Source organism: Aythya fuligula, chromosome 9 (assembly GCF_009819795.1).
Source record: "Aythya fuligula isolate bAytFul2 chromosome 9, bAytFul2.pri, whole genome shotgun sequence".
NCBI lineage: Eukaryota > Metazoa > Chordata > Aves > Anseriformes > Anatidae > Aythya > Aythya fuligula.
In genome coordinates this window covers 4,651,865-4,796,043 of record NC_045567.1, presented here as the reverse complement: position 1 = coordinate 4,796,043, position 144,179 = coordinate 4,651,865, and the positions used below count along the sequence as shown (strand labels likewise).

Sequence of the window (144,179 nt, the reverse complement as noted above, 5' to 3'; positions counted from 1 at the left end):
TTTGAGAAAACATGCTCTTTTCATTAATCTGACCTCATTCCTGATTAATCCCACTGGCTTACCACAGGTTTCTGGGAAGGCAAGACCTGAATTTCCATAGGAAAAAAAAAAAAGAACTGAATATGAACTATGTACAAGAGTCTTGCAAGAAGAGATCATGACCTAGTATATTAAGCCATCTGATTCAGTTCAGATTGGAGCTCGTAGGCTGGGCTGTGAGCTGCGCTAGCTGAGAAGCCTCCACGCAGCCCATCGCTATTTCTGTAACGCAGATGACAAACCTCAGCAGAGGAAGTAGGCAATTAGCTAGGACAAGCAGCCTCTTAAGCTGAGCTGCCAGAGCAGCTGGAGGCCTCGAGCTTGCTTCGCTGCTGAGAAAGCAATGCAAACTACTTCTCCAGCATGAAGGTCTACAGTAAGACGGAGACATGTAGCTAGAAGACAAAGCCACCAGCTTGTACGTAGATAGCTCCTTACTTCACATCCTTTAGGAAGCTGAATGGAAGATATAAAGCTAAAGTTAGTTCTGCTCCTGGTTTTGTACCTTTAACATGTCAGAGCCAATGAAAAAAATCCCTCCTACTAAAAAAAACAGAGGAAAAATACAAAAACACAACCTTTGGCCAGCTGAAGCTTGCAGTTCATATCAGATGACACGGCTGTCTCAGGACCAGCAAGAACCATCAATAAATGGCACAAGGTGCCATTCTGCAGCAATAGGTGCTAGAAGTTCAAGCTGTTAAATAAGAAAATCATTTAAGAAGAAAAAGCTTGGTCAAAGCTACATAGCTGATGAACGTAAGTTCTTATTACCTGCACATCAGCCTACCAAAGAGGTTAAGATGTACCAACAAATCCCAGGAACGCTTCTGTAGACTCTTGTATAACTCACAAGCCCAGCTGACAGTCTGCCACTGCCAGGTATCTCCCAGGCAGACAGCTTGTACCTGCGTGCTGCGGCCACTGCACACGCACAGCCTTGCGCTGGGGTCTTCAGTTCAGCACTTGCTGGTGATGGATCTTGATGCCCTCCATAGATGCTCTCATGATCACAAGATAGTAAGAAGTTAAACCTTCAGCTGCTGTTTCTAAAGCCCGGGAAGAAGAGAACAGGAAGCCGCACATGGTTTACATCACACTGTGGAGCACGGTCAGCAGGACTGAGATCTCCACCTTCAGGAGATCACCTCACAAGATGAGTATCTTTTCATATTTAAACCACTGTGTGGCATAGTTACCAGACACCAGCAGGAGTTACCTCCCAGTTTCATTCCAAAACTATAAGCAAAAGCATCTTTCTGGCTATGGAAAGTGAACACTGGACCACAACAATTACAGTAAAACAGGACCAAGACTTGTGTTTCTGCAGACACTGCTCACGAAGAGGCGCTAAAGGATAAAGTATTTCATGTAGCATCTAAGTATCTTAAGGCCTTAATAAACAATGGTTTATTGAAGAAACTATGGTTGAAACTAGAATTATCACTAGATTTGTCCCATCCTCTTCCTGTCCACGGTCACTGGCTCCTACTTCAGCAGCACCTCCCCAGTGTGCTGGCACAAGGATCCACGCAGCTGAGCTGTGAACCACGATGGTACTAAGACGTGAAGAAGCAGAGCACAGGACAGCTTCTTTCCATAGCACACCACCCTAAACATCCGTGTAGCTGCAGGATGCGATCACCTTTATTTTCATCTTTGCCTCCTCCCACACCATCATTTTAGCCATCACAGAGGGGGCTCACCTGAACACGTACCTGGTTGCACACATTCAGCTTTCTCCTATTTTCATGCCACCCACCAGCCATTCACTTTAAGTTAACTTTATTTTCATAACTCTCTAATTTAGAGTGTTAACCTTACAGTTCATTGTAGGGGACAGGCCATGCCATGCTACCTGCTCTCCAAAGCTAAAAAGAACAGGCAGTTCTTAAATCACTCCACTTACTCACAAGTTGCTTATGATTAACAGAGGTACTCTGAATGACACTGTATTTCCAGGCTGGCAAACCTTTGCTGTAAAGCATGATCTGTAAGAGTGCCACGGGTGACAGGGAGGATGCCCAGAGGCACACAAGGATGACTGTATCCAGTAACACTTTACAGATTAGTGATGATTAATGAATCTTTTTCCTGTCTTCCCACGTATAAAATCTTTGGCACTAAAGAGTAACAGAAGCCAGTTAACAGGCCAACTAACTGGAAGTCTTTTGTCGATTAGGCTGGATTTCCCCCTAACTAATGGCATAAAGGCATGCTTCTTGCGATTAAGCAATTCAAGCTGTCCAGGCAACCCTGACCTGAGGTTCCAAGGAAGAGCTTCCAGCAAGCCTCAGCTTCTTCAATCACGAGCGCTGCAGTTGCCTAGCAAGGATCAAAAGCCGTGACCGGCTGCACAAGCTGAGCAGACACGGCACGCACCACCTCTGAAGCAGCAGAAATGTAGCTTCAGCTCCCTCTGGACTGTTCCCTTACTGCAGAGGTATGCAATTTACATACATCTCCATTTTAATTCCTAGCAGTAAGGAGAGGTAGGTATTTTGATGCATCTATATGCACACACTCTGCTATAGTCTAGAAGTGCCTCGTACAACACACTGGCTTCGCTACTTGACATGTTTTCTGCCTAACAGCGTGCTTGCTGAGCTTTAGGAAGGGAACTGACAACGGAGACCCACACTGAAAGTCTCTGCATGCCTCAAAGACGTGCTAGTTTCCCTGTTGTCACTGACAACTCCAAACAGAAGCTTCAGCACTTCTGTGTGCACCTTTAGACAAAATTCACCACAGATTCCTGTTTTTTTTTTTTTTTTTGGGTACCGACATGAGTTTATACCACCTCCTACATGAGGTACCCAGAGCTACACAGACTGCTCTGTAACGATGGTCACATCCCCACCCTCTGAAGGAGTTTTTGTAATGCCCAGACACAGGTAGCGCAAGCGAGAGCAGCTTCCAGAGAAACACCTTTTCAGCATCTTCACCACACAGGCAAAATGTGTGGCCGGATCGCCCGGCATACAGCGTGCCCACAGTTTTAAAGGCCCAGCAGACCAGCAGTCATTACACAAAGTTTACTCCTGTGCCAAACAGCCGCTGCTCTCACGGGTTTACACACCACAACACGCCGGGACTCCAAGCTAGCACATCTTGCACATATTTGAACTCCTCTGCTCACTCATCCTGCCTCTCTGCTCACAGCAGTGCTCCCCTCACACGTTTTGGGGACTCACTGATGGCTCGGCAGTGCTTTTCGCATCGCTCCTGCGTCTCTGCAGCTTCTCCCCTGCTCCGAAGCACACAGCGGGGCGGCTGCTACACCTACATGCGGCTTACGAACAGTCTGTGCAAATTGGTTGCTAATGAATCCCTGGGAAGACCAGGGGGTGAGACGTAACTGAATGCTTGCACAAGAGAAAGTCAAGGCAGAGGAGGAAGTCATTTTTCAGTGCAGCGCACAAGAGTCAGCCTACCAGGTTTCTCTTTCAGGAAGTTGCCCAAGAATGCAATTAAAACCACGAAAACTAAGCCACGTTTCAGACCGACGTGCAGGCACGGGAACGGGGAAAAGAAACCATTGTCTGAGGCCCCTGCTCCACAGGTAGGTGCTGCCGAGTTTCAGAAGGGAAACCTGGCACTTTCCTTGCACATTGCTGCCCGGCGCGCTGGTGTCGCCAGGGGCTGCTTTTCTGCGTGAGGACAGCGAGCCGAGGCACACAACAGCATTCACACAAGCCACAAAAAGTCCCCGCAAACCCCCCCAGAAGCGAGGACATTTGGGGCAGCACCAAGGCAGCCCCGGGCAGGCTCAGCACCCATCGGGAGCCGCCGGCGCTGGCTAAAGCCTGCTCGGACAAAAAAAAAAAAACAAAACCTACATCCCCCTGCCCCCAAACCGCAGCGGCTGCACAGCCTCGTCCCACGCTCCTCTGCCGGGCTCCGGGCGCCCTGGGTGGGAGGAGGAGGATGAGGAGGAGGAAGAGGAGGAGGAGGAGGATGAGGATGGAGCAGGGATGCAGCCGCTGCTGGAGGCGCTCGGAGCGGCTCCCGGCGCCCCAAGCCGGGCTCGGCTCGCTTCTTGCACACCCAGCAAGGAAAAAAAGCCCGAAAACTCTTTGCTCCCAGAGGAATTAAAATAACAACAACCCCCCCAACACACACACGCACACACCGCGCAACTCGGGGCAGCGGGTACCGGGAAAAACAGCAGCCAGCCCCCGGGCAGCCCGCACAGCGCCCCGCTCCCCCCCTGCGCAGCCCCCTCCTTCCTCCTCCTCGCCCCCCGGCTCTCACCTCCCCTCGCAGCTCCCAGCCCGCGGCCGCCCCCTCCCAGCAGCGCTCGGCCGGAGCGGCGGTGGCGGCGCCCGGCGTTTATAGGGCCCGCGGCCCGCCCCGCCCGCCCGCCCCGCCCGGCCCCCGGCCCCGCTCCGCCCCGCTGGGCCGCGGCGCCTCTGCTGCCCCTCCCCGCAGCCCCTTTTGCTGTGGGGAGAAGGGCAAGGGGCTGTGGAGGCGGCCCATGTCCCTTGTGGTGCCCAGCGAGGGGAAGGGGGTCCCAAAGGTGGTCCCGTGGCACCGCCGTGCCCCCTCCTGGCAGCCACGAGGGGGGGGGGGGGTTTCAGACCCTTCCCTCGCACGCTGCTGTGCTGGTGCCCTGTGCCCGAGCCCTCCCTCAAACACCAACACAGAGGGTGCTGAGGGGCTGGGGTGTTGGCCCCACACCTATCGCTGGGGTTTCGCTTTTCTCATGTGGAGCGTGACAGCGTGACAAGACAGAAGTCTCGTCCTGGAAAAACACACGTGAATCTTACCACACTGACAGCCCCAGGCTCCTCAGCCGACACAGCATAAGAGGGAATTTCCACTAGTAGTACCCAAAAGGCGCTACCATCAATCCCAAAGAAGCAGGCAATCCATTGGTCTGGCAGAGTACAACACTTACTTGTTAAGTCATCCTTTCTGAGCCTGTTTTCCAAAAAAAATTTTTCATGCACAGCACAGTCCAGCCTTGAAGAAACAGGACAAGTATGTCGTAAACCACATTTCTTCCCTCAGGAGTTTGGACTCTTCAGGATGAAAAAAACACCTCCTGGCATAAGCCTGAGCAGCGGCAGCCCCCTGAGCGCTGCTGTGCAGTTGTTGGTGCTTGAGGTGGAGTTTCCTGGGGCCTGGTGTCCACCAGGACGGCTGCGGAGAGCCCCTGCTCCTGTGCAAAATGCCAGCGGGCAGATGAGGAAGGTGGCGAGGAGCTTGGCCTCAGCCACGGCGAGGGGAACTTGACTGAGACAACGTCCTGGCACCCGCAGGCGAGGCTGTCTAGGAACGTTTTCTTCACAGGCAGTGCTAGCTGAGGTGGACGTTTCTTAGGCTCTTAGTACAACAGTTGCTGCCATTTACAAATGAGCTAATTTTTGCTATTTTCATTTGAAAATGTCCTCCTTTTTTCTTTCCAAAATACTTAATTTCTGCAAATGTGGGTCCATTTCTGAGCTGAGTAGTGCTGAATTTAAAAAAACGACATTTGTGTGATGATCATATTCTTAGCAGGGATGACCTTAGAGCATCCATTTTCTCTCATGGATGAACAGAGAATACTGTGTCAGAGCTCTTGCCCAACTGCTTAACATCATGAAAACCATATGGAAAAATGTTACTGAGTGGCTTGAAGAGCCTTTTGGTACAATCTGGCTTGTAGAAAGGAAACAGAAGAGCCAAACCATGTCCAGCCAGCTGCACCCAGATCTTGGGGCAAGAATCCTGTCTATAATCTGAAAGGCTGGAGACCTAAACCAACATTCAAGCTCTCAAATATCCTCAGCTTGGGTCTGAACCCCGAATTTCCAGATGCAAAGTTTATAGTCGGTCTTCAGTAGAAGCAGGACATTGTAAAGGGAAGTTTCATTCCACGCAAATTGCCATAAAATAGGTTCAGGTTTCCTTACACCCCCTTCGGACAGCACAGTCCTGACCCGGTGAAACTGGAACTAAAGCGTTACAGCCAGAAGGCAATGCTATCCCTCCCCTTTCTCGTTGCCACCGTAGCCCACACCTGGAAACCAAAGTAGCCATGGGCAACCACCTCTCACCCAAGCAAGAAATCACTGTTTCTCCTCATTAATGGATGCTTTAAGTGATCAAAGCCATGCCCAGGAAACAGAGGCATCACACACAGTATTTACTTAGCATCAGCAAAGGACTTGGTTGTGGAATTTCAAGCATCAGGCAAAAACAGTTGAATTCAATAGGAGTTTTGGGTGAAGCCACGTGAGGTTGGTCCACCCTATGTAACAGCTGCCAAAAAGGGAGCACCACCAACCGACCTCTCCTTCCTGGGGGGCTCAGAGCACCACCTGTGTCTCTTGCTCCATTGCTTGTCAAACACTTCTGTGACCCACCTTTTTCTGGCAGGAAAACAAAACAAAACACAACACTGACCTGTTTTTTAAGACTTCATCCTCTGAAGGAGCCTTCTGAGGCGCTTGATGAATGCTGGAGCCACCGGAATTAGGAAGTGTCCAGGCCCACAGCAGCCGGGAGTGAGGCTGGCTTAAACTGCTGTAGGACCTTAGCTGCAGGAGGCATTTCAAGCTCTGGCTCAGATTCCTTTCTGTGTGTGCATGTGGGATACAGTCAGTTGCTACTGGAATTCATTTCATACATAAGTACCAATGCACGGAGATTAAAGATGCGTACATGAAAGCCAAATTCACTGACAAGTTGCATGCGCTGCGAGGCTACAGTTGAAAGCACAGAGGTTCTTCTGATGGTATCTCACCTTAGGAAGGGCAGATTTCAAACTATACGCCAAGTTGCTAATGAGGATACAGGAAATCTCATCCATTTTTTCCACTTGAAGCAAAACATCTCTCCCCACAGAGGGAAATGTTAATGTTGCCTTGTATGATTTAAACTTAAGAGAGGAAGCTGACAGACAGAAAGTCATGGTGAAATAGAAAGACTGACTCCAACACAAACAAGCCTAAGCTTGACAAAATAGGCTGTAGTTTTAACGAGCAGCTTAGGAAAAGACTAAGGCGGAGGCCATTAATGAAAACTGCCTTCTTTTGAGGCCAAAACTTTTAGAGCACCATTTCTCAAGCAGTTCAGATTGAAAATCAAAAATTAAAAGTTTTTTTTTAAAAAAAAAAAAAAAACTTCACAGTTCCCAGACATGTTTTATAAAGCTAAGAGTAAAAAATTATGGTAAAAGTGATAAGCCTGTAGAATTTATTGTTTCATGTGCAGCTTTGACAGGTTGCCAACAGAACGGTGCTGCTATATGGAGAGTGGAAGAAATGACATTTTCTTTGCTTTAGATTGTTATAAAATTTTCAGTGCTTTACAAGCCCCCAGATGGTTTTTATAACCCCTTCAGGGGTTGCAACATATTGACTGAGAATACTGATTTATATAGCAAACTCCGCTCTCTTCTCATTGCTGGCAAAAATTACTGCTTTGTATATATGTATACATACAGTGGCTGAACATAAATAAAAGCCCAACAAATAATGAGATCTGAGGCAAAATTCACCACCTGGTGGTACATTAACACGGATGAAATTTCCCTAAATTTACACTGGTGTAAATAAAAGGAATATTTGGCCCTAAATCTTTTAGGTGAGCTCTGGATTGAGGATTAAAAAGTTTGTACTCTGTTTCACCCTTCAAACCCAGTAGATTGCTGGCTACTTTTATTGGTGGCAACAACAGGGAAACATTTCCAGTCAACAATTCCCTTTATTTATTGGTGTTTGTTGAGTTCATCTGAAGTAACTTAGCTGGAAAGCAGCAGCAACTTGGGTCACACCATGGAAACACCCCAGCAGGTGATCCTAGCACCTCAGGAGGAACAGCTCTGAAAGGCTTTTCGTGTAATCAAGAGCAAACAGCGTGTCCCGCCTTTATTTTATTTCGGGCAGACCACCAGATTCATTTGTATTCGTGTAGTCAGTGGGGTAATTGTCAGTAAGACGATTCCTATGGAACGGTGGCTTCCTGAAGTGTACCGAAGCCCAGTGGTGGATGATGAAGGGCTCGTTACCTGGTGCTGTGCGCTGACCACGGCCAGGGAGGAGGCACCACGGTGTCAGGAGGTCACTCAGAGCATGGGGAGCCTGATTTTAGCTCCCCCCAAGGCAAGAGAGGTGCCTGTGTTCCCAGCAGAGCTCTTCAGCCACTGCAGCTGAGGCTTTTCTGGAACAAGGGAGAGCTCTTAAGCTCTCATGTTGATGCTTTCCTACTTTGCATTAAAGAATTAAAAATGCATTTGATCAGACAGAGGAAAGGAAGAGCCCGACACTGGAGCTTCACATCTGAGTCGTTCCTTTGGGAGGGTGGAGTTCCACTCCTCGCTCACAAGGGCAGACTGCTTTTGTGTTTTACATTAATCAGCCAGCGGATAAAATGCATGAACAATTCCTTAGCTGGGCAGAAAAATTAACTAAGGGCCTGGTCCTCAGAATCCCGTCTGCTCCTTTGCACTGCACAACCTCGTCTCTTCTTGGAGATGGACCTCAGCCCACGTCCCTTGGCTCTGCGCTGGTGAAGGCAGAACCGCTGCACTCAGCTTTCATGCTGCTTGAAACGGGCATCTTAAACCCTTCAGACTGCAAACTTTCTCTGGCAAGGCACACACAGCTCCTTCAGCCCCCAGCTCTGCTGCAGCCTTCTGACACCGTGGTACTAAGAAAGGGCAGTGAGCTGCTCCCAGATTACCTTGGATTTGTGTGGGTATTGGGCTAAGCCTCACCAGCAAAGCTCCTGCTTACGCTTTTGCACGCTGTGTTTCAGTTGGAGGACCCAAGTGACCAGAGCTGGCAAACTTGTATTGTTGGTTCAACTGTTTCTGCTCACTTGGACTGCTGTAAAGAGAGCAGGCAGCAGAACAGCTCCAGACCTAAAAGCAGGCCGGGAAGCAGGCTTGGCAGAGGGAAAAATGCAGGGGCAAGCCAGGCAGCTCGGGGGAGGCGAGGCAGTGGAAGGAGCCCGAAGCACAAACAAAGCAAATGGCAGCCTTGAGGCCGTCCGCAGCCGAGGCACGGCCTGCCTCCCAAGGCTGGGAGAGGCTTAACATGATAGCGGGGCCGGCAGAAGGGGGACGGTGTGAACGAACGACGCTGGTTTGGGGCAGAAATCTGCCTGTCACTCAGCGCTGGGAATGCTACAGTTTGCCATTGTAAATAGCCTATTCTGAAACACGGGCTCTCTCGGCACTCAGCCAAGGAATAAAAGACCTCATCTGAAACTCTTCAGCTCTGTGAAAGCCCGGTACTGCCATGTCAAGCCCAAATTGCCTCCTCTTGGTGTGGGCAGGATGCAGTGCTTAAACGCTTGTGACACGCATTTCCTAGAGATGAATTGCAGCTCACCCTGTGGCCCATCATTTACTATCTACATAAAAGCAGCAGGAGATGATTAGAGCAGGGAACTGCCCTGCTCTTGCTATATATAGTGCCCTGCCTGCTCAGCCTGTAACATTTCAACTATTCAGTTGTAAATAATAGTCTAAGAAGGCGAATAAAATGAAAACTGAGCTCAGAAAAGTTGGTGTAAAAAAGCAGACCAAAAAAAAAAAAAAAAGAAAAGAAACACAGGTCCAGAGCACACTAAGCCTTCTACCTGGGCTTAAGAGCAGAAGAAGGCATTTATGCAGCGTGTCCCACCACCCGCCCTGCTGCTTGCACGATGTGGGGCTGCAGCCCGTGGGACCTGCTGGTAGAAACCACAGCCTCCGATCTTCTGGCGTGCTCCTTCTGCTCAGCACCTGCCAGTGCGAGCTGAAGTGAAGGCTTCCAGGGCTTCCAGTGCTCCACCTGAAGGAATTCTCACACTTAGATTTCAAAGGGTGCTGGGAGGCCGCACGTATTTCTTTTTCATGTATATATTTAAATCTATTCAAATTCGTTCCTCTTATGAAATCATCACATCATCGTGAATCATCATTGGGACTTATTAGCTTAAACTCTACACAGAACACGCTTGTAATGAAAAATACAACATACCTAGGCCTTGAATATTCCATGGGTACCTGGGTGCCTTGCAGCAATAAATAGATTTTCTAGCAGTTGCCTTAGGAAGAAAAGTCAATTTATTCCCATTTTACAGAATAGTAGCAGAGGCAAAGTGGTCAGTCCGTGGTTGTTCAGGAAGTCTGGGGAAACTACCCCAGATCTCAAGCATTTCAACATAATTACTAACCCACAGGGCCAGTCTCTTCTCAAACCAGATGGAAAAGCAACACATAAAGGAAAAAGAACAAAGAAAGGGGTGTCTTGTTTTGTTTTGTTGCCAGTGAGGAGTAAGAGAACAAAGCCGTTAACAAAGCGCTTTCCCATGTGATTCAAATTAGGGCAGCCATAATAGCTGAAGACATTTAGGCTTTCATTCTCTTCAGTGATATTTTCAAATTTGGGAAAGTTTTTGTTGTTGTTTTGCCATTCAACATAAATAAGGCAAGCCTGGTGCCACCACCAGAGTGACTCACTGCCCTAAAGAAATGTGGAAAGTCCACAGTAGAGGAAATGTATCTCTAAATGGTACATTTCAGCCACATCAGTACAAACTTTTCTATGCTGGGAAACAACCTCTCTACGGGTTGGAGGAAGTGCTCTCTAACAAATGAAAAATGAATTGCAAAACCCATTAAGTTCACTTTTTTTTTTTTTTTTTCTCTTTTCATGAGTAAGGAATGAGTAAAAACAAGCAAACAAGTCATCTTGGCTATGAACCAAAGGAGGCATAAAACATTAGCTGGGTTTTTAGCCATAACCTACTGAGAGATCTATGGTCTCAATGAATTTTTGGTCTTGCTCTTCAGGAAATACACAATACAGAGTTTACTCAAGATAACTTAATGATAACAGCTCGAGGCATTTTGGTTACTAGCTGTAGGTTTCTTTCTTACTGACGCATTCCCCTGGAAACCTGGCCTTGGCTCTGCATTCTGCCTCAGTCAGTTTTTTTAGATTTCGTTTTCTTCAATTCTTTCAAACTGAAAATAAATAAAAAGGTTGGAGGGAGTATCAAAACCAAACGAGAACAACAACAAAAACCCACAGAACCCACACACGAGAATTTCCAATCTGAAGTTTCTTTTCACTGTTTTAGGGCTTCTTTCGGGGGTTGAAAATTCAGAAAATTCAATTTTTAAAATGAATATTTGCAAAACAAACATTTGCAAAATGTGCTTTCCTGCCAGCTCTAATGAATACTTTCTGATTTCTGAGACGAGGTGGATGTTTTCATACTCCCAGCTCTTCGCGCAGTACGGTGCATTGCCTTTTCCGGCAGCAGTTAGCTCACGGTCTGAATTAGCGTTGCTTTGAAGGTGCCTTGCTGAACAGAGTATTCATCTGTCCTGCTCAATATACCGAATCCTGAGATGTCTTTGCCTTGTATATGCAATAGTAAACCAAGCCACCTGGAAGGGATTTTTATTGTGATAAATAATGGGAAGTTGTAGAGGCGGGGCAGCTTGGACTATTTCCTGGATTTTACTAATAGGGAAACAATACAAAACTAATATTCTCCCAAGATTTACAAATTAAGACTCCAGACTTTTGTCTTTTTGTCTTTTTCTTCCTGCCATTTGAGTGAATTTTGGGGCTCTGAGAACTCTGAGGATAAGGTCTGAAGAGAAATTTTACATTCAGCCCCAGAACATGAACTCGGCTAAAATGACGATTCTCTTTCAGAGGCCCACAGAGACAAACGAGGTTCAGGGGTTTGATTTCCACCCTCGGGGCACGTGGGCTCCCACGAGGGACAGCACGGGAGGGGACAGACAGGATGCCCACAGCTCCCCAGCCAGCAGCAGGGCCATCCCCATGGGACGTGGGCATTGCTGACGGCCACAGGCCATGCTGCTGCCCTGTGGTCAGCCCCCGCCACAACTTCCCTTCCCTGGCTTGTTGAGCGATGGCGCAAGGTCGAGGCCTGGCTTGGTCAGATGGGTCTGTCTGTCAGCCTGAGCACCCTTAGGAGAAGTAGGGATGATGTTCAGGCTGTGCCCAGCCAGGAACCTTCCACGAGTGCCAGGAGCTGGGAGGCTAGGCCATGAGACCCCCCAATAGTTCCCGTCAGAGCACGCTTACTTCCTAGGTCAGGTCTGAGCACCACGCCTGCCCCTCCCGGACCAGAGGATGCTGCCACAGCGATCCACATCGTGCAGACAGTGACTGCCGTTTCCACTGCTATCATAACAGTGCTCTGGGTATTTGTCTATCTCCAGGCTGTGTCCACTGTCTGCATTTTGCAACCACATGTAAGCTGGCGGGCTTATGGGCTAGCCTAAGAAAACCTCAGCTCTGCACCAAAGTCTTAGGGTCTCCCTTGGGTCAGCACCTTTTTGGCTTAAACACACACAGCCCAACAGACCAGAAAGAAAAGTGACCCCTTAACTGAGACAGGGCACAGGGAACCAGAGGCTGTCTCACGTCACCTCATCCCAGAGGGAAAACAAAAAATATGGCTTTTGCTTTTCTTGTGCCAGGCAGCCAGCCCTGCCTCCCAGTGTCACATCAGCCCCTACAAAAGGGGACATCGCTTCCCAAGCCTGATCTGTGCTCAGAGCTGCACAATTTTCCCCATGCCACATTAAAGGTTTTGTTTGTTTGTTTTTAACTGGGATGAGATGGTCCATTTTATATTTCCAGCTTTTGTTTTGCTCTAGTCCTGGCATTCCTCTGCCCATGTCTGTCAGTGAGGGTTTTGCTGTTTGCTCCCCAGCCACGCCACGTGAGCCCAGTGGATAAGCTTTCAAGTTAGAAATCCAGCATGCCAGCAGCAGCGCACCCTGGCCCTGGCTTGCTCTGCCTGATGGGCTGGACAAGGCTTCAAAAACACTGATGCTGCAGCCCTATGCCTGCCTTTCCTGCAGCACTCAGGAAATCTATCCATGCTCTAGGAGAATGGACCACCACAGAAACACTGCCTGGTTTCAGCAGATCTCTGGAGTTAACTGCCTAAAGATCATAAATACACGGATTAGGGTTTCTAACTACAAATTCTTGGACAGTTGCCAATAAAAGCTGGATTTCTATACCAAAATGTGAACGTATCTCCCTCTAGCCACAATGCCAGGACACCATATTAACCCATATAATTAATTCGGTGCATCGTGCAGCTCAGGAGTCACAGAAGATCACGTAAAATGTCCACCCAGCTTATAAAAGACTGCAGTTAAGTGCCCTCACCAAGAATTCTTCTAATTACGCACCGTGATGGAAGGGGCAAAAGGCACATGAAGCAACATGAGGCATATGCATTCGTATTGGCTTTATGTTATCAGGTCTCCTGCCCTACAGTATCAGAGGGAGCTTTTTCTGGCAGTCTGCCTGTTATCAGGAAGGCAATCCTGATAGTATTGAGCTGCATAAAGCGACTTCAGCTGCTCTTAAGAACTTCTCACTTGATTGATACGCTAGTCCAAAGGTGGTGACCTCGCCCAGCGCCTTAACGCCTCCTCCCTGGGGTTGGTATTCAGCCAGACTGTGCAGTCACTTGTGTTGAATAAATGGCATATATCAAAACATTGTTTTTAGTAACTTGCAAGAAAAAGCCAAGATTTAGGCTCAAAGTAGCTTTGAGACAGCTCAAAGCGCCAGCCTCTCATATCCATCCATTTCTTCTAAGAGCATTTCCAACTCCCCGAGCTTCTAGAGAAGCCATTTCTTACAATCACTGCTGGCCAGCACAGCCCTCAGAGGTGTCCTGGGCGCTGCTTTCTGAGGATGGTTATTTCTCTCCCAGGCAGAGCTCCTGGTAGCTTGCCACAGCTTATCGCAATAAATCTTTACGTACCAATTTTTATAAGCGTTTTTCGTGTCAAGTGTTGGGCAATCTAATATTACATCACTTACTGCGTGTTCACTGTCATCAAGAGCAGAGAACTTTCTACCGGATAAGATTTCCTTTCAGAGTCAAAACAAAGACATACTAAGCCTGAGTCTTTCAAGCACTGCAAGTCTGGCCCCGGTCTCTAGCACATGTGGAGGATCAGTGTCAGGCAGCCAGCAACAACAGATCTCCCCCACCTTTCAGAAGCGGTTCCCTCACACCAACACGGTGATGCAGAAGGACTGAATTCCACTTCATCAGCAGTTACAGCCCAGCTTTCACAGGAATAAATAGTTACCTGAGGATCAAAGCAGAGAATCGGAGTTTAGTGTTCATGCTCTGCCTTCACAACGAACGGGATGCGGGGCTCTTTTTGTGATCATTAGTTCTGACTCATTCTGAAAGGCTGCTGTTAAACAGAGTCAAGGTGAATTACATCTCTGGTAATAACTAGAACCATTTCAGGACTAGATTTTCAAGTTATCTCTTTGCATATGTGCCTGAACAAATTGTGCACACCATGTTGCTTGGCACTAACACTGCAACTGCATGCACCAAGCTGGCATCTGTGCATGCCCATAGCCAGCGAGACCCCAGACTGGGTTTGGACTGGCTGCCCAGCCTGGCGCACTGATCTCTCCGAACAGCTGGCTCCCACTTTTATTAAGTTGTTGTCAAAACAGTGCAGATAATAGAGCAGCAGAGGCTAAGAGCCACTTCCAAGTAACATAGACGAAACTGAGCTCACATGTCACGCAAGCAGTTACGGCAGCTCCTTCAATTTTGCATTCATCTTTCCTAAACACTCTGTGCTTGGTAATCCGTGCCTGGGGTTAACGCACCTCAGGTGTGATCACACCTCAGGTTAAAGCCTTTCTTCTTGTGTGCAACTCTCTTGCCAAGTGTCCTTTCACACATCATTACCAATGCCTACTCCTGGGTTAAATTACCTCCTGGTGTGACTGGGTACCTCCTGGCTGCCCCTGCAACCAGCCCTGGTGAAGTGGGGGAAACAAATGCATCAGATGCTCATCCTTCAGCCCCTGGCACCATGCTACAGGGCAACACTCAGCGCTCCTTCCCCAGCCTCTCCCCAGCCTCTGCTGCTGGGATGGAGCTGGGGAGAGGGAGAACTGCCACTGATGGCAAGTGGGACGACCATGATAAAACACTGCTGTCCTCTCAGCTCTGTAATAATCACTGTCAGAACTTTCCCAACAAAATAAAACAAATCCTATTGTCCTCAGGCTCTTTGCCCATTTGGTATCCATTTAATGTGGCATTTTAACACATTTTGCTACATCTAACTTAAATCTTTAAGTAGTCATTCCAACACTGGGCACTGTAAGATACATCATGACAGCAACATCTCTATTCACACTTCTCCAGCACACTCTTGATAAATCATCTACTATATTTTCAACTCCTTTTCTGGATTGGCATTCAGACCTTCACTTGGTATTTGTGGAGTGTTAACAGCTGTCTCCCTATTCCTGGTGAATACTTAGCAAAGGTTCTTGAAAATAATCTCAAACACCTACTGCTCTGCTCCTGGGGCTGTTCAAGCTTTCCATAGAGGCACTCCTGCAGACTATTAGGAGCACTTCTACTGCGGTCACCACTTGTGACACTGGTATCTCAGTTTGCTAAATGCTGCGTGAGATTAGAGATACCCTTGCAAAAGACAATGCAGAGGTGGGATGAAAGATAAGTTGCAACATAAAATGAGCAGATGAGGAAGTGAGGCACATATGGCTTTCAACCAAATATGCCACGCATTTTCCATATGAACACATGAGAGAACAAGGAGGTGGCATATTACAGTCCTTAAATCTGTCAAAGACGAAAAAAAAATCTTCTGGTTTATTAACAATGACAATTCAACAAGAGAAAAAATAATAATCCCATAGCTAAAGTTTTAGTTAGCTATTTGGGGAGTTGGGTTCAGTCCCTAACCTGCCAACAACCTCTCGGAGATCAGTTTTTTGCCTTGCTCTACCTCTCAAATTTGTTTTCCTTTACTTCTCTGTCTGTAAAATGGGTATACTGGCATTTCTGTACTGCAGAGGTTTGGGGTAAGGAGGTGCCCAGATTCAACAGAGCCTTAAAAGAGTTGTTCCTTAAAAGTTGACTATTTCCCATCTTGCTGAGGATTTTTGATGTGCATGTAACAGAAGGTAGCTAGCAAAATGAAGTAATTAGTTCTGTGACATTTTCAGCTGCCTAACGAGTTTCACTTCTGCTTGTCACACAAGTATATCAGAACCAGAGCTTGTGTTACTAGTTCTCAATATTTTACGCTTTTTCAGGCTGCAATTCAACAGCTGCCTCAATATTGCAGTTGGAGCCAACATATTCCATATAGATTTCCCTCAATATGTTGCCATTTCTTAAAAGCCTTTGCTGTGCTGCTTTGCTATTCATGGCTTGATCATGGCTATTTTAATTATAAATCTGGCACTTGAGTTCTTCTCCTACAAATCTGTGAGCTGAGGTTCTTTTAATGTCAGTGAGCATGATTTCTCTGAAAGCTCAGGTTTCTGTCCCAGCACTTCCCCCCCCTCTTCCAGGACACACATTATGTGCTTGCTAGTCAGTTCTGCACCCGAAATACCACAAATCTGATGCAGAATACTACACTTTCCAGCCATTCACTGTTGTGCTCTACTCTGCTTTCTAGGTACAAGACCTTATTATATTCATCATCCATGTTATTGCAGGGCTTTCTGTGGCCCAAACCCTGTTCCTTAGTGCTGGGCCACAAAAATCTGCCCTTATAATGAGAGCTGTATGTGCTTTCATTGTTGGTTTTATTTCCTCCCAAATACCGTACTGCATTCAGGATAATTTTTTTATTTTTTTATTTTTTAACTGCTCCTGAACCAGTCAAAAGCCTTCTGTCCTTCTGGTGGAGAGCTACATGGTGAAACCCTGGCCCTCTTCTTCCATCCTTTAGCATGGCTGGAGCTGTATTCATTTCCCACTTCTGTTCTCTGTGCTGGCTACAAAACAAGCCCTAGTGATAAAGTACACAAGAGTCTTGCTTCAATTAAAAATTATGACAATTGCCTGTATTGGTTTTAAGATTAAACTGACAGCATCTTTGCTCCTCCTATACACAGATGGATATTCTTTGCAACTCTGCATTCCTGCTGTTTTGCACATCCCACATCCCATAGGCAGGAATCCCTGTGGCAGGTTCTGTCACTGCATGGAGGTGGGACACTCCTATCTACCAGTGCTTGCACCCCAATAGCTGTCAGTCGTATTCTTTGGACAATGCTTTTTCACCACCCAGATCACAAACTTTTAGAGAATGTTGAATTTAAGAAGGAAAATACAGCTCTGTATTTGATATTATATGCAATGTTATAACAGTACTTAAAAGTATTTCTGAAATTGGACCTTATATCAGAACAAATGTTTGTTTTGTTTATTACTAAGAGGTATATTCTCTTTCTATCCACTAAGCTTTTCATGCAATCTGCAAGTACATAGAGAACACTGGGTACCTTGGGACACCAGCAGTCCTCCAATTCAGTTATGCTGCCTTATTCTTTTGCCTTCTGAAAATGCCTTATGCAACTTGTCAAAATCTGCAAGTTCAGAACTACTTGTGAATTTCAGAACTATTTTTAGATCAATCATATATAGCTCACTGAGTATCATGTTTGTTTTAGTAATTCAGGAAACCTTCTTTCTTAACTCTCCATATGTTACCAAAATCTGTGAGCAGTCCCTTGCCTTCTCTCCCAGGTATTGTACCCATAAAAGCTGTAACTATTTTGCATGCGTTAAAATTCTGTGTCCTATGAAAAATAATTTCCTCAAGCTCTTCTCTGAGTAGCTCCCTAGTTCTTAGTGCTGCTCAGCCAAAATCGTCTCTTCCATTTCTCACTCTCTTGAGTTCAGTTTGCCCCTCCTGGGCTACTATTTAGGATGGACTCTTCCTGTCCCTCCGGCTCCCCACTCAGCAGCTAGTGTGGGGGGAACAGAGCAAAGCCTTGGGGTGATGGCACTGCCAGCAGCAGACCCATGTGAGGCAGAGGAGGGAATCAGGGCCACCTCCCCATGCCGTGGGCAAATATTGCAGTCTTTACACTAGTGGCGAGGAGGGTGACAGCAATAGCCACCTTGTGCTCTGAGCACTTTTTCCCCACTTCTAAGTAGCTAAGTGACAGGTTTCATTTCAACTAACTTATTTCTGGCTTTGCTGTGGTGAGGAAAATGGAAAAAAGTGCATCTTGACTGAGCCAAGAAAGCAATTCATCTCACCTTCCTTCATTGGTGGTGTCACAGGGCCCACCACTGGTGAGCTAAAGATAAGGACAAATTCTGTCTCTCTCCTGTCACGTCAGATAAGACACAACTATCCTGAAGAACAAAATCTGTACAACACCTCTGAACACCCAACCTCTGCCACCCTTACCCATCCCAACTCATCCTGCTCAGCATGGTCACCACTGGCTGCAGACTCTTACACCCAGCTGGAGGTGCCACCCCCGCCTCTTGACTAGAGGAGGAGTCCGGAGGAGCCAGGCTTTACAACAGCAGTTATTTGGAGAGCTGGATCCTCTCCAAAGGAGGGGGATCCTGTGCAGGAGGTCCTACGCATTATTGTCAAGAAATTTGCCTGGGTGGGGACATCAGACAAGGACATCAAGTTCCCCTGTATCTCTTCATAGGGAGCAGCAGCACTGGTTACTTAGAGTCAACAGGATAAGCTCTCACCTAAACTATCCTTCCTGCCTCCTGTCACTGCTATAAAATATTCTTTTCTAGTCTCAGCTTCATCCTTTTTCCTCCACACTGGGGGTCTGGTTTTGTTCCAGTTCTGCCCGTTGTCCTGCTTGTGCATGCCGTAAAACCACCACTGGCATATCCTCCCCTGCCCTCTGCTCTTGGCAGACACCGGATCAACTCTGCCAAGGGTCACCACCTTTATTTCTGTTTCACAAAGCTAAACGGAGCCACGAAGAGGTAAAATGATTTACTAGGGGCCATCAAGCATGACCAGTGGCAGCTCTGGGACAAGGAGCCAGGTCCAACAAGACCTTGACTGTTGCCCTGCCCGGCTGGAAGCGCTGCTCTTCCTTCCAACACACCCGCGTGCTAGCACCGCGCCTACTGCGTCAGGAGGAAACAGCACTGCTCCTTCAGGCTGAAAAAACCTTCACAGCCCTTGTCAAATCCTGGCTGTTTTGTGGCCAGGACTGCACCTGGGTTGGAGCAGTAGAGCTCAGCAGATTAACGCCAAACACAAACGTGGTGCACGCAGCAGGGAACAAGCCACCCTGGTGTCCATCACACAGACGGGGCCAGCAAGCCGCGTGTGGGCTCAGGGCATGACAGGGACCCCACAGCCTTGTCACCTGGTGTTCGCAGAGCCCTCCTGGAGGGCTCGTGATTCAGCTACCAGCCCTGGGCTTTCCCCCAGCTTCTGCTGTCCGCCCGTCACAGCCAGGCCAGCTCCTGGGGCTGGGCCGCCGCCGAGGCGCTGCCGGCCAAGAGGGCCCGCGCCTCCCGGAGCTCGGCCCGGCAGAGCAACGGGTTAAAAACCGGCGAGGGGTTTCTCCGCAAGCCATGGGAAGGGCTGAGAAAACGGAAACGAGCCTGAAGTTAAACTGAAGGGCTCCATTCTTCTGCCAAGCCACTCGGCTCCCTAATCAACTGGGGCCTTGTTCCACCGCCCGTCCTCAGAGGCTTCGGCAAGGAGCTCAGGGGAGGCTGGGGGGAGCGCCACGAAGGACATCTCCTCACGGCACCACCCTGCGTGCGAGGGGCTGGGCAGGGGGCTGCCCTCAGCACAACACACCGAAATGCTGCAGGGCTGCCCTGCTGGGGCCCTGCGTGTCTAGGGATACATACATAAGGCAAATCCTATAGGGAATGGGGCAATGAGCCTTCCTCCTCCTCCTCCCCAAAATAAAACCTTTGGCGGGGTCAGCAGCGGGTTTCCAGAGCACCACAGGCTGCTGCGAGTCGAACTGCTCCTTCTCATTAGTCCCGCGGTCCTGCGGCTGGCTGCACGTCTGGCTTCTGGGCAAACGCTTAATTCCCCTCTTTGGAGCCTAATATAGTAATGGTTTCAATGATTTCTAAATAACTGCACTTTTATTACTGATTATAATGGAGTCAGGAAGAAAAAAGAAAAAAAAAAAAAAAAGCACACATACCAGAAACCTGATTATTCTGGGAAACTTTGAAGTTCCCTTCTGTAGCGATATTCTTTGATGGTGCTATTAAATAAATAATGATTTTACATCTAAGGCTTATCTCGTGGTGCAAAATACACCATTATCTTCAGCATAAAAAATCTCATTGTTAGCCACGACAAACATTGGCGGAAGCTGTGATTTAGGAGTGCTTGAGGCTGACCTGCCCAGGCACAGGGTAACGCTGTTTTTTTAGCATGAACTGCTTGTGAAGCAGGGAATGGCTCTGCAGACATGTACTGTGAGGGGAGGAGAGGAGGAGGAGGAGGCTGGATGAAAATAGAAAGGGCAAGCAGGCTAGAAGAAACTAGCAGACACACAAAAGAAACAGAGTATGTGTCTTTCCATAAGATCATTCGATCACGGCCTTGGGCATTTTTTTATGACAGCGGGAAGTAGGATAACATTTCTAGCACTGTGCTGAATTAAAAATACTAATGAAAAAGCTCAGAATTTACAGTAGGAGGAACTCATTCAAGACTTCAGCAACAGTACATGCAGAGTGTTGCTGTGTAAAGCAGGCCACCTAAAATGATTTACTTTTACATATTTACTTTACGTGATAATGGCTTTGACTGCCGAGTTGGTAGGGTCTGGACTCCAGAGGTGCTCAGTACCTGTGCAAATCTGCCAGGGCTCGTGCTGAGCACCCATCGCTCACCCTCTCACCATCCCTCTGTGAGGCAGCTGGGTGCTGCAGCCTCTCCCTGCGATGGAGCAGAGCAGGCTGACCTGGCTGCACAGCACAGGAGGCTAGGCAGGATGTTCCTCCTGGAATTGCAAGGGCCTCTGGGACCACTGCACGGTGGACACTCATCCCAGCAAAGCCCTCGCTTGTGCACCTCAGAAAGCAGCCCTGCCAGCACCCATGAGGTGAGCCATGCCAGGAGGGCTGGCAGGATTCACAGCGGTGCTGCAGGTGAGCGTATAACGCAGTAACACACCAACACTGGGCACAGAGAGCATGGAAAGAATGGGACAGAGACACAGGAGCTGTGAAAAGATCTCCCATATTTTTCCTGCCTTTATCTTCAGTTTTATGTCCTGATTTCTCTGAGACTTTTTTTTTGCATTACAGATAAAACCTAAAAGTCTTCTCCATCCTTCCCACAGCTGCCAAATGTTCTTCACACTCCAAGAACAGCATCCTCTCCACTTCCCTCCATACCCCTCAGTTTCATCTCCCACCTGCTCCTCCCCAAACCTCCCTGAGCCACCTCTCCTCTCAGCAGTCTCACAGCACCTTTTGTTAGAGCTCTGCAACCACATCATTTGACAAGACTGGAAGGAGATGCCTACCACCACCAGAGCACCTTCCTTGGCTCCAGATCATTGACCTGTATAAATATATCAGCTATCCCCACCAAACCACCTTTGCCTGGCTGTAGTTCCTCCAAGTGCCATTTCCAAAGAAAGGCCCCTCTGCCTGCGGTCCTGCTCGCCAGAGCTTGGTACAAGCCCCAGATTTTTTGTGGTTCCTGCCTGAAGTAACTATGAGGAGTTTACAAGAGTTTTGTGTTTTTCAGCCTCCTGAGCTGCTGAAACCAGTTCAGCCTCCAGGTCATTCAAAGCCTTGACTTCCCTGTAGTCTGGTTTCCTTTTACTCGACCCAGTCTAACTGAAGGCTACCAAAAAAAAAAACCCTAACATTTCTATCCCACTGCCAGCCAGCTGCTCTTAAGGCAGATAGCCGCATACACAGTTATGGCCTGATACAAACCTAACCCACATTGTGCAAAACATGTTGCTTTGTACTGGATCAGTGTGACCCAACTCAGTGTTTGGCTCAGTGGGACCCTGAGATGACAAAGAAAAGGGCAGAAACAGGTAGGTGAGATGTGGAGACACCACCTGTGTTGGAAGCAGCTTGCTTTTGGACCAAGCCTTTCATGAAACCACATCCTTGGTTACACTGGGGTTAGCTTCCAGGCCACTCTTAGTCATCAGGGCTTGCAGTGTCCCTCCCAGAGGCCACCCCACAAACAGTGCACCACAACACACGGTGATCTCCAGCACTTCTACTCTCTCAGCATGGCCCATAGACTGGATGGAGGGCTCTCTGCACATCAGCCCCACTAGCTCCCAGCCAGCCAAAGGGGCCCAGAGCTGCTCCTACCATGAAGGACCCTTCCAATGCTCCGTCCATGCACTCAGGGATGCAGTAGGACTCAGGGATGCAGTAGGCAAGGAAGGCTGTAGGCTTGGGGTCTGTCTCTGTACAGCACAGCAGCTGTATCTGGCCATGGAGAGGTGAAAAGGGATCTACTGTGCTCAGTGAGTTCAAACACGATAGCAGACCAAAAAAAAAAAAAAAAAAGGCTAACTCTGGTGACTGCAACTTCTGCTGCCTAGTAAGATGAGCTGATAAGTTACACAAGAGGAAGGGGGTGGCAGTTTTCAACTTTCACCTTTGGAGAACTTCTGCAATTTTGCCAGGGAGGATGTTGGCCCCTTTGAGAAGCGTCACCTCCCGTAGATGTGCACAGCAACTCCTGAAGTGCTTACGGGAACTTTTAGGAAGTAACCATGAACCACATAAGTGGTTCCCAGCCCAAAGCTGGCTGAATGGCCTTGCTTCTGCCTAATCATCAAGTCTGTGGCAAGGCCGCTGCACAGGGCATGGCACCACTGCCCCAGGTCAGTAAAACTCACGTGTCCATAGCTTTATCCAGGCTGCTTGGAGCTCCGGAGTCCAGCCTGGCAGAAAACTGAATTCCACAAGAAAAATGAATATTTTTTTTGCTCGTTTAAGCTACCACAAAACCACACCCATAAAACCGTAACTGGTCTGAAGCCTCCATAAGACAATTTTAAAATGTGAGTTACTGGAAGCTTAGGCATTTATCATACTGCAAGATGTCAGATATGTTTCAGAACCATGGACACAATTAAATTTTCAAAAACATGAGTAACTAAGGACATTCATCTCCAGAAGGCCTTTCCTTCCTGACACTAGGGGTTGGGGGGAACAAAATAAAATACACACACAAAAAAAAACAACAACTAACAGTCTCTTCTTTAAAACATTTCCAGAAAACAGAAAACTTGCAAGATTATTATGCAGGAAAAAAAAAAAAAAAAAGAAAAAAAAAAGAGAGATGAAAGAAAAGAAAAAGAAATTTGATTTTAGTTGAAGAGCAAAAATCTTGAATAATTTCTCAAGAGTCTTTTAGTGGAATCCAATAAACACATTACCAAATTACACTGTATATTTTGCTAGGCTAAGTTATCTTTGTGTGTATTACAGACACAGCATGAAAAAATAAAACAATAAAAAATATTAACCTTCTTCGTTTAACTCAGTGGAGTTATAAAACATCTAATTGAATAAACTACATTTGACATGAACAAATGGTGATGTTTCCATGTTAAGTTGTCTTTTTTGGCATCCTGACAAAGAAAAGCTTAAAGAACCATGATTTTTGTTTCCTAAGGGCAAGTTCTTTTATTTTTATAAACTCAGAAATCAATACTAAAGTATGAGCAAAAACACTTTTAATTTATGAACTGTATACTTTGAGCAAGTTTAATAGTTTAATCTTATGCGTGTTGTTGTAAGAGTGTTTATTTTTGATGTACTGCATGGGACTGCTTAATGGAAAGTACTGCATTAACGCATAAAGCAGCTGAAGCAGCCACGTATGTAGAAAAAAAACAGAAGAGGAATAGTTAATATATAGCAAAATAAATACGGTATGGATTTTTGTAAGCAGAAGAGTACCATTAACTTGAGGGAAGGCATAACCCCAAATAGGGAACCTGCATTGGTATCACCCCTGGGCAGAAGACCAGCAGATGTGAAGATCCTTTCTCTGACTAGCACTTGGATGTTTCTTCCTCAAGCACTTCCTGGCAAGCACTTGATACTCTTCTTTTTCCCTTAAATAGTAGGGCTCAGGACTCCTAAGTTTAGTTACATGGTTTATGTGCAGTTTTGTACCCAGCTCTGAAGATGAGTCTGCTCCAGCACGTCCCCTCTAACGCCCCGCTCCAGCGCCTACCTTTGAGCTGCCTGGTAGATCTGCCCGGCTGGGTGAAGCTGGGAGCACACTGGGAGGGGTTACACGTGTTGGTATAAGCTGACCCAGAAAGGGCTTACCAACAACAATGCTTGTCTATAAAAATATCACTCCTGTTCGTCTTACAGGATAAGGAGTGGACTTTTATGAGACTAACTGCAGGGTGAATCACTGCTGTCCATTATTCACAGCTGAAATGTGATGGGACCTGCTGCTGCTTTTAGGGAAAGAGTGGCTTTTCCCACCATGGCCAAGATCAGATCTGATGAGGGCTTTCACAGTGCATATTTACCAAGCACAGCTCCCTCACTCTGTAGCACTGCCATTAGGTGCAGATGGGCTGCTGGTTGCCATGCAGATGATAACATTCCGGGGAATCTCAGTTAATATTAAATGGAAAGTGGCTCAGTTTGCATGTCTTCCTAGAAATGGCACAAGAATTATTTTGAGCATCAATATCAATATGGATAATAATCCGAATGTGAAGCAAAAAATAAACAGACATGGCAACAAGGAGCACATGTCATGTGGTGAGTCCAGTAGCCATGGAAAGACTGCAGCATCACAAAAGAGGCAAAGCAGGACATTTAGAAAAAAAGCAAAAATCAAATTCTGCCTACCCAACCTTGCCAAAAATAACACCAGCGCCAACTCTTGGTAACTACATGCTAATCAAGACCACGCATGAATGACCAGATTTCAAAACATCTCTATACAGCCACAAATATCATTTGCCAAGTCCACGTACCTACACAGGCGAGCATCACCGGCACGAAGAGCGCAGACCCAGGGCTTCTGAGCTGTGCGTTGGGTGCTAGGAGCGGCCAGGGGCCGGGAAGGGGCCTCTCAGCACCGACTGGGTACGGAGCACGGGGCCGAGGCGAGCCCATGCTTGCACTGTTGGGTGTGGGGATTTTTCCGCTGGTGCTTGATCCAATTTGGCCTATGGAAATGTAATGAGGTGAAGCAGCAGGTGAAGAGGCTTGTTTTATAATGCTAACTCGGAACCCACATCACACACAGACGTGATGTTCACTCACCCAGCTGCTTCAGGGGAGGATGAAGTGCTCGCGTTGGATCAAACAGCTTGCATGACTCTTACCTTCCTCAAAGGAGTCTAACTTCTCCAACTGATTATGCAGTCAACAGTTAATGGAAAATCATATAATCTGAAAATCGATTTCTATGCCAGCCAAACCAACCTCCCTGATAGCCTGCTGTGTTCTCTAAGTGCTGGCTTTCTTACTTCTATTTACCAGGAGAAAATACGATCTTCAGGAAAGCACATGCACCGTATTTTTCTTTGCCCGTTTTATGCCAGCAGCAGCCTGACTTCTGTTTGCATTCCCTTAAAATAGAGTCAATCAACACATTACAACAGACTATCACCCAAACCAAGGCATGGCATTAAAGACTAGGTGGGTGTGGTGTCCTACACATCCTCGGTAGGATGGCCTCACGTGGGCAGGCTGCTCGCTTATTTAATTTAGCAGGCATGTGTGTGTACACCTGAAAACAAAAAACCTTGACTATGTTCTAGAAAAGCTTAAAGCAAGCAGAACCCACAGCAGACAGAACAAGGAGGCATGACCTCTGGCCATGCAGGAGTTTGAACCAAGGGAAGCTGTTTCTCCTTTAGCCTCCCGTTGATTGCATTCAGTGCTCATCCCAGACCCAACACAGACATGTTCAAAACTAGTGAGTAACTGGAGGAGCTGGGACACATCCTGATCCCCTCGCCTTCCCCCTGGGCCCAGCCTGCGGCCTGGCAGCCCGCTGACCCTCTGCGCTGTGGGGAGCGCCCTCGCTCTGTGCACGCAGAAGGGACGGGCGTCAGGAGCCAGCCTGGAGTGCACAAACAGTTGGTACATCACCTAGCAGAGGGAAGGAAAACAGCCCCTGAGCAATGGAAGTCCTTGAGGAAGCGAAAGCAGAGAAGGGTGCTGGCAGAGACAGAGGGAAGCACCAATGAGAGTGTCTGTGCTGGCCGCAGCCTTGGCTCCCCGTAGCTCTGTCCCGCTGTGGCAGGCAAGAGGAGAAACTCGCTGCCTGCTGACTCAATGCCCAAGAAACCCACAGCAGCTTTAATTTTGCTTGCTTGCTATTTCAGCTGGGGGCATTCGTTTTGCTTCCCTGACATCAGTGCAGCTTGGTGTCTGTGGATGCGTCTTTGAAGATCTGGACCCATACCGTTGTTTCTGAAATGATACTCGCAGATAAACCTCTTCTAATAGCAGCGAAGTGATTATGTGATTATTGCAACAACACAGTCGTTGCCACAGAAATAAACTGCAAGGTCATAACCACAAAACTAAAGCGCCCACTGCAACAGAAGCTGCGACGGGCACTGCTTTGAAGAACCACTTTTTTGGTTGTGGGTAGCGAACCAGTTCCTCCAGACCCGCGGAGCTACAGGGTGTCATACAGCAGCCCTGCTCTGCATTTCTGCAGAAGTGTAAATGCCTCCAATCACTTCAGAAACAGAGAGGGTCTCATACTGGAGACATACTTGGCTTGAGGTCAAATGGTAGTTTTGTCATATCAGGAACCCAAGGGGGACTTTCTGAAGAGCTCTTGCTCTTTACAGCCTCTTCCCCTGATGCTGAAATATAAGCCCAGGAGCCCACAGTTGCCAAGAAATCTCTTCTGTAGAAACAATATGCCTGCATGAGCACGACTAAGATACCTTACAGCAAACCCATCCTTTCAGAAAATTCCCTAAGGCAGGAGGATTTTTTCAATGACCAGAGCCCCGGAGCCTGTAGCCACGTGGCACTGTAGAAAGCTATACAATGGCCAAAGTCTTAATTGATCTAGGGACCTATTTTAAATGGAGAAAATAGAAATAGAAAGGATGGACGGATGGACGGACAGATGAAAGAAAGAAAGAAAGAAAGAAAGAAAGAAAGAAAGAAAGAAAGAAAGAAAGAAAGAAAGAAAGAAAGAAAGAAAGAAAGAAAGAAAGAAAGAAAGAAAGAAAGAAAGAAAGATAGATTACTGTGACTTAGTTCTTCTTGCATGGCAAAACAAATCAAAAGCCCCAAAACACATGGCCAAAACAAGCAAAGAAACAAACAAACCCCACTTACAATCAATTAAATGCAGATTTTGAGAAAAGCCATCTCCCAGTCTCGCTCAGCAGACCCAACACACTGCCAGCACCGAGCCCCCAGCCCCACACGCTCCTTAGCAGAGGTGCTGCAGCACGGAGCATCAGGGAGCACAGGCTGGGGCGTTCTGCTCTGGCTGCTCGGGGCAGAGACCTCTTTGGCACCCGGGTGAAAGACAGAGCTGCTGTGCAATTTAGAAATGAGCTGCAGAGAGGCCCTGACACCCATGCATGCAGTTTTGCATCTCGTAAGGCCCGAGCATCTGGTGGGAAGCAGCGGGTGCAGTAGGTATGCACCACGAGGAAGAGGGCCTCTTCCCAGAGAGCCCCTGCCAAAGGGCGGCCGGCCACGTCCCCCGAGCTGACTGCCCCAGGCAAACAGCAAGCCACACTGGTGGCCACTCAGCATCCAAAAAGTCACATCCAGGGGACGCAGCAGAAAGTGGTGCCTGCTGCTTCATCCCACCCTCCAGCTGCTCTGCTGGGACAGCCCGAGCCCTGCTGTGCGGCCCTCGGGTGACTCGTGTCACCAGCACTCAGCTAGGGCTTTACAGCTAAATATAACAGAGCAAGAGACTGGGGCTGAAGGACAGGGAACACGAGAAGCTGGTTTGCTAGGGAGAAAAGCTCTTGTGCTGGCATCTCCAGTAATTAGCAGCAACAAGACCTACAGAACTTTATGAGAGGGAGAGAGAAATACCAAACCCTTCCTGTTTAAATCTTCTCTGTTCATGTGTTTTGCTTGGAAAGCCAGACTGGGCCTTAAATACAGAATAGATTCCCACATTCCGAACCAGATGACTGTGGATCAGTGCTAGCCTCCCCGCACATGGGTCTAGCTAAGGACCGTGACAGCTCAGTGCTCCCCAGTGCACACCTGAAAGGCAGGCAGGCTGCTGCCGGCAGAGCCTCCTGGTCCTGCTTGCAGTGCTAAGCTTCCAGGCAAAAAAAAAAAAAAAAAAAAAAAAAAACAAGATTTCCTTCCTGTTTACTGAACAGCACAACTCAGTTGTTATTTAGCCATTTCAGCGCAGCGCTGGCTCACGTTACCCGGTTATTGGTCCGCAGAGGAGCTGCTGAGTGCTGTGCTGAGCCCGCCGGGTTTCGCTCCGCACCGGGCACCAGGAGCAGCGCTGACACTCCCTCCTGCACCTAACGAGATCCCCAGGCAGAGCTGAAGCCATGACCCAGATTTTGATGTCTCTCCAAGCTGTGTTTATGCCTCTTCAGCATGGCTGTGTTTACTCTTTTAAATTGCAGATAAACTGCAAATTAAAGAGAACCCTGGGCATTTTTTATTTTTTTTTTTTGGTTTAAGTGCCTTCAACTCTGCTTCACTGACCTGCTTTTGTCTTTGCTGGCTTTGTTGGATGTTTCAGAAGCAAATTTCAATCAAAATTAAGACTTGCTCAAATGGATGGCGAGCCCTGTCACATACTTGGAGAAGCGATGCCAGCAGACCCGCATTAATGTCATCTGGAAGGAGTGTGCACGCCTCGTCCTGGCTGAGCATGCAGAAGAAAAGCCCCAGAGCCTGGCCGCCCTCCACTGCAGAGCTGATATTTCTCCCTGTGCAGGTGCTCGCCCCCGACACTATTGTGGGGAGCAGGCAAGGGCTCTCTGGAGCCTGCTGAAGCCTTCTTCACATTAAAAGAGCAAATAAATGGGTAACAAAGTGTTGGTTTTCTGTTTGTTTTTCTTAAATAGCTCTCCCAGCACCTCGCTCCGTGCATTTCAGCACAGCTCTGAACTGCTATGTATTTACGCTTTCTGGAAAAGAGACAGACTTGTAATGCTTTGAGTTTTTGAATAAATATTTTGCATTTTATGCCTCACGTTGCAGGCTTCTTTCGTGGCCTCACCCAGAGGGTGCAGTGCAGGCTGAAGGTATTTGCAAGAATACATTTTTGTAACAACACATTTTCCAGACCAATTTTAGAAATACCTGCAGGCACTGGCTACCTGCGGACCCCCTCTCATCTGGCCACCAGCTGCCCCCACCCCATGCTCCAGAACAGCCCGGTGGGGATCTGGCAGCCTCAGCAGGTCCCTCAGGTGTGGTGTGAAGCCACCTCCTTGGCATGGGGAGCTATCCCCGGGCGACGTGCACCTCTCGCACTCACAGCCAGACAGCAGAAGAGCAGCAAAGCCTTGTCCAGGGAGGGATGTGAGTTTTCTGTCTTCTCTTCACTGAGAAGTTTGGGAACTCGTGCTGGTAATGAGGTGGGTATTACGTTTCTCTTGTTTTGCAGAGGCTTGCGAAAGCCGGGCACTGCTTGGCGCAATGGTGCTGGCAGTGCTGGTTCCAGCATGCTCACGATGCTGCCTCTCGTTAAGGCCAGTGCTGCCCTGCTTGTGCAGCCTGAACACAGCCCTGCTGCTTTCAGCTGGGCTCAGGTCCCTGCTCTGCAGAATGAAGTGCCGGCTCCTCTCAGCCACTTGCACCAGCAGCTTCTGCCCATTGCTCATCTCCAAACTACATCTGTAAAGCGACATGGCTGATTAAATGATAAAATCTAGCTTTTTTTTTCCAGTCACCCTGGTGGCACTATCCGACTGTTATGATGGACGTGGCCACGGTGCCCATTAAATCCCCCTCCCCTGCAGCTCATCCCCACCAGAGCGTGCAGCCCCAGCGCTGCTCCCCACCCCGCCCAGCCCCAGGCTGCTCCTCTCCTCCAGATGGCACCGACCAGGGCTGTGATGCCGAGCAGATGATCTTTAAAATGTATCTCATCCGATTTGCATCCTCAAAGGCCTGTGAGAAATGTAAATCTGCGTTTTGGAGAAAAAAGAAAAAGGTCACTTCTGAAGCAGCTCCTGTCTCAGCACATGTGACAAAAGGCAGGGAAATGGAGGGCCGGGTTCCCCACCAAGGTGTGGAAACACATTTTCCCAAACTTTGGCAAGAAGGTCTGGCAGCACAAACCAGCACGAGCCGGCAGAGCTGCAGCGGTACGGTGAGCACAGACCCCAAAAGGTCGCACTGTTTGGGCTGCGACCCCGAGTTGTGTTGCCTCCTTGGCCAGGGAGGGAGAGGAGTGAAGGAGCTGCCAGCTGAAACGCCTGGGGATGATGGAGCATTTAATTAAAACCGCAGCACGTGCACGTCAGCTCACGCCCCCTCTGAAGGGGACAGTGTGGGTAACTCGGCCTTCAGAACAGAGATGCCCAAGAGAAGTGATCCCAGCAAGCCAACTACCAACCGGCAACACTTGTGGACACCCCAGAGGTGACACAGGATCCTGTATGTTCTTCTGAGTTAGTTTCACAGAAGTCCCCTTGGTGATGCCAACACAGCAGACCGAGTAGCACTAGATCATCCCTTATGGGCACATAGATACGCGCTTCGTTCGCTGTCACATTTAGTGTCGGCAATGATTTCACCTACAGATGCAGATCAGCTCCCTTTTAATCACATCCTGACACTTTCTTCTAGCCATTCAAATTTATAGCAACATTAATAGCTCAAAAATAATAGTGTTTACTGAGAACAAGATTTCAGTAAATTAGGAGGAAGCAACAGTTCCTAACAAAGAGTCAAGAAACTAGCAAAGCTTGAATGAATGTAAGCTTTTTCACCCTGATTAACATATCCCTGTCTATTGGCAGAAAGTTTCCAATGCAGCTGTAAAAAAACAAAAAAACAAACAAACAAAAACAATTCTGTGGATTACGTCATATCGATTCAAAGCAAAACTAATCCAAAGAGAAAGCAGAAAAGCATTCCCTATGTTCTTACAGAAAATATCACTGCTTCAATTAGGTGCTACAGAAAATATCATTGCTTCAATTAGGTGCTACAGATGCTTGGAGTAAACATATTTTCCACTGGTTTTCTTAGAACCATACCCACTTAAATCTCCAATATTCTTCTGCATGTTCATTTCTCATCCCAGCTTAATACCACGCCTCTGGGTGTTAGTGGTTAAGTGGATACTGCCAAGCAATGCAAGCCAAGAAAAGCTGGGATAAGAAGGGAAAATATGGTCTTTACATAGTAAATAAACTTTTCAGCCTTAATGTTATGGCTGCTGTCAGCATAACTCAGAGGGGGAAAGAAATAATCCAATGCTAGTTCATTTCTTGGACTATGCAAATGTCCGGGTCTCCAGTTTTCAACCTGCTCTCAAGCCAATGGAAATAACGCACACAGAACTGGGCGTTCAGGCCTCCAATAAATCTCATCTGTGTGAACCACTGAGATTCAGACTGAAAACAAAACCAGGTAAGACATTTCAATATTTCAGTAAATACATTTTTTTTCCCAATAAAAACTGGAGTTCTAGGGAATCTAAATGTACCGCTGAAGTAGCAGGCATGTGGCAGTAACGTAGGGGTCGATACCTCCAGCACCTCTGCCTGGCGGTGCCGTGCTCCCCACGAGCACTGTCAGCAGTTGCTGCTGTCTGCCACTGCCTGCCAAAAGCACGGGCAGTGGGAAAGGAGGGGAAGAAATCAGGGGGTTTGTAGATGCTACAAATGCAGCTTGCTTTAGAGCTGAAAAACGCTGGCATATGGTACACAACATCTGGGAGAATGTTAATGGCCAGATATAAAATTGGTTCTCTTTATTTCTCTTTATTGGGAACTATTTGGTTACAGTGTGCTGCAATAAGATCTATTTCCTAGGCTTGTCTCTTAAATTTAAGCCTCAGAGCAACATTTATAAACATTACAACCTATCAGTTGTTACTACAGCACAGGGCTGAATGCAGATCAGTCACTGTATGCATAAATATGTCATACACAAGTGTGTCTGCAACACTTTCCCAAAGAAACCTCTAAGAAGGAGGCTAGCTGAGAAAGAAGAAATTACATTAGCATACCCCATGCAAACAAATGGTTTGACCTTGTAGCAGTAAACACAGGAACAGCTCCATTAATCACTTTAAAAATAATAATTATTAAGGTTCCCCGTATGGGGAAAGGAACCGAATCTCTGCGTTGCTGCTTGGCAGCACGAGGCACCTCGGGGAACACGAGCCATGGCCAGCACTGCAACAGCTCTGCACACCTGCAGCTGCGGGCAGGAGGTGCCAGCGGGGCCGTGCAGGATGAGAGCTCAGCAGGTCTCGCCCAGGCTTCCCTTCGTGATGGCTCTGACAGCCACCACGGCTGTCCCCAGTCCCATGGGGATGCGGTGCCGTGCACATTTTGCTTTCCGGCAGCTAGGCAGGAAAAGCACAGATCCCCTCTATTTACAGCGGGACGGGGCTGCTCGTGTATTGCAGGAGAAAACAGCAATCACAAAAGAAAAGCTGCTCAGCCTGGCAGTGGGATCCCTCCATGCAGCTTTCCTGAGCCTAAGGAAAATGAGCAAGCCCATACAACTCACTGTCATGGTTCCGCTTGAGTGGGCAGCCGAGCTCCACCACAGCCGCTCTCTCACTCCCCCTCCTCAAAGAGGAATGGGGAGAAAATATGTGAAAAGGGCTCAAGGGTTGAGATAAGGACGAGAAAATCACGCAATAATTATTGTAATGGGCAAAACAGACTCGGCATAAGAAGATAGTAAGATTTATTGCTCATTACTAACAAGCTAGAGCAGTGAGAAACAAAGGAAAGAAACCAAAAGCACCTTCCCCCCCCATCCACCCTCTTCCACCTCCTCCCCCCGAGCGGCGCAGGGGAACGGGGAATGGGGGTTATGGTCAGTCTACAGCACTTCTTCTCTGCCGCTCCTTCTCGGTCACTCTCGTCCCCTGTGCTGTGGGGTCCCACCCACGGGATGCAGTCCTTGATGAACTGATCCAGCGTGGGCTTCCCACAGGCAGCAGCTCTTCCAGAACTGCTCCAGATATGGGTCCGTACCACGGGGTCCATCCCTCAGGAGAAAACTGCTCCAACCTGGCTCCCCTACGGGCAGCAGCTCCTGCCGGGTCACCTGCTCCTGCGTGGGCTCCTCTCCACGGGCTACAGGTCCGGCCCGGAATCTGCTCCGGCAGGGGTCTTCCACAGGCGGCAGCCTCCGTCAGTGCAGGGCCACCTGCTCCACCGTGGTCTCCTCCACGGGCTGCAGCGTGGAACCCTGCTCCACCGTGGTACTCCATGGGCTGCAGGGGGACATCCTGCTTCACCATGGTCCTCACCACAGGCCGCAGGGGACTTCTGCTCCGGCACCTGGAGCACCTCTCCCCCTCCCTCTACACTGACCTTGGCAGCTGCAAGGCTGTGCCTCACTCCCTTGACTCTCCCGGCTGCTGAGTGGCGCAGCGTTTTTTTCCCTGTCTTAAATATGCTCTCACAGAGGCACAAAACAACACCGCTTATTGGCTCGGATCTGGAAAACAATGGGGCCCTTCCCAAACATGGGGCAGCTTCTAGATCTTTCTCACAGAAACCACCCCTATGGCTCCCTGCTACCAAAACCTTGCCACGTAAACCCACTACACTCACTAAGCCAACAGCTCGGGTAGCAAGGATGAGCTGCCAATCTCCGTACCCCTGACAAGCTTGGCAAGTATTCCCATCAGAGGCACGGGAATACAGGACATGGAGAGGTCCTTTTGGAGGCCGGATCCCTCCTTAACACCTCCCTTCTCCTCTGCCATTGATGCAGGCGAGGAGCTGAGGGCTGGAAGGCACAGCCTGCCTCACCCCAGCTCTCTTGGAGCTGGGTGCTTGCAGAAAGGCCAGAATTGGGGCTGACATTTGTTACAAAGCACGTGGAAATCAAGTCGCTGCTCTGTACATCTAATTTCATGCACCTGAGTTTGAAAGGGTTAATTCACCATGTTATTATTTCCTTATTTGCCTGCTGATTCACCAGTTCACTACATGGGATATTAAAAAAATAATAATAATAATAATGCCAAAAGCGAGGGCAATGATTCATCTTGCACAGGAGGCCAACACGCTCGCTGGGGTGCGGACTCTACCCGAGGAGCCCGGCTCCGTTGCCAGCACCTCGTGGGTGATGCGTGTAGGATGTCTCGAGGCTCTGCAGCCTCCAGCACCCATCTGTCCCCACCCACCTCATGCCGTGGTGTCCCGGGGATGGGTTCACAGAGAGCAGCACGGACGGGACGCCCTTGCAGGAACTGGTGGCACCTTGGATCGGGGACGTCTTTCCATGAGCCCTTGTGCAAAGACGTCACAAATTCGTCAGCCAAGCACAAATCCCATGGAAGGGGACGTCTTCTGCAAGTGCTCTGTGAAGTAATGCTGGAAAAAAAGAGGAAAGAGCCACTCTGGGTGCCGCCCTTATTTTGGTTCCTAGCGAAAAGTACATTTCTGCCTGCGTGTTACTGGCAGTGGCTTCAGGCCTCGTTGCTGCCACCTCGTAACCGAGCGGCTCCCTCTGCAGCTCACCCTCCTGCTCCCTGCCAGCTCGGGGACTTGGCTGGTGCAGCCCAGCAGCGGCTCCGAGCGATGCCAGCAGCCAGCCCTGGTGGTGCCACCTGCAGCCCCGTGCAGGGGCCACCCTGGGGTGCTCCCGCTCCGGAGGGTGCCGTGATCCATGAAAGGCTGAGTGAGATTTTAGCTCGCAGCCCCAGGACAGGACACGTCTCCCTGCTGAGCTCTGGTGCGCTCCAGAAGCTTTCTATAACCAACTAAATGGTTGCACGTGAGGAGAAGAGAGAAAAGAGCCCAAATTTACTTTTCCTAACATTAGCAGGGTCTGCAAGAAATGCAGAGGCTGACGGGATAAAAGAAGAGTTATTTTAACAGCAAAAACATGTTTTCTTTGGCCTACACGCAGCGGAGAGCTTTCCAGGTGCTCAGGCTTAAACGAGCCTATAGATGTAGAAAGGCATCCATTATTCAACAGGCACAAAAGGAGGCCCGAGGAAATGATTCCTCCTTCCTCCTATTCAGCGTGTAAGCGTGGCCTTCCCTGCCTGCTGCACCTCAGTAGGATTTTTCATCTGCTCTGAAAGACTTTGTATTTCCCCCTTTGCTTCCTTCCTGCTGAAGCCCTCGGTGTCTCTCTGAGCCTTGTTGGAGCTCCTTGTGCAGGAGCGCAGCACTGGGTGAGCCCCCTCGGGAGCCGGCTGCTCTCGCCTCGAGGACAAGGACGGATGCTCAGGGACAGATGTACCGAGCACCTCGCCACACTGCAGCACCCGCCCGCAATCGCAGGCTCGTCTCTGTCCCTGTGACAGCACCCAGACCCCGGGCTCCCCCGTGCTGCCAGCCCCGAGGATACCACCTGGGCACCCCCCGGCCCCACTGCATGCCCCAGTTAGGAACACAAGCAATTCATCTCCTGCCTAAACATACAGCAAGTGCTTCCTCTCAGGGCAGATGACCTGCTTGGAGGGATTACCCTGGGAAATTGAGAGCTGTGATTATTTCCAGAAGCTGACACAGGCTGCTCCCGGGGCAGATGACTCAGTGCAGTTGTTCTGTAAGTGGTTTTTCTCAGCTGCGGACACCAGGGTCCCCAAAAGCACCTTTCACCACACAGCATCTGGGGTTTCCCGCTGGTGGGGATGAATGCAGCCGGGAGGGAGCAGGGGAGCTAATGCTTACGGCAGAGCAAGAAGCCAAAAAGCCACCCCTGCAGCACCACAACGAAACCCGATGAACAGCCTTACCCCGGGTGGCAGATGGAGTTAACGAGCCCACGCCAGGTGGCTGTGCCAAAGGTCCCTCCTGATGAGGAAACCACTAATGGACCTGCTAGAGGGGGCTTTCTCCAAACACAAGCTTTCTGCACCTGGAAGAAACGGGCAGGTGGATGATGTCCTTCGTGTCCAGACAGCGTGGGGCTTGCTTGTCCTCGTGCCCACGGTGTCTCTGCTGGGGACAGCGCTGGCTCGTATGGCCCGCAGTGAGCACGGCTCTGGGATGAGCTTCACGCTTCTCAGCTCAACACACCTGGGAGTTTCCAGAGTTCGAGCTTGCTTGTAGCCCAGGCAGAGGTCAGGCAAGGCTGCGGAGCCAGCAGGAAATCCTCACATCACTTTCTGCAGAGGGCAGAGCCGTCATTTGATGCTGGGAAAGGAACAGAAAGTGCGTGGCCAGCCACATGCACATCTGCCAGCTGTGTGTGTGACAATTAATGCGGGCTGGGAAGGGCTGCCCAGCTGCCATGGCCTCTGAACGGGGCTGGTCTCACCACCTCTCTCAGCCTCTTCACCTCACAAGCTTCTCTCCCTGTCCTTTGCTTTTTCCCCAGCCCCTAGTCGAATCCTGGCTGTATCCTGGTATTTCTGCTTCCACACACCCTGCGTTTCACTCTGCCAACCACGTCCCTGCCCTGTCTCCTGTCTCTCTGCAGCACAGAGCTGCTCCACCTTCACGTGATACCTCCCATAACAGAGCCCAGCCCAGCCCAGCATCGTGCTCTCCCCCCCAGACAGCAAAACTAAGTCGGTGTGGGCATCTGCCTGGCTTTTGCCATCACCACTGTCAGCCTCATAGCGTGCATTTTCCAGCTGTCACATTTAATGCTGGCTGCTTTTCTTTCGCAGCTGATTTCGCAGTACGAGTTGGGATTACTTCAACCCAGTTAATTAACAAAGAAAAAAGGAAAAGGCAATTTATCACAAATGATCCAGATGAGTCTTTTCTGACACTCACTTTTTTAAGGCCATGTTGAGCAATATTTTCTCCACACTTAGCTAGGGTGGAAACAACGTAGATTGGAGAAGGATCCCTTACATCAGGCTAAGACTTACTGCAAAAGACAGGCTTTGTGAAAGAAAAGAGCTAAAGTAGGGCAAAATGAAACAGGCAAAAGGGACATATGTTCCTCATCTACCACATAATTTTATAAGATGTTCCGAGTGCAATGAGCTTTAAGAGCTGGCTGCGACTACTCTTCCTAAGGAAGTTTCAAAAGAAACCAGTAGGGCTTCAGCTTTGTGTTAATCCTCCGTACAGAAACCTCTTTTATTTGCCATGCCTATGGGTATTTGAACTCAGCACTTGGTGTCTATTCAAGCCTCCAAGTGGGGCTGGAGTGGGGTGATGCTTGGAGCCTTCTGTGTGCCCACTGGACCAAGTCTGCTTTATCTGTTATGACCCAGGTGTGCGATTCCTGCTAAGGCAAAATAATCCCACTTCATCCTGTTATACAGCTCCGCTGAGCCACGGGGAACATCCTCCACAGTCAGTCTGGAATACCTCAGCACTGCACGCCATGAGAGAATCCTCGCAGCACCCCCAGCCAGCAGAAACACAGCCAAGAAGGAGGAAAGGAAAGAGATGACGAGTCAGCTCGCACTCCCAGCGCTGGACAGAAAAGCTCCGTCTTTACCTACCGCCCCACAGCAGACCTGTGACATGGAGAATGAGCTGGGATGGTTTCCAAGCAAGTCAGCAAAGCTGTGTGTCCCGCACTTCCAGCGCGAGGCTCCCACCTGCCCCTTTTTCCTGGCCATGCAGCACCACGATGATGCTTCCAGCCTCGACTCGGGGCTGCAGCCAGCAGAGACCGCTTTTGTGGGGTGCACAGAGGTGCTGGTTAAACACAGCTTGTTGCTGTTGTGCTCTGCAAGGTGGAAACACACCGCACAGGGTGAAGCTGGAGCTGTTGCTGTGGTCCTCAGCCAATGCGCTGACCTGCTATACCCTTCGAAGGCACTTACTCACTCTTCATTTAAAACAGCAGTGCTTTCTTTAAGGCAGAGCTGATGACAGAGAAACAATCTGCCCCAGCCATTTCTATCACAGTCCTCGCAAAATATTTTGGCTCGACCTTTGAATGTCTCTAGGGTCCCCACGCATCCATTCAATCAAGCTGGCCTCACCAGACCTTAAGGTGGGCCACGGGTGACAGTTCAGGAATCACTCTTTTCTCCCATGCGAAGCTCCATCTGGCTTTGTTCTAAACTGGAACGCAAAAGGTCACATTATCACAACATTGCTTGAAGCATGAGAGTTCAGACTATTCCTGGCTCAAATATTTCTCCTGGGGATTCACCGACAGGAACCTGCTCAGATGAGCTCGGCAGCCTCCTGCCTCTCACTGCACGTGTGACGAGCCCTAAGCCCAGTACCTGCCCCGCAGCAGGCTGCAACCACAGGGTAACGCTGAGCCACTGCGTTTAGCCAGAGCGCTGGCACCAGGCCACTGTTGTAACAGCAGACAAGTATCAGCATTTCATCGACATTTCCCAGAGGAAACGCCTCCTTCTGATTTCCTTGATAGAGAATAGAATTTCCTTTCTCCTCCAAGTCAAGAATTGATTTTTTTTTTCTTTTTAAAGAAATACTATTTTTTTGGTGAAATCACATCTTTGTCTGAGGAAATAGTGAGGGTGAACTCCCAACAAGCTCTACTTAAGCAACTTTTCTGTGGAGCTTCTGCCATCAAGAAATACCAACCTTCCCAGCCTGATGAACTGTACCGTGTTGCCTTACTGCTAAGGCTTGACTAAAGTCAAGCTATAGCATTTCCCTGCTTTTTCTCAGATACACAGGCACGTGGGTACTTTGCTGTAAGCAAGGAAGGTTCATAATCACATCTGGGACATGAAACATGCATGTTTTCAGAATTTGTGCTAGAATTTGTTAGCAAAAAATACTGATTTCTGTATATTCAGATCAGCCACGTGATACGGGGTGGTTTCAGGCTGTGAAATAGAGAGTTCAGTGTCAGCTATGAGCCTGAAATGAAAGAAAAAGTGCTATAGAAGGTTTCATTTCTCTAAGTTAAGTGGTGACTTATGCAGAAACACCTGCCACATTTGCAAGCAGATCTTTCGGAAGGATGGAAAGCAAAGGGAAGGATGGAAGAATAAGCATGGTGCTTATTCAGGTAGTACAGATGGCCCTTCTAATACGCTATCATCTTTGTAAGAAAGATCTAGTTAAGGGGCTGCTTAAACAACAGCAGGTTAGGAAACTTGTGAGCTGGAAACAAACCTCAGCGTTTGACAATTACATAGAGGGCTTCCAGAGATCAAGGATGGATGCTGAGTCCGGGATATTTTGGCCACAAAAGGGTTCTCTCTCCCCAGTAACTTTTCAGGAAAGTCAGGGCCTGTGGACACCTATCAATCTATTCTGTTCCACTACAAGCCCTGCCCCACCAAGTGCACGGGCAGTCACCCAGAGCACCATGTGTATTTTCAAAGAAAGGTGATTTCAGACAAAGTTAACAGAAACAACATAATAATACCTCCTTTGGAGCATGCTGCAGCAACGCCACAAAGACTGGAAATTCAGTTTTGCATCAAGAGCGGGATCTTTTAAGTTTCAAAGGGTAGCACTGCAGAAAGCATGAGCTGCTGGCAATACACGGTGAGAGAGAGCCCCACCAGGGCAGCCAGGGCAGCTCACTGAGCCCGCTCCGCCGCGCGCTCCGGGACTCTGCCTCTACCTTCCCTGAAAAGTGGAGGTACAGAACACTGCTTTCGCAATATGTTATTTACTAAAAAGACTTCTGTAGCATGTACAGCTTACCATCTTCTTTAGTGGCCTAAAAAACATTTCAAATGATGGCTTCCTCAAAAATCAAACAAAAATTTGTATCGAGCTAGAGCTGGAAAATGATGACAGACTTCAGCGGGATTAAGCAATTTCTCCCAGCATTTTTGTGGGCTTAACTAAACCCAGAGATTACAAGGAGAAAGGAAAGAACCACCCCCAGATTTTCCACTTAAAAAAATATATATACGAAGAAACATCCTGAAAGTAGTACAGAAGGTAAACAGACTAGTTAAACATGACGTACCTTAGCCCTGACCTCCCGGTCAGCAACTTCTTGTTACTCCCATTCAAATCAGTTCCTGATACGGTTTTCTTCTCACCCAGCAGCTCCAGCTGTTTCTGCAAGTTTCTACGTTCAGGGCTTGCGAAAGAAAGCACACAGAAAGCAAAGCACAGCTACGGGCTGGCTCCACGGCCACCATGAGACTGACCGAAACAGCAAAACATCTCCAGCACTGTGCCGGCAGCAGCTCTTTACTGCTGAGCATGGCACAGCACTCCCTGGGAGCTCACCGCCCCTCACCGGGCTCAGGGACCTGCCCACCACTCACCCTGCCAGGGGAAAGAGGGGGCAGCGAGGGTCACCCGTAAGCAGGCTGCTTCGGGGAAGCTGCAGTCAGTGAGTCAGCCCTAGTCAGGGGGGAAAAATGCAGGCATAGGTCTGAAGATGTCAGATGGAGCGATTACAGCAGCTCCTTAACGGGAACCTCAGATGACAGCACCTCACCTGCTGCTCCATACACCCCGCAGAGCGGGGGCGGTTGTTTGAATGCACAATGTGTACAACCACTAAGAGAATAAACCTGAATGATGTTGAATGATTTTGTTAGGTTAGGAGAAAAACGTTGCTGTCTGACGCAGAAAACCACGTAAAATAAGAGATGAAGTCTGCCGGGATGGACTTGGCTATATTTACAGAGTGCCCATCAGTGATGTAAGTACTGTCCAAAAGAGTTGAACAATACATTTGATCACTAGAGGGAGGACCAGAGATCAGCTAAAGTTCAGCTAAAGGCAGCGTGTGCATTTTCACACAGAGGACGAGGGCTATGGTTTTAACAGTACGTATGCCCTGTATGCACATAGGGCTTTATAAATTATTTTTACAGTATAAATTACTATTTTGTGTGCACATGTGCATAAAAATGATGTGCTAAGTTCAGGCCTCGAAATTCACAGGAGTGCTTTAGTTCTGACATAGAAGGGAAGGGTTAGCACTGCACATGCCTCCCTATCCCACGTCCCACTGCTACCATTGCCATCATCTAGTGTGTTGCCAGAGGTTAGCAGGAGAGATATTAGGGCCACGGTTCAGCTTTTCAGTCACTCTTCCTTGGGTGCACAAGGTGGTTGACTTGCACCTTGCATGCAGGAGGTGATACCAGCTGAGACAAATCTCACTCCAAATGATACACAACACCGGATTCAACAGGTTCATTTAGCAAGTCTCGCTGGAAGCATGTCTGTGAAACAGTGTCTGGCTGTAACAGCTTGTGAGGACCCAAACATCGGTAAACTTTCAGTGACTTGAATAGTAAGTTAATAAATCCTAGGATATTAAACCAGAAATAGACTTTTAAAGAGAGAAGTAAGTAGCAAAGTTTCTTACACAGACAAGAAAAGAAGTCCACAAAGATTTTCTAACCAAGACTGGGAAGTCAGATCTACCTTCCTCTTAAGCAGCAGGGAAAGAGGAAACGCGTGTCCTTTTAAGCAGAAACCAAGGGTTGGAGTTATTAGTTACTTGTGACGTGATCACCAAAGAGTTAAGTACCAAAGGCCAGCAGATTTTCCAGGGTGTTTTGCATTCTGCAACGCTCAGACTGAGAGCGGTTGAGCATGCAAACACATCCCATAAACACCCCTTCCTTGCTGCAGAAGGCTGGCTTTCGCCCCAGCGAAAAGCCTCCTGGCTGCCAGCACCACTCTGGGGACTGCTGAGCACTGCCCCTGCAAGCGGGGCTGCAGCCGGGCCGCGCTGCTGGGGACGGGGCAGGCAACCTGCCACAGCAGCTATTTTTCCCCTTCCGCTTTTTTTTCTGATGACAAATAAGCGCAAAGCAGACTGCGAGGCACGTCCAGGCGTGTAGGAGGTCGGGCAGCAGGACACGGTGACGCCGCAGAGCTGCCCCGTGGCACTGAGTCACCGCCTCAGCCACGAGGCAAGGCCGGACAGGGCAGGGGACGCCTCGGGGAGCAAGCAGCCAGCCCTGCTGCGGGGCCAGGGGCAGCATGGTGTGCTACAAACAGCTCCGGGGGGAGGCAAGTGTCCTCAGCCCCCCATGGCACTGCTCCCATAGGCCTCAGGGCTGGCTCCGCAGCAGTAGGTAGGCCCTTCGAGCTCCCCAGGGAGCCCACACATCTGGCTCGTCGGTCTCTCTTAGCAGCGAGCGAGCCCCGCTAGCTCCTCAAGGACACCGCCGGCTCCTCTGCACCGCATGCTGAACTGATTTAGAGGGCGAGAGAAATGGAGTTTGGCAAGTCCGTGTGTTGGGGTTTTGGCAACGTGACAGGACTTCTTGATGAGATGGACTCGCTTAATGCCCTTCCTCCTTTCCCTCGCCGTTCTCCTCAGCTCAGGCATCTGTAAGCACTTTTCTTTGGATGGTTTGGAAGTGACATTTGGAATAAGTTAGGTTTTAAATAGAGCGCAACCTCTGCTGATAATAGAGACAAGCTGCTTGGTCACCTGGGCCTGAGCGGCCAGGTCACGTTAGTCCCGCGTGGAGAAACGCTCAGCTGACAAATTCTAATAGGCAACACAAACATCTGGGACTTGCCAGCCTGGAAATTAACGTACCCACCACTGGCAATCAGTACTCCATCCCTTGCTAACACTGTCATACCAAGTAACCACAGAGAATAAAGCGCACTGCTGAAATACCTTGTGCAGAACGGCTAACTGGAAGAGCACAAAGAAATAGTCTGTATATTTTGCTTGTGGTAAAATGTTTATCATTTTGATTTTGCTTGGCTCTTTTGCTCCTGCTATATATAATCCAAGTGGCACAGTGTATTATTATAATAATAAGCAATTAAGGCACAGAGATAAGCCATTTCCATCTGTTTTGAGTGTCTGTTCAATCTTTGAAACTGCGAATGGACTGAGTGGTGACTGTTAAAAAAACACACAAGAAAGCAGAGATCGGTCCTTGCCCAAACTGTGACCAGCACCAAAGCGCCGTGCCCCGATCCCTGTTAAAAGGAGAACCACTGAGCATCCCCAGCAGAGCCCCCGAGGAGCACCCTGTGCAGCGGGAGCAGAGCCAGCCCGTGGCAGAGGACCCAGTGCTCTCCCTCCCCGTCCTTGGCAAAGCAGCACACAGAGGCATCACATCAGAGGTCCACGGCAGCCAGCAAAGTTGGGCTAGTCTACAGCCATCGAGGAGATGGAAAGGCACATTTAATCTTTAATTAAAGAAGAAAAAACAATACAAAACACAACTTCAGTTTTCATTGGTGAAACTGTATTTCACCAAGACCTTTAATACCCCTATTATTAAGAAAAAGAGCAAGAGTTGCAAGTTTGTGAGTTTGGCTTTTCAGTGACCCAACCCAGAAAGATTTTGAAGGTTTTTAACCTTAAAACCATGGCGATGGCTTTTACAAATGCCGTTAGCACCGTCAGCGACAGGCTCAATTTCCAGAAGGATGCCTTGTACTTGCTGCCCCCAAACAGGGCTTTGCCAGTCATGGCAGTGTTAATCACAAAGAGCTCATTAACAGCAGTATGTGCAAATCCATTTGGAATGACCCAACCTCAGAAGACAACGAGACACAACACAAATGCCACCCACTCCTCAGCACACGTCTCTGAGCCACATGGAAAAGCAATGCCATTGCAGGTGAGGAGCCAAGAGGATGCTTCATTGACAGCACTGGGCAAACCTTTTCCATCTAAAACTCCAGTGCCTGATTTATTTATTTTATTTTTTAGGACCTCTGCTCAATGGCAGTTAGATTTATGCACACTGAAGCTCCTAATGTATTTTTGCAAGTGTAATTTACTCCTTCTTCAGTTGACCTACTTCCAGTCAGGCTCAACATTAAAGAAATCCTTCTAAAGGCACTAAATGTTCCATACACTATACACTAAATGCTGATTTGTTTCTGTCTTCAGTCCCCAAAAGCAACAATTAGAAATGGAAATCTCAATAGGATTTTATTTTATCTAATTCCTGATAACGTTATCTGTTTGCAGGGGCTTATAAAACTGCACAACTTCAGTCAATCATGTTGAGATTTATTTATTTTCTCCAAGCCAGGTATCTGCCTGAGGCTCTACTTTTCAAGGAAGTTTTATTGGAAAGATTGCTACCAGAAAGGGGAAGGGAAAAGAAACGCCTTGTTTCTGTTCAACCCCACAGCTGCTTATCTGGATGCAGAGCAGCACCTGGACACCGTGGCAGGGATGCTCTCAGCATACCATGAGTATCTGCGTTAATCCAAGCACGTTGCACACCTCTGCAGAAAGATTCCTGGGAGAAGCACGCACCTCCATCCTTCCTGACCTGCTGCCTATGGGAAAAACACTGCGAGCTCCTGCTGCTGCTGCTGCTGACTTCTCCAGGAGCTTCCTCCATCCGCAGTGCCATGAGACCTGCAGATGCTCCCCCTCACCAGTCCCCACCAGCAGCAGCATGCTGCCGGCAAGCTGTTAGGTTCTGAGCAGGGATTGCAGCTCTTTTCCACTTTCACTGAAGGATGCTGAAACCTGCAGGCAAGCAGCCCTTTGCAGGGGCTGTGCTCTCTTGCGAGCACAGGGCACAGCTTGCCTGTGTGAGGCTTAGCCCCGCAGGCAGCTGTAGCTCATTTTGACATCCTCCTGTGCTTCGTCCCTGCCCCTCAACTAGTCTGGTGTTTGCTGAAGCCCAAGGAATGACCTGAAAGCTCCAGTGGCAGCCAAGGTCACAGTTTGAACAATGTCCCAGAGTCACCTCCGAGCACCGATGTGACTTCTGAGCGTGCTTTTATGCTGAGCAATTATTTGAATAAGGAGCTTAAAGGAGCTCTACTATGAGCAGTCTGCTGCCTGCCTGCAAAATCAGCTCCGTGCACATGGTTTAATCCTGGGGACAGCCTGGTATAAGCCTGGGAGTCACGAGTCCCGAAGTGTCAGGATAAGGAGGCTCACAAGGGCGTGAAGCCTTCTGGCAGTGATCCCCTGTTGCAGCCCTTCACCGACTGCTGCTGGTTGGGGATCTGTGAAGGCTGGATGCCTCTTGTACATCTGAATACAGCAGCAGTCAAACCCTTCCTTCTGCACACCGAGGTATTGGGCAGCCAGCAGAGCTGCTGTGCATAGGGCTGGAGCGGGGCCACCACGCCGGACTCCTCACCGCGCACCACCAGCCCCAGCAGGCACGAGGGAGCTCCGTTACACCAAGACCTGCTCCTGCACAGAGCGGTGACCCTGGGCAGAGCCACTGCCATCCTGCCCTGGCCCCACTGCTGCCTCCTTCCCCTCTGCACAGCCCCACGCCGGGCTGTCCGTGTGCCAACCACAGCACATCCAAAAGGCTGAACACAAAAGCTCATCCGCAGCAAGCCAGGAGGTTGTGCAACACTCCTGGTACGGTTCTGAACAAAGAATAGGGGGCTTTTGCATTTATGGGGTATTAATATGGGAAAGCAGCTTAACACTGACATGATGACCCAGAAAACATTCTGTTCAGTTCTCCCATCAAACATCATAAAACAATATTTGTAGCACAGTACATTTAATTTCCTACAAAGCCCATAGCACAGCCATAATTCTCAGAGGACATAATCTACATAACTTTTTGCAGCAGAGTTTCTACGTTTGCAACGAGCTACATCCCGAGCACAACAAGCAGGCTGCGAATGATGGGGGGCAAGGGGTTTCACCCCTGTTGCCCAGAAAATACTGCCTGCTCCTGATGGGGCAGTGGATTCACATCATGCCAGCCAGAGACCTTAGATGCTCCCAAGCGCAGCCCCAGCATTCCAGTAGCACGGGGTTTCTACACTCACTGCCCAAGCAGCAACACATCAACATGCCCCAGACTCCAGGTTGCAGCACAGTGCTGGTGAACTGAAAGCCCGAAGGGGCAAAAAGATGCAGGGGGTTCCCAGGAAGGCAGGGAGAAAAGGGTGGAGTGATGGCACTGCAGAGCAGAACAGCCCCCTGCTTCCAGCCCCAGGGGGAGATCTAAAAGAATTTGGGCAGCCCAGCACAAGGCAGAGCAACAGATGCACTGTAGCTTTACAGACGTGCATCAGCACTGAATTTTCAAATGCATGTCCCAGGTTCCTCTCAAAATGATGGGAGCTGTGATCCTGCTTGTCCCAGGAGGTGTCCTCCCAGCTTACCCTGAGACAGATGAGAGAAACCTTTCTTACCTGAGAGAAACTGTCCTGCCTGACTTCCAAAAGATTGTTACAGTAAGGTCACATCATCCCACTTTTAACCAAACGATAATTTAAGTGTAAATGCCCCTTTGTGCTTTTAGAAAACATTGGTATAATACACACTGCAATTAAAACATCATAGAAGATTGTCGCCACAGTTGCTATTTAACAAAGCAGAAAAAAAAATATTTAAAAGGAGCGCAATTCAATGTTTAGGCAGGTATTTCATATATAATCTTTCCTCAAAAAGACTCATTTTATATAACGTTAAAATCTCACACAGCAGCTACAGATCCCAAAATGGAAAGCATGGCAGATAAAGCAGAGGTATTTAAACCTGCATTTTTTGCTGCTGGAAAACAAGCCTACACCATGAATATTCCTCTAATCATCTTCCTTGAGTAATGTGTTTACAAGCAATTGCTTTGAAACCATTGCTTCTGTGAAGTTTTAGGAACCTAATTGATTTGCTCCTCACTGGCAAAGATGTGAAAGCTGGAATATTGACAGGAACATCAAGAGAGCTGCAGTGCATTAGCATGAAATTCACATCAAATGAAAGGAGAAAAGAGGGAAAAAAAAAATCTGATCCGAAGTTTCAATGCTCTCAGTAAAAACCAAGACAGGCAAAGCACTGCTCGCAGCGTGACGCAGCATTGGCTGCAAAGGGGATGGGCCATTTTATCAACTGTCTATCGTAGCAGACAGGGCAATCTGGCTCGTTATTGCTGCTAGATTACGTGTGCGTGAGGAGAGGGGTGAGGAACAGCATCAGAGATCATTGCAGTTGGTTTTGTGCCAGATCCCTGGGAAATCCTCCGCAGACACCTGGGGCTGTCAGGGCACCTGGACAGTGCCGCACGGTGACAGCTCCGGGGTGTGCGTGGCCAACAGGGTCAGACAGGCTCTCAGCAGCATCTCCACTGCGAGATGGAGAATTCAAAAGATTCCAGCATTTATCCCACATTGCTGCAGTGATCCAGGATTATGGGTGCAAGCAAGAAGAGGGCTGAACTCTCCTGAAATCTAGCATCTCACGCCAACATGTGTGAAACAAAGGCATACTGGGCTGCCTCCTCCTCTGCACAGCCCAAATAAAGTGTGATGAAATCTTCAGAGATGGGTGCTGGAGAATAAGCATATATGGTTTTTATATATTTAGCTTGCTTGCCCTGCCCCTGTGGAGGAAAACGGCAGAAGATGCAAACCAAAGCCCTGATGGACATGTCCATCGGGCCAAGAGCATGGTCAGGAAGGTGTCTCGGCTCAGGAGTGGATCCCCTAGTCAGAAGAGGCAGGAAAGGGTCCCCAGTGTGATGATTCAGCCCCAGGCACCGCTGCCCCAAACAGTCCCCTAGGTTGGGCTCTGACACATCAAACTGCACGAGCACTGAAGGCCCTGAAGCAGCCCAACAGACAGGCTTCTGCTTCCCAGCCATCCCTGGCTCCACACTGAGGTATGCAGAGATTTCATACTGAAGTGGCTACTCCAGCTTCCCTGAAGATAAGCCCAAAATAGATTTCAGGGCACTTATTTCAATAACATACAGGCCCGTCCCACGATGGGATGTCCTGTGCATGGAGCTGGCTGATCTGACGGGGAACATGTGGCCGGAGGAGCTGCTCCTGAAGCCATGGGATGCGGTGGCTCGTCCTGGCTGCCCTGCAGCTTGCTAATGGGAACAAAGGCCAGGATAAGGCTGCTGCAGAGCAAGGGCACTCAGAGATGTGGCCATCAGCAGCTACGAACACCACCATGGGACCAAGCAACCCACAGAGCACAGGGAGCTTCCTCCCCACATTGCAGTGAGCGTGGGGGGTGCAGGCTGGAACCATGCGCTGCCTCCATCCCCACAGCTTTTGGGGATGAGGTTCACGTTAGGATGCAGCACGGTGGCCCTGTGGAAAGCCACAGGCCTGCTAGCAGAGAAGCAACCAGCAGGTAGGGCACTGGGGCTGGGATGCTGCAGGGACACGAGCTGGCTTCAGCCCCATCCCTGCGCCCTCACAGCACAGAGCTCATGGTCTGGGGAGGGAGCGGGGCTGGCCCGGCTGCTGGGAGAGCTGCCAGCAGCCCTCAGCCCTCCAGGGAAGAGAGGACAAGGGCTGAGTGCTCATTATCAGCACTAGAAAGATACCACGGGATGAGAGCAGAATAACAAAAACTCCAAGACATGATTTATGAGGATTAAAAAAAAAAAAAAAAACAACACACAACACAACTTAGTATTAGTTTCCAGTGGTATTTAAGTTTTAGAGGCCAGCCAACACTTCGTTTTTTAAAAACAAAACAAAAAAATCTGTTTCACTGAAATACTCTTTTCTGCAGGGACTTTTCTCTGTTGTGCTTAGTCTGTAGTATAACAATAAACAGGCATCTTCGCCTTCAGGGACTGCAGACGCTGCCAAAGCAGGCAACGTTTTAAACCTCCAGTAACCTTTAACTAATTGCAGAAGTCAGGCAGGACAGCGGAGAAAGGAGCAGTGCTGGTGCTAGGAGAGGCAGGGAGTGCTCGCAAGGAAGGGTGACACAGCACGGGCTTTCAGGGATGCCGGTGCCAGCTGGCTTAGGGAGAACCTTTACATCACCGTAAAGCCCAGAAACTGCCTTTGGGAAGCCAACCAGCTCCCTCTGCACACGCAGTTAGAGAATTAGGGATCGAAGCCCACGAGCAAAGGGGCAGCGATCCCCTCACCTCCCCTGCGTGCAGCAGGCCCATCGCCAGGCACAGGCGCACGCTTCTGCTCCAACACGGGGGCTGGTGCTCACCAGGAACCTGCCTGAGACAGAGGGGAGGCCAGGCCCAGCACTGCCAACGTGCGGGGAAGCATGAAAACCATGCCAAGAAGGCAGCGAATGACTTTTTCTAAGCAGCTCTAAGCGGTTCTCACCCTGCCCGGACAGCAGACGTTAACGCTGGACGTGTTCACAAAGCTGCTGATCTTTGCTCACGGCTTTTCACCGACAAAGAGCAATGATAACAGGGCTGACGTGAGGTTACTGGGAGAACGGGTCCAGAACAACTGCAGGCAGATTCTGAGTAGGTCAGAAAGCACCGTCCAGCTCCAGCTACTGCTCCCAGGATCGAAAGCCTGTGAGCAGACTAATCCAACCAGGGCCGCTAGTGCAGCACCTCTGACAGAGCCTGGGAGCTGGTGGTGGTCACCACTCAAGGCTGCAATGCCAGGAGGAGACCTGGGCTCCCTTCAGGGGCGAGGCAGCAGCACCTGGCTCAGACCACACCACAGATCCTGACCCACTCCGTGTCTTCCCAAAGACTTCAGCAATGTGTGACCCGGGCCCTTCAGCCTGGCCTGCATCCTAAGGAGTCTCAGGCAGTTTATTTTAAGCAGAGTCAATTTTTAGTGTTACTGTTTATGAGCCAAGAGGGTTTAATTTGAAATCCTACGTTGTGGGGTTTTTTAAATTAAATTAAGAGCACCCTCCCCCAGGCCTGGTCCATAAAGCCATCCCTGGAGATGCTCAGCTGAGAGGATATGGAACTCCTCACAGTACCATCTGCCTCTCTGCGAGAGGTGATCAATCATCCTGAAACGCCGAACACCCACAGTGCCATGATCTGCTGCAGCATTCCAGTCAACCAGTTTTAAACAACGAAAAGGGAGGACATGCTGTCCCCTCACAGTCCAGACCCAGCTCCCATGCCATGCCGGGCTATAAAACACCAATGTTACCTCACTTTTAGAGTTGGTGCCAAAGGCAAAGATCCTTCTTTTTAAGGGAAGACAGAGAGATCAGAATGGAGAGCTGTGTGTGGCAGCAGCCCGTACATTGCCCTGCCACGGAGTGATGGAGCACGTGCACATCCAACACGTGGACCTGAGGAGGGAAAGCACTCCCCAGACCTGCTGTGGAAACCAAACAGATATGATGGATCCATTTCCCTCAGAAGTCGGGCCAGACCTACAGGACAGCTTTATCCAGCCCTGAGGAAAACAGAACAACCAACAGGCCCACTACATTGAGACTATTTTTTCACTCGTGCTGTCTGCAAGCACCGGTATTGTGCAATACAAGTGCTCCGTCTGTCTCAAATCACCACCTGTGAACACGTGTGGCCCTTGATGCTGTCAAGGCTGGCTTTCCCTTGCCTGGCATGCAGCTGGCACAGCTCTGGGGACATCGGGTCCCCACTGCCCAGTACAGCCCAGCATGTCCCAGAGGCACCATGTGGCCTTTTGGGGACAGGGTGGTACAGGAAGACCAAGGGAAGTAAAAGAGCCTGCCAAGCAAGCAACAACCTGCTTTTTAAATCCTGCTGGCATCACTGTCAGCAACAGCACATTGCTTCTGTGGTGTGGATTTAGGATGCACTGGTGCAAGCCATCAGTGCTGGTACTGTTATATGAAATAGCGGGGAAAAAAGGTACAAAGTTTTACTATAATTTCTGTTCTTCACAGATGAGTACGCAGTCTATTAAGAGAGTTGAATTGAATGTAGGATTTCTTATAATAACCTTGGATGAGACATGCTGTCATCACTGGCTTGGAACAAGGCCCGCTCAGAAAGCTGCTCTTTGTCCAGGTTGGCAACAAATTGTTTGTTTTCTTAGACAAGAACATCGGGTAGTCCACAAGGCTGTGATTCACCCTCTACCGTGAAGATCTCCACCCCAGGTTTCTCTAACAGACAGCTATTTATCCACCTGCTAAGCCTTTTCTTAGCTTACCTGGAGCATCCAGCTGCTTTGTGCCAGTCTTCATCTATACGAAGGAACACATGGGACAGTTGAGGGCTTTGCTCAGCACTTCACAGTTTGAGCTCCTGGATGCAGCTCTCAAGGTCCAGAAATGAGATGTAGCCATGAAGGTGTCAATTCTGGAAAACACACAGAGGGTCAAAAAAGCACATGCATACCATCCCCAAAATTGTCTCTATCAGAGATTAATAGAAAAAGAAGTAATCTAAGGTGACATTTCATGTGTATTTATGACATTTAAGAGCTAAAGGACCCCTTAGACAGATGATGATGACCAAGACCTTGCAGAGGCTACAGAAAAGCCTTCCATTGACTTTTCTGAGTGTTGTTACAGTAGGAAGGTGCAAGTGTGGTGGGCAGGAGGGGAGGTAGACTGAAATGGAAATATTTAAGGATTTTATAGAGAAGTATGCAAATTAGGGGAATTATTAGAAGAGAAATTTATGCATTGAATTTTTGCACTGAATAACCCAGGTTGTCATTGTGCATGCCCATGAAGCACCTATGCACTGGACAATTGTCAAAGGGACACCGAGCCACGCTGTCACTTCAAAAAGGCCACAGTAAGCACCATGGGATAAGCGAAAACAGAATAAACCTGACAGATGCCCTACATTTATGGATTAAAAGAAAAATTTCCCTGACAGGCTCTGAGCTACAAGCCAATTTCACTGTGCTGCTGTATGCTGACTAGGAGGCAACTGAGGCATGAAATGCAACGTCTGTCCCAGTTCTAACCCTTTTCAGTCTCAATCCAACTAAAGGTTTCTCAGTTCTGCCTGCTAGGAAGATCAGACTGTAACAGAGATGAGTCCCAGTGTCAGTACAGGTCCTTCTTCAGAGCCTCTTCCAGGCAGATTAGACACCCAACACCTAACCAACATTGCTGAGGGAAAAAAAAAAAAAAAAAAGGATTTTTGGAAGCACCTACTTGTGTGATAACTGTACCCCTGTGACAACTGATGGTCACTGGGAGCCAAAGACAGCGATCATCCCTGTGCCTCTCTCCCACCAACTCCACTCTTCTCGAACAGAATCGGGAAGGAAAGACCACAAGACCTGCTTCCTCAATGAACTTCACCTGCAGGCCCACGAAGGGGGAGCCTGCTTTCATGACAAAAAGGGATTTCTTGAGTTAACAAAGTCACATCAGGATAGGTGAATAAAATGAGACAAGACTGCCCTGCATACAAGAGCTCTCACCCTGCCACTCGCATTATCTGCCTTCTGGATATCTCCTGCTTGGCTCGTGCAATGCATGCAGAATGAAAAACAGTATGTTTTGAAACATCCAGGCTTCTTTTGCATCATATTGTCTTCCCACACACCTCCAATGCCCCTGTAGGCCTGTCATCTGGCTGAATGGAGGTGTTCAGACTGATGAGTAAAAGACACGGTAAATCATTATTAAATCAAAAATATAGTTACAACACGTGCTTTGAGAAAGAGCACGAAGGGCTAATATTTGATATTAAAGCAGCATATAAAATCATTGGCTAATGTCTGTAATACAGCCTCCTCTGTCATGCCCATTGAGATTTCTATGGAGAAGAGAGAGAGAAAAACATATCCAAGATGTAATGAAAGTTGCGTGAGCTTAGCTTTTCACGAGCCTTTTGAAACTTGTCCTTCACTATTCCCAGGTTTCGCTTCAGTGTCATTCACAGCATCTGATTTTCACAGATGTCTACACTGACGCATTTTCAAAGCCCAGAAGTGAACAGTACTGAAAACACAGTGAGAGCTGTTTGAGAACTGCTTTCCAATATTTATACGAACCATCTCAGAGGTTTGCAAACATCTCAAGTCCTGACCCGGAGCCCCTGTGTCCCAAAGAGGCCCTCCATCACACCAGAAAGCTTTGGGTTTGGCCCTGAGCACAGGAAAAGCCTGAACTTGTGAAACCGAGGTTAACAGGATTTGACTAAACATCTGGTCATCGTCAGAGTCAAGAGAAGCGCTCCGAGATGGGCGTTTATGATATTGGCCCCGAACAATTGCTATTTCTTACGAAATGGAGAACTTAAAAAGTTTGTTGCGTTCAAGGCTGTTTATTGGCTTTGGTTATTGTTTCCATCAGTTTCCTTTTCCAACACCCAGCTTGCAAAAGCAGCTCTTGCCCCCCCCCAGCAGACAGAAACCTCCCCAGGCACCCACTGCACGGGCAGTGGCAGCCGCACTGCCCTGGGATGGGACGGGAACGTCCCACCATGCATCCATCCTGCACCTTGCTGCCACTGCCACAAAGCATTCAAAGCAGGATCCCCAGGAAATGGATAATTTTTTAATCCCAGTTACAACAATAATGCCTGCAGGGTGTGCAGTTGTAAAGAAAAGTTGGGTCAACATTTGCAAATTTGACCCTGCTTGGCAACGGTGGCTCCTCAGCACCTTCAGAAAGGCAGCCACTCTCGTCAGAGATGCCTTCTTTTAGGCAGCCAAGCTTAAAAAATGTTGGCCAAAAATGTGTGAATTAGTCAGTTTATCTGTGAGTAATAGGAAGGGAGGTATAGTGGCCCAGACTACAACCCCGTCACACAGGCTGTAAGCTCCATAGAAAATGTTAACAGCATTACTCATCCTGCAACGCCGCCGTCCACTGTGGAAATACCCTTCTCTGGGGGATGGTGTCCGTCTATCTCACGTCCATACAGCATCCAGTTCATACACACTTGGGCACTCGGATACCCCCCGCCCCCCCCAATAAATTGGGAATGGGGGTTATACTGATGCTTTGTCACCACACAGAGGTGATCTCCAGGTCTTTGGAGAGACGAAGAGGACTTTTTGTGAAACTACAAGGAGTAACCTCCCCTGAAACCCAGCTGTTCTCGCTCGTTAAGCGATGCTGCCAACGAGCAGTCCATCCATGCAGCACAATGCCCTCTTGTGATCTCCACGTGAACTCAGCTGATGCCAACATGGCGCCAGTGCAGAGCTCCACAAGATGGCAGCCAGGCTGGGTCTGCACAGCCATGGAGACCAGCCAGACCCCTCCACCAGGCCTCATTCACATTGCCACCAGGTGCAGGCCCCACTCCCTTCTGCAGACCACAAGAGCCAACCATAACCAGGTCTTTCAAAGAGATGCTCGGGCTTACCTGCATCCTCAAGTAGCCATGTTGTGAACACCAGGGTTCTTCACAAGCTTTGTGTTCAGCTTTGAGGTATGCAGAGCAGAAATACTTGGACGTGCGCTTTTCTGAATGAAAGTCAGAGCTCCACATTGTCTCTCTGCATTCAAATACTTAGGTTAATAAATCAAAAGAAGCTCTCAGAAGATTTGTGTTCAAAAAGGATTAAACACACTGATTTTTTTTGACAGAAATAGTGGGCCAGATACAGGCTTTGATCCCTCTTTTGCCAAACTCACAGAAAACATCTGTGCAGTTCAGCAAAACCACTTAGCAAATCAGATCAGGAGAATCCTGACTGTGTCCATGGATTCCTGAGAATCTTTGTTCAGATAGAAAAGGAGCAGTTTAATATCCTAGTCTTACAAACTTGGGAATATGCATTGATTTCTTTAGGGGCTTTTATGCCTCTATATTAACATTTCACAGATTGCTTTGTTTAAAAAGGCACGAGACAAAGAATTAGGAGCATTTCCACAACAGTGTACAAAGTTCACCATTGTCCGTCGGTTAGATTCAATACACAAATACAATAAAAAGGAAATTGTGCTGACAAGCTCATCTTTTATTCAACAACACTCTAAGAATAACACAGTAGGGACAACAAATTCAGCAGGGACGACAAAAATCACAAGTTTGTGCCTGTCCAGGACTAGACAATAAATTGTGGAGCACTTCCCACACCGGGCCTGCAGTGGTGCCTCTCAGTAGTGGAGCAGGCAGCAGGGCTGTCCCTCCTCTCTAGGGCCAGCTAGGCAGGCAGACGTTGTGGATCCAGGCTATCACTGAAAACTCCTAATTCAAGTGGTTATTTGTACAACCCTCAGCCCCCTGGGAGCAGCAGTACTCTGGGCCCACCTCTCCTTTGGTGCTGCGATGACACAGGCTAAGTAATTTTGAAACTGCATGAGGTACTCCCATGTTTTAACTGGAACGCTATCATAACTTTTCATTTCTTGGCTACTCCTACTCAGTCAGGAGCATTTCTTACAGCACTGGGCCATCTTCCAGGCATAACATCTACCACAGGCACCGAACATGTCCTAGTTTTTCTCAGAATACAGCCCAGAGCAAAATGACTACAATACAGCAAGTGCAAGAGAGAACTAGCAGCGAGGAGGTCAAATAGTAATTAAAACCAAACCAAAAGAAAGCAAACCAGAACTGCCTAATCTATGACCCCGAGAGAAAATTACTGCAAACAACAAACAAACTCCGTCACAACAAGGCTTCTCATAGAACCAGCAGTGCAACACGACTCCACAGGGCAGCGGGGAGGACCCCAGTGCTCCCAACACCCAGCGCTGCTGGATCCCCCCCGTGTCTTCTCCCAGGGGCAGGCAGGAGCCCAGGACCCCGCATGCACACCAAGAACAGTGCCCACAGAGAGATGTGGGACTTCCTCAGCGCCAGGGCCTCTGCAGAAAGAGGGGAGCTTCGTGCAGTTTTACGACTTCTGAAAGGCAGCATCAACAATCATTAGTTGACTTACCACTAAACACAGTCATGGTGAAGATGTTTTAGGATCTACCTCCCTGAAATCCAAATTACTGTACAGTATGCGACAGTAGCAAGCACTTTGCAGCTAGAGGAAGGGTCAGAACTCCTATAACATGCTGTTTGAACTTACTTCCAAGCACATGCAGTACTCCTACCAAAGCAGAGCCATCCACACCCCAGGATCTTCCACCGGGCTGTAGTAATACCTACAGAGGAAGGGAAAAGATGGAAATAGTTCCATTAACACATGTAAATATGTGCAATATGGAGATAAAAATACTTGTGGGTTGTTTCTGACCCCACCAGTCACATCCCTCGGAGGTACACTGTTGTCTGGCAGCAGCCAGATCCATCAAGCACCCTAACTACAGCATGTCTGGACTCCAGCTCCACTTCAGGTGGAAGAAATAATCTTCCAAGCAAGGAGAAAGACTTTCAGGGCCATCCAAAAGCCCCTTACCCAACCAACACCAAAACTTCCTTTCTGCCCATCACCAGCCAGGCTCTGCAGGGTCATTCTCAGCCCCAGCCTTGCTGACTACAGGCAACTTCATCTCCTCACCACCTCTGAGAGGAGCTACAAGGACTGAAGCAGAGTGATGATACAGCATAACAAAACAGACCATCAGGCCCAAATATGTAATATCACTGCTGTTTGCTTGTGTCACATATCTGCGTTCATCCTCTTCCTAATCGCTCTCACGCTTCTTTCCAAACAATAACACGGATGGGTTTTTAACTGTTAAGATGTAGGGTTCAGGCCTCTGGATGCCTGTTCAGGTGCAATATCCTGGCATGCTCCCGAATTTACGTTAAGACAGCTCATTACCACTGAACAATAGACAGTGAGTTGGCTATTGTTCAAAGAAATCACTTATCAAGTCCATGCCCAATAAAACAAACTGTTAATGTAGTTAATAAATGTATGAAGGGAAGATTAAGGGAGAATGATGCTGTTGCAGTTAATGCCTAAGATTAAGAGATGAGATCTGCTATTTGTTAAAGGGATTCGCCATGTGATGTTGGATGAGCTGTATAAAATGTCTTTATTTTCATCTCTCTCTGAGTACAAGAGGAACAATACTATTTCCTGCTTGGTGGAGAATTTTGATCACTTCATCCCTTATGCTCATGATGTCCACCACCAAAACGTCTATGAAGCATGAGATGACAGAAAAAATAAAACCCACTTAAGTGACCACACCTGGCCAACTGAATTTTTAATCTCAAATGAATCTACTTTCATCCAAATTCCCCGGCACCATATCCCAGGTACTGCTCTGCAACACCTCCAGCGCTGGTGCCCCTGCTCTGCACAGCGAGCCTGCCCCCCTGGGGGCTTCCCTGCTGGGAGGTGACAGGGCCACTCTGCTGACTCAGAGGACATCGCATCCAGGACTCTCTTTCCCCCCTCCTTTTCTAGAGAAATTACAGCACTGCCTCCTACACGCTTGACGAAAGGATGCAGCGTGGAGCCACGCTGCTTCAGAGTGCGGAGCTGTGCTCAGCTCTGACATGTCACAGCTGGGGCTGCTACCCACCACCGTGAGAAATGGCTTTCCGTCATTAAAAAAAACAACACTAACAATTGCTTCAGGCTTGGCAAAACCCTGGAGGAAATTTTCAAGGAGGCCTGTTTCTCCCACACATCCTCTGCATTAGCAGGATGACGATGATGATTATTATTTTTACAATTTAATATTACAGACAAATGGCTTTTAGAATAAAATGTGTGACCGCCAAAGCTTTTAAAAACTGGCCAAGTTGTTGTAGATTTTAGAAGTGGCTGCTGCATACCCACATCAGCTCCTTTCCCACTACCATCCACAACTCCACAAAGTAAAAACACATGCCTGGAGCACTAATGATAATAGACGGATAGGCTGAGGTTGCCAAAGTGCATTTCTCTGTGTCAGTCAAGCAAGACAGAAAACAAAGGAGAAACATATAGAGCAAGCACTATCAAATAATTATCCTTCAAACAGTAAAAGCCCATCAACTTAAAACCACAATGAGTTTACTTGCACTCACATTCCACCAAGCACAGCAACAGAGAAGCAGACAAGAACCCCAGAGGCCCATGGGCTCCATGCACCACAGCTGCCATGGGCGGCCCCTGCTTCCACCTTCACCCACCACTCAGAGGCCCAAGATCGCTGCGGTGGGTGCAGAGGGAGCAGAAGGGATGCAAAATCTGCACAAAGCCTTGGTTTGCAATACTCTGCAAGTGTTTGTTGTCAGTTCGGTTTCCTTCACACACAACTGAAAGCCAGGCTTTGATGATGGCGTGATGCTTGTGATTGCTCCTGCCATGAAGCACACAGAACAGAGAAAACAAAAGAAGTGGTCAGATCTCAAAGTTGCACTTGGAATCTGGAATTGAACCTGGAAAAATCCCATCTCTCTTTGTTTTTGCACAGTTTTGTGCTATCCAAGCACAGCAAACCTCACAGGCACGTTGCCACGCAGAGCAGCCATGGCTCCAGGACATGGCTCCAAACATCCTGTCCTCCTCCCGTGGGGCAGCCAGGCTTCCAGCGTGCTCGTCCCGCACCACGCGAGTCGCTGGGAGGGGATGGATGTGAGCCACATGCTTCCAGATGCCTCGAGACACACTCCCATGAGGCACGTCCTCATGGATCAAGCAGCCAGATAACTGGTGCAAGTGCAATCTGCAAGATGGAGAAAAGTGTTTCACCGGTCCTCCTCCTTTCCCCCTTCTTTATTTCTTTTGGCTAAACGCACGAGGTTTTCGTTGGGTCAGGGCTTTCCGCATTGTTTATGAGCTTGAGTAGCCCAGCCTGGCCAGGGCTGCCTGCAAATTGCAGATGAAGTTATCTCTGGAGATGTTCATTGCCTGGAGAGGCAGAGGGTGCCTCCTTGCTTGCACCATCCTTGCCAGCATGGTGCAAGGCAGGAGGTGCTGCTCAGCGATGTGCCACGTGGAGCACAGGAGAGCAAGGCCTCGGTGCTGCTGAAGGCAGGCCAGAGCAGCGCCCTGGCACAGCAAGACATGAAATGCTGGGGAAACATTCGGGCTGTCATCACTTTCAACTTGCAAACACAACAGTGGTTGTTACCAGACTGGAACAATGGAACTGAAAGAAAAAAGTCTCTGCTAAGACAATTGCTGAAACAAACAAACAAACAAAAGCTACAAGAAGTAAAAGTTTTGCTCTTCCTCAGTATAAAATACTTGGCTTCCTGGGCCACATCTTGCCTCAAACCTTTCCAACACCTTGTGCCATGTGCCACAGGGCAAGGTAGCTCAGCAGCTCCAGAGAGCTGGAGTTGAAGGTGGCCAGAATTTAAAGTTTGTGAGAAATTTAAACCTCTTGAAATCTGCTTTCACTCTGATTTACAACAAAACTAACATTTGAAAAATTTCTCGTGACACAGAACAATTTTTCCATTAAAAAAAAAGAAAAAAAAAAAGAAGTATCTGGTAAGCATCAGCACGAGGCATTCCCGCAATCAGCTATCCCTTTCACAAAGCCCAGTAGTTCTGAATTAAATCAAGATGAAAAAACAGCAAAATCATCAGGGAAGTCCTGCCCCCTCCCCACCCTGTCCCCAGTCTTCCAGCTCACACAGACAGCCCCAAACCCTCGCTGACCCAGCCCAGCCTGGAGCTGTGGGCTCAGGGGAGCTGGGCTGGAAGCCCCGGGCCCTCCTCAGCGCGAGGCTATCGGCCCAGGGGGTGAAGCCAGCAGGGCCTTCAGAGGAGCCTGGGTGTTGGCTTTCAGCATCTCACCCACCGTGGCGGTTCTGGTGGAGCCAGCAGCAGTTTGGTTATCTCCCAGGCACTTGGCTCCCCTCTGGGATGCAGCTGCTTTGAAGCACTGACTGGCAGGAGGACACGGGCCAACACAAGCATCGCCGTACCCGGTGCGTTGGGAAGCTAGATACCGGCACAGTGAAACGCTGGGCTCAGGCTGCAGCACAAGGTTTCATAATGCTAGTTCATGTCACCCCTCACCCATCCCAGAGACCACTACGGGTTTTCCCTGTGGTCGAGTTTGAAGGAAGCAGCTCTTCGTGCCGTTCCTAATACGTGCGGTCACTCTTCCAACGTGTTTCAGTCTAACATGACTAGCAAATACGAGAGGGAGAGAAGCATGACCAAAATCTGCTTGTTCCTATCCACTGCCAGGCTGAAAACAAAACTTCCAGCTGCTGGGACAGCCAAACCACGTTCACTCCCTTTGTACCAGCTTCCCAGTAAGAATCACACTGCTTGTATCATCCGGGGAGGTTCCCTGAGTGTAATCTTCTTTGTTTGTTTTAATTGAGAATCCCAGGAGCATTTTAAGCCAGTTCTGCTAAAGCAAAAGCACAGAACACACTTCCACTCCAAGCACGCACCAGCGAGTTTGCAGATCCAAAAAGTAACATGGGAACAACACGGACCCGACACCTCTACACGCTCCCAGCAAGCAGGCAGCCCCCGTGCCGCACGCCGTCCTGCACAGCCGGGGCACGGGGGCTGCCGTGGGCAGCAGCAGGCTGGCGTGCAGCTCCTGCAGCCCGCAGTAGCAGCACCAGTGGGTATCGTGTGGCAGGGCACTCCTGCAGCCGTGGCAGGGTGTTTCCCTGCTGGTTTACAATGGGAGCTGAGGGCTGGCTCCATCCAGCGTGGAGCCCGGCACAGACCTTTGGTCCTTCCAGTCCAGCGGGAGCACAAGGAGGAATCACGCAGACAGGGGAGCAGCCCTGCAGGACGAGGGCTCACCACTGCTGAGCCAGCAGCTCTCCTGCTCCCATCGCTGCTGTCAGGGCTGGAGGACGAGCAGGGGGCTGTCACCCACCAATGCCACGGGGTCACCACCCAGCCCTGCCTGCTCAGCGCCTCCCCACTCCCGCTCGACACCGGGCTCCCCCTGATGCCGAGCTGCGACGCGGGACGATCCCAATTAGGGAAGCGAGGCTGTCATGATTTCAGCTGCACAAGTGCGATGAGAACACTCACGGTGTCGGCGAGCGCCTGCAGGAGCACATTTACAAACCTAATCACCTCCCAGCACAGCCGGGCTGCCAGCGCCTGGGGAGGGCGACAGGGGAGAAGAAAGCTTTTGGGGCTCTTAAGGAATATTAATTCATACTGGTAGGAAGGGGATCTGTCCTTGCCTGCAATCAGCAGCAGAACTGAGACTCTGCACTGGAATATTAATGCCAGTGCTCCATGGGAGATGGAAACCTCTCAAAGCCACTTTGAAATTATGAGAATTAAACATTAGCAGAGCAGCACAGCAAACCAGGTGGGGGGGGGGGGGGGGGGGGGGGGGGGGGGGGGGGGATAGTCTGCTGGAAAAGGAGGTGCAGAAATTCCCGGGAGGAACCACTGCCTCCTGCCTGGTGCCCAGGACCCCAAGCCCATGCTGACCACTACCTGACACACTGATGTCTCATTCTGTGCACCCCTAAACTGGGGTGTGATCCCTGTTTCTCCTGTAAAACAGGAGATGTTGGAGCTCCCAGCCCCGGGTCGAGCAGGTGCATCCTCCACACGCAGCAGAACGCGTTACCTGGCAGTGGGAGAGCAATCACTCATCGTCACAGGTGTGCTTTGTTCTTCTGTACAATCACTGTTATATTTGGGAGGGGGTGGAGGCACAGACTGGTAAATTCCTAACAAGCCAAGGGCAGCCTGTAGGTGCTTGGCTATGGATGAAAAGGGAGAAGTCTATTTTTAAAGTTTATTTTCAAAGTTCTGGGGTTAAATTGCTCCCCGTTAAGACTAAGTATTTAATTTTTCTTCTATTATTACAGGAAAAAAAAGAATAAGCAAAGAGCTGATCTCCCTTAGCACATACTGGCAGAGGCCTCTAACAAGCACGTCGGGGCAGTGCCTTACAGGTCCCGGACCCTCAGCAGCCCCATAACGAGCGCGTAGGAAACCGCAGCGCATCGGTGCCGGAGGCGGCCACCTCTGCAGCCCCTCTTCTCCCGTCACTTACACGACATATCCCGTTAGCTGACCGCACAGCTCGCCAGCAGAGAGGCTGAACTAACAGGAACAGAGAAGGAAATCCAGCGAGAAGGACAGGCTGGGCACCAGGCGGAGCTGCAGCACCAGCACCCTCATTAAGAGCACTTCAGGAAAGTGCAGCGGGGCTGCAGCGCAGGGGAGAGCAGCCCCGGGTCTGTGGGGCTTGACAGACCCACAGACTTCACATTGCCAAGCAGGCTGGGGGCCCGGGCACCCTGGAGCACCCAGGACACAACTCTTGGGCTGGCAGAGCTCAGGGCAGCATCACCAGGGCGCTCCCAGCAGCTGCCAGAGTTGCCGCAGTCTTCTGGGGCTGAAGAAACTGTTTTTGATTCATGTCCCTGCTGCAAATGCAGCGAGCGCGGGGATTTCTGCTACGTGGGATGTTTTTTTCCTCCACCAAATAGCTGCGAAGGTTTCTCTATCCTGAGCCAAGAGAAGCAAAGCCCACATCAGATCCACCAGTACGCTGAGCAGAGAACCTGGCCATGAAATCTCCACTGAAAGCCATTTATCCCAGGAATCCCACTCCTGGGCTCATCGCCATGCCCCCATATCCACTGCCAGGATGGTAACCCGTGTGTACGGACCTGTCCCCGTCACTGCTCCCCATCCCTCCCACTCACCCTCGCCCACACTGCAGCAAGCCCCCTGCTGCTCTCCCAGCTCACCAAACCTTCTCCCCGCTGCTGGGAAGCCCTGGACCAGTTTCTAGCATGCGAGGTAAGGTCAAGTAATCATCACCACCATTGTAAAATACCGTACTATGCTTTAATAAAAAGCCCAAAGCATTACAGACCATAGGAAAACATTGGGGTTTGTTTGTTTTTCAAGTGTCCAGTTAAAACAAGCAGAAGACAATCACCCGCCTCTGCCAGCAGACCTAGATCTGCAGTGGGTAAAACCAGAACAGCGCAGCTGCCCCTCTTCAGGGCTTGACCAGGTTCACCACTCTCTGAAGACCACATCGCAGTGTGAAACCATCACTGGGAGCACCGCTCACCGTGCTCCTTGGGCACCACGTCCCCAGTGTGCCTGTGTCACCCCACAGCCCGGACCAGCACCCACCATGGCTCTGCTGCCTGCACCCGTGGAGCCACACAGCCCGCAGGCAGCAGAGTGTGGTTATTTCAGCATCCTTTGCTCCTGCACTACTTCTTTTCTCCTGCCCTTTTTGCTTTTCAGCGGCTCCCTCCAAGCCTCCAGCTTCTTGTCTTCTGTCATTTAAGACCCAGCTGGGATTTTCATCGCCCTGCAGATAACTGCATGCTGGTCTAACAAAGCCTGGTCCCTTGCTGGGTTTATTTTGTTCAGTGCCGTGCATATAGGCAACAAAGTCTTGCTGGAGCACAGACGTAGCTCAAAGTCTTCTCTGCAAATGTTTGCTTTTTGTGCGTGCTGTGCTACCATGGGAAAAGGTAGCTGTTGAAATGTTTTCTTCAGAAAAAAAAAAAAAAAGTTATGTTTCACATCGTGCATAAAGTCGACAACACTGATAGCTTTTAAATACCAACAGCAGGGGATGTGAAAAGGAAGGCAGAAGGAGACCAGCACAAATATTGTTGACCACACCACTACTCACAGTGACGAGCCCCTGCACGCTGTGGGCATCCTGCAGCCTCCCATGGCTGAGCTGCAACTTCTTACCTATCTCAACACATTTTTCAACACAGCTACTTGCTTATTTATTAGCATTTTAGATCATGTCTAGGATTTGCATGGCTTATTCTTGTCCATGGCACAATTATCCTCCGCTCTATTCTGCTCTTTTTAAGAACCAAGCTCTCCTGCAGACGCAGCGTTCTTTCTCCTGCTTTGCCCCCAGCCTTCTCAGCATTGCTCCGTGGAAAGGGCCCGACACAGGGAGCCCGATGCCAAAACGTTTCACAGCTGCAGGGAAGGGCTGGGCACAGGGGGTCCGGCAGGGAGAGGCACACCGCGTGGGGCGTGCTCTCTGCATTTCCAGACGAAAGCACATCACTGCCGTTTGGAAATAACGCGCCCATCCGGGACGTTTGCCTCCAGTCATATGAAGAATTCCTCCTCTTCCTCCTCGGGCCTCACTCCAGGGCTGACTCTGGGTGTTTGCAGGCGGAAGGCCAAGGCCCTCTGCCCTGCTCCTTTCCTTTTGGCTGCCAAAGACGAGGGCCACGTGCTGGCAGGGGCTGGCAGGGCGACGCCGGCCGCATCCAGCGCTGGGGGCTGCAGGAGGCTGCGCAGGTCCCTGGGGAAGCGGCGCAGGGGGCAGGGGCCGCCCGCAGGACTCCCCACGGCCAGCCCCGTGTCCACGTTGGTCTCCACTGGCAGCCGGGGGGCCCGGCTCTCCTGCAGCCCCCCGCTCAGCCGTGTGTGCTGGGAGGGGACGTCCCACCTTGGTGGGGCCGCTGCGGTGCTCCAGGAGGAGCAGCAATGCCGGTGAAGGTCGCTGCCAGCTTGCTCCACAGCGGGGGCTGCGTTGTGCTGGGATTTTGTTTTCAGCCCCAAGGTTCGGGCCCTCCAGCCCCTCTGCTCGGGGCTGCCCCGCATAATGGGGAGAGGGGCCGGGAGCGAGCCCTGGGGTCGTTCTGTGCCTGTGCCGCTGAGCTGGCTGGGGAGCCCAGCATGTGTCTCACTCTGCCTGGGGCTGTCCCGAACCTGTTGAGGAGAAGTTGGAGAGAACCCTGTTAGAGCATCGCAGTGCCAGCGCTCACAGCGAGCCTTGCTGCGCTGACACCTCGTGATGCGTGCCATTGGGGGCTGCCCTCTGAACAGCAGTGGTTGTACAAGCCTGAGAGACGGGAGACGAGGCACAGCGTGGGTAGATGAGACACGGCCTGGTTGAGGTAACGTGCACGGAGAAAACCAGCCCCAGCCTCATGTGCAAGCCCCCAGCCTGTGAGCTGACCGTAACCCCGGGGTCTCACCACTGTGACAGGCGGCACGGCAACAGCACCAGCACAGTGCCCAACATATAAAGGAAATAGGATGGGCAGATTATTTAAATATCCAAATCACAACCCCCCCAAAATAATATATATATATATATATAATTAGAGGCTGGAGGGGCTGTTGCAATAGAAAACAAGCACACAGCTCAGCCTCCCTCCTGCTCGTAGGTGCAGTCCCTAGTAAGTATCATCTCAGCAAGCTGTCTGGTTTTACTCACATTCACACAACCACTGGACTGCACATGGGAACAGAAAGGGAACAAGATTTCTTATGATTTCTTTATTTCAGATTTCTTTCTTTATTTAGCACTTTCGCTCAACGGCAATTTGCTTGAGAGCTCGTAAAACCAATTGTGGGTGGCGTTGCATCAGCACTGTACTTGCAGAACACCTGGCCTAGGATGGCATGATGCTAAAATGCTGCCCTCAAACACAGTTATAAGGTAGCAGCTTACTGGAAAGAGAACTGGCTGCTACCGTCATTTGAGTCTGGCAAGGAAGGTAAAAAAGTTAAACTTGACAGCTCAAAAAAAGAAGCATTAATACTTTCAATTTCAGGCAAGCAGTCCTGATGTTAATTTAACAATACAGAAATATTCCGAGGATGAGTGCTCATTTATCAACAGCATCATGGCACTGGCAGGTACCAATTGCTGCATTCATAAATTCAGAACCGAACAGGAACAAGCAAAATCTCAATTTCCGTTTTGAATACGTTCTGCTTTTTACTGGAGGAAAGAAAAAAAAGTTCTTCTCCCCAAACACCACACACATACCTGAAGCAGAATTTTATTTCCTTCGTAGTCCTGCGTTTGCCACCTGGTGCTGCTGATAGGAATGCAGGGATGGGGCAGGAGAGGCACCAGCTGCCCGATTTCTTGCACCTTGAACTGCAAGGCCGCCGACTCCTTCGGCTCCGCAGCCACCCCAGCAGGCAGCTGCTTCAGGCAGAGCTGGACGGCGACGGCTTCGCTCGCGTACAGCACGAAGAGGCAGAAGTTATTCTTCTGCACAGCTGCTTCTTTCCGCAGGATCATCTCGTACAGCCCCACGGCATCATCGTAGTTGTCGAAACTGCAGTAGAGGGTCACACGCAGGATTTCGGGGCCGCAGTGCACCCGCCTGATGCCCCACACGGGCATCTGCTCGTCCAGGCCGTAGAAGTCCTGGTCGGCCAGCGCACGGGGAGGGCTTTGCCCCCGGGCAGTCTGGGCACACTGGTAGCGCCAGGGCGGGCGCTGGAGGAGGTCATAGACCTGGAAAATCCGCTCTTCTCCCAGGTCCTCGTGCAGAAAAAGGAGGACGGATATTCCAGGAAAGCCGCAGCTCCTCTTGCGGTACCTCTCATAGTATTTCTGTGGCGCAATCCGCTCGGACACAAAGAACAGTCGGATGTCGGGGCAGATCCACTCCAAGAGCCGATCCAGAGTTTGCTGCAGAAACAAGGAGTGTCCCGCCTTGGCGAGAAGGTGCACAGTCATCAGAGAGTCTCCTCGGTCACCCATGGCGAAGCTTCCCTACAAAACAGAACAAAAAGAGACAAATTGGTGCTCACATCTCCTCCTGCCACGTTCGGAGCGGCAGTAACACAGACAGCGAGCTCCAAGACCGAAGAAGAAGAACCCAGTCACTTGCACGCCTTGCAACAACCCGGTGAGGTGAGCAGGTTTGCACACACATGCACGAGGCAGGTAGGTGCGCCCAGGCACGGCAGGGCCGGCTCCAAGGCACTCAGGTCACAGCAGAGCCCAGACGAAGGCTCAAATGTCCGAGCCAGATCTGGTCACGGCACTCATGCAACTGCCATCTCCACAAACGCCTCTGTGCCCTGGGGACAGGGAGGCTGAAGCAGGAGAGTGCCCCTGCTCCCAGCTGAGAGCAGGAACCCTCTTGCCTGCCCCCGGGGCAGCGCCAGGTCCCAGAGCCACGATGTTGGGAAACCCCAAACCTCAGCCGTGTGGTCTCGCCGTCAGCGGGCTGTGCTTCAGCTGGATGTGGAAGCGTGTGATCTCCCCGAGTCACACCCTGCTGGGGCACACAGATAAGCTATTCTTTAAAAACAAGGAAGGAAAGCAGTCTAACAAAAGGGAAAAGCCATGTGAACTGGACAGATAACAGTAAGGGCAGATAGGAATCAGCCCCGGGGCAGAGGCGCTGTGGGAGAAGCCACAGCTCAGAGCTACACACCTCCCTCCCGGGGCAGGTACCTGGCTGCTCGGCCGGCCCTGTCCTGCCGTGCACAGCCCCTGCGAGCCCAGCACCAGGCTGCTCAGTGCTCCAATTCCTGGTTTTTCCTCCTTTTTTTTTGGGTGCAGAGGGAAGCTGCTCTGCGCCCATGGGTCTGGCTGTCGTACACCCACATAAGCAGCACCCTTAAGTAAACAGCTGTGATTTCCCCCCTTATTCCTTGGGTTCACACATTGATGTTTATTTTATCTGATTGTGTAGACAACACTGGGGACTCCGGAATATCCCTCCTCCAGCACCTGGACAACAAATCACACCCTCCTGTTGCCTCCTCGCTTTGCAGCCCGGCAGGAGGGTGCACAAGTCAGGGCACCCCCATTTCCCGGCGAGCAGTGCCCACACCACAGCAGGCTTTAAATCAAGGCTGGGGACACCAAGGACATCCCCAGTCCCATCTAACGGAGCACAACACAGCCAATACACCAGCTTTCCTCTCAAACATCCACACACACAAAACTAACTCACCGAGCAGAAAGCCCACTGTTAGTGAAGGTGAAGGCCATGCATTCAAAACCCTCAGTTAGGACTATTTTATTTATTTTTTTTAATATAACCTTAGCTTTATATTCAACTGAACAAAATCTCCAGGGTCTAGAGGTACAACAATCCGTGCCTTTGCTTTCTTTTATTTAAAAGATCACTCTCACTGACAGAAAACCAGTCATGATTTAAAGCTGCACTGAGACCAACGTGCAATAAGACTAGAAAATGAAGAAAAAATTAATTTGCACTGATAGAGACAAAGCTACACACAATGCTTCCAAGCGAGTAACGACTTGTCGGGATGCAGACAAAATATCCAACCGTCAGACAATTGCAGGAAGAGTGAAGACTGTGAGCGTTAAACCATCAGAACACCATACGAGCTCCAAACAACACAAAATATTACTGAGCTACAAAAAAAAAGGAAATGATTCATCAGCTCTTTGCTGCAGGGAAGAGTACAAAGGGGCAGGCAGTCATCGGCCTTCCTGAGTGTGAGAAAAATGGGAATTTTGCCTGTACAGGAAAACACCGAGGCTGACAGAGTTTGTCAGGACCCTTATTGCAGCCAGAAACATGAGCACCGTGCCTGGCCTGGAGGAGAGTCCCAGCAGGACGTGCTGTGAGTCGGGAAGGGAAGGGCACGGGGCAGCTAACAGGGCTCCTGCTCATCCCAAACCAAACCGGTGCCCAGACAGGCGGGTGGCATCAACAGAGGGTGTGGAAGGTCAGCGGCATCTCTCCTTTGCCGAGCAGGGACCTGAAGTAGCTGCCATCCATTTCACGTGTCACTGGGTTTTACTTCAGCCAACAAACCAAGCTACATGAGGAAGGAGCCAAGCACTGAGCAGTGGTGCTGCAGGTGCTGGGGCAGGCCAGGGAAACCATCTCACCCTGAGCTGCAGGGATGGACCTGCCTGCAGGACGACCGCCAGGCCTCGTGCTTGGACCTGGAAGCTCTCAGACCAGCAGCTCCAGGCTGGGACACCCACCACGAGGACCACAAGACGAACTGAATGCCAGCCTCTGCCCCAGCCCCTCCGTGGGGTCCCACCACCCGGGCCATGCACCGTGCAGTGGAGGAGGGCTCTGCTCTTCGTCCACTTTGCTGTGCCACCCAAATGTCCACGCAGAAGGGCTCAGACCCAGGCTCTCCAACCTCACGGGGGTATTCTCATGCCCTTAATGTCTCTCCGGGGGACTTCCCCCGCACCGGAGAGAAGCCAGATGCCGTTCCCACCACTTCCCTCATTGCTTCGGTCTCGAGAGTTTTGACCTCTGCATCCATCGCTTTTCTTAGAGCAGCAGAAGTTCTTGGATTTGAGTGGATGACTGTAACCAATTTCTCTGGATTTTGTAAGAAAATGAAAGTGTTGGTTTCACTCTGATCCCTGACTATGATTAGTTCTTACCTTCCTCTTGGCTTCCCCTTCCCCCTGCTTTCCAGCCCGGCTGCCAAACGGAAAAGCACATTATTCATAGTGACCTACCAAACATGCCAAGAAAGATTTCTTTAAGAGATTAGAAAAATAATAGTTCAATCCTATGCAAAAAAAAATCAGTCTGCGCTCACAAAATACATCAGAGTCTAGTTTTGTGCAAGAGCAGATGAAACACATACTTTACCAACCACCAAAATATTCACTAGTAATCTCTCCATAAAATAAACTCCAGATGTAAACAGCCAGCAGGTACTTTGTTGGGTGAGGGCTCAGAGCACTACCTGCTATATGTTTCAAATCCTACAGTGGAAAGGCAGTGCAGAATAATTAATAATTCCTTTTCCTAATGAGCTCCTGCAATGCTGCCAGTCCTCTGAGGTGCTGAGCCCTTCACTCCAGCTGATGCCCACAGGACTGATGATGCATCACAGGATTTAATCCTAAATCCATAGTAACTTCCATAACGAAGCAACTTTGTGAGGGCTTAGGCTTCGTACACTAGCATATAATTAACTTTCAGGAGAGTGACTCTGTTACCTCAGCACCTCAAGAGCAGGCCTCATTAAATCCATGCAACATCTCAGGCTTCCTTGCTTTTAAAAGATTTTTTTTTTTTTTTAAATGCCAATCTCAAGCTCTTCCTACATGGACAAAAATATTAATTCACCTGCTAGGCAACAGTTATCTGTAGCACACACACTACTGAGCCAAAAAGCAGAATTAAGGTCTTACTTGAATACAGGAAGCTTTTTAAAGAGTCTGCCTCTTGCTCCAAACTTTGTGCCTCCAGTTCATCACAGCTTCTGAGCAAAAACCCAATGGCCAGAAGAGAAAATCATAATCTAACCTACTGCACTTAGGAAGGCAGACTTCTCTCCTGAATAGTTCTTGTTCCTTCTTCTTAACAGGTTTTAAGAGAGGAATCCAGCAAGGGTCTGTCAGCAACGAGACACAGAAAACTGAGAGCTCACCACACACAGCAAGTCAGGATCCAAGCTGAGAAAGAAAAGAAAACAAGAGAAAATGGAGCCATGAGGAGGAGAGGGAAGGGGAGGCCGGCAGGGCTGCAGCTCCTCCCGTCGACAGGACACAGCCACTGGACGCTGCCTTAGGAAACACTGCTCCAGGCGACGCGCGGAGCCGGCAGGGTTTCAAGGCTCACGCAGGAGTTAAATGCAGACAAAAAGGAGTTTTCTCCTGACAAAAAGGAGCCTCCAGCAGCAGGCTGGGGACACGGCATCCCTCGGCAGCCCAGGGCACGGCCCCAGGGCAACCAGGGGCAAACCACGCTTTCCCTGTGCACTTAGCGGCCGTGCTTAAGAAAGTAAAGCAAAAGTTACAAAGTGAAGGAGTTATCCTCAGACAGCACCGAGCTGGTGCCAGGACGAGGCTGGGAGAGCACCACCGAGACAAGGGCCGCCACCGGCACCGGGGCAGACCATGAACCTGCTGCAGGCTTAGAGGTGGCCAAGGTTTTACCATCGGTGCCTGAGCGATTTCTCAGGAAAAGGAGCACCTCGTCTGAGGCCTGAGTTTCCAAACACACACTGACTTCAACAGAAGCTTGAAAACCCCACGTTGAGCCAGCACCATTGCAGTGATATGTACACGGCTGATAATAACGCAGCTGCCAGGCGCGGATCAGTCCCAATTCTGCTCAAACAAGGAGAAAAGCAACCCAGAGAGAGGACGCTGCGGCCCATAGCAGCGTGGGCGAGCGGCAGCCACCGGCATCCCGTGCTGGGCCATCCTCCTCCCTCCTGCCACTCGGCTGTGCACGGGCACATCGAAACAAGGCAGAGACTCGCAGGATCTCATGAACTGTTCATTTAATCAGCTTATATATAGCATGGTTGAAGACAACTCAAGGAAAAATTCTTGGAAGGCCAGCAGCAGACGCCGGCAGAAGCCGCGCCCTGCCGGGCGTTAATGAGCAAGTTGCCAGCAGGCCCAAGCTTCAGCTCCAGGAGCGAATCGGCCTACGTGGTGTGAAGGCTTCTAATTACTCCCAGTCCTGAGGGCGACTGTCCTAAGATACAGGGTAATACGACCCAAATTCTAATTAAAAACAAACAAACAAACAAACAAACACCACCAGCAGCCTTGGCCTGGATCCCACACTACGCTGGAATTGCAGATTTGCATAATTAATTAAGTTGATAACAAATGCTGTGACAGACGAGCTGCAGGAGATTATTAGCCTCATCTTTAATGGAATTTCAAGCGAAGCAATGTCCAAGCAAACAACAGTAAATACTCACAGAAGTTGTGCACAAGGTCTAAGAAACAGCCATTGCTGGGATATGGCACGTGCCCTCGCAAACTCTGCGAACAAAGGGCAGGGTGTGGAAGCACAGTAGGGCAGCATCAGGCCCTAATGCTGCTTTGAGGACTTCCCTTTGTGGCTTTGTCCCTTTGTCCCAGAGGAAATGCCCCTGGGTGCTCAGCAGCAGGAGGGGAACAAAGACTCACCTGGGCAAAGTCTGCCCCATCTCGGCATCCCCAGCCACACCACGCGGTGCCAGTTAAGTACCTTCTCTTAGCAGACTGGCTTGGGGTGGTTGGGTATCAGTTTCTCCCACAAGTCTTGCCTTGGCAGGCCTCAGACCTGGGTGTTTGGAAACACAGATGAAGGACAGACAAGGCCACTGCGTGCCTCTGAACGGCCGACTGCACAGTGAAAGCTGGGTGGTTACAGCACACAGCAAGGGCTAGAGCCTTCAACAGATGAGTTCCCAGTATGGCTGGAGACCTATTCTCTGTTCCCTTTTTCCTTGAAGCTTTAGTAGCTTTCTGTCCCTTAAACACTTGGCTTAATTTCAAAGTTTGTAAAAAATAAATTCATACTAGATATAAATACAATAAGCTCCTTAAAGCAAGAGCCAATGCTGTGTCTTGCATATACAGGATAAATACATTATAATCAGTGCTGGGGCTCGGGGTACCACCCTAATGAAATTAATAAATAACTAAGATTAAAAACAAGAGAAAAAACACCAGGAAAAAAAAAAAAAAAAAAAGAGATAACGCTAACAGCCCACATAGGGAAAGAGCATAATTGTCGTGGGCAGTAAGACAACATCTACACTGGATTTTCAGAGCACAGTTCTTACTGGAGCTAACAAAGGAAAAGCTTAAAGCACAGAAGCAGAACGATTCGAGAATCTGGAGCTATATTACACACCTTTGAAATGTGCTTTCAGTCGTTGCTTTCTATTTGCCACTTCCTAGCTAGAATTTCATTTCTTTCTTGCTTTTCCATTTCTAATTTAATAATTCAGGCATTATTACCTGAGCAGATTGAGTGTAAAATCTTATTCCACATCGATATTATGTATATCCACAGCAGATGGACTAAGCCAAACAAGCACATGCAGGGCTCCTTCACCAGGGTCCCAGCTCAGACTCGACTGGCAGTGGGCCTGATTTGAATGAAGGCTTCTAGAGTCAGGGTACATGGTCTTTGTGAAATCTGCTTCCCCAGAAGCATGCAATTCCCAGCCTGGGCCGAGGAGCACGATGAGCAGCCATTATATATATATATATATATATATATGTATTATATACTCCAAGGGAACAAGTAACTTAGATCTCTTTTCACTGAACACCCAGCACTAAACCATGCAACCTGGGACTTGGGATAACTCCTACAGATTTTGGGAAGCATTTTGGCCAGGCAAGACTATGACCCATAATCAAACCACAGCTATGGTGTTGGTCAGCTTGCTGTTATCATAGCTCTGTTCATGTGAAACTTATAAATTATAAAAAAAGATCTTACAAAAGCTTGGTGTTAGAGAAACCAGTGGGTACCTTTGTTCTCAGTACTTCTGCTTAGCATATTAGTGCTGCCCCTAGCTCTCAGACAGCACCCAGTGAGTTTTCCCAAGGCATCGAGCAGTTATTTGCCACTGCCTGATGCTGTTCTCCTCTGACACCACCTCTGCAACAAAACCACTACGTGTGATTTTGCCCAACGCTACGCTTAATGTTAAATGTATGCTGCAAAAAACTGAGTTAATAATTAAAATAACTCAGGGAACGTGAAACATGAACAGGAGATCACTGTACATTTCCAAGAGGTGGAGAAATATTCCTTTTGGGAGGGATAAATCCCTCCCCTGTTTCCATGAGAGGGGTGCTGAGGGGCTCCCTTATGAAGGCTGCTGCTGGCGAGCCCGAGCACTGTCATACCATGGATCTGCAGAGCTGCTGCTGGAACAGAGCTGGAGGCACCAGGACTGCAGTCTAGACAAGGCTCCTTACTATTGTTCTTGTTCCCTTAACCCCCAGCCCAAGTTAACGGTGCACAGGGGTCACTTGCTATGTCGTATAGTCCACCCCAACCCCGTAACACAGCCAAAGAGAAGGTTATACTAGTTAGAAGGGAAAAACAAGAAACAAGCGCAATAAATATATTCATCACTGTCCAATAATTCCAACTTTTTCTGGTGCCTTTGGATTCCACTGAAACTTTTTCAGCTTGCAAGAAACATTCAAGGAAGAAAAGCTGGCACTATAACTTAAGTGCATGTCCCATGGCTAGACTGAAAATTCACAATTTTCAGATTGCTTTTCCATACCCAGTGTTGTTTTGTTTTATCACCTGACCTTGCATACGTAACTCCCAGTTCTTCTTTGCTTAGTCCTCAAGCAGCTCACGTTACGTGGGAAGGGAAGTTGCTTGTCCTGACCCCATCCATTCTGAAACATCAAAATTCATTCTTGGAAGTTTTGAGTTGGACACTGTAAAAACAGCTGATCGGGGATGTCACAGGGTGTTTAACAGAGCTTCAGTTAAAAAAGGAAAACAGAAAAATTGAAAGAAATAGATAAAAACATGGGGGGGGGGGGGGGGGGGAGATGCTGGGGTCCGTCCCCTCTGAGCGTGGCAGCACTCCGCCAGCACCCATAGGATTCATCAGGAGCGGAGCAGCAGTCGTCAGGGACAGAGGCTTCCTCAGCATCTGCTGTGCTCGTGGCTCAGTATAAAAGCCAAGTTTTGGGGGAAGAGGGGGGGAGCTGCAGGAAGAAGCATAGGTAATAAAGCATCCCTGCTGTTAGTGCAGACGCGATTTCTTTTCTGACCCACAGTCGCTCATCTCAGTGGTGTGAAGTGCACCAGCCTGCACAGACAGGCTCACTGCCCATCAACACCGTGGTTTCAGGGAACTGAAGAAACCAAGACAAGAGCAGGACCCTGACAGAAGTGGGGCTGCTGCACAAGCTCAGCATGCACCAAAGCAGCAGCATCCTGCGAGGCGCAGGAAGAACCCGGTCACAGCAGCAAGGTCGCACCGAAGCGGCCGAAGCCCAGCGCAGCCGGGGAGACCTGCTGGAGGGGCAGCCACCCTCTGAGCAGCAGCCCTGCTGAAGGACACCACCAGAGCACAGAAATCTGAGACAGGCTGTGCTGACAGGCCTGCTGTTGCTTAGCACTGGTTCATCACAGCCATTTGCTAGACAACGAAAGGTGTGCCACTGTTTCTATTTAAAAATGCACCTCTACACTTTCTACTCATTTCTGCCACAGCACACACAAGGTTAAAAGGCAGACAAAGCCATCCGAGAGTCAGAACATTCAACCCAGTTGTGGGCACATCCCACAAACACGTCCCTACACCCCAAGGCACACAGATTACCCTCCTGTTCTTTTATGCAGCTTTCACAGCTGGACGTGTTATCAAGTTCTGTGTTTTACAGACTTTGCACAGGACATATCGCAGGAAACAGGAGCTTGAACACATACTTCAGATTGAACGCATTGGTTATTTCATTTACTATCCGAGATACCTGAATGAATATTTACAGAAATGAATTTCAATATAGGTAAGAGAAGCCAATGCCCCTGATCAGCTCTAAGCACTACGAGGAGTGTAGCTCCAGACTGGCAAATCCTCCTCCTAACCCTCAAGCACCCCACAGATCTGGAAGCTAACGATCAGAGCCCACCTTGCCTTTAGCCACTGTGCACAATAATGAAGGAGCTTTAGATCGTTTAGATCAAGCCAGGCAGGTTCCGGACAGTTTCGGACATGCATCCTGAGCTCACGAGTAGTCCCAGTTTTTGCTGCATTGGACAAGGCCAGATGGTGACAGGCTGCACTGCCATGTATCTGCTACCCAGCAGCTGCCAAATTCTCATAGACCAGAACTGAAGAGCACAGCGAAAGCTTTTAAGATTCTCAGAGCAAAGTTTGGCTTTATCACAGGGGTGAGGAGAGACATTTCATTCAAGAGTAGCTAGCTCAAAAGGTAGCTAGCTAGCCAGCTGAAAAGAACAAAAAATCAGGCATAAATAGGATAGTCTTGCACAATGGTAAGTGAAGTGTGATCTCAACCCTTAAAAATAAGGGTGTCTATGTACGTACCTTCAATAACAATAAATACGACTCAAAGCCTGATTTTTCAGAACTTTGAAAAGTGAACTCCACGTTAATTTTACATTGCTACAGCATTTGACTGCACATTAATCCAAAGTCAACAAAGTATATAATTACTTGTACTTATGACTATGCAAGCCTACTTTTAAAAAAATTACAGATAAATTTTAAATGCAGGTTAAGAGAGGAAGAAAAAAGTGAAGTTAGGTAAGGACAAGCAGGGTTCTGCTCTGGACTGTAGAAGAAATCTCACTCACGTACACAGCGTAAAGGTACAGGCATCAAACTCACCTTCAGCAGAGCCCCGGTGATGTCTTGTTCAGAGGGCTTTGATCACATTTTTCACATTTTCATCTTTTGGTCAGCCCCTGGTATCACAGTCTGGTTGTTCAATGGTAAAGACATCTCTAAAAGGTGACCTGAGCAGAAATCCTTTCCTGAATAATTAGTTCTTCAAGGCTCTATTAGATTTAAAATGGAAACTACACTGCAGTATTTGTATGGGAAGACAGCTATCACCATCTGTTACTCCTTTAGCAACACTCCTGCACACGTAAGTGGCCAAAAAAATTTCTCTCTCTCAGTCAATCCCAGCCAGCCAGCCCTTAAACACGGTTCTACAGCTGTAACATTCAGGCTCACGACTCCAAATCCCATGCCTGCTAAAAGCAACCAGAGGCAAAAAGCTTCAGCTGACACACAGCACAGTTACAATTGCACCACCAAGGATCAAGCCCTACTGTCAGGGACAGCACCGTGAACATCTCTAAACCACAGGGAAAGGCTGTGAACTCACTCCTCTCTGAAAAGCACTTGTGAAAGTGTTGACAGGCAACTGTCACAACAGCAATGCTATTAAAGATTAAGACCTGCAGAAAAGAAAGCCTTTATACCGATACATGGAAGAGCCAGCCACATTTTGAGGGAGATTCTTCTCATAATTTAAGACAATCCAAAACCAGACTGTCATACAACCCTGTATTTAGTACTGGTACCGCAACTAAACAATTATTATATTTCTAATGTTAGTGGAAAAAAGCATCATCAATTGAAGCTCTGCAGATACTGTACAGACACAGGCATTTTAGTAACAGCCACCAAATCCATTTTTACCACTGATGGCCTAGCTAGATCCGTGATGAGCAATGGCAGGTAAGCTCTCCAGTCACCTCCCCCCTCATTACTTCAAAGTTTATCATGGGATTGGGGGAAAGTTTTTTTTGTTTGTTTGTTTTTAATGCAGTCAACCTTGGCGAAGTTTTTTTTTTTTTTTTTTTTTAAAAAAAAAAAGCCTTGGAATTTAATCATTTAATCGGGCTAAAACGAAGCCAATTCCTGTCCTCCTCCTTAGAACATCCTACCACTGAAAACAGACCAGCTTTGTATCTTAAAAGGCTGTAGAGAAGGGTGAAATTGGGGGCGCATTATGAAAAATACTCAACTGAATTGATATGAAATAAATACAACACTGTATTTGTTTAATACAGCTGGTCAAGAAATACTCTGGCAGTACCTTAATGATCTACAACCAATTTCTTGTGTTTCGACTCCAGCTCCACATTTTGGGAAGCCCACTAAATGTATTTTTCAGTACCTACGGATAAAAACAACCTGACTGTCCCTCTCCCCCCAAAATATATTGAATTAAAACAGTTACAGCAGAGAAACTGTGTAATATGCACATTGCAATGTTAGAAATAGAGTTTAATAAAACTCTGCGGTACAATGCACACTTCCAACCCATTCTGTGAGAACAGTGACATCACTGAACTGCAATTTTAAATCTATTTTTGCAGCATACTCAGAAGAAGGAAAAAAGCTTTAGTTTAAGAACTGGAAGTTTCAATATAGTAACAATCTTTTATTGCATGATTAAAATTCATTTTTAAAAACAAATAGTGTGCGCTGGCTTCACTTTAATCTCCTGAAGTATGTACTTATGATGGGAAACCCTGGGGCTACAAATCCATCTATGATATTAACTGACAAAATATAATCCCAATGTGTTTCCCCAGAGGACAGCATTTAGTTCCAAAAATTGCCATTCCTGTACTCTAACACACTTGAGTTGTTTGTGTACACTAGATCCATTTATTTTAAATTTATTTTGTCTACATTTAGTGAAATAAAAACATCGCCCTGTACAATCCACCATCAGCAGTGAGTACAACAGCAAAAATTATTATACAGTTTATACACACTAAAATCTTTTCCTTTTTCCTATAAAGAAACCAGAACAAACCTAATCAATATAGAGTTTAATTTAGAAGAACTCAAATTACAGAAGGGAAAGCCAAACTTATTATGGTCTTTTCTGAACCCCCAGAAGTTCCTGATTCATGTTGTTCAAACAACAGTGAGTGCAGCTGGAAGAGTGAAACATGCTCAAGTTGTATTCTTGGGTCTTCAAAAAATTACCAAGTATTTAAATTAAACATGGCTAGTTAAAGAAACATTTGAAGCAGAGCAATATAACTGGGATTTTTGCCTTACCAGTTGTGTTTTTTTTTTTTAAACCCAACTTATACAATGCGCGAAGTGCTAAGCAACACTACAGAAACACATTTACATCAACACTGAAGATCTGGGGAAATGAAATTCCAACAATTTTATTATTTTTTAATGAGCTGTATTTTCTAAATTTGTTTTTATTTTTCTGTTTTCATACAGTATTGAAAACAAACGCGGCACATTCACATTTTCCCAAAGAATTGTAAGGATGATCTCTACAGGGATAACGTTGAAAAGCCTGAAGCTCAATCAATTGATGTTGAAAACTCTCAAAAGGAGTAAAAGGCTTGATCTGAACGGTCTAGAACATGTATTGTAATTTAATAGAAGAGATGGTCGTCTTAATATTAATGATTTAAAAGAACTTCCCAGTTCATGCGAAGAGTATAGTCCAAGAATAAATCAAATTTTCTGAATGCATTTTATGCTACGTAAGTGTATACTTTGCGATCCTCAGGTGTTCGTGCCAAATATTCTCTCTCAATAAGTCCTTCAATACGTTTTTTAATAACAACTGGACTTGGTAAGAATCGGGCCTTCAGCTGCTGAGTTACCTAAAATGTAAGATCAAAAACAGTCACATAAGATCACAGTGCAAACAAGCTCGTTAAGTATCTTAACTGACCAAAATAATCATAAAATTGTACATAAGCAAGGCTGGCTACAACTACGAAGCAGAAAAAGCAGCCTGCACACTTCTGTCAGTTTTTTCCATCAGATGCTTGCTCCTTTTTGAGTATGAATCCAAGTATTGATGCTCAAAAAGGCAGTTACCACCTGAAAATCCTCTCAGTTTCACAACCGGAAGAGTTCAGGAGTGGAAAATGCATCCTATCTGCAAAGCTGTCAGAACTTAGGAGGTAAGAGCAGCAGGACTCTCCCTCTTTCTCTCTAAGAGATCAAGACTCTCAAGCTTGGACCCAACAGTCAAGACCAGAACAGAAAATACCATCGAGTACAGTGGTTCTCATTCCCAATTGGTATGTCAAGGAATATGACGACATTGTCATGCCACTAAAGGGAAGAAGGAAAGTTAGATATACGTGTGAATACACCCTAAACTGAAGGGTTTGGATTTAAATGCCTTTAGATGTACAGTGGGGGGGTGAAAAATGGATGGATTAAATATAGCATCTCTCAGAAGCCTTTCAGAAAGTGTTAGGGAGGATGGTGTAACTTTCATGAATTCAAAAGGAAGAACAAAAATAACTTCAAGTCCATATCAGAACTATGTACAAGCATACCTCTGCTACTAGCACATTGTGTTGCATCTTCTTTCTAGATTTCATTATCCGAACTATAGCAGCTTCTATCTCATGTTTTCTGTCATCATCTACTTTCTGCCTTGTTTCTTTCCTTTCTGGATCAGATTCTCCTTGTTTGGCAGCAACTTCAAGAAAAAAGAAAGAAACAGCAGAATTAATTTTAATTCCATTGTGCAAGTGTTAACTTCATTTATTTCATCCAGAATTCAAGTTATATTTTCCTGCATTTTCACATTCTCAAATACATATATATATATATATATATATATATAATTAATGAAAAGCAGCCCCAAGAACATATTAACTTTCTGGCATATTTTGATAGCAACTGACAAGATAACAATGTGTTACTTAATTACTGCTATGTTAAAATTTGAGCAGTACTCAAATCTGCTTACAGGCACTACCCAACCCCACGATTCCATTAAATATTCTTCTCTTTAGTATGGTGAATAATACGCTAATTAAAACAGAAAAAGGATTGAAAATTTACTTCACAAACCAATACTTAGAAATTTCTTCAGTCAGAAGAAATAGTTCAACGTTTATCTTCTTTGATTCAACTGCATTCTCTTTTGTATTCTGTTCTATTTATGCTTTATTTCTGCCCTTGTGTCTAGCTTTTCTTACCTCTTCGCCCAAGTATAAGCAATACGCTGCTATCACTGTCCTCCCTTCTCTTCTTCACTCAAAAGCCTCAAGTACTTATCCCTTTTAAGTAGATATAAGTAAGAAGACTTCTATTTGTTATGTTAAAACCACAAGTATCAACTTTGCTTTAAACCCATCTTGAACCCCAAACCATATCCCCCATCCACAGAACTTTGTGCAGAGGAAGTAGAAAAGCAGCACTGAACCAAAGCTCCAACACAGCTGTCACAGAACTTTGCTCAGTTCTGCCAGTGCTCTGACCACAGGGATCTGAACAGCCTCATTTAGTCACTGTGCTCTTGCTCACTAGAGAAATACTCCAAGTGTGGCAAATGGGTTGTGACCACAGCGCTCTGCATACATTTGAAGACAGTCTAGCTATCAATTACACAGCAGGATACATACAGTTTAATTACTGGTACACACTACTGGATTTTACACACCTACATCCCTGGACACAGCATGCTGCGCAGAAGCTCAGTTACATTACTTGCAACAAACAGCGTGTGAATTACCAAGGCTGCACTCAAAACACATCTGAACTGCCCACAATGCAGTGTATTTTACGTACCAAGACCTACCAAGTCAGAAAATGTTTTCTTATGTACTAAAAATCAGGAAATTATTTTGCAAAACATTTTGAAGTGCATCTACAGCGATACTACAAACCAGAAACCATTTCTAGAGAGCCTCCTAGACAAAAGATATCAGCATTACTTCTGCACAGCATAAACCAGCGCTTTGGTGAGCTAGTGAAGTGGTACCACACCGACTCCTTTCTCTCATCTGTTAACTTCCACTCAAATCATCACTCTAAGACATTTCAGCATTTGGTACATGCAAATAAATGTATCATGTGACAAAAATGCCACTCAATTTCACAGCAGTACAATAGCTTACACATCTGAGGCAGGTTTTTTTTTTTTTTTTTTTTTTTAACAAAGTCAGTGGTCTGATATTTTTATTATTTAATTTGAATTTCCCTTTTAAAAGAGAACTACAAATTTTGAAAAACAATAAGCTCAATCATAACTTCCTTACTCTTCTTATTTAAATTCTTGTTTTGATGCAACTACTCATCAAAAAAAAAATATTCCTTGCTTCCTTTTACTTCTATGAACAGTGAGCCTGCAAAAGAATTGTAGGCTTTAAGGCAGTCTGGGGGACAAGACAGCATATAAAGATCCACTTACCCGTCTGAATCTTGACTCTGTGTAGTTTAGACGTGAACTGATCATTCACTGTAAATATATGACCATTTTCTATTTCTTTTGACTTGGGCTCTTTCGTGAGAACACGTTGTGTTGGTTTGCCACAAGCAAGTGACTGAAGGGCTCTAACCAGTTCTCTTTCGGGGATATCAGTTTCTTGTTGAATTTCCTGAAGAAAAATATCCTGATCAGTTTACAGCCAGTGCAGAAATAAGCATCACATTTTACAAACAACAACGCTGACTACTTAAAAGGTCCATCTTCAAGCCCGCAAAATAGTAGTACTTTGACAGCTGTAGGGCTTGGCAGGTGAGAATTCATGAACAAAGTCTCAACGTGTACCAAGCAAAATAATCCACATGAATCAAAGTACAGTTACCATAAGCTGAAAACACACACAAAGAAAAGAATAACCAGCTGTTACATTTCACTAAAGTGTTTTTTTTTTTTTTTTTTTTTTTTTTTTTAAGAAAGCTGAAGGGATTTGTTCTCTGTCTCCAATAGTCACTGACCAACTGACCAGAATGAAATCAAAGCTTCTAAGTAACTCCGTCAGCGATAGAAAACACGTGCTGTTCGCGAGCAGTCCTGATGAAGAACTGTGTAATTGCATTCTCAGTCAGCGCCTCTGCTGAAAACAAGATCCTGACTAATGGAAGCAAGCAAGGTCCTGTTTCAGAGTAACAGAGAAGTGCTCCAGATTAGCTGCACCTCCTTTGTGAATAACCTGAAACAATTTATTTACAGCCCACATGCCCTCAGCTGCAACTTCTAGAGGCGAAACACAGAAGAGTGCAAAGGTAAGAACTTTGTAGAAGGTCTTAATAAAAACAATTGTCATAACTTTTTATACCTCTCTTAGCATTCTTCAGAATTCAGGCGAGAGCCATAGTTAGGTAAGTCGCCTGTTATGAGTCAGTAAGCAAAATACACGGGATGCAGAATGATCCTAGAATCACAGAACGGCTTGGGTTGGATGGGACCTTAAAGATCCCCTACTTCCAACCCTCCTGCCCTGGGCAGGGACGCCACCCACTAGATCAGGTTGCCCAGGGCCTTGTCCAACCTGGTTCTGAACACCTCCAGGGATTGGGCATCCACAGCTTCTCTGGATAACCTGATCCAGTGCCTCACCACCCTCTGGGTGAAGAATTTCCTCCCTAGATCTAAGTCTCCCCTCTTTTAGTTTAAAACCACTCCCCCTTGTCCTATCTGCCTGAGCAAAAAGTTGCTCTCCATCTTTTTTGTAAGTCCCCTATAAGTACTGAAAAGCTGCAGTGACATCTTAAAATGCTTCATGAGCAGGCCAACTGCTTCTGCTTCCTCAGATTTAACTCATTTACTGAGCTTCCATTCATTATAGACTTATCTGCATTTTCTTCTTTTTCATAGTTTTGAGTAAACCCCAAGCATCTCCTAATTCCACATTCTCATTCAGACTCTCGAGGGACATCTAGCAGCTAAAGACTAAGCTACCAAACAGAAAACTAAGCATCACAGGCCTGTAACTGGCTACAAGAGCTGTCACTTGCCCAGCTTCCCCATCATCAGTTCTAGGAGCAGCATCCAGCTATTCTGTTGTCCCCAGGAATTCCCCATTCTCACAGCACACAAGTCAAATTGACGACCACCAAGCTAAAAACAGGTCCAAGAACTCCCAGTGTTTGAAGACTTGTAAAGAACTTGGGTTCTTTGAAGTTTGACTTTCTTGTCACGTATAACTCAGTTCTATTAAATGATGTTATTTCTTTTGTGTACTCACGTTAAAAAAATAAAATCTGGTCTTGTGTGGTCATCCACCACTGACAACAGGCAATAAGAACAATTTGAGTACACTGGCCTTTCACATTCAGCATCGATCAGATCTCAGCAGAGCTCAGGCAGAGAACAAGCCTTATTTTTCACCTACAGACCCAGTATTACATGTGCAATGCTGACTTCATGTAAAGTTATGCGAAATTGCATTTTTGCACATGATTTTAAATTCTTTTGAATGAGTTTTGTAAAAATTCAGTAAGTCAAAAACGATCAGATCTCAGAATTTTTTGATACCTACTGCTTTTGGATGATCAGGAAATCCTATCAATGTGCACCCACATTTTAATTATTTGCTATTATCAGCAACTTTAAGTTACTTGTGAAGAGCCAAGTTACTGCATTTGTTGCTTTATTTTAAAAAATAGTCACCTTCACAGATTTTTACAGATTCAGCACGCTGCAGAATTAAAAAAAAAAATCCTTCAGATGGTCACAACAAAAATTGTTACTGAAGTGGATCAGCATAAACTCAACTAACCAAAGGAAAGCAGCACTCAGATTTTAGGACTTAGGTAAATGTAAAGCCTTGAGGCTATAAACCAAATTTAGCCTAGAAGAAAGATCATGCCTGCAATACGCAGGTTTCCAAACTCTGGTTTCTGATCACGAGCTAAAAGTAATCTTTTCAAAATTAAGTTGTTTCTACAATAAATATATTCCCTGCTTGTGATGGAAAAAATATAATTAAAAAACAAGGAGATAAAATGAAATTTGAGGTTTTTTGACACTGAAGATCTTTATACTAACCACTTTGTATTTATTTTATTTCACATTGTAGCATTCCAATTCAGCCACAAATTCTGAAATGATTTGCTTGCATTAATAAGCAAGCTTAAAAATAAAAAACAAGAAAGAATTGCACTGCAATATAGTCCCCCAGAAGGCAAAAAGTTCAAGTTGTATAAAAATGTGGCTCTGAATAGAATGGGGATAACAGATGCTGCTGCACTCTTTTTCCTTCCGTCTGTGGCATATCATTTTTCTAGACACTTTTCTACATTTGATGTAACACAGTGGAAAATGTACAGTGGTTTCCCTTCCATCTCCAAAAATGCTTTATTTTAAAGACAATAATTGAGCTGTGCACAAGAGCAGTACCTATTACACAATTTCACTTGTAAAAACATTACCAAGTGAGCCTTATCTGGAGACTACAGAAGAGATTATTTTAGGCATGGCCTCTGTCCAGTTCTACACAAGAAGAAAGTTTCCTGATAGAAAGAAAAAGTGCAGAAGGAAATTAAAAGGAAAAAAGTCATGTTGTTGAAATTACGAGAAAAAGACAAACTAAGAAGATCTTTTATTTATACAGACTTCAACTCATAACTCTTCCAAAGCAGAGATCAGCAAGAGAGAAAACAGTCAAGTCAGTTTTAAGTGCTAACATCTCATTTTTGTTAGTATCCACCAGCTTTACTTCTACTATAGTGGCACCTATATTTTGTGTTTGTTAAGCCCAAAGATAAAGTAAGTACCAAATATTTTCCCCTCATTTTTGATGAGGAAGATGTGCATTTCACCCTTTAAAACATTGAGCTGTACTGTAAACTTGAGCAGAAAAAATGCTGAGTAATACATGACACTTCATTAGAAGAAACTGAATTGAATGAAATGTGAGCAAGCTTTGAAGGCCTGTGTGAATATCCTTAGAGGTGAGTAAGGTAAAGCTAGGCCCATACGGCCACTGGTTCTTCTGCATACGTACACAAATCCTTACCATACAGCAATACAAGACCTGCATACATTTTTAGAAAGGAATTGTGCTATGTAACGATCCTTTAATTTTCTGTAAAATCTTATGCATAATTTTTCATCATCATTATCTCATTTTACAATCATGGGTTAATGGCTGTTAGGATTACTGTGATGCTCTTACTAAGTTTCTAATTAATAGAATTAACACAGAACACGAACAAAACAGCAAAGTCTACCCAAAAGCAAAACCAACTTCAAACTAAGTTGTCCAGATCTGAATTTTCAGAAACACTTGCAGATCAAAAATGCTTCCATGCTTACTCGAGCACTGCACAATGCACATCTCACATTATTGTCACAGTAAAAGCACTGGTTTGATATGACAAAGCAATAGGATATGCCCAGCACTCGATAATTAATGATGGTATTCAATAATCAACGAACAAAGATAAAATTTTAATCCATCCTTAGGTTTTCATAAGCTTTTCTGGCTGGAGTTAAAGACAACTCCCACGTACTTCTCCAAAGAAACCAAACAAAACAAGAGTGCCTTCTTAGTGTTTTAGTTACAGGGTGACACAATGAAATGACTTAAGAACACCTAAACAAGGGAAAAAACAAAACCTAAAAACTTGAGGACACAGCTCTCTACCATCTGCTCTAAGTAAAACGGACTATAATTTAGAGCACATATTTAAATGTATTTTTTCATGACACTACCAACTGTTATTTATTCATATATAGATGAGCTCTGCTATTTATAAAGCCTGTAATTTTGTAAAATAATAGAGCTACCGGCCCAATTTCAACAAGGAAAAACAAGCTGTGAACCCAGCTGTTAAGTCCTCTACCAGTTCAATATTCGGCAGCAGTACTCAGAGCTGTAATGCTCCTGTGATGCATTGCACAGCACACAGAACTTTCTGTCCCCCAAATAATCTTTTGCAAACTATGAGAAGTATTTAAGAGTCTCTTTGGAAATGCTGCCTTCCTCCCCCAACTGTTTAAAGAAACGTCCTGCATTAGTAGCCTGGGAGTACGCCAAAAAAGCTGAAAAGCAAACTCCAAGCAAACAGGCAGGTGAGTACCATGCATGGCACAATCCAAAGCCAACAAAAAAAAAAAACTGAGAAACCCCTTAACTTCAAGCTGCACCCCTAACTGCTTTTCAAGGCTTCCAATGCTCTCTCAAACCAAAGAAAATACCTAGAACTACTAATTGGCAGATACTATTGTCTAACAATACAATGCTCAAGTCTCAAAGCACAGGATCCTCCTCCACTCCCACAGCATTCTCCACCATTTTTCATCAGCTGATCATTTCAACCCTTCCCAGAAATGACCCCCCAGCCTCCCTGCTAGGGAGCTACGTGGAACTTCCTCATTGTCTTTTCTGGTTCACCAGGTCAGAGAAGGAACGAGAGTTCTTTGATTAGCCCTACAGCTTGCTCTAGCTAGCCAAGTTAAGAACTTCAGTGTTTAAAAAGCAAGGATACAAAACCATCTGCACCACTGGACCTCTAGATACAGTTCCTCAAGGAAAATGAGAAAGGAGAGCCACCTGCTGCATTCTGGTTACAGCTTTTCTATAGCTCTGTGGTTGAGGAATTACCTCACTCACAACCCCCTTCAACTTTCCTTAAAACTTCTGTTCCCAGTATCGTCCCCCAGGAGTGTCTGCCGGACAGCACTGGTGCTCATCTCCTCCTGTATTTATTGGCCTGACCCACACTCCAGTGGAATGAGAGACACCTGCTCTTCATATCTTTTATTGAAGAGGGCAAGAAGACCTAAAGCAGTTATTTAAAAATCAGGTGAGAAAAACACAATTCTTACCTCAAAGGTATATTTTTCTCTGTTGTTAAAGAGCATTAATATTGTCATTTGGAAAGTGGAGACTTGCAATATGTGCTTCCGCGTATTTGAGCCAGTTACTTGGGCACCTCCTACACCAACCTCCGAGCCATCTTCCTGTTTTAAAAACACAAAACTAGCGTTAGATTGTTTTTCCCTCTAAAATATGTTACCTCAGCAAGATGGAAGTTATATGAAACTTATCCCAGAGAGCAGTCTACACAAGTGATAGAACTGCACTTGCCTGGTGGCATAACCAGAATCTCTCTCCAGGAGCTGTCTTATTATAAGAGTGGATTTTTTTTTAGCCTGAAGGCACCTCTGTATGTTGCATGGTCGAGCTCAAAGCCAGGCCATCTGGAACAAGATGCTCAGGGGTGTGTCCAGTCAAATATCAAGCACCTTTAAGGATGGAGACTCCACAGCCTCTCTGGGCACCTGTTCCACTACCTGAGCAACCTCCAGTTTTCTTACTCATATCATCATCAAAATCACCACAATGTCTGTCCTACAGTAATACAATTTTAACACCCTCACAAATACATGTTATTTATATGTGGTATTGTATGAATTTTGTTCTAATTTCACCTTGCCTTCTTTGTTCCCTAGCATCATGCCATTAACTGCATCTAACTTAGTATTTTAGAACTGGTCTAAATCACTAGCATAGCATTTTCTTCTATACACAACTATTAGGCATTATACTTCTGTAAGCTATATTAAGATTTTAATGTTTGAAAAAATGTATATGTTGCTAGCATTCTGCACATGAAAAGCAGACTAGACTTGGCTTAACAGTTCTTTTTCCACATTAACAGGAATTATTCTAAAGATAAACAAATTTAATTTCACTTTTGACTGATTTAGTGAAAAAAGTAACAGCCAAAAAATCAGAACACTGAGCTTCCTAAAAGAAAAAAATATTACTATTTTTCCATGAGGTACTAAAAAGGATGATGGTAAGTGACCCATTAAAATCATATTCAAAAGAAAACGTGTCAAAACTGTTCCAAAGGAAGAATCAGACATGAAGGTGATGATGAAAGGCACCTTTTCCTTACATTATCAATGGGCAATCTTCTTTTATAAAATCAGTATCAATCAAGTTATCAGTCTTGATACTTTACCTTTTTAACTGGCCCATAGAAAGTGGCATTGAGATCTGCAGAACCCATATGATGCTGGAGTGTCAGCTGTCGCCCACTGTGTTTGGCTAAATAAAATCTGCAATACAAATTAATCAAAAACGTAATACATAGTTTACTTTCTGTATCTAGGAGGAAACTGCTTAACAGTAGCTTAGTAGTTATGTAGACTTCCCAAAGCTATCAAGAAATCTTCTATCTCATGCTTTTTCAAAATACTGAACTAGAAATCAAATTAAAAACTCCCCAAATCTCTAGGCTAACAACGTGAATATTGCGTTCTCAATTTTCACATGCACTGAAGAAGAGCAGTGTGCTAACATGTCTGAACTTACAGATGCATTTTGCCATTAGAATTAAAGTTTAGAAAGTTTGCTCTTAAGCCCTCTACCTAAAAGGCTGTTCTAATACATACCTTCTAAATATTTCAAAAGCATGTCTGGGAGCTGGAGGGATGTTGCACTTTGGTGTGGCTGACTGGGTAGGCCAGTAACCTGTTGTGAGGACCCGCACTGTAAGATCAACACCACCTAATGAGACCTACAAACAATTGGAAGAAAACATCCACTATTTTAAAAGAGGATCATTTCACTGTTTTTCTTTATCAGTGTAGGATATATAGAATTTTTACAGAGTAAGAAAAAAATGGATATCTCTTTACAAACATTTTTCTTTCAACAATGGACAAATCAAGTCAACACTACCCAAACATACACCAAAGGTCAGACAGTACAGCAAAAATCCTCCACGTTATTCTCCTGTGGCATTTAAGAGTGTACAGATACTATAAAAGCGTTAACCAAGAATGAAATACCTGTGTTCCTAAACGTAACTTACAATATATGTAATATGTGTAACAGTTCCTTCTAGATAGGCTTTTACTACAGCAAAGCCAGGTTGCTAAAGACAAGTTGCTAAGTAAGTGTTTATAAATTTATCCTCTAGACACAAATAATAATACCGAATACCTGATGTTAAACAACAGCAAGCTCTTCCTGCCATTTGCCTCCACACTAAACAGTTGCTCACTTTTACACACACAACCAACCCACTTTCCCTGAAGACAGCCTTTACCAGCACTGGTTAGAAAACATAGATCCATGCTTGAGCTGTAGAATAAGTATAAAGCACTTCTGTTAGTAGGTGATAATCTTGTGGTTACCAGTGAGGCATGCATAGTCCTCACCAGTATCTCAACTAAACCTAGCAATATGAAACTTAAAGTCAGTATTTTCAGCTCTAGGATGAGTAAGTAATACTTTCAAAGATCACGTATTATGGACATAAAAAAAAGAGCATACTATATCCAACTTGTTATAAATTATGACAAAGAAATACTCATACTGAAATCCCCTGGAATTGAATTTAGTTAAGGTTTAAGAGTATCAATTTGCAAAAGTACGGAGACCTATATAAAAGTAAAGACCTATATAAAGATTGTTCTGTAGCCAGCATTACTGCCATGCCTCTAATTTTGTCATGACCAATGTCATGAGGCTCATAAGGGAAGTTCAAACAGCTATTTAGACACAGAAAACTAATCCATAAGTCACCTAAAAAGAAGCTTCAAACAATTTTGACTCCAGCCAAAGGCCATCAATATAAATAGAAAGATAAAATAATTTTATCCAGAACTGAAGTCATCTTAGAAGAAGTGGGGACCATTCCCCGAGTTTTTTTGGTCTTGGCCAGACTGGAAATGCAGTGTAAGGATATAGGATCCAGCAGGAGACTTTGCAGGTAGGAGTACTTAGAGAAGAACAGATTTCTTACTTCTCTATGAGGCACTGCACACATTTGAGGCGTATAAGTTGTTTAAAAATGAGTAGAATGGACTATTTCACACAGAATGCCGTAACACCAGCGTGTTAACAGTTGTATTTTTAAAAATATAATTACTCTCAAATATTAACACTAACAGAAATACATACATGTCCATCATAAACAAATATTCCAGAAATGTCATTAAAAGGCAATGACGAGACTGAACAAAAGGCAGCCATAAGGCAAACTGTTGGTTCCTTGTCAAGAAGGAGTTTCAAATAAGGTTTAGTAGAATAGCTGCTAACACTTTAACTTTACCTTATTAGCTACACATAGTTAAGTTGGAAAAATATACATCATTTATTAACTCAGTGTAAAACTGTCAGGTAAAGTACACGAATCCGTAACACAAAAAATCTTATGTAGAAGTCTCATTCTACCTAAAAATGGAAATGCTTTAAGAATTTGCTCTTGAAATTCTTATTTTACCCATCCTAGAGAGAAAAATATCATTAGATTAGATTAGTACTGGAAGCAGTAGTAAGGATGCCCATCCACAAAGTCCTCTACACCTATATATACGTGCCTCCACAACCTTTTCTGAAAGCACTTTGAGAACATTTCTGCCACTCATGATGCTTCACAGTATGCTGATGAGGTAGATTTCAGCTGACAGCTTCAAAACAACAAAAACTTCAGAACCCCTTGCACAATCAGAGTCACTGTACATCCGTGAACACTTTCCTGGCATTCAGATTTCTGAAGCTAATTCAAATATGCTTGACATACAGACTTACCTGCAGCCAAGGAACTACTTGGCTATTTATTATAGATTATTCCAGTTTGAATGAGGCAGCACTTCTGCGTTTAACCAAAGCCACTGCAGCGTCAGGAGTGCCCAGAGGGGGCCGGCAGGTGTCGGACCCCGCAGCAGGCACCCGGGGCAGGCAGGTGGCCGGAGCCCGCCCCCTGCCGGCCCGCAGCGGCTGGACAAGCCCCTTGGAAAGGCCTCGTCTGTCGCTGAGAAACACTCAGAAATACCAATTGAGGAAGCTAACCGAATCTGCGTGAGTATTCTGACGAAGAAAACTTTCAGCAGGGCACGTGGCCTTTTGGCTTTTGTACTGAAGTAAAAGGCTAGGCACGCAGCCCGCTGTGCTCTTACCCCGGTCGTCTGCAGATGTTGCCTGAACTCATCCATCGTCGTGTTTGAGATGCTCATGTCCCTGAACATGCCTTCCAGTTTAGATGTGAACTGACATCCGCATTCGGTCTAAAATACAAAAAATAAAACTTGTTGTGCCAGCACTATGAAAAGAGATCTTCTGATTCACCAATACTCTGAAAGGAAAGAGCTAGTTTATAAATCTCATAAAAATGCTATTTCTGTACATTTGGTAACCATGACCCTAATTACTTAGGGAACTTACAGACAAAACAGCTACACCTCATTTATTCACATAAGGATTTAACTAATAATACACAAGTTGAAGCTTTTTTTCCTTCTCCTTTCTCTCATTACTGTATTATGGTATGTTCTCAGTATTCCTAGCTCATCTTAGAAGCTTATCAGACCAAGGTAAATGCTTTCACCTTCTTTTTAGCATAATGCTGAACAGAAAAAATAAAAGTCTTTGTGTATCAAAAAACAAATTATCTTAAGTATATATAAATTTCAAGGTTTACTGCAGATTACCAAGTGAGATTACTAGATCTTTTTTTAGAATCAGGGACATATGCATACATCAATACACGTGCACAAACGTGTATTTACTTCACGTATACCAGACTTTCTGAGTGTTTCTAGAACGGTTTTATGTATATGGTAAAGGCAAACATGTTACCTTCAGCATTCCAGTCACTGGGCAAATTGTGAGAAAAGAATGCAGTCTCAGTCTATTTGTCTTGCATCTGTGTGCCCTATACTTCAAAATTACCAGATAAGATGTGGATAGGTAATTGGTAAAGAATACTGATAATTTGGAGAAATCTGATGCAAAGAGATTGTATTTAATGATTAAAATATGAGGGTCAAAACTGAGAGTCAGAGAAGTTTGATTCTAAGATCAAATCAGTCAGGTGCAGAAGCCCCCTAGGCACTTAACACGCCACTTAGAAAAAAGCTGCATTAGAAGTTGCTTCAAGGATTGTCAACCGTCAGGGCTTTACCTTCTTAGGTTTAGGCCACTCTTATAATTTCATGTAAATTGAATGAAGAGAAATAAGGAAAATATGTTTCTAGACATTGGCTATGGAGTTTTTTTTTTTTTTTTTTTTCCAATCTATCTCAAACCATGTTTAATGAAGAAGGCACTGAGCGTTACCACTAGCCTGCAGGAGAAAGTAAAATTACATGCAATCAAAAGAAATCCACTGTCAATAACAGAAGATCTACAATACAGCACAACCTTGTCTTCAAATCAAGTCAAGTTCTCTCTTTCATGGAAATGTTTTTTTTAATTAATTTTGAAAAAAAAAAAAAAAAAAAAGTTTGTCTTCAAGATTGCTCTCCTATCACAGCTACTTTCCAATATTTCCTTCCTTTTATTTCCACATAATCTTTCAGAAAAAAATTGTGTTTTCTTTTGGAGCTTTAAAAATCAAATCTGTATTTAACACCAAGATGGTCTTTATGTATATAACCCTTATGTAAACCAAAGAAAGCATGTTTAAGAACTACATGAAACAAAATGTATATAGGTGTTACCTTACCTTTAATTTAGATATCATATTTTTCTCAGAGTCATCTGAAACACTCTTGTTTGTGAGAAGTCTTCTTGCCAAGTGCTGTTTGTAATACCGTTCAAAAACATCTTTCTCTTGCATAAACCTAAATAAAACCATTGCCTTATCCAAGATAGTTTCTACTTCTTGCTCTGTTAGCTGTAAAATAAATAATTTGCTGGTTTTAGTCTTCCAGTACAAATGTCCTCTACAAACAAGACACTTAAAGCAATTCACAGCAAGTATATGTCATAACAGTAGTCTGTAAAGAAACCAACATGTGAATAACAGAGCCACAAGAAGAGGGTTTGAACTCAATAAAAGGGAGAACATAGTAAGAGAAAAAAGCAAATGTGAGGGATTGAGAAGCAATGGATGGTTAAAATGCCTGGATAAATACAGTGGAAGTTCCTGGATAAATATAAATTTTGAAGTAAAAAACAAAAAACACACAGCTAGAAATCACTATTAGCAGTATGAAAAGTTAGCTCAGAATGAAAAACTTGAAAATCTAAGGTTCATTTTGCAAAGCCTGATTAGTGCTACAACAAATAAAATGATCACTTATTTTTATAAATAGAATTTACTATTTAATTCCCAAAACCTAAGATGCATGCAATAATATTCATCTTATAGTCCTCTGACATGTAAAAAAAAAAAAAGTAAAGACTGTTTCCCCTACAAAGGAGCTTAATTTGCAAGAGAAATTATTAGATATTGGGAATAACTACTGAACTATAAATATATTTACGGCACTGAACAGGTTTCCAGGAGAACTGCATAATCTATTAATATTATTTTATTTTCAATGGAGTAATTGCCAGAAGTAATTTAAGCGTAACAGCTTCAGAGATAGAGGACAAGCTACTAAACATCTATCTTGAGATATCCTTGTACCTAATGTAAACTTAGCTTGAAAGTGTTAAGCCCTCAAATGTATTATACAGGGTTGCGTTTTGTTTGTTTGCTTGTTTTCTAAAGGCAATGTTGCCTTTTACCTTAATATAAAAAAAAAAAATCATTCTCATGGAAATACCTTAGTTTAATCTCATCCAAGTTCACCAAGAAAAGAGTATGATCTTTTAATTTTATTTTATACTTACTCCCTTGACTCCTTTTTTCAGCTTATCATCAATAAATAATGAGAGGTACTCTGGAGACCTAGAGTTGAGGTTGAGGAAGTACTCAAAGTCACCCGCAATAGTTTGTTTGAAGAGTCGATCATTATTGAAAGATTCTTGCAGAAAGCGGTCAAACCTACTCTTCAAATCCAGTAAACCCTTTAAAAAAAAAAAAAAGAGTAGAACATTTTCACTGATTTGAAATTGTATGCTGTAAAACAGTAACAACAGATGAAGCTGTAGAGAAGGCCGTATCTACAGTCACAAGTTTTGCAATGCTGTCTGTACTCTGCATTGTTTGAACCTATCTGAAATTTCATTTGTTTTTAAACGTCCATACTGCAATAAGTCTCTTGCTGTAATAGGAGGCTACTCAAAGATTAAGTTTTTAATCACCCTTTTTAAGCAGGCTGATTTACTGCATTTTAAATCAACTGCTGGAAGGAGGATTTTTTGTATTTGTTAAGCCTCGTCTATGGTAAAATTGACAAAGTCACTATCCGAAATACAGGATATGAGAAAGAAGAGGATAAGTACCCATTAACTGTATCTCTGGAGATACTAACCAAATTTAAGCAGAAAACACGCCACAAAAATAGGCCAAGTCTTTTTATTTTTTTCTGCCTGCAGTTTCAGTCCTGGGACACATTCTGCATTATTTAGTCACATGTTTCTTACTGATCTTTAAGAATCACTGTGAACATACAAAAACTAGATACAAGCAAATGCTCTCCAGTTACCATAGTGTGAAGTTCACAGACCTGAACTGAACCATTTCTTTTCAGCTAAAGCACCAGATATTTGACATCATTTTTCAGGATTGCACCATTTTAACCCAAAATTAAAGCAACTTGGTGTAGAAAAGGAAGACATCTTAAAAGCACATAAGCATCCTGCTATGCGTAAATGATATACAGTTTAGACATAACTAACACAGTATTCAAGGAGGAGGTACTGTGGGGTGGGGGTCAGAATTTCGCACAGGAGTTAAATTTATCGTGGACAACTACTGGCCACACAAACCAGGTTAAATGATCAGGCTAAATGATCCTAGAGTCCTAGGTCTCCGAAGAGATTATATGTGGTTACTTAAAGAAGCCATTCAAGAATTACTCAAGGAAGAAGTAATGTTTCTTAGGAACTCACCATCTCACTTAAAGGAATGGTCTTTAGACAGGCTAATTAATGCGTATTAGAAATTTTAAATTCAAAGTAAATCCCACTATCTCTCTCTGTTTACCAAGGTTAGCTTATGTCTCCTCTCCAGGAGTACACGATCTGAACAACCTGGTGTTAAACAGGAGAAACTGTTAGTACCTTAAATTAAACAGCATTTCAACATCCCTTCAAATTATTATAAGAAGTTTTAAATCTAATCCCCTGGCAATGCTTTTGCAATCATCTCACCAATGATGCTCAGGGTTTGGTGATATCATGTTGCAGAAGCAGCAGTAGACTATGAAGATTATATTTTTCTTGGTACTGTAATACAGCTTGTCTGTCTTCTTACTGCTATTTAAGTTCTTGAAAGTTTCAGATGAACATGGTTGAGATGAGTAAGGTGGTTCCTCAATTCACAGGTATTTTTTCTCTTCTTCCATCGTGTCAATGGAAGTGGAGGCTGAACATGTTTGGGGGTTTAGCAGTAATCAAATTATCAATCCCTTCTTGAGGTTGTCTTCATGAGATGGTTGCAGTACATACTGATGGGCTGCAGATGAGCTCTGCCAGAGCACATAAAATATGGTTGTAAGTCTTCTTCAGCTTCATCAGGTATTCATCTTTGTGGCAGGAAACATTGATAGCATCTTTATAATTAAGAATTTCACTTTCTCAGCTCGATTTCTTAAGGGACTCCTTTAGGTCCATCAGAATTTAAAGGGAGTGAACATTTAAAATAATCCAGACACTTATTTCCACATTATTTGTGCATTTAAAAAAAAAAAAAATCATACCACCACAAAAACTTAACAGCTTGTAGTCAGTAAAAACTAAAAAAATTCAAAGGGCATTTTCTCTTCTTTTTAGCAATCCTTGGAGAGGTGTTCCTTGTCCAAGCTAGGTAAGAAGTTTGCTTCAGCATTGCCAGAAAATTGATAATCCAATCAAAAGTGTTTCTATACTCAAATGGCTTCTTATTATAGTAACCAGTTCTAGTAAAGTTATTGATTTCAAATAAAACAGCAGAGATAATAGTTATACAACATTAAACGCTTCTCCTAAGGACCAGACATAAGAACTGCAACTACACTTAGAAAGAAAATGTATTTAATGAATACACAAACATTTTTACATCAAGTATAAAACATCTTCACAGTTATGAAACGTTTCCTTGAAGTTCAATGAACTCTAAAGAACATAAAACCATCTTCTCAGAGACAATGGAAAGAAAAGAAGACAAATGCTCCTGAAGCGTATTTTGTGATCTTAATAAATTAATGCTACACAACTTCTTAGTGAGATGGAGAACAACAAAGAAAACTTTTTAATATGCAGAAGTGCTTGTCTCTCAGGGAGACCAAGAATAAAGCTAAGTAATTTAACAAAGAGTGAGAGGTAAACGTTGTAAATCACAAAAATCTTGCTGTGAAGTACTGGATCAATAAACATCAATAGCTAAAGTTACAGAAAATTAAATGAAATAGATGCTACAAAGCTACTTAGCATACAACGCAATATGAAGGCAAATACCATTTCAGATAAATCAAGAAGTTCCCAGGAGTTTATAATAACTAGCCTGAATATTTTAATAAGAGCAGCTACCAAAAACACAAATAATGAGCACAAGCACCCAAACAACTTATGTAAAAAAAAAAGGAGTTCTAAACAACTGAGAACTCAATGCATGTACATCTTTAACAGAAGTATAAATGTAGCTTATTAAAAAACAACCACTTTTGAATCAATTTTAAGGTTTACTATATTAATCACGTTACTCTGGAGAACGTGGAAAAGACAGAAGAAAGTTAAAAATATTTCACTACCTGAATGTAGTCAACTGGATTCTTTCCTTCTCCCTCTTCAGAAACTAGTGCTTTGCCTTGCTCTCTCAAGTATGAGCTCATGCACTCGCACATTGTCTTCAGACCATTTGGCACACGGCTAAACAGCTTATACATGCAAGCAAGATCTGCAAAGAAGAATGAGATACTATGCAGGACACTCTGCGTTCTGTACTTCTGTAACTCATTCATTTCATAGCAAAAAGAACAAACAGCAGAAGTTCTCCCACTTGAGCCATAAAAAGCATCTTGTAACAACAGCTCAGGCAGTTGAATCATCTGATGTCCCCTTTCCTTTACCCCTGAGAACATGCTGACTGCAGCAGCCACAGAAAATTAAATTAAAAACAAAGGTTGCATTCAGTTATCTAGTTGAGATTGTCTATAGTACGTCATCTGGTGTTGCTGATCCCCAGGCCCATTGCTTTAAAATATGGTGTGCTTGAAGCTTCGCTAAAACTGTTTTGCAGTGGTATTTATGAACATATCTTTCAAGGTACCATCCCACTATGAAATACTATGTTGAAACAAATAGGACAACACTAAGATACTCGTTTCTGTAAAGCAAAAAAAATGGCACAAATATGAGTTTAATTCACACTTGTCTTACTGAATTTAATTCATTTTGTCCTGAAAGAATGCTCAACCACATAGATTGATACTGTTTTGTTTCATGTATCTAAAATTATGAGAAGTGACTTAACTTAAACCTGACTTTCTAGAAGATACATCCATCCTTACACATCTCTTATGTACAATCTTATCTTCACAATGCAGCAAGTATTTCCTCTCTAGTATTTAACTAAATCAGATCAATGCCCATAAAAGTTAAATTAATTCTTGTATCTTACAAATACCCTTCACTATCCTTGTCCTCTCAGCCTGAAGCCTATCTCAACTAGATATTAAAGAAAAAAAGTTAAGTCTGGTAAGTCTTTCATTTTCAATAAAGAAATTCCCTTTTCTTAAAGCTAAGAGTTTTGCTCACTTTGTCTCTCTGACTACCACCTAGTAATTGTGAAGGTTCTTTAAGGAACAAAAGCCATTAATCTAAGCAGCAAGTCTGTTCCTTTTCTTACAGCTTTAGTATGAAGACTGATCTCTAAATATAGCTACTACAATCACTCTTCGTTATGATGCTTTAGAATCTTAAGTTCTCTTTCCGTAACTTCTGTTCAGTCACTGCCTGTCCCATATCACCCTGCACTGCAGAAAACCTTACCAGACCGACCCCTTCTTTTTCCAGCACTCAGAATGCTTTTCATCCCTTAAGAAAGGAACAGACAACTTCTTCCTGCAACAAAGCCTTTTCCCCAAGAATTGGCTAAGCAATACATTGATTAAATAAGTCATTTACTCTAGTGCTTTTCAAGCAACATGCTGTCTCTGACCCCCAAAGAACAAAAAGAAAAATCAAAACAAACAAACCACAATAAAACACTTCGAATTTTGAAAGCTACACACTGGAAACACAAAAGGAATAAAACAGCTCGCAGAAAACAGGTAAAGATCAGTACAAAAGATGTGTACTTTCTTACTAAATACTTGACTTACCAAAAAAAAAAAAAAAAAAAAAAAAAAAGAGAAACAAGTTAAAAATACAGTCCCCGTCTTAAAAGCCTTGGAAGTACCATTCTCAGAAGTTTGCAAAAGAAGGTCACCAAAGCATTTTCACAATTACATAGGAACACAAACTTTAAGCTCAGTTTATCCTATGTTTAAATCCAATAAGCAATATCGTAAGCATTTCTGTCTCCCGTATGATGGGGTCTTACCTTCTGTCTTCCCATTTTTCAGCATATGAACTAGCCCAGAGTTCTCCATCTCCACTATAGTTTTCATATGCTTGGAAATAAGTTCCCTCTCAACAACTTTCACAATTGGTTCTTCTGTTGATTTATCCAGACAATGCATCACCCGTTCTATTTCTTCATTAATTCTAGCTTCTACTTTCTTTATATATACAGAAGCACTGTTTTCAGCTAAAAATTTCTGACTTTCCATCTGTGATTAACACAAATTAACATTTTAGATACTTTTTAAGGGTGGAAAAAGGCAATGTACTGGTTATTTCAGATCAGCATTCATCAACAAGTTAATTCACACCCAGCGTGTCTAACAAATGAGACTACTGTACCTCCAGGATTTACATATACACTTCACACAAAATAAAGGTTCTAGTATGCTTATTGTGTTACATACGTATGGGGGTACATGGAATATGGATAGGTACTTTTCATGCTAAAACAAACTAAACCAACCTAGTATCCAGTGACCAACAGGAGTTTTAGCTACAGGTCAAAAGAAAACAGAAAAAGTGGGGAGAGGGAAAAGGTAAAAATTCCTTTCAAATATCAGCTTATGTCGTATTTATGAACTGTGAGGATCAAGTTCTCATACTTGCTAAAGACAATGCTGATCACACTATTTCATATCAAATCACTTTTGTCCACACTGGTCAGTGTAGTCTTCTAGAGAAAAGATATATATATAGAGATTTTTTTTTAAAACCAGAGCTAAGGTATGAAACTCAAGGTCATTTCTTAATTTAATGTAGCACCAACGAAAAACAGAATGCAATGATGTCTGAAACTCGTGCAATGTAAACTTCTGATTTGCAAAGAAATTTAAGAGGAGAGGAAGGCAGTCGTCCTGCATAAGAATCAAGAGACTGACAGATTATCTTACCTAAGTACCCTCTAACACACTGTTACAATTTCTATCAATGCATGATTAAACTCAACCACCATTCAACTGGCTTTTTTTTCCAGAAACAAGCTCACCAAAACAGTCAGAAAATATTTTAAATGTATTGTTTGGTGTTTGGTTAACATCTGGATAGCCACGTTGATACACTTAATTACTTGACTCAGTTCATATTATTACAACATATAATTAAAAACAAACAACAGAGATGATGAAGGAAGCAAAGCTTTCTCAAAGGCAGTTTGACAACTAGTCTCTGCTCTCCAATCCCTACCTGCATCCACTTGAACTTTCCATACCACTGACATCTCAAAAAAACAAACAAAAAAAATTTTTAAACCTAGAGACTGCGCTTACAATGCCAAGACAGACTGAGCTGCAGGAAACAGCCCAAAGCATACACAAGATTAGCATGATGATTACTTCACATGTTATCATGTATCCATGTCTCACAAACATTTGAATTATGGTAATTCTGTAAAAATTAGTGTTCCTTTATTTCAAAGTTAGTCACATTTTCTTATTTTGTTTAAGAGAAGTTGGCTCACTTTACAAATAAATCGTGGTTGAGATACCACCAATTCTCAAAATTCCAAGCAGTGACAAAAGCATTCCAAATATGATAATTACAAGACTGTTGTACCTGAAAAAATTCTGCAGACATCTCCAAAAACGGAGCCTCAAAGTCTTCTTCATAGACTGACCTTCCTTCAAGACCTAGAATCATTAACATCTGGCAAGCATTTCTTATTGCGCCTCTGCCAAAAAGTAAGTTGTTAACAACTTGAGAAATCAACGTGCTTACAAGATAGAGAGTACACAGAATAACAACTCAGAAGATTTCAACTTAATTAAAACATACTGATAAAAACTCTATCCTAAATCTGTTTGCTACCACAGGTTTTCCTGAAGGTTACAGTAGCAGGATTCTTTGTTTCTGTTCTAAACTAAGGAGTTGACAATGTTTATTAAATATTTTAAACACAGTAATAGGGAAGCAGGCCTTAAGTTCTACCAACTCTGAAAACTATTAACAAGAATGTATTTCACCATCCATGAAAATAACCATGGAAAATGAAAATGAAATATGCAGGTTTAAATTGAACAATTCAAAACAAATTTCTCTTCTTTTAAAACAAGGAATGAAAGCGTATCTGCAAGTTAAGCATAGAAACAAATCAATAAAATACACAAACAAAAGAACTGTATCCAGGAAAAAATTCCACTTTCTGGCAGTAGGGGACAATATACAGCTGTTGCCAGGAAGTATTTTTCTCTTCATAAATTGCATGTTGGGCAATCTCAATCACAGAACTGCAGCCAAAGTAGCATGAAGTTTACGTATCTCCACACCCAACAGCTGTCCTGAAACTGCAGAAGCACAAAAAAACTTGCAAATTTCAAGTTACTTCAGCTGCAGTATCTGAAGTGCGTGGTACAGAACTCCACATCTATAAACATGGCAAGAGAACAGGACGAGAAGGTTTTAAAGCTTGGAGACAACTGGACTACTAAGAAACACATAGTCTAAAACATTAGGAAGGGAAACAGAAGAAAAAAACAAAATGTCAAAAAACAAGCAAAGCTAGAAGACTGAACAACAGCACAGAGGAAATAAAAGATAGTAAGGGGCAGAGAATTGTTAAACCTCCACTTTACAAACAAATAGTCTGACACATGGTGGTAACAGAAATTTAACAAAAAATTTAATAAAGACCACAAATATTAAAAATGTTATGAGCTTCTCCATCTAGCTACTATGTTACATTCTTGCATGAAGAAAAACATTTTTCCAGATTATGAAGCAATTTTTGCTTAAGTAATGACTTAGTTGTGTACACTCTTGATTCACTCAGAAGTTGATGGGTATCATTTACAACAGAAAGCAGTCACTTACAAACATCTTACCTGTCTACAACTTCTCCTTTCCTTTCTCTTGCAATCATATCCAGCAGAGTTTGCCGTAGATGATCCCTAATGCAGCCGTAGCGTACAACTTGATCTCGGAAAATAATCAAACCCAAATTGTAGACATTCTCCACGTTATTTTGTTGCACATAGACACGGTCCTACAATGAAGGCATACATGGCAGTGAAATTCTAAATTCATCGTGCCCAGGCTATTCAAAATCAAAAGAGATTGGTCATATTTGTGCTGTACAGATATAATCAAATTAATATTCTCTCCTTTCTTCATAAAAGGAAATTAATAATAATCTCAGAATCAGTCCCATTTTCTAAAATCTCATTTATATAGAAAGCCTACATTGTTCAGATTAAAAGCACAGCATTTATAACTAAAGCATGCCAGAACAAACCAATACCCTTGCCATTTTTAGCTGGGGGGTAGGAGAGCCCCCCAAATACTAAGAAAAAAATCACGACATTATTTGAAAGAGGTTTTACTTATCTACACAATCCCCTTTCATCCACCTCCTTTACTTTAATGAAGAAATCGTTTTTTCCCCCTATCTCCTATACATACTCCTACCACTCCCTTCAGGTTCACAGTTCCTCCTCAATATTTAGTGAAATTTCCTGAAATACCATCATTAGGTGAACTGAAGACAAAGTAAATCCAAAATAAGAATAGTTAGTCAAAGTTTATGAATCAGTAACGTAAGTTGTTCATAAGGGCTTCTGTTGAACCCCCGTTTAAAAATTCGCTTCCATTCAACTAGAGCAAATATTTTGAAACTTGGTTGTTTCCTGAAAATCTCCTTGCCCTCCCCCCAAAAAAAGAGAAAAAGGGGAGAGTAGAAAGAATAAATCTATATTGAAATGTAAGAATTATTCTATCTTATCTCCTAGAAAAGCAGGAGCACTAATGAAGTTAACTGACAGGCAGAAAACGTGTACGTTCACTTCATATCTAGGAGTGGATAAGATCATTAAAACAACCAGAAATAAAAGTTTTTACGAACTATTTCTGAGGTGAGCAATAATGATTTTTTATTTTTTTTTATTTCTGTAAGGACATAATCCATTCTTCAAATGTAATTGTTCAGGTTGTTACTGAAAATACTGCTTTGTTACCATTTAAGCCTCAGGATGCTCATATTAGTAGAAGTTAAAGAGTTCCATACCCCCTCACACATCTCCTTCTGACAAGGTTTTCTGAGAATGTACATAGCTAAAATAAAATAAATCAACAGCAAAACAAACTCTATAGAAAATGAAGGTCAATGATGGAATGGGAGTATGAACTACTCATTTCCCCACTAGGTCCATCAATTAACTTCTTAAGTGCTTTACCACACTCAGAAATGAACTGTAAAGTTACTCATACACACAGAAAATTTTTTTTTTCTTAAGAAAAACTCATCCTTCAGACCATGGAAAAAAGAAATTACACAACTGGAAGTTCATACAAGTTCCTTGGAAGTTCATACAAGTTCCACAATTGGAAGAAATTTGAAGGAATAAATCCTACAGCCTTTAGTATTTTAGCAGCTGAATGTACATGGAAATATTATCCATGCAGGGATTACATAACAGATTGCCTCCTGATAACTAGATGAAAGTAAAATATGGGGTTCCATATTCAGGAATGATTTTGCACTAACACCCTTCAGACAGGCAGCACCTAATTTCAGTGAAGCCAAAGGATGGAAACAGATGGATACATACATACATACTCCGTGGTTCATGAAGCAAGCAGAGCCCTGCCTCAAACCAAAAAGTTTGCTCAGTTGGGTCTCAAGAAGTCAGTTCAGTGACACATGGTGGTCTAGATCCTTAGAATGTCACTGGTTTCCATTTCTTCCTGCTATTCAGGAAATAATGCTATTTATTTTACTCCCTTACTTCCCCACTAACATCCAGAAGACAAGTAAAGGTGATTCTGAAATAAGACAAGCTTAAACTACACTTTTAAATAGATGAAAGAAAACTAAAAAGAAGTGCCTAACATGCTATATACATATGTATTCTTCCCTCCACAAGTTATTTCCAAGGTATATTCAGGCCTCTGAAGCACAGGCAGCAGGGTATCCAAATGGATTAAAGCAATGGTTGTGACTCATCTGCATAGTTTCTGTTGTGGCAGCCCGTGCTGCACATTGCCCTTACGAAATGAAGTAGTGGCTGCACTAGGAACTCTTTTCAATGTACTGGCAATGCCTCTTTAGTAAGCCAGACCACTCTACAGCACCCAAACTAAGTGGCAGCATTAATGTTTCTGATATTGCAGATTTGCTCTCCCCTGGTAACAGACCCTTTTTATTGTTGTTTACTGGAAGCTCTCCCAGCCTCCAGAAAAATAACCTCGGAGACAGGGAGCTTCATTTGAGAACAGGTTTGACTGACAAGGCTACATGCTCCTGAACAGCAATCACTTCCCATGGGGAGAATCAGCAGGTGCTTAAAAGGTAAGAATAACTCTCAGGAGACAAGGGTGGAGTTTCAGACGGCAATTATTCAGAAACTACAGTGCTGCTTACACTGCAGAATAACTCTGATCTCAGCTGAAACGAGTTACCTATTGCACATCATCAACAGCCACATTCTGCACCACCTCTGCACAGATGCACTGCCTGGATGATGTTCAGCCTTTGGATACCGTTGTCTACAGCAAGTCTCTTTAATCCTAGTTCTTAAAATAAAACCTCCACTTCTCCCTACTAGCTCCTGCGTGAGCCACAAGCAATAGGAGTCCTATGTCCTGAGGTGACAAGCTGCGTGGCCGACCAGCCACTGCTGGCTTAAATCAAGGCAGCAGCTTCATGCACTGCACACCAGGGGAATGCTCTTCAAAATACACAACTGCATTCACAAGAGCAATTGCTCATTTCTGGCAGAGTTTACCACCTATGCCTGTATGCAGCCAGAGGTGTGGCTGCTGTGCTTACATACCTGAAATTGTTTTAAATTTAACAAGTACAAGTAGTGAGGAACGGACACCAAAGAATCCAGTACAGCCCGATTTCTGTACAATGCTCCAGCAATACTCACACTCTTTTAACTTACAAGACCACCAAACCAACTGCATCTCCTCTGCTACGGTTGCACGCAGCAGCTAATAAAGCCTGTTGTAGGTATGCTTACCTACAGCACAGCCATAAACAGGACTGCATTTCAAATACACGCGAACACAGTGCGTGACTTCACTGCTGGAGCGTGTCTTAGTACGACTTCCCTTTGTGATGATGCTGCTTCACACGGCTTCACGACTTCAGTGCTCACTGCTTGTGCAGCCAGTGCCATGAATTTACAGTGTTACATCTACTCTGGCACTGATTATTGCAGCCTAGACACAAACCAAAAGGAAGAGTGCCAGCCCACATATAATACAAAAACCAGCATCGCTACGTATACGTGAAACTCCATCACGGTAACTGGAATATCTCAAGAAGCCTAGATTTGCCTTCATTGTGCAATTCCAGGTTGCAAAACCTCACACTAGAACTACATCATGTAACAGACATGAAAACAAGCAAACTTGAACACAAGAGACGAGGTCATACTTTTTCTCAAATGCAATCACAATGCAAGCTTTACAGCATCTTGAAGAGGAGGTTCTGAAGGTAAATGAAGTTCTGCCGTAAACCTCAAGCTGCAAAGATATCTAAGTCTACAGATGAGTACCGTAATAATGCACAAACTACAATGTTACAAAACATACTTTTCTAAAACAAGCCTATTGAACTCATTTTCATTTCAGAAGTGGCATATCCAAACAGAAGACAAGGATAGATGTGTCGGGCAGGTGTTTGTTTTGAATTATATCATAAGTGAGCTAATGGTTCAAAATAGACTGGAAAACAAACACAGCATTAAAACAGATACAGCTTAGCTTAGGATGTACAATCACTAGGTTGAAGCAAGATTGTAAGAGAGTAAGATTAGAATTCAAGAGGACGTTAAATGTTACACTTTCACTGACGTCAAACTGTGGCTTCTTGGGTACCAATAAGTACAATTCCTGAAACTGATGGGTAAGCAATTGGGATGGCCTACAAAATAAGAGAAGGATTGGGTTATCCCTTATTATAAACATGATAATTGCATCTACTTCTCCTGACAGAACACAAGCATGTCAGTTAACAGTGCCTGGTGACTGTGTTTATGCAGTGATTTGTTTTATCTTAAAAACAAACAACAAAAAGCCCCACATTTTTATTTAAATAAAACTTTAGCTGTGCATGATTAAAGACACAAGCTACTCTGGCATAAGAACATTGCTATAAAACCACATTTCAGTCAGACTCATCCCACAGAAAAGCAAGACTTGCTTTATACAGTGCTTTATTTTAGAGCATTAAGGTCTTATCTTTGACAGATGTCCCTCCATCATATAATTTTGTAGTACGAGCAGCTTTTTCAATCTTTTTGAATGAGCACATACTTAAGAATTGAAGTTTCCTGCTCCTAATCTCATTCTAATAAACAGAACTATGTTGACAACAGGATGTTCTAGTGACAAAAGTGAAACCTCAAGTCTTTGAGGTTTGTCCTATTTTATACCATACCCGATGCTTCAATTTGTATCAAAGTGTGTATTTTCTCTGAAAACATGTCCTATGCTCCTCCAATTCAAAGAAAGGGCCAGAGTGTGCCCATTTTATCAGCTCCCTGCTTTAGATAGTTCTATCTAATAAAGATTAATTTAATGATCACAAAGCCATGTTACGTTATAGATGGTTAAACACACATAATGGCTCCTGAAGTTTGAGAAGTTTATATGAGCATTTTGAAAAAAAAAAAAAAATAACATTTACTCTTACTCTATGAAAATATTTATAGTAGATGTCTCTGTTCTGTTACTTTGTGTCTCATTTAGGTACAAGGTAAAAGCCTATAGGGAGACAAATTATTAGTCAAGTGGAAGCCTCACCAGAACACCTACTTGAAATAATTAAAAACAGTCAAACAGCACATGAAAGTCTACTCTAAAATGACCTACACTCATAATTCCATGCTAGCTATATATTCCAGAGATATTTAAATTTGTTTATTATTCTGTATGAATTAGAATTAAGTTCATTTTGTACTTCAGATCTCCATCTTCTGAAGTTCTGGTGGAATCCAATATCTTCTGTACTGAAAAGGTAAATAGTACATGGCTAAAACATAGCAGCTGCTCCCCTGGAAAGCTCTGGATTCCATAAAATCACAGAATGGTTGGGTTGGAAGGGACCTTCCACTAGACCAGGTTGCTCAAAGCAGCATCCAAACCTGGCTTTGAACACTTCCAGGGATGAAGCTCCATCTTATAATGTTTCTGGAAACTCACCACTAGTTTTGGTTGATTATTCTACTCATTAACCATTCTTCTGGGTATTATTTGTTTCATTTTCCATTTGAATTTATCCAGATGCACTTAACAACAATTGGTTTTTATTCTTCCTTCACTAACAGATTAGACAATTCAGCATTTCTCCTAGTGAAGGCAATATATCTTCACTACACAAAATAATCCCTAAATCTTCCTTTTGGCAAGATAAGGCACACAGATCTAAGTGTCACTGAAGCATTTTATCCGGCCCTCTATATTTAGACTTGCAGTCTATTTCCAACTACAAAAAAAAAAGCCAGGAAATCCATTAAAAAAAAGTTTGAGCTATGTAGCTACAATAATTACTCAAAAATCTTCAGCATTTAGTAGCTTATTAACCAACAGGATTTCTTCACAGCTAATTTAGATAGGTTCAGTTTCATACTGTGAGATCTTTAATTGCTGCAAGAACTTAATTCCGCTTGTTAAGTAGATAAGAGTATAATCTCAGTCAAAAATCTTTTCTGATAATAAAAAATGAAGCACTACCTTTATCCCTCCCTGAGCAATACTGCACGAAGCACTATTTTTAGTGTGATGTTTTGGAATAAGAGACTTTACATTAAAAACAGTCTCTCAACATGCATTTCTTTTCCTTCTGAAGTTAACCCTTTGGCTAAAAAGTGTGTAAAAATATACTCTCCTGCATCCTCAGGGTATGCCCACCATTCTGGGAATTTAAACATACACGTACTATGTAAAGCATAACACAATCCAGATACAAGGCCTTCTCTCTTTAGAAACAACCGTTTCCGTTAGCTGTCAGGTTAGGAATGTCTTTTTTTTTTTCCCCTTGTAAAATTACAACCATCCAACGAAAGATCATACATTCATCTATGCATGCTGCTTAATTCTGTGCCGAGCTCCATATGAACAGCAAAACATGCTGTTTGAATTCAATCCTTACTGAAGAACATAAAACAAACCTAAGCAAAACTATCTTCTTTAAAAAAATGTAAAGAATGACAAACGTCATTTGTGCAGGCTTTACACCATCACACCTTCTACAGGAAGAAACCACCACTAAGTGAATAAAACATGAAATTAACATTTGTAGCCTGCCAGAATCTTTTAAGAACTGCAAAATTCAACCAGTTTTCAAACATTCTTTCCGAGCAATGAGAAAAGAACTACCTAATTATAATTTTTTACATACTTGTACAAATGGTCTCATATACATATGGAATTCAAAACAAGGGATTACAAGAATCATCTCAAGACTTAAGCATGCCTTACTTTTATCCCTCCAGCTCAATTGTTTACAGTTGTCAAAAAACAAGCAAGCATCACATTAAACATGTGAAAAAGCAGAACACCCACCATATACATCAGAATGTCTCTAATCATCACCATTGCTGTTTGATGATCATTCCATGCTTGGTTTAGTGTCTGTAAGAAGTTGTTATTCAAGGAGTTCAACACATCTTCTCGCACCTGAAGTGAAAAAGAATATATTGTCATAAACCCAAGTCTGTTTCCCCTTCATTATTTAAATCTTAACAAGCTCTGCTTCCGAAAAAACGAATTCTTCTCTTCTGTGAACTCTGAGTATCACAAACACGTTCATATTTTTCCTGGGCGCTAGCCAGCCCTTTATATACCCTTGTATATAACTTCAGGAGAAAAATAAGGCTTTATATAAGCAAGAAAAAAAACACTGTGAAAACAATAGCTACAAATTAAAGGTGGATATTAAATTTCAAAGGAATATCTGAAATTTCAAATGTTAAAAATATTTTCATATAACTTCTTAAAGGTTTAATTTTCTATGCTCTACTGTTACAATTAATGTCAACGGTACTATCACAAGTCATTTCAGAATATTGGGAAGTACCAGATGTCATAAGCAGAAACAAGCACAGGTAGAAAATCAGACACAGCGACAGAAAAACAAGCCAAGAGAGCAGCAAATAGTTGCAGCAAATAGCAGTTCTGAAAGAAGACTCACTCAGTGAAGACCAGGCCCTCGTATTAATAGTCCAGAATTGCTAACAAGGCTTCAGGGAACAAGAGAAAAATCATCACTGTTTTTACTAATGCATTGTCTAGTTAATCTGTTCATCCCATCAACTCCAGGCTTTACTTGTTTCTGGTATTACTACTCCCTACTAATCAAAAGGAATATCTGGTTTTGTATTTTGATTTTCATGCAGTAGTCATGTACTAACAGTGCTCAAGCTTTCAACTCCTGCAAAAAATAAACCTGATGTAAAAAAAAATATATATATATTCCAGATTTAACAAAACGTGTGAATTGAATTTTGAAATAGCATAAAGAATACATCCTGCCCTCTATCATTACCCCAAATCATGTGAATCTGCCCTCTGCTTTATGATAACCCCCTAAAAAACAGATACAGTCCAGGCATGTAAATGAATGGCCAATAAACCTCCAGGAGTCAGAGTATGTTCAACTCCCAGCCAGCAGCAAACACTCATTTTTTTCCTCCTTTATAATGAACCTGTCACAGTAAAAAAAAAAAAAAAAAAAAAAAAAAAACAACAGCCAACAGATAACTATTAGGAAGAAAACACAAGAGCAAACAAAAACCAAACAATCAAGCAAAAACAACCTGATACCTTTTAAAGGTCAAAAAGTTTGCTGTTTAGTTAAAGCTGACTTGTAGCAAACAATCAGTATACATCCTCCATACAGGATAAAACAAATCTAGTTTTACTTGTAACAATGACATAAAATCAAAGTTTTAATACAAATTTGGACAAACCTTTTCTCAACACCACTTCCAAACGAGGAAAGTCAACAGGCTAAGTAGGTAACAAAGAGTAATAGAAGTAGCCTACAGAACTCTAGGTGTGAATGTAAAGATGAGAGACATCCTTTTAGGAGGACCCTCAATGGTGGTAAGTGCAAATGGGGTATAGTTTCAAGTTCTTACAGCCCAGTAAAGCCCTACCTACACAGCTGGATTTTTGTGTAGCAATATGCAAGCATCGTCGTAAGAGAGGGGACTGAAAAGAATGCCCAAATTTGTACTTAACGTGTAAATGGTTCAATAAATAAAGGTTTATAGAACTGCTGAACGCTTTTAGAGACTTCTGCCTTCCAAACAGACAGTTTGAAGGCTGTTGATTGTGTCAGACCAAGTTTGTTTTCTTTAACAAGTTTTCTTTCTCTAACTGGATAGAGACGTTTCCTTTCCTCCTCTCAGTTCAAAATACAGCTAATTTACTAGAAAAATAGACCAAAGGCTACTTTTTCTGCATGCTGGAGGAACTTCGTTGCAAATACATCTCAACAGTTTGGGACAATCTGCCGGTGCATGTGTGGTGCCATCACTGCCCCCACAGCTCTCCAGCCACGACCACTTGCTGTGACGGGCAGAGCCCAGAACCAACACCCAACCGCTGCCAGCAGCTCCCTGCAGCGTTGGGGGCATCTCCTTCCCTCCCTGCACTACAACCTGCCCCCATCTGCGCTTCATGTCACGTTAAGTGTCTTATACCTTACAAGAGAGGCATGCTCAGGGGCCAGGCAGCAACAGTCCCGATCCAAGTTGATAGTTAAGACTGCAAGAATGCTCTGGCCAGCTCCTGATCCACCAATCCACATCCCAGAGTCCTTGCACGCAAACAAACACCCACACACCCGAGAGACATCACTCTGTCATTTAAGCTTTATTAAGTTACTAGGCAAAAACAGTATACCAAAAAATAAAATCAGTCTGGCATGCAACTATACATACTCCAACAACTTAGAAAGGCAGAGCAAAAACACAGCATGGCATTTCATCCAGACACTACGGTCTCTTCTCAATAAGCTGCAAAAGCTTATCCCAGTAATATTCACCCTGTTAGCAGGAACTGAAACTAGCTTTGCTTGCAAGTTGTTCAAGGTTTTCTGAAATCTTCAAATTCCTGCTCTGCAGACATTCCTCTGCAAGGCCTCTCCTTGCTTTTGGAGAACACAGGACGCAGGTATAATGCACAGGCAGTGCTGCCTGGCTGGCTCATTCTCTCTGGTAGTGACTGTCATTTACCCTTCAGTCTCCCAGACGCACGTGCTGCTGTCATCTAATCTATGTGGCTTTTAGCTAAAATAGGAATGTGCATTAAAAACCTCATCAGCCTTGTAAAGAGTAAGCCAAATCTCCAAGAAAAAGAAGCATGATATCTTTGCTTTCACTTCCTTAATCGATATGAAGAAACCTTGGAAAAATAATTATTTTGTGGACCAGCCACAGTAGTCAGACTTAGCAAAGAAAAACTAAAAGCACAATTCATTTACAAGTACAGAGAATCGGGGTAGGGATCAATCAGTTTTACTCAAGTATATGAAAGACCATCACAGGACACTTCAAAGATCTCTACAACACCGAGCTACCGTGCCTTTCTGATTGCACACATCCATCACAATAATCCTACCAGATTAGCCAGCACCAGATCCCGTGTCAGCTGGTAAGCAAACAGGGTGCTCAGTGCCAGGTAGTGATTGCTTCCACGCAGACGTGAGAGCTCTCGGACCCGCACCACCTTACCTCTGCCCCATGCCCTGTGCCATGCAGCTTGCTGAAAACATACTTTACATCCAGCGATGGGGCTGTATGGCACAAAGCCACGCTCAGAGTCTCTCTGTAAAACTTGCAATGACACTCTCCTCAGCTTATTTTAAGCTGCAGACACGTTTGGAAAAAAGTTCTTGTAGTTGCTACAAAAGACACCCTGATTGTTGTTTACAACAGCTGCCCAGCTACAACGTGTTGAATACATTCCTTGTACAGGCCATGAATGCACCCCTATTACAGGAAGAGTACGATAAAGCACAACACACCACAGCCAAGCAAAAACCTGGAATAAAGCTGCTTCGGTGAATAAATGACTTTCAGTGTAAAAACACCTGGACATTGACACTTTTCTATAGAGAAGGAAGCCCTTCAGAGACAGCTGCTGCTCTTCTAAAGCCTTAGGAAAACTTCAGCCTGGAAAGTTTTATCAGCAGAACGTGAGGTTCAATTAACCCCGCTTGTAGTGAGTTGTGTAGCCATCTCTGCAATCCCGCAGTAACTGGCAGGCACATCCAGCACGAACAGGACTGCCAAGGTCCAGTCTCAAAGTAAATTAGCAGCTTCATAATCTATGTAAGGTCTTGTATTTGCAATTAGGAAATCTTGCTTGCGACTCTAGGCTCAATTATATTTTATAATGGATATGGCTCCTAGGAAATCCAGCACACACACATACAAAATCTCTTAAGAATAGTTTATGGCATGAGCTTCCAATACTTTTAAGTAACTCTCTATTAAGTGTACACAAAGCAGGCTCGTGGCCTAGCATTCTCTCTTACAGCGTCCTGATGCAGCAGCACGGAGAGCCCAAGGATGTGATCTGCAGCACTCTAAGGACAGGCTCACACAGACGGAGCCCTCTGCGGGGACCAGCAGTACAGGAAGGCATTTTCTAACCTAAGACCTCAAGGTCCAAGAACTTTTATTACCAAATTTCATCTTGTACGGAAGTCCAAACAGTGCAACAGTCCGAAAATCAAAAGACAGTATTCTAAAATGTTCAAGTTGCAACTAAGTTAGCAGGTTCACTGTGATGTTACCAGAAGTGTTTGTTCACCCATGCAGCTATTATCCTTTTAGACAAAAGAAAAAAAACACAGAAGACTGAAAACCATTGATTACTCTGAACTGCACTTGCTTTGTGTCTATTCCACCTGACCCTTCTGCCCTCCATATAATTGAAGACTCACACAAGAACATCCTAAAATATTAAGGACAGAAAGATAAGGCTAGACAATTCTTCATATCTTGTCAGCCAAGTGTACAGCAGACCCTAAAGCTTACTCATTCATCTCCTACACAACTCCTCATGCATAATTCCCTACCTAAAGCACAGACACGGTGGAAATCACCTCTTGGATTTCCTTGGAGGAGATACCTGTCTTCTCTCCGCAGCACCACGATAGCAAATGTTAAAGCTTGCCACAGATCACAGAGAGCCCCAGAGCAGACACGCTGCCTTTCATCCAAACCTGCCCCAGCACTCGCTAACGTTCCCCCTGCATCCAACAGTGACCCCACGAGGACTGGCTCGGTGCTCCTTACCGAAGGGTTTTCTTGGATGCCTTTCGTAACTACTACTGAGTTACTACAGGCACTGCCATTGATAATCTCCCTCAGCTGTATCAGCAAAGACTCTGCTGTAAAGCACCCTGGCATGCCAATGACAGGCAGCAACGGAAGCGTTTGATAAGATTTCCATATCCCAAAAATCTCGTCCTGTTCAGTAAGGCTCTAGCACCTCCCCGACCCAGCATGTTTCAGCCCATGTAAGCGCAGGACAGTCCTTGGTGTTTCTGAATCTTTGATGCGCAGAATACTCCGGCAGCGTTATCACCTACCAAAAAATACTTCATTGGCCAACAAATCGATCAATCAATCCCTCTGCCTCACGCACAATTTATAGAATTGATTTGAGGCTGGATTTCAGACTGAAACCATCAAAATGAAGGGAATTTTAAAAACATTATCCTGCAAACTTCAGGATTTTCCGTTCTAGTAAGTGATGTTAAAGAGCTGCAAACTAAGCTTTGTTGGCATTTTGTTGTTTTTTAAAATAATTTTACAACATTTATGTGTTGAAGGAACAGACAAGGATCAAGACGTGAAGTGTCCACATCAAGCTACAGCGATGCCGAATGACAAGAAAAGGAGCAATCCGGGAAACCTCAGATGCACAAGAATTAAATGTACCCTGTTTCATGCTTGAATTAAGGTAAAAGGTTTCAGTGCATTTTATTCATTTTTTAACTTGCTTTTAGAGGTACTAAAAAATAATGTCAATATACAGGCAAAGACAAGCTTTATAATGTTTTTATCCTGTGGTAAACACTCAGTTGTTGAGGACAGCTAACTCCTACCAATTACGTGGAGTAAGCTCCTTGGCTCACTGCCTCCTTCACCAAGCACGGCGATCCTAACTGCAGGCTGCTGGGGTCTGCAAGTTCAAAACCAAGCACCCTTCACAGGAACTTGCCTGGGTGCTTTCATCTCGTATGCTTGTACTGCGTTTGCACCTATCACTTTATTTACAACTCAACAGGCTGTGAAGACAGCACATGGCATTATGCTTTCTTGCTTAGACGTTAAATATTATTCTTTAGAGTTTCTTTCTAATAAAAATAATGGGTAAGTGCAACTTTCATCTAGCAATTACACAAGCACAAAAGAATAAATAGAGCTCTTAACAATACCTCACCAAAAATAAACTTTTGCTTCCCAAGCTTGGCAACAATTTTTAAAAACATATGAATGCAGTGCCTCTGCTTAGTTTCTGCATCTACTCTTCATTAACCTGTGTGACTGGAATACTACAGGAATGTAATTTGTTTTGCAGGAAGATAACCAGTAGAGATGAACAAAAAGTAGCAATTCTGTTTGAAGGTTTCTTGCAATTCAAAATTTGCATTTTGTTCCTTCTAACCACTGCCTGCCTTTATTACAACCTAACCATTTCTGAAAAATTTCATTTTGGTGAAGTTAAACACAATTCATGAACAACATTTCAGCTGGCAAAACTCCCCTCTTCTATACTCTAGCACCTTTGATTCTCTGAATGTAACTTTACAGAGATTTACGGCTAAAACTTGTATTGCTAACTAGCTACTTAATATCTAACAGAGAACTGCTCTTGGAAAGAACCACTGAAAACACTATCCCTCTAAAATTTCTGTTCCATGAAGTGTGAGGTTAAACAAAAGCACTGTTTTATCTATTTTATTACAAGTACTAACAATAATGAGATGCCATTTCAGAACTGATCCTATTCTTAACAAACAACGACCTATTTTTTCATAGTTCCAGCTATAACATGTACCTGAACATAACATCCTCAAGCAAAGCCCACCAAAAGAAACAAGGCTTCGAATCCCCACTATTTTATTTTTATATTTTAAGTTTTATCCTAGAACCATTTAACTTATAGGAAGGCACTATCACACATCTGAATAATAAAGCTATTTTAACATTAGGGCATTTAGCTACTAAAACTCAGTATTTATTCCTTCTATTTAAAACAAAACTTTGGCTCATCTGTTTTTCTGTTACCCATGCACGCAGATACCCTTTGATTAATCACGTTAAAGATCGGAGTACTACAGCACTGGAAAAAAATCATCAGAAAAATTAGGATTAAGCGTCAGAAAGGCATTTCTCTATACTAGTATCTGTACAAGCCTCTCCGGCAGCGCAGTGATAGCACAAACTCGCAGGATCTCCTGCTCTTCTGCCACTTTGCCACGGTTAATGCTTCAGAATAGTGTTTTTGCATATGGATAATTTAAATAGAATAGTTAGAAAGAAAGACAATCAGCTTTCCTCAAATTAAACCAGGATAAACTCAAACCTAAGAAAAAAAGTTTAGTATCCTAATTATTATTAAATGTAGACTATAAAAACACAGGCATATACACAAACACGGCACAGAAAGCCTCAGGAACGTAGCTATTATGAAAACAGAAGTGCTCAAGACTCACAAATGCACTACAATTAGAGTCATAAAATATTTAGCCATTTCACACAGGATGCTTCCTCTCATGCAAATGGTTAAAAAGCCAACACACACCGACACATAAAGCAGGTTTTAGACTATGCTTATCAGAACCATACCTTTAAAAACTAAGATTTTAGGAAAGAGCTGATTTTCACCTGTGCCACAGCAACAGCACTTCCATGCATAGTGACCGCAGCATCTCCAGGTAACAGACACAAAAAGCTTCCCGAGCATTACACGATATTTAGGCACAGACCTCCCATCCACCCTCTGCGCTCCTGCCACAAGTAAACATCCAGGATGCACCACGGCATATGACTTTCCTAATTGAAAGTTGTAATAAGAGGACAAAAATCTGACACTCTATCTGAACCCACAGACAGTACACGGGATCAAAGTGGCCGTGCATTTCTTTCCAAAGATAGGAGGTCTGAACGTTACCACAAGAAGTACAGCATCTTCCTGAGACTTCAGATCCTATTACCTCTAAACATTATCTGGACTCATAAAAAGCGAGCTTCAACGTGGTTTCAATAACACGCTTAACCATCAGCCCTAAATTCTACCCACCGAAGCTAGAGAGGTTTTCCGTGGTTTAACGCAAGATGTGAAGAGCCCTTTTCTGAGATGATACATCTTCAGAAATAGAAATTTCTGTGTGGCATTTGGACTGAATTACACTGCTTTGAAAAGGTTGAAATAACAGAATGCAGATTGCTCAGGGCTTTTGCTGCTGCTGAGCTGTGTGTTTGCATATTGCCTCCTGCCTCTCGAAATTGTGTAATCCTAGCACAACTCTCTCATTAACTTGTGAATTAGTTCATTTGCCCATAACAAACAGGTTGTTGCACAGGTATTTATTCTGCTTCACAGATGAAAAACAAACCAAACTGAGTTCTGAGAAAGTCACAAAATGCCTTCAAAATGCTTTTTTTTTTTAGAAAAAGACAACAACAAACTGGCATGGCTGCATCTCAGCAGTGATGCTCTAGCTCGAGTTGTTTCCTGTTTTACACTTTCAAAAACTTCCTATGGCGCACCCTCCATCTGTAACTTGTAACAAAAACTATCTGGAACATGAAGTAAATTAAGCAGCAGGAAGTTAGCTCTTAACCACCATTTCTTTAGGGTATCCATTGAATAGTTTCAACTAAATGTTACACAATAACATTAGATTTTACTCGCTTAAGCAACTGAACAGAACGCTTCAGTACAAGGGACATTAATAAAAATGACATACCTTGTTTATGAGATGCTCAGTGACCACTTCCCTCAGTCCAGTGTAGAGTTTTTCTCCGTGTTTATGCAACACCATTGTATAGGCATTCCTATATAGCTCCTCGAAGCTGAGGCCACTATTATTCTTACGCTGGATCTCTTGGATGGCGTTTTTTAGGAGATCCCAAATGCTGTTTACATACTTCTCATCCATAGTCATCTGTAACAATAAAACAAGACTGTTTAGAATCAAGATAAAGCTACCTTCAGAAGTTAGAGCTGTAGAAGCAGCGACTGCTTCTGCCACATTTTGTTGATTCCAACATTTTTTTTTTTTTTTTTTTATCAAAACAATACAGGTGATACTGGTAGGGAGTTAACAGCCATTAACTCCATTAGTAGGGAGTTCTCCAAAATTAACAGCTGTATTAAACAAGGTTCCACTGCACAAAGTTAAACAACTTGCTATAGGATATGCATAAGGCTCTAACCAGAACATGTATGACCCTGAGCTGTTACGCAGACTATCTGTACTTCAGTAAAGGCACTAAATAAAAACAGTACCAATACAGAAAAATTCAGTGACAGAAAGTGTTATAACAAAGTCTCAACAGAACACCAAAACAATTTTTGTCCAGTGCTATCTAGTGATTAGTGCAAAACAGTTTACAATTGTGTTTTACCAATCCCAGTTATTTACCAAAATCAAGTGCTTCAAAATATGATGCTACATGGATGAAGCAGCATCTGAGATGGCACAGGCTCACAGAAACACAGCAACAAAGTTGCTGATGGCATTGCATAAAGTTTGATGACTCAAGCTCCATCACCCAACTGAAAGAAAATCCACTTGAATTAAACCAAACTTAAAATGTGATTTTTAAAGATATTTTTTGTTTACTTTATAGGCAATCTAGCCTTTTACACCTCAACAAAAAGGCTGAGGAAGAAATAAAAATATTTCTCCCCGAATTACTGTAGAGAAAGAAAATACCCCTGATCCTAACAATACCATAAAAGCGCCCTTGAAAATAATTAAGTGAAAAATAATGCTATGACAGCATAAAGGGAAACCATAACCCACCCTGGTATCTCTCCCTTCTCCCTCCCCTCCTACCCAACAACCACAAAGCGAGGAGAGGAAGGACACTGAAGGCTAGATTGCATTTGTAGTCAAACACAATGATGAACAGCACAAAGCGAAACAAGCACCATCTCCCATCGCCCTAGTCTTCAGGAATTTTGGTTAAAAACCAAAGGTTTTCATTCCAAAAACATCCCCATCATTCACCACTTTTTCACTCTCTTGATAACAGAGTCACCAACCTACTGACACGTACATTCCTAGCTCCCTATCTTCCAGAAGCAGCAGCACAGAAATTGAACGTCCCATCCCCTCCACACGCACACCTTGCTCATTCTGCTACCTGTGATATCGAAAGGTCAGTTATTTTCCTTTTAATTTGCATCTGCTGCACTGGTGCCTCTTCACGGAAATGATTTTCTGAAGTCTTCCTAACAAGCCATTTCACAAGTACTGATAACGAAGTCAACTATTCAGGCAGCAGTTACAGACAGCAATCCAAGTAAAAGCCTTTCAGCTTTTCTTTCACAAAAATGCTGTTCTGTTTTCAAACAAAGCAGACTCTCAAAGCAACACCTACCTATGCCACCTTCTCCCCTTGATAATCAAAAATCTCTCAGCCAACGTGACTTTTTTTTTGTGTCTCTCTGCTGCAATTCAATTGCTTACCACATTTAAATATATGCTCTATGTAAGTCAGGCAAATCTCCAGCCGCTGGTTTGGGAAGGTATTATATAGCAGTGCTGGTTGTTGGTCAGCTGGGAAACATCTCTGTATGTTAGAGATCAGCATTACATCTAATAACTCCGATCTGTTCCGGAAAAGAAAAAAATGGGATAGTTCTTCTACTTTTAATTCAAATGCTATCAAAAATGAAGGAATAGTTGCAATATTTGCTCCAAATTCGCTAAGTTAAGCGCAACAGAACTTTCTGCCACTTAAACCACACACCGGTCTGCTTGGGAAGCACAAGAAAGATTCATAAAAGGTAATTTCAAGGAGTTTACTTCTCCATGTGATAAATATACAGGTATATTTTAAATGATAGCATACACTTATCACCATCTAAGATCAAACAAAGTACTCTGCTGCTCAGTGCACTTTCTATTCTGCTACTATTTAGACTACTATCTGTGATGTTCTGGGGGAAACAGGTTTGCTGAAGCTCTACATTCTTGGTTAGAAGAATTCTGCTACTATTTAGACTACTATCTGTGATGTTCTGGGGGAAACAGGTTTGCTGAAGCTCTACATTCTTGGTTAGAAGAGCCCTGGTCTTCCAAAAAAAAAAAAAAAAAAAAAAAAAAAAAAAAGTTATTTCCTCCCTACTGGTGAAAGTGTTTTAGCTTTGAACTGCCACTGGATCACCTTCAAAGTTGTGTAAGAACTGCAGTGACTACATCTACTCTTTGACTACAAGCTTGAGGTTCACCTTTTTTCATACTCCATCCTTAAGTTAGACTTGTACATAGATTAAAAAAAAGCAAAAAAAAACAAGCAATAAATAAAATTAGTTCACGATGCCACTACACCACTTTTTCACCTCTCAGAATTTTGTACCAAACCATCTCTAAAAGCTATTAGAGAATTATAATCCCAATCACCCTGTAGAGATCACCCAGTACAGATTTACACAACTCTCCGGATCCCAACTAACAGCAAAGCCTTTGTGTGATCCTCTTCCACCAACCTGAACGCAGTATCAGAACCCAAATGTTCCTGCAAGCTCACTCCCAGATTTCTTCTGACAGCCATATATCAGAAAAGTGAACTGCATGGCTGCAATCCAGTTGTCACACTCGTGCCTTCTATTCTAGCAGATTTTAGCAAAAGCTGGATTTCTGTTTCTGCTGGTGCTTTTCGGAAAAAAGGCAAGTTCAAAAAAAAAAGCATTAAAAGCAAAATCCCAGTAATTTCAATAGTGCTTACACCCAGTTTCATAAAAAGATAGTTAGAAGCCAACGTCCAAAGAGAGGAAATGTATTAATGTAGTCCCATTTATCTGAACATTACCTTTCTTGGGGAATGGGCAAGAGATCAAGTCCATCATTGGCAGGAGAGATGTCTGTTTGTAACAAGCCACTAGTTGGAAAACTTCCACAAACTGCGGCTCTAATGCTAGTGATTCAAAGACACAGCCTGAGCACAACCATCTGAACTCAGAGCAAAGCACAAGAACATCTTGAGGAAATCAGACTGCACTTTCATGTATACTGATATTGTAGTCATTTCACAGAAAAAAAAAAAAAAAGGTCTGCAAAGGACTCAAAAGGTCCTTTATTTCACAGGACTGCCACAATGCAGAATCAGATGTGTGTGCTGCCTGTAACAATAGTTTGCCTATCCTATCAAAACCTCCAAGCCTGAATCAGCAATCACTGATTCCACGAAGCTCTCACAAATATCTCATGCCAAACAGGCCACTGCTAAATTCTCAGAAGTTTTAGAAGTCTGTAAAAAGACCTGCATCAGATTTTTCCTTTTTAAAAGTTGCAAACATCGCTACTCAATTTTTCTACTGCAGTTTCCAGCAGAGCGTTTGCCACAATTCTACACGCTACCAAGTGAACCGGATCCATTCAGAAAGGAAGAAGCGTTGCTTTGCAGTGATCAAATTTTCAGAAACTCAACCAACACCTGCCTCATTCCTTCCTGTGACATCCTTTAGGTCTAACACCCCAGAGCAAGCACAGATTGAAATTACAGAATGTGAGTGGAGTGTTTACCTGGCCTACCTTGAAGGAAGTGAGTGGATACCGGCAATTAAAGCTAGTTAGCAGCTCTGTTAGTAAACATTTGCACCTGGTAATTGCAGCCTGTTTGACTCCCTTACTTGCCAGCTGTCAGCAGACAAAATGAGCAGGGCTGACTGCTGCCATCACTGGGGCCTTGACCCACAGTCCATGAGGTGAGGGACACTGAAAATGATGTCAGTTCAAGATGGCACTAAGTAGTCTGTCACACAAGTGTTTAGCATCCTCTGCCTGACACCTTCATTCTGGATGAAGCTCGGCTGAGGTTAACCAGCAAGCGGCAAGAGCAGCACATTCCCTGCCTCCAAACTTAATCACTACTTCAATTTTTATAAGCCCTTCTAATATTAATTAAAAAGGCAAGAATTTATGATGACAGGGATATGCCGCCTAGAGTTTGCTCCAAGAATCCCCTGAACATGGCATATTCGTTCCCTATCTTCTTCAGCTACAGAACAGATAAGAAGGTACTCCCGTTCGTGACAGATGGACGAGAATATTCATCCTCCTTTGGCTTTCGAAACCTTCATCTCTGTGTAGTGACCAGCATACCTGGAAGAGGACACATTGGCTACGCTTCATGTCCAGAAAACATCAGTATGTCAAGAATTCAACAACTCCATTACCCACACTCTGAAACAGAAACATCTGATCTCAGGTGAACAATGTCACCAGGCACAAAAGTCCTTAATAATGTGATATCTGAACAGGTCGAGACACACAGAAAAACAGAAATGGAAGCTAAGAGAAATGATAGAAAGAAGTAGGGAGCATCCTGACCTACTGGGCCCTAATCGGGGTCGTGAGCCCACTTTGGCCATTTGCTCAAAGAGTCACAGGGCAGTCATCACAGCGAGCCACCAAAAGTGGCCCAAATAATTAGCCTTTTGCTCCTGAGTCACCTATAACAGCAGTTGGGGATGATAATCCAACAGCATCCACATCTCCCAAGAGTGTCAGGAAACGCCTACTGCGCTCTTACACTCCTTCAGAGGGCATTTGTTTGTGGGCTGGTGGGAGGGAAGCTGTACTTGGAGTTTGCTTATGGCCAGTTCCCATTTCCAGCACTCAGTATTGATACCATGTTTAATATCTGAGTCCTATTCTTCACTCACCCCTTGGCATTCCAGCCTTGCACTTGTTATAGAGGGCGACCTTTACACCAGGCTTCTCCAGATTCATCCCACAAGGAAGACTTGTGGACTGCACCACAATCCACTCCTGGCTCAGGAGATGAGTGGAGTAACCCCGTAACAACTGAGGAAAATCCGCTCTCGCCTGACACCCAGCCACACCAAAGGGCTCCAGCCTGTGAGAACCAGGCAGGACTCCATGAAAACACGGAGGCAGTGCAAATGTAGGAATTGCAATATCCACCTGTCCTTCCCAGCTCTACCAGACTTTGCTCAGAAGTATGCATAATGCACAACTGAGACAAAAAAATGAAATCCTCTGTCAATTAGAAGACCCAAGAGCTGCAGTACAGTAGGCAAAGCCCCTGTCCTCCTCCCATTCACTGAAATGAGTTCTGCAGCAATGAAAAGCCGCTCTGCCAGCACGGAGAGGAAGAGATAAGTAGATTAAAAAGCGATTGTTTCTCAAAAGATGGAGCTGCACCTCCCGCCCGGCGATTGATAGGGTTGGGCTACCTCCAAGGCATTGTCTGCGAGCACTGCTGGGCTCATCACGACACAAGTGCTGTTTTGGGGTGGGGGCTTGAAAAGGAAGGGGCTGGGTTTGGTTGCTTGGTTTTGATAAATTCTACAGCAAATTGTAAGTCTTCAAGAACTTCCTTTTCTAATTAGGACAAAGTCCCAAGAAAAAAAAAAAAAAAAAGGATTTGCTTTTCCCCTCAAAAAGTAATATTTGACTGTATTATTAGCAGGCCTGACACAGGAGCTTCACCACACAGCAGCCATCTGACAGTCTCTGTTAAAAGTTGAAAACAAGTCCTGAACAAACAGACAATGTCATACTACAGCAACGCTTTCAACAGGGTTAGGAAACCCAACATATTTAAAGACAGATCAGAGACTGGTTTTTCTTCCATATTTTAGGAACAGATTCAGAAAAATGAGACTAAACCTGACCTGCCAACATACCTCAATTATTACTATTATTTTTTTTATATATATTAACAACTTCTTTCAGTTTCTCCAAATGCCCCTCCAACTTTAATCTCTCAGACCTACAGAACGGTGTCCTGGAGGAAAGGGGAAGAATGAGAAAACTCCTCCCAGGCACCTGTTTCATGTGAACTGTGCCTATGGACTATGTAAATCTGAGCAGCCACCGGTTACTGAATAAACACAAGGCAAAACGTAACCTGAAAACTTTTGATTCGCTGCTTTAAAAAAATGCAAAAACAATCAAGATAATCTGGAGAAGCAGACAGCTCTAAATATAAACTGAAACAAATTCAGCACTGCTTCTGTGAGCACTGACACCTTTCCATTTACAGACCTTTGCACGCTTTCCCTGCACTAACCCCCCCCAGAATTTGTGCCTGCTAACACGTGACTATGAGAGCGTATCGTGTACAGAAAGGCTAAGGGCAACCTTCCCCCAAACTGCTTCCCAGCGTATGCCACAAGTGTGAAAGACTAAATATTTGGGCAGCTCTCGAAAGATTGCTCAAGATTAAAGCATCACCTTTAGATCGCTATAAATAGCAGAAGCATCTGTTTCATTCAGAACAAGTCTCATGTTGTGTGTTCACTCATTTCTGACACCACCAAGACTGATTCACTGATCCTTTCATTTTTTCCATTAGAGACAGACTCTTCTGCAGCAAGTTTAAGTCCATGGGTAAGACTCCTCTAGCTTTTTTCTCCCCTGCAGGTCCATCAGGGTAGCCCAAACTGCACTATACTCTCTTGAAACCGACTTAAGATTTCAATTTGCAGCTTATGATGCTCAAATTAAGAAACACACCTTCAAAGAGTCGCTCATTAACACAGATAAAGGCAGAATGTTACTTATCTGTATGGGTCAACAACAAGAACAGACAGCTGACCAGCCTCACTTGGCTAGCAAATGAAATTGATCAGTAAAGTTAGTAAATACTGTATCTATGATTGCTTACATAAAGCTTCCTTCATCTTGCCTTCTACACACTCATCTGTCTTACCATTTGTTTTCGACGTGACCCAATTACCTTGAAACGCGCATCTACTTTAGTCAGCACTGTCTGAAGGATCTTATCCTCCAGCAAGGATGGATGCACGAGGGGCAGGGATCAATTCCTCTTCAATATTTCAAAGATACTACTACTAATTATACCAGGGACTTGATCCTAAAATTAAATGCTTTAGCAAAGAGGAGAGCAGCATGTTATTTAATTCAGGTGCAAACTTCTGCCCACCTGCCACTGAAATATGAAACTTGCTTAGAAAAAGTTGTATTAAAAAACAGTAAGTAACTGTTTTTGTTCAGGCATCTAGAAAAACTGAATTGGTAAGAAACTAAAAATAGCAAGTTCCAGTTCAAAAGATAGTTGTCATTGCTATAGAATGGAAGTGCTTATACAGCCAAAAGAGGAACATTGCCCATATTATTAAACACGGTCCTTTTAAAAACATTGTGACATTTCCATGCTGCTCATTACTATGTCTTCTGAAAATGGAGAATTATGAAATACCTATAACGAAACTACTTATTTCCTAAGAACACTTGAACCTAAACAACAGTGAGGAAGAACTGCCTATACTTCTGAAACTTCTCTTGCTAATTTGGGAAGTATTAGCCAAAGCCTAGATCTGAGTTTACACTACAAAAAGTCTGATCTTTCATGTTTAACTTTGCAAGGTAACAAAAGAATTTTCAGGCAGGAAATAACTTTTTTGGTTTATTTCAGTAATCCTATTTCCGACTCTGATTTCATACTGATTGTACAAAAAATACAGCAGGTCAGGGCTGCTTATCACCCCTCCTCACCCCCCTCCCCAGTCTATTCTGACTGAAACAAAGTAATAAATACAAAAATTTGACACCAAAGCTGTTTTCATATCCCCTGCTCAAAAGGATACAGAAATGGGTATCAGTATTCTGAAGACTACTGAGAAGTTCAGAGTCCTCTTGACTCACTTTAGAAGCAATGATCCTAAGACAAGTTTCCTTAAAGTTATGGAAAAATTATGAAAGGTTTGTGTAACAGAAGAAAACATGTTGCTGAAAGAAATACAACAGGTTTAAGGTTTCCAACCTATGTCAAGTTGGTGTTAAGATATTTGAACTTATTTAGGACAGCAGAAATGGAACGAAGAGCTGGATTCAAGGGAGCAAACCCTCCACCTCTGCGCGCAGAATGCCAGATATTTAGAGGGTACCTGGGAGACAAAGCCAGCTCTGCACAGCAAGAGCTCAGCTCTGTCCATAGCTGTCACACAGGCTCCTGAAGAAGGTGAAATGACAGTGAAGCAGAGGCACAAGGCTTTGCAAACTTACTGGGCCTTCCGCCGTTTACGAGCAAGGCCCAGAAGTGAATGAAATCATTTAGTCATTCAAGTCATTTAACATTTCACTCCGCAATAAACTCGCAATGAGAGCAGCCCAGGACATACTTTTGAAACCCTGAGGTCTACGTGAGCGTGAGCTGACCGCCACGAAGCGAGGCCGGCTGCAAATCTCCACAGAGCAGCTTACTTGCTGACGGCCCTCACGCTGCAGGCGAGGGCAGCTGCCTCATTCCTCTTCCACCGCAACGACCTCCAACATACCGCAGACCTTAGAGCTGAAAGGAAACTGCCCGTAACCCACCAACAACAAGTGCTGGAGCTCCAAAACATCGGCAGGGTTTAGGTCCCTGACTCCCTCTGTCTCCCTGTTGGGCCCGGGCACTGCCTTCCAACCGCCCTAACGGCCCGGGGCTGCCCGCCCTCACACCCGCACCGCTCCCGGTTACACCAACAGCTTGTATAATGTGACAAGTATCTCTGCCGTGCTGTAAAGGCGTTATGCCGTGTGCCCAACTCCACCTGAAGGTGCCAGGAGCAGACGAGGCCCGCAGCTGTGGGAGTGCTGGGCCTCCCCCTCCTCAGGGCGCCATTTCCCATAGCTTCTGCGCCACAAACGGCCCGCTCCGAGCTCACCCAGCTCCAGCGAAGAGCTGGCCTCTTGGGTTTTTTCTCCCCCCTCAACTCACCTACAAGTAGTTCAGTATTTTACAATCATACAAAAATCAGCACGGCTTAAAGAGGAAAGCTGTGAAACACACTGCGACGTATAGAGATTGCAGCCGCCTTCCCTAAAGCCATTTCTAAGCAGGAAACAAAATAATCTCCTTGGGGAAGAAGGGAGGGGTGGACTTAAGGGTTTGGGGACCTTGCTGACAACTTCTATTCCCAATGATTACTGCATTAATAATCCAAAACTTTTATATGAGATAAAATAACATCTTATGGTAGACAGAGGACAACAATGGAATATTTTTATTTCAGTTTACTTGAGGGAGGGAAAGGAAGAAGATACATTTAACAAATCACTTATAAATACACACGTAATCACGTGTATAAATACACACGAAAACTTTCCTTGTGGGTTTTGTTCAGGTTTGGATTTTTCTTCTTTTGGGGCACTATTTAGTGTATACACCACGACTGAAATCAGCAGTGCCTAGAAGAGCGAAACTAACACTGAAAGAGGTGCAAAAGAAAAACAAATCCAGAACTACACATGGAAATATACCCACGTATACAGCAATGGGAAAAAAACAGGTCCACTCAGACAGTGCCAATACTTTAAAAATAAAGGTAGTGTAAAAATAGGACAAGCCTTAATTTCAGTAGAGATTCTTCATAAACAAAATACAAGAACTAAACACACACAGCCCACACTCATACTACATGTAGTATAAGGAATGGATATTACGTTTTTTCTGAGATAAGCTACAGTGCAACTTTATACCATATTTGTAATTTAAAAATATAAATGCAGACAAATCATAACTTATTAATATTAAAACAAAAATTGGCATTTCCACAGACAGACTTCATCCACAACTTGCTTTATTTGTTTATAGTTATCTCTGTGCATTTTACATACAATTAGGTCTTATTTAATGTAAAACAAGATGGTTTCAGCCCTTTAGACACTAATTTTCCGCATAACTGATGTAAGAATCCAGTCAACCCCTTAGCAAGCACCATCCAAACGTAAATATTTATTACAATTTTGTCCTCCTTGCTGTACTCAAGTATTAAATGCAGGCTTTTTTCCTTGCCTAAAGTCTGTATGTTAAGAGTGTCCGTACTGGAATTGTTTTGTTAAATCACCTAATGGTGGTTACTTCTGCTGATACTCCAGACTTTGCACTTCTACAAAAGAATTATTAGTGATTTAATAGAGTCTGCTTGCTTTAACTGAATTTCAGAAAAATAAAATAATCATGTAACAAAAAATATGCTCGGGCATGCTACAGTTTTATATTCTAATGCTTTCCTATTCCTTGTTTCCTCACAGAAAGTGATTTAGAATGAGAAACAGAAGCTCCCTGCTTCTCAAGAGTTGGGTTTCTGCGTATACAGCTACTAGAAACCCAAGACAACATCCAGCCATCGGAAGCACACGGCCAAGAACCTGTGCTGGAGCATCACAGAATTACTGTGTTTTGTGAATGAACTCATCTGAATTACCTTAAGGAAATCTGTCCCAATCTATCTCAAAATGCTTTCACCACGTACAGAGAGATTCAGACACCATAGATCAGTCACAGTGATGAAGATGTAAAAGCTCCTGCACTAGGACTACCTGTCCTACAGATCAAAGCCAAAAGACTTGAGAACACACATTTGAAACTCTGAGAAATGGTGTGGTGTTAGGCCATGCACGCACCAGTGTGGAACAGACAAAAAAAGATGCATTTTCAAAAATTAAAACAATAATAATTTTCTGCGGAAAAAAAATCTGATTGAATGAGCCAGTGTAAAATCTTAACAAAATGCCAGTGCATCCTGGTTTACACTTTGCTTGATTTTTTCATGTCAATTTCAAATGCAGGCAAGATGCAAGAACAGCAGTAGTTTTTCCAGTGTCCACTCAGGGACACTGATTCAAACCTCAGGCCATGTGGACTGACTGCTCAGAACTTAAGACCTAACAAGGAAAGTTCAGAAGCTACCAAGAGAAAAACAAGAAAACTTGAGACTGAACCCCAAATATCTACAGAACTAAGAATTTCTACCGAGATTAGGTTAGACCACAACTAAAAGAGAATACTTACAGTGTGTTAGATAAAGTAAAACCAAGAACCCACAACAACTCAAAGGCTACCTTGGAATTAGTGTTAGCATCTCCTCAAAATACTACAAGTAACGCATAGCATTTAATTCCAAAAAATAAATCTGTGGAAACTAGAAGGCTTTCATAAGGTTAAATGTCCAATAAACAGCAAATATTCTGTAATTGTAGTTTAGAGCAAAACAATACCTGTTTCGTTTGAATAAGAAACAGTGTTTTAATCTTCTGGTCTGCTTTATTTCTAAGTTTTAAACCTACTAATATTTTGGTTGCAAACATTAACTTATTACTGCTGTATGCGCTATACGGGTTAAGAGCCAAGATGCTCTTGCAAATACTTATTCGAGAACATAAAGCGAGTGAGATTCACAAAGCCAGACACAGAAAAACATCAAGTTAACTGGGCAGTCCGCTGTGAACTGCAGCCCTCAGTGGATTTACATTATTTTAATCAGAGCTGAAAAAGCCTGCAGTAAACCATCCCCCAATTCTGTCCCTATCCTATCCTCCATGTCTGCCCATTCACACTCAGCAATACAGCAGATATGTTCTGAAGGCAAAGCCAAAGCAGAAATACAAATATTGCTTGCATAATCTGAACATATAGGGATTTAACTGCAGCTTAACATGTTTTTTCTAGGCTCTATCTGCTATAAGATGGTCAAGCAAGATAAAAAATTCACATCATCTTCTTGAATTGATAGACCTACACGTCGCAGGTTGGCAGCATAAATTTAACAGACCTCATATCGGCTTGCATCATAAATTCTCCAAGATTCAAAACAAACCACAGAAGTCAGCACTCCCTGAGGGGGGGCCGCGGACCTTTTGCCTATACAAAGCCTTGAACAAGTGGCTGTTAGATCTGAAGGGAAAGGAGCAGCGCCCCATGAAGATGTGAGCCTTAGTACTTCTTATGTAAGAGCTGAAGCCACTGACTTCTTCCTCAAAAGGAGTTCTGAAAAGTCAGAAGCAACATCAATTGATAAACTGGGTTGAAAGTGGCCTTTTTGCATAAGACTGGATGAAACGAGAATTTTCTTGGGCACGAGTATTTCAAATAAAATGAATCAGTGAAGCTTATATATACACACTTGAAAGACTCATTCTATCTCAAATGCATGCGTAGGATCTGTCTAAATGCTTTCCAGAATTCATAATGTAACCATATAATAGTGATTCACCAGAATAGATAGTTCTGAGAACTGGCAAAATACTATGCTGCAGCCTTGCTCTAGAGAGTGAAAATAGCTCTGCAGGAAGTGAAAATGATTAAAAGTACTGAGGAAAAAAACACATTATGAAGATCAAACCCAATAACCTACATCAGCTTGCGCTGGTTTTCAGAAAGATCTATCCCACCAGTTTTATGGTGACCACGAACACATCGATTTACAAGAGTTAAAAAGAAAGTTAATTCATTCTAGCTCAACGTTACTGTAATAAAATTTGAAAACTAATTCTCAAATACCTCCCAAACACTGTTTATTCTTGTAAGAATAAACAAGTATGTGCCCTTTAAAAAAAAATATAGTAAAACTCTTCCATCAAAACCCATTTAAGGCTATTATTTTCACTAACTAACAACAAAACTTGCAGGAAACCTAATTTATCAGACACTCTAGATCACGGTTGTACACATCTCTCCAAGAGCTTCAAGTGCACAACTGTCAGTCTTTGGTACCACTTTTCACAGGTCAAGTCAGTCATGTCAAAATTAGATTTGCTGCAAGATTGTTTTGAGAGCTCGAAGTATTCCTTTAGCCAGCGCTAGCGGGTGACGACCTGAGACCTGAAAGTACTTTAAGCTAGGGAGGACGTGGAAGACAACCCCTAACACGTCTCCACAACGGGGGGCCACGAATACATGTTTTGTATCAAGTCTGTATTTTCTGCACATATACACATTCCTTTTTAGCAAAAACCCTACTGCACTCCAAATAATACAAAAAATCTTGCAAACTACATTAACTTAGATCGCTGACAAGTCCGTGACATTTCACAAACTCTGCCATGTAAAAGGGATGCAATGTGTGCGGATGGAGTTGCCGTAATATTGCTGGGCTCCAGGAACCTGACCCGTCCGATCTGGCTACTTGTACTTTAATACAATTGCCAGTAGCTACCTCCGAGCGAGAATCCAGCTAGAACAGGTAGACCTACTGTGGGGAGATGATCAATATGAAGCAAATTGAACAGTTTGAAGCAACCCACAAAGTCACCTCTGAAAGCACTTGTTTCAGAAGCGAGCAGAAGCACCAAATTTGAGATAAAAGAGCGAAGATCAGTAACTGAAGTACAGATAGTACACGTTCTAAATATAGATCCTATCCTGCACACAGATGTAACCTCATTGACACGAATAATCCCACTGCAGTCGCTGGCACTCTTTGCAGGACCAAAGATACACAAACACTCGCGTCTCTGCAAGATCTCTGTTATGATTTTTACATGAACTGTAGCCTTCTGCAATTCGGAAAGATAAAGCCCTCCAGCTCTCAGCCAAGCGCATGCTTCTTCTCCATAAACGCTTCATCAACAGGATTGGCAGCAGAATGCCTTAGAAGATCTCTCTTGAAGGAAACACCTGAAAAACTGCTGTCAACAGATGTCATCCAGCATTTGAGATCTGCAGGCCTCGATGCCTATACATACTTATTGAATTACTTTAGGGAGAAGATAATTTGGGGGAGGGTTTTTGTTTCAGTTTTAGGGCTTTAACCTAGACTTGTTTTAAACAGCTGAAAAAAAGGAAAAACAATGCTAGCAAGAACAGTTTTGGAAGAAAAAAAATGATGACAGAGCTTGAATTTCTGTAAGAGCAGAGCTCTGTACGAGCATTCTTCACCACCAACCTCATCTCACGTGCTCATTTACACAAATGGTGACACAAATAAAACATAAACTCAAGTTTATCCCATTGCTAAGTTGCCCTTTGTTGGCTGAACCATTACTACATATTCACAGTTGAGATAAATGAATATGTTTATCAAATTAGAAGAATGCTATTTTTGGGGGCTATAGTTTGATATAAAACATACACATTGTTTTTGTTATTTTTTTTTCTATGCAGTTTTCCTACTACTTGTCAGTAGTGCTCCTGGCCAAGCAAAAGTAATTCTTTATTTCTATGACATAAAATTTCCTAAAAAAATACTGACATTTCATCCTTTACCCTTTCAACCTTTCATCAGCTAAAATTCACGTTTCATAGTTTGCTTTTTTATTTTGACTTTTACCACTAAGCACAACTGTCAATGATTAAAAGCAGAGGGAAGAGTACGAGGAAAGGAGCAAATCGGGCTGCTGCAGCTGAACGAGCTGTTGAAAACGTAGAGAATTCCCTAATTTCATCAGCGAGATCTCTGATGAAGCAAATTTATTGATATATTCCTTGCCAGCGAGCTAGGCCAAACAGGTACGTCCAGTTTCCTTACACAGGCACAGTAGCTGCGTACCACTGCCTACTGGGATCAGACACAACATCAAAAAGTTACGCTAAACCTTACAAGCCAGTGACTCAACTAAGTATCTCCCTTTTACCATACGCACCTATGCACACACACACACAGCTTCCTGGCGGTCCCCGAGCCAGGATCGCCTATTGCTCTCTCTCCTCCACGCCATTAACACGGCGGGGCTGTTGTTATTCCGCTGCGAGCTCGCACCCAGGCAGCTGTCAGCGCACGGCGAGCTGGATGCCCGCAGCAATCAACAACCCCAAAGCCCCAGCGCAGGGGCCGGCTGTGCCCGGCCGCCCCCAGCCCCCAGCCCCCAGCCCCCAGCCCCCTCCCGGGGCACGGCAGCGGCTCCCCGGGCCCCCCCGTGCCGCGGCGGCAGCCGGAGGCCCTTCCCCGCGAACAAAGGAGGCGGCCCCGGCCCCCGGCCCCCGGCCCCGGCCCCGCACCCCCCCGGGCCTCGGGTGGCGGCGGGGAGCGGGGCCCCGCTGTGTGTGTGTGGGGGGGGGCTGGGGGGGGGCCGTGCCCGCGGCCTGTGCGCGGTACTCACGGGGAAGGCCCGGATCCGCATCTTGGTGTCCTTCCTGCTGCCCGTCCCCTTGCTCAGGTTCGACATCTTCGGGGCCGGAGGGGCGCCGTGAGGCTGAGCCGAGCGGGGTGCGGGGGGGGGCCCGGAGGCCGCTGGCGGCGCCCTGCGGGGCTGCGGCGAGGCCGGGAGGGGCCGGGCCGGGCCGGGCCGTGCCGGGGGGCGGCGAGGCGGCGCTGCAGGCCCCGCGCTGCGCTGGCGGCGCTCCCCTCAGCCTCCGCCGCCGCGATGGCGGCCGAGCATCGCGCAGTGCGCAGGGCCGGGAGCCCCCCTCCTTCCTCCTCCTCCTCCTCCTCCTCCTCCTCCTCCTCCTCCCGCAGCTCCCTCCCCTCCCTCCCGTCCCCCCGCTCCGCCCGGCAGCAGCGAGGCGCGGATCCGGATCCGGCCGCGGGGGCGGTGGCGGCGGCGGGGCTGGGGGGGGGGAGCCTCGCAGGTCTCGCGAGAGCGGCCGAAGCCTCGCGAGAGCGCCGCCCAGCTGTCACCGCCGCGGACGAGGGGGCGGGGCGGGGGCCGGGCCCCGGCCCCTCAGCGCCCCCCCCGTGCGTGTGGTGTGCCCGCTGGGGGGCTGCCGGCGCCGCGTCCCCGGCGAGGTTTTGGGGTTGACTCGTGTCGAAAGAGCCCCCAGAATGGGAGTGGGATGGAAATTGGTGCCGAAACGCAGTGACTCCTCCCGTGGCTGCCTCAGCGCTCCCTCTCTGTGCTGCCACAGGCAGCCGCCCGCCGTCCCGCCCGGCCGCTCCTCACACACATTTTTATCTCCAGCCCGAGGCGCTGACTCATCCTTACTCGCCGCTCCGCTGGGCACAGCGGGCTGAAAAAAATCAAATTATTCGCACACCCCGGTTCTCATGGCGAGGAGCTTTATTTTACCCCGTCAGCTCACCCCTACAGCACCCTAGCACGCGTGTTAGCTCGCGCTAACTTCATTATTAAAAACATCACTAAATTGCGGTCTGAGACCCCTTTTCGTACGGATTTGTGACCCAGCGGGGATATCTCCTGTGTAGAAATTCACCCGTAGCTCCTCCCTTCGTGGCTGAGGTCTGCTCTGGGACTGCCCAAGGTGGAGACAACTACCATTTTTTTAGTGCAAAACTTCTACTTCCGTACATAATGCACAAAAGGCAGTTTTGATGAAAATTAAGGCTTTGAGTTTACACAAAGAACTAATTTAGAGGTTCGCTGAGTGCTTATAATGTTAATTCTAGGTGGGTCAGAGACAGAAATGAGACAGATGGGTGGAGAAGGGACGGATTAGCATAGGAAGAGGTAGCCACCCGCCTGTAAGCAGGTCATCTCAGCTATCTGGCGTACAGATCTTCCATATCTGCTGTTATTCCTGCGCTGAAGTAACGGTTCGTGTGGCGGGGAATGGTCCCCTTCTTGAAAGTTCGGGTCTGGGCATTGCTACAGCCCTCCACTCGTTTTCTGCTAATCACAACCACAGGCAGCTACGAGGTGTGAAGGCCCCCCAGACAACTTGCAGGGTATGGAGAAAAAGTCGGCGTTATCCAAAGCAGTCATTTACCATTTTAATTTATTTATTTTCCCCTCAACACTCAGCTTTTAGATATCAGCGATATCACCAAATACAGTAAAGGAAGTTCCTCAGGCGCTTGCTAATCCATACAGAATGTATTCACCCGAATGAGAAGGATGACCTTTCTCATTGACATGTTTATCTTGAAGGTGGCAACAAATCTTTAATTATTTAAACACTGCTTGTATAATCTGATTTAGTACTTACCTGAGTCATGCGAAGTGCAGCAGAAATTTTAGAAGAAAGTGACGAGTACATTACATGAGAATCAATCTTAGTTTACATCCTCATAATCAGGCCTTTAAAAGCAGAACATGGCCCTTGCTTAACATACTGAAAAATATTCTCTTTGTTTCTTTGGGAATAACGTTTCTTTATTTCATGGTGATTTTTTCCTTGTTAAGGCTTGATTGGGCTCCGCCAAAGCTAGGATGTTTTGGAAGTAAACTTCACTTCTGAGGAATCATCCATACATATTTTCAGGTCTTCCTTGCATACTCCGTCACCCTCACAACCACCAGTGATATTTGACTACTGAAACACACAAGGAGAAAGAAAAACATGATTTCTATCACAGGAGGGAACAGAATGACCCAATCCTGCTCTGCAGAGCACCTAAACAAATGCCTGACTGCAAACACAGGGGCAAGCACTTCAGGGTTTGACCTCTCTGTAAGGTCATCCTGCAGAAAAAAATAAAATAAAATAAAAAATAGTTTTTGCATGTTTGTGTGAGAAATACAGTGAGTTCTCTCCCTTTAAAGCCCTGACTAGGGGGTATGTGCTTTCTTTTTTTGTACGTGCTTGCACACTTTGCATGCGATGGCCGCTTTCAGATTTGCATGAAAATGTGATGCACTAACTGTAACTGTAAGACAGTCCCCTCACTTTCCCATGGTCCTATTTTGGCAGATACAATAAAAAATAAAAAAAAAAATAAAAAAAAAAAAAAAAAAAAAAAACACTCTTTTACTCTTTTCATCACAATTTGTACAACCTAAGGACAAATTTGTATTTTTTGTAACACTTCAGAGATAAGCACCAGCAAAACCAGCATCCAGTGAATGAACCACAGGGCGGTTATGAAAGGTCGTATTGAGGATTCTGCCAAAAGTTGTCCTGCCAAAACCAGAACCTTACTCCGAATCACTTGAAAGAACAACAAACCTCAGGACAACCAGATAAACATATACTTACAGTGCCTTGTCCCAGTCCCTCCTCTGCAAATCAAAACAATATCTCAGTGGCTGAGATATTGGTGTACGTGGGAGCTGTGGGGCTCAGCCGGGCTGGTCCCTGACACGCAGCCAGCGGTGTTTGTTCCTGCAGAGCACAAAGCCTGAGGTGTGCTGAACGAACACAGGCAGCAAAAGGTTATTTGCTTGCTCCTCCACAGAAACTCACTGCTTAGAACATTTGGCCGGGCTGTGTTAAATGTAATTTATGTTGCATTTGAATGACACCACAAATAGAGTAAATGCTAAAATATGACAGCCTAAACAGCTCAACAGCTCCAAAATCAAAACAGACTAAAATACTTCCAAATATTCTTGCAAGCAGGAAGGAAAAGAGATGCTGAGGCACTACCCCAGCCCTGTTTTATCTATCAGTGACCTGACTCGGACAAAACCTGTGCTGATGTGCCTGTGCTCTCCCCCAGAGCCCTGTGTGCTGCTCCAGACAGCTTGCATGCCGCGTGCGGGGGCCTGGCAGGAGAGATGCTGAGGTTGCTGTAACAAGCACATCATGTAGTGGCACATTTTAAAAACAGGTCTAACCAGACAATGCACATAATAACAAAAATTAATGCTGTCCAACCAGCACTGGCTTCCCTTCTAGTACCTGACCCACTTCAAGGTTGCTGGAATAATACATGGAATAATAATGAAGTCCTTAACAGGCTAACTCAAGTCTCAGTTCAAGTGCAAATTCATGGCTGTGATGTGTGCCTTTGACAGGCATTTTGCACAATATGACTGCAAAATACCTTGGCAGACGGATGGCCTGTAATTCCCCAGCACTGCAGCTCTTCCTATGGCAGCAGTTGCTGTAACTACTGTGCAGACTGGTTTTGTTTTGTGCCCTGCCATGGTCTCTGTCAAACAAGGACTACAGCAGTGGAGTGTAAGTGCACAAATGCCTGTGTGCTCACTGCTGTGCTGCAATCACTCTGAGAAATGACAGGCTCTTGTGTTAGCCCCATTTTCTAGCTGTGAGTCCACTGTCTCACTGGCTTGTAGAGAGTTTGTACAGGCTTTCAGCAGTGTGACATGAGATTTGGTCAAATGTTTTGTGCTCACATTACAAAAAAATAAAATAATAATAATAAAAATCCATGCTGCAGCGGTTGCAACCAACAGCAAAAGCTGCAGTGGTGTGGTAAGCCAAATGGTTCAGGTTCAGAAATTTTTCTTACCTCTGAATTTTATCTGCTCTTAGAGGGGAACAAGCACGTACACAACGCATCAGAAGAGACAGATGATTCAAAACACTCAGGGCAAATTTAAAAAAAAAAAAAAAAAAAAAAAAAAAAGCTTCTGTTACAAACCACAGAAAAAAATACTGTGCACAGCCCCGCGTGAAAGTTAAGAAGGCATACCAGTAGCACCATGGTGCACTGATGCATCAAAAGGTTGGGGGCTCCTAATCTTGGTGGGTAAAGCACCTGGAAAGTGGTTGACAGGGTAATTAGACTCCTGAGCAGTCAGGTAAAGCCCGAGTCCAAACAGGGCCTGTTTTGTTGGACGAGCTAATGCCACTTTCTTCCAAAGCAGGAGCCCCAGATTTACCGAGGTGCTGGCTCGGCAGCACTGCCCCCAGCAGAGCCAGCGGGCAGCGAAGCCGCTCGGTGGCACTCGCCGCCCGGACCGCGGTGCTGGTGGGGAATACCTGCTCCAGGGGCTGACAGGTCTTTGTTCTCCTGGGATCCTGTTTCTCAGGACCAACTCAGCTTCTCTGGGAGTCACAGAAGTCGCTTTGAGAGGTGAGGGAGAAGCCTGGTTCGGAGTTTTTGCAGTCACGCTGCCAGCGATCACCGTGCCTGTGGCCGTCACTGACTTTCATGCCTCAGCTGCTTTGAGGCTTCCTGTTAGCTAGGTGACAGAGGCTCGCTCGGCTCGCATTCTTAACATGCCCATGCATTTGTGGCCATGTCACATCCAGGCACAAGCTCTAGGTTTCCTGTGTGGAAATTTCCTCCCCTTAAACACGTGCATTGTTTGTAAAGTTACTCCTGCACAGGAGAAGTCTCTACTCGGATGCTGTTTGCATACTTGCCAGGTCCTTCACACCCCCACGGAAAGCCTCGGGGAGCAACGTGACGGATCTGCAGTCTGGGCTCAGGTATGTGCTGGAGAGGCAGCTGGGCCTGCTTAGGATGTGACAGACATCCAGATGTTTGCCATCGCTCCGCAGCAGCTGTCCAGCCAGCCCTACTGCACCGAGAAGGCTGTATAAAAAATGCCACGTGCAAATCCCAGCACAAGGTCAGGTGGATGCACTCACATCCGTTCTGCCAGCGCTCGCTGACCTTGCTGCCTTTGCCCTGAAAGGCACGAGGAGTGTCCAGATGACTTATTTGGGCATCTGAGCTGTACGAGGAAGAGGGTAATTTCCAGTTTATGGATGGGAATGGATGTCTGTGATTGCCACAAAGCCATTTCTACAATTGCCACGTGACTGCAGCCACAGAAAACACTCATTATTTTTGAGGCTGCTAGTAAACATCCTCTCCCAGACCTGGCTCTGCAGCCTAAGGATGGAGTGGTCACTCCCACAAAGCAGGCCTCTTCCTGTAGCTCCGCAGGTCAGAATCATGCCACTGTTTCCCAGATCTGCCCTGGACAAAGCGTGCTGCTTGGCACAAGCCCACCTTTGTCAGCTGTTTGAACCAACCTAAATGACCCTGCCTGAAGCCGAGCAGCGTGCATTTATTCCCCCAGACACACGCACCTTTTTGGCCAAGCTGTGCAGGTGGCAGAACTGGAGGCTGAAGGAGGAAGGCTTTCAACAGCCAAAGGGGCTTGTGATCTGGGTGCTGGGACATGGCCACAAACTCCTTAAGCCCGCTGCCCAGTACAACTGCCTGTTTTTTTTTAGTTCTGCATAAAAAATGTGAGACATTCATGAAAATCACAACCGTTCCTCACAGCTTTACTACATTGTTACCTGGGGGCCAACAAACAATACTCATATCTAGCACCAGGCAAGCACAAAAAAAAAATAAATAGACAGTCTCTTTCAAAAAAGCTCCTAAATGACATAGATAAGGCAGGTTATGGGGAAGGTGTGGCAGGAAGGAAGGTGTGATTTCAGGACTGGGATTGGGGTTGTTGGACATTAGGTCTGAAAGGAGCCCTAAAGCACATGAGGAAAAAATCACGTATTAGATATCTTGAACCTGCACAGCTCTCTTGTGAAGTGAGTCCAGCGGGTTTGATAAGTCAGGCCTGCGTGATCTGAGCCTGGCTGTCTGAACAGCTGTGCCATGGATGCAATGTAAGGATAAGCTTTTGATGCCAGTAAGTTATTGGTTTTACCTTCAGGAAATATCTAAATAAATACTGTCCTGGTGAGAGGACACGCTATGCTAATGCCTGGCAGCAGACCCACTCACAGGTAATAGCTACAGTTTCTCAAGACGTTAGAAGATAAAGCACAGAAAAAAAACAACACAAGATCATAACGGGTGAAGAGCTGCACACGACTAGAATGCAAATCTGTGCCTATGCAAGACCTTGGTACCAGGATGGGCGTATCAGATGTATAGCAAAATGTTCCTAGTATATGTAGTGCATATTAACTGAGGCTCATTGTTACTAATGGACCTTATCCAAGCCTGCTGTGCTGATAAAAGAAAATATTTGAACAACAGTAACAGGTTTTGCAGGTGATACCCAGGTTGGCAATCACATTTCACAGTGCTTCTTTCTGACCCAAATTCTTTCTAGGGATTGAAATGTGCTGTGGCCAGATCTCAAAGCATATTTGGCTCCAGCTGCCTGGCTGGGGGATGTTTTATTCATGTCGTTATTAAAATCACTACCTCAATTTAAAATGCTGTTAGAGAGCCTGCAGATTCAGCCTATATAGCATAAGCCAAGAAATATTCTTCAAATGAGCTACGCAAGTTGTGCCTTGCACTCCCCAAAATCATTTTTATTGCGCACATCGATGATACTCCTTAATTTGACAAACAGCAACTTTGATACCATGGTAAAGAAAATATGAATCTGTAAAATGCTTCTGGTTTAGTATGGACAGGGGATACTAGTAGTGAATTTAATACAATTTTAGAAAGTAAGAATGATTTCTTTATTATAATTACCTCCTTTGCAGTTCAATATGATCCTGCCATGCCTAGCTGGGAGTGGAGGAATAAAAAATCCTGCAAATTGCTTACCTTTAATCTTCTCCTATTTTTCTGATTCTTCTAATTGAGGAGTTACAACAACTACAGGAAGGTGCGTGCTCTCTTCAGAGACCTTTGTCAACCAGTAATACAGATTCATTACTTTCTGTTGGTTTTAGGACTTTAATATATGTATATAAAGCAAAAGTTGTGAAACAATCATAATAAATTGCCATTTTCGAAATGACACAATTTCCCTTTTTAATCAACATTACGTAATATTTCCATCAATTTCACTTCAGAGGTTATCATAAGGGGTATTTCTAACATCTGCAATATGCAGGACAGTTGTGCACACTTACACATATTAGGAATCATTCCCATTCATTTGTCTGTGATAAAATGTGTTTGTCACTAAGGCTCCAGCCTGTGCTCCCCAAGTCACTGAGCACGTATCTCCGCAGGAGTCAGGAGGTGCAGGCACAGGGACAGTCCCTGCCGGGAGCAGTACCCAGATGGCACCGTGGATGCCAGAAGCGGGGCTTTCCCCATACGCTTGCCCGGGTTTGCATTGACCTTCACTAAAGACATCCAAGAATTCTCCTCCTCAAAGATTCCTCCCCCCCACCTCTTTTTTAAAAAAAAAAAAATCAAGTAGGCATCTTAGCAGAAGAGGAATTTAACAAATGCATGCATAAATGAAAAACACATGGGATGAATGTTAACTGCAAACTTTGCCTCTAGTACCAGATTGTTCAGGAAAAGAACGGCAAGAAAATTCTAAGATGTTCCCAAGGCTCTTCAGAAACAATAGCAGCAATGCACCTTCTATTGTAGCCATTTTGCAGTTGAAATGCTATCACAGTTTAGCAACTCCTAGACATCAGACAACAGCTCAGCAAACCCTGCTTGGTTTGCAAATTTCTTAAAACCAGGAGTGCCAAAGATTTTTTTTTTTTTTTTTCCCCTGCCAAATTAGGCTATGTCAGCCAAATGGAAAGGTGTAAATCCTTTCCTCTTGTGCACTCAGTTCCTGTAGCAGTCCTCAGGACCTGACAGAGATTGAAATTGCCTGCTATTAGCAATGAGAAAAAGTATGAGGCAGAATGCCAACTTCTAAATTAAACAAACGAAAATCCTTTTCTAGTTAGCTTTAAAGACAAGTATATTTCTTTAACACCTAGTGCTCAATACACAGTCAAGTTTAAGTGAGTGGCTGGAAAAGTACCAAAGACATATATACTTACATGACTAAAAGAAAGACTGCATTTTTGAACGCATCCCAAGGATCTACGAAGACATCTCTCTCTCCATCTCTGGGCCAGCTGGAATACTAGGAGCTGAGAAGATTTGTGATCAGAGTGGAAAGTCCTAAAGATCATTTCACAAGCCCCATCAATCAGCCTAATGGCACCGTTGCCTTTCAAGACACATATCTAAAGAATTTTGTAATTAGTTAAAAGGCTGGTTCACTTTATCATAGATTTTCACTGAGGGAGAGTGGCTTTTTTTTTTTTTTTTAATTGTTATTTTGTATTATTTTTGGATTTGCTTTCACATTTCAGAACTCCTCTGACTTCAGGGAATTATTCCAGTGAACAACCAGAAATCCAAAAAAGCCCTTACTCAAATGCATACTCTAAAAGCCCTTACTCTAATAACACATTCCAAACACTTCCTCACTGTGGCTAAGAAAATGACACATAAATAAGCTCATTTCCAAAAGAGGGAGAAAAGATTAAAAAATACTTGTCTACTGAAGTTTTGCATAACATATAGGTGGTGCACTATACACAGGGACTGCAGTGTTACCCTGTGTGCTCAGGTCCCAGTAAATACAATACTGGGCTTATTAAAGAGTGACATATGGTGTTTACTGACAAGAAAGCACATACATGCCTATGAGAAGTATTATGATATTCTGGAGCTGGTTTATAGTATTTGTAGGAAAGCACCTAGAAAGAAAGAAGAATCAAAGTCCAGCTCTTCAGGCCTTCTGTCAAACTCCTAAAACCTTCCTAGAAAGCCAGTATGTTCTGAAGAGGGATGAAGAGCTGAAATTAAATGTGATAGTGAAACAGATGCAATTCTTTCCATAGGGAACATTAAGTCTTCCAGGCTTCTAGGAGCCTCCTACTAAACCTTATGGGGTGGTACATAAGCCTACATGAGAAAATGATGTGTTTCTAAGTTTGGAAGGCCATGCTGATTCACTGATTCACTCCCTAAATCTTCATATTTGGATGGCTTTATTGCTTCAGCATTCAGGCCTGTTCTAGCTGTAACACGGGATGCCTCCGACTTCCCCTCCCCTGGCATGATGTTTATGCACTGCTGTCCCATTCCAAAAGGCTGCATAAACCTTGCAGTGTATTTGCTCTTGTAGGTTCCTGTTTCCTATTACAAAGCTGGGGGTGAAGGGGAACTTGCTTCCTTTCCTTTGGTAGGAGGGATGCTGAAAAGCCAAATATTCCTATAGGGCTCTACATGCAGAGGACATGGGTTAACAACGGGGAAAAAAATGAAGCACAAACACCATCCTATGAACCCATGCCCACAGCTTGTTCAGAAAATGTCTCAGATGTTCTTCAAAACTCTGAACAGCAGCTTGCTAAGAATATACCCATGTAGCTCTAGGATATATACAGCAAATATTGGTGGTAAGATTCTACTAAGACAGAAGCTCCTGGTCCCGTCTTAGAAAGGTTGATGGAAGCAGTAAAGAAATGTTATTTACCACCAAGACACCCAAGATTTTCTAGTTGTATCTCAGTACAGCCTAAACCATTAAAACTCTCTCTTCTCATCTTCTATTTTTCCTTTCTTTCCTAGATATTTGTCACCAAAAAAAGAAAATCTAAGTCAACCCTCCCTGCACAGAAGTCTATACCATACTAACCAATCCTTTATGTACCTCTGCCAAGCTCTTTACACGTGTGTCGGCATTAGCTTATGAAATTATTTTTAGGATTTTCCCTTCAGATCAAAACTATTTGCACCAACTTCTGTGCACCAACTTCCTCCTGCGCGCAGCTGCTTCAGACATCGAGGTCTTTGAAACCGTCACGGTGCTGAACAGAAACCCAAGCAAGGCAGAGTGCTGTTGCTGTTGTACACTTGCTACTTGCACCAGAGGCCTTTCTTAAAAAATAAACATTTATAAAAATATATATATAAATAAACATACATATATATATTCATATGTATATACACACACAGACATACATACATATATATTTATTCATTCTCAATAGCTTTAGTTTGCTTAACAACAATACATATTTTAAGACCCACCTCATCATTTATAATAACATACATTACCAACATGTGTTTGTGGAGGCCTTTTAAACCGGAAACTTAAACATTTAATTAAACTTAACGTGCTTTTCAGGCCTACTGGCACACGGCATCCGCAGGAGCCCAGCTGCTGCACGTGGCGAGTGGGGGCCAGGCTGGCTGGCAGAGCCCACAGTCAGCAGCCTCAGCCCAGGTCTCATTTACACAGCCATAAGGAAAAAAAAAAAAAAAAAAAAAAAAAAAAAAAAAGGATTACTGGTTTAACTTGGCATGAATTTAACCATTAAAGCAGGATTTTCCTCGCAGTGTTTTCTCCGTGGTATTACTTGATAGGTGAAATGTGGAGGATTTTGCTCTGCGTTTTACTAAGGACTTGTGGCAATGGCAGAAATTGTCATTCCGGGATTTCTCGGGGCCACAGGAATGACTTGGCTTAAAGGATCGTGCGTCCAAACACAGAGATTACCCAATAAAATCTATTATTTTTCTGGTGCTCAACAGTGCTAGCTCTATGAATCAAGAGCTCTGTTGGGTAATCCAGCATCTTAATTATAATTTGGTGACAAGTATGGATTTGAAAGATTCTTCAGGGTTACTTTGACCACAAAGTTCTCATGTGGTGGATAGATGTTCAAACAGTCCTACCTCATTTTCCCCTTGTTACAGCATTGTGCAAGGAAGGGTTTGCAATGCACAAGAAGATGTTGTGGTCATAAGAACAATCCTGAATGAGGGACGGCTTGTTCAGATAGCTACGTGACAAACAGCTGTTGTCAGAGCAGCACAAAGTCAGGGCACCCTGCACCATGGCAGCAGCCTGCTGCTCGCGTCCCGACGCTGCTTTGGCATCAGAATATTACATTGCTGTTCCCTCCCCCTACCCTCAAAGCACAGGAATCAAGCCATAGAGCTGTGGATGTGAGGCTATGTTAGAAAAGCAGCCTCAAACCTAACTAACACTTCTCTTGCCTTCGATTTGGAAGCAGGCAATGGTACCTTCTCTTCATAACTGTACCTAAAAGTGAGGTGAGAGAAGATGTAGTGCCTATAGCACTAGAAGTCCCTACAAGTTGCATGCCTAGAACTACATTACAGCTTTTGGTACCTGGATGCTGCCACAGGACAAAACAGGGAATGAGATTGTTGGCTTACGGGCAGCAAAAGGAAATCTGCTAAGCAAAGAAAGCCAATGCAACCTGGGGACTGTCATCTTAATGGCTAATCCTTTGAAGGAGTTGTTGTTAGGCTGAGGTTGACTTTAGTTGTGGTATTCCTTCCTGCGTGATGCTTTCAGCTGTAGTTAAGATTATAATAACTAGACTATACATGTCACTGGACAGCAAGATTACTATTGTTTTTCACGTGTTACACCATCAGACAAACTGTTGGGACAGAGCAGCTGGACAAGTTGGAGCTAGCCTCCTCTCAATTAGCTGCTTAATGATTCTGTTTCTCAGTAATAAACTCACATCTCTCCAGCTTTACATCTGTACTAGTTTATTTCAGCTAACAAAACAGGGTCCAGAGTACAGATCTGTTGACCAGGAGCTCTGGAGCTATATGCTGAATCATCTCCCCTGCAACCACATTGCACGTTGTACTGCTTTTCTATTTTCCCTTCGGAAAATATGGACAACAGCATCCCCCTGCATTACAAGTATCCCTTCTACAAGGCTTTGAAAGAGGTGGCACAGCTCTGTCTACTAACCGATGATTATTTTGTACAGAGCATAGGCCCATCAGGCAGAAATAAATTAACATTTTAAAGCTAATTAGCAATCTAGTTTTAATCTATTTCTCACAGATGCTGGTGCTGGTAAATCACTGGTAAAAGACTGAGAATAGCCCTGTTCCTTAGAGCTCCTCACCAGCCTGGCCACGTTTTGTAGCCACTTGCACATAACGCACGCTGTGTGGCACAGATTTTCCTAGTCAAGGTTCATTTGGAGCTGGTTTGTTTGCATTGCTGTGCTCCATAAATACCAGGCGTCCCCTTTCCCAGCAGGCTATTCTGTCAGAGCAGGGAAAAGAAGGGAAAAAAAGAAAGGGGTAAACTCACCAAACAGCAACAAAGGAGCAGGTAAAGCCACAGCCCTCTCCTTGAGGGGCTTCAGGCACTGCAGTGCATGCTGCAGAGAGGAGAAATTACTCAGACAGACAGATCCTGCATGTGCTGAAACAGTTACATGCACACAAATTGCAGTGTGTTTGCTGTCCACACAAACAAATTACAGTGCATTTGCTGTCATCTCTGTATTATTGCATGTAGCCAAAGTCAGCACTGCTCCTCTGAGCTGTAATTTGTAGTACAGTACAGCTCCTCTTTTACACATGCATGGCTGCCTCATCCCACTGCACTACTTCCACAGCCGTCTCACCCCAGCTCTTGTTCCCCCCTCCATGAAAGACCATGACTGGGATTTCCCTTGCTCTCAGCAGTAAATGTAGCAGTCCTGGTCAGGAGTGAGAAGCAAAACTGGATGGCACACCACAGTATGGGGGCAGCTGCATTTGCAAATTATTTTTTTAAAGGCCGAAGACCTTCCCAGATTTGGGCAGATTTCCACTACATCCATCATGAGGACAATGCCAGTTTCCAAGCATACAACAAATCTGCAGTGAAACATGGGAGATGCACACTAACTGGTTGGTTCTGATCCTGGAGCTAAGCACAGGCTATTTACTCACTTCTTGGACAGCTCTCAGTGTCTTTGGCAAGTTTTTTGTTGCTAAAACTAAGCCGCTTCATCCGGCTGGGGCAGGACTAGTTCAAGTGTACTACAGAGTGGTGCAGATACAAGTCCGTACTCTAAACAAAATAGCCTTTCAACAAAATCATTCATCTTAAAATAAGAGAGACATTATTCTCCAGCCTCATTCAAAGAGCGACTATATAGAACTGTTTTTGCTGAAATCAATATGGTCCAAGTCAGGTTGCAAAACATTAGGTTTGGCAAATCTAATTATCAAAGGAAAAAGCAGTTGTAAAGAGTATTGCTGGAAATCTCAAACATATATATAGCTCCACGTTTAGTATTAAAAATCTCAAAATCCCAGTTGTATGTCTACATCCAAAACAGTGCAAAACCAAGCACAAATCCAAAATCAGAGCAAAGACTGCTATTGTTCCTGAATTAACTCATAAGTGCCATTGGGTAGACACAGCACATCCTACACAGAACAAAACGGGACAGTGCATTTTCAGTAGGTAGTCTGGACTATTAAGATTACTCTTTTTTTTTTTTTTAAAAAAAAAAAAAAAAACATTGCTAGTTTGCAAAAGGTACCTTCTCTTACTGAGGATCGGTGTAATCAGCCACAACAGAAATCAGGCCAACAATTTAAACTTTGTGGTGAATCTTTTCCAACCTCTAGTTATGGTTATTTTGGCTATATTTATTCTGATTTGTTCCTGTAAGGCAGGACCTTCCTGCATTATGATGCCAATTCGCTGTATCGAGATAGACAAGGAAAACTGACAACACAGCTTCGGGATGCACACAAGAAGGATGGTTTCTCTTGTTTCTTGGTGGAGTAGAGTTCAGTGCTTCTCTGCTCTGCACATCATTTCAACCGACTCTGCCTTTCAAGTTTGCCCATGGCTGACTGGCTGCAGGGGGCATTTCCAGGTCGAAAG

General features: G+C 44.8%; 3 protein-coding genes across 5 annotated transcripts in view; all 3 read right to left on the bottom strand.

Moving 5' to 3' along the window:
- SERPINE2 (serpin family E member 2) overlaps positions 1 to 4,349 on the bottom strand; it is a 23,244-nt gene extending 18,895 nt beyond the window's left edge. For all 3 annotated transcript variants that reach the window (XM_032193340.1, XM_032193339.1, XM_032193341.1), the window contains exon 1: positions 4,294 to 4,349. The gene's annotated coding sequence lies outside the window, so the exon portion shown is untranslated. The remainder of the gene's footprint in view (positions 1 to 4,293) is intronic.
- A 58,956-nt stretch (positions 4,350 to 63,305) lies between these two features.
- FAM124B (family with sequence similarity 124 member B) lies at positions 63,306 to 65,713 on the bottom strand. Its single transcript, XM_032193229.1, has 2 exons — positions 64,984 to 65,713; positions 63,306 to 63,914 (listed from the first exon to the last, which is right to left on the bottom strand). The coding sequence occupies exons 1-2, from the start codon at positions 65,710 to 65,712 to the stop codon at positions 63,306 to 63,308; spliced, it is 1,338 nt and encodes a 445-aa protein (XP_032049120.1). The 5' UTR covers position 65,713.
- Positions 65,714 to 77,347: 11,634 nt separating this feature from the next.
- Positions 77,348 to 130,466, bottom strand: CUL3 (cullin 3). The gene is made up of 16 exons (XM_032193062.1): positions 130,320 to 130,466; positions 115,260 to 115,457; positions 106,826 to 106,939; positions 100,138 to 100,298; positions 98,873 to 98,987; positions 97,299 to 97,527; positions 95,506 to 95,651; positions 92,504 to 92,680; positions 91,389 to 91,559; positions 89,842 to 89,949; positions 87,328 to 87,452; positions 86,895 to 86,991; positions 85,750 to 85,884; positions 80,383 to 80,569; positions 78,518 to 78,663; positions 77,348 to 77,827 (listed from the first exon to the last, which is right to left on the bottom strand). The coding sequence occupies exons 1-16, from the start codon at positions 130,383 to 130,385 to the stop codon at positions 77,696 to 77,698; spliced, it is 2,307 nt and encodes a 768-aa protein (XP_032048953.1). The 5' UTR covers positions 130,386 to 130,466; the 3' UTR covers positions 77,348 to 77,695.
- Positions 130,467 to 144,179: the final 13,713 nt, after the last annotated feature.

Bases quoted from the DNA above. Each gene is read 5' to 3' on its own strand.
- CUL3 (XM_032193062.1), bottom strand. From the start codon at position 130,385: ATGTCGAACCTGAGCAAGGGGACGGGCAGCAGGAAGGACACCAAGATG. The intron at 115,458-130,319 runs GTGAGTACCGCG...TTATTGTTACAG, and splicing joins TGCGGATCCGGGCCTTCCCC to ATGACTATGGATGAGAAGTA. The intron at 91,560-92,503 runs GTAAGTATAAAA...TTTATTTTACAG, and splicing joins TGAAAAAAGGAGTCAAGGGA to CTAACAGAGCAAGAAGTAGA.
- FAM124B (XM_032193229.1), bottom strand. From the start codon at position 65,712: ATGGGTGACCGAGGAGACTCTCTGATGACTGTGCACCTTCTCGCCAAG. The intron at 63,915-64,983 runs GTATGTGTGTGG...TCTCCTCAACAG, and splicing joins GAAATAAAATTCTGCTTCAG to GTTCGGGACAGCCCCAGGCA.